The sequence below is a fragment of the Mus caroli genome, unplaced genomic scaffold, assembly GCF_978045245.1.
Source record: "Mus caroli unplaced genomic scaffold, Mus_caroli_1 scaffold_13, whole genome shotgun sequence".
Classification (NCBI taxonomy): Eukaryota; Metazoa; Chordata; class Mammalia; order Rodentia; family Muridae; genus Mus; species Mus caroli.
The window spans coordinates 53,077,585-53,211,779 of record NW_028227268.1 but is presented as its reverse complement, the minus strand read 5'-3'; the positions used below and the strand labels follow the sequence as shown (position 1 = coordinate 53,211,779).

Genomic DNA, 134,195 nt, shown 5'->3' with positions numbered 1-134,195 from the left:
ACACCCACACACACACACACACGAGAGAGAGAGAGAGAGAGAGAGAACAAGACAATTTATAGGAGTTGGTCCTCCCTTGTACCATGTGGGCTCCTAGGGATTGAAATCAGGTCAGCAGGTCACCTTCACTGGCTGAGCTATATCACAGGCCGTTTTTCCATTTAATTTCCTTAAATATTCAATTTAAGTTTTTGGAGCTAAATAACTGCCCAAATTAATGAAACTATTACATGAAAAAAACAAAACAAAACTTTTCACAGTGGTAGGAAAGAGGGAAGCAATGCTTCTAAGAACAAAATAATGAAAGTTCAGCCATGTAGTAGTAACAGTCAACCATCTATTTCATGGATTTATCTGTTTGTTTATTTATTTGCCTTATGGGAATTTTATTGCAATACTCCAATGGCTCACTACTTTTTGGCATCTTGTTCTCCAGCTTCCTTTGCCCTTTGTATTTGGGTGGCAAGGAGCCAGGCACTAGCCCAGACCCTAAGACTGGCAAAAGTCTCCCACTCCTTATCTTTTTTTTTTTTTTGGTTTTTCAAGACAGGGTTTCTCTGTATAGCTCTGGCTGTCCTGGAACTCACTTTGTAGACCAGGCTGGCCTCGAACTCAGAAATCCGCCTGCCTCTGCCTCCCGAGTGCTGGGATTAAAGGCGTGCGCCACCACGCCTGGCTTTTTTTTGGTTTTTTGAGACAGGGTTTCTCTGTATAGCCCTGGCTGTCCTGGAACTCACTTTGTAGACCAGGCTGGCCTCGAACTCAGAAATCCGCCTGCCTCTGCCTCCCGAGTGCTGGGATTAAATGCGTGTGCCACCACGCCCGGCTTCCCACTCCTTATCTTATGGGACGACTCTGGCTCTGGCTTTTCCCTTTTTGTAGACATTCCAGATGGGCATCCCAGGTCCTGTTAGCTGGGTGGTGGGTAATATAAGTTCTTCAGCGGAACGGAACTAGCTCCCTTTGGAGCAAAGGGTTTCCTGCAGGAAAGCAGGAGCTTGGAGAGGTGCTCCTTCAAGCGCTGCTCTGCTCGCTGGCTTGCTTCTCCTTGGGTCCACGAAGGTGTCACGATGCCCCAGCCCACTTTCTTGTGGATACCAGTCACCCTGTGTTCTTCCAGGCTGGAGTCCCTGCCAGCTTGGACCTTGGTGTGGTATCTCATTGCAGGGCACCTCACTATGGGCCTGATGGGACCTGACACCGGGTGAGGGGGATTGTGGCACACTTTGGCTGCCTGGCCTTGCTTTTGTGGATCTGGTGTGCCAGCGGGTTGAACTGAGTGCTCGTTCACTGCTGCCAATCCTTGTAGAAGAGGGGCTTCTGGATGATGCTATTCTGGCTCGGTGCTATGGCTGCCTCTTGTGCTATTTATTTATCTTTAGACAGGGCCTCACTACATAGCTCTGACTGGAGTGGAACTTGCTATGAAGATCAGGCTGGTCTCAGACTTAGAGTTCTGATTGGCTTTGTGACCAGAGTTCTAGGATTAAAGGTTTGTACCACCATACCCAGCAGTTAATTATTTTTAAAATGGGCAGGCAGCAAGATGGCTCAGTGGCTAAAGGCATCTGCTACAGAGACTGAAGCCTGAGTTTGACCTCTGGGAGAGAACCAACTCTCACAAGTTGTCTTTTGAACTCCACTGGCACCATTATATGCATGTGTGCGTGCACACACATGCACACACACGTACACATCCCAAAAGCAAATAAAATATAATAACACTAATAAGGGGCTGGAGAAATGGCTCAGCCATTAAAGGCTATAATCAGTAATGAAAGTTTGGCATGCTGACACTCATGATTCTAATGCTTGAGGGCGTCCTGCAAGAAGATTCCAAGCTTGAGGCCAATGTCGGCAACATAGCTGACCTCAAAGTTTCATAGAATCCTGTATCTGTATTTCCTGGGAGTCTCATCTGCAGCCCACTCTCCTTACTTTCAGTGTGTAGTCCGAGCTGGGCTCCAACTAGTAGCAGTCCTGGTGCTTGGCCACCGACATGCTGGGATTACAGACTGAAACCACTATGGCCGGCTATAAGATCTTGTAGCAGATTAGATAAGCTTAGTAGCTTGCTGAAAGTTCCACTTTTTAAAATCCCAGCACTTGGGAGGCAGAGGCAGGCAGATTTCTGAGTTTGAGGCTAGCCTGGTCTACAGAGTGAGTTCCAGGACAGCCAGGGCTAGCCCAGAGAAACCCTGTCTCGAAACAGAGAGAGAGAGAGAGAGAGAGAGAGAGAGAGAGAGAGAGAGAGAGAGAGAGAGAGAGAGAGAGAAAGAGAGAGAGAAAGAAAGAAAGAATTATGTATACAGCATTCTTCCTGCATGTATCCTGTAGGCCAGAAGAGGGCACTAGATCCCATTACAGATGGTTATAAACCACCATGTGCTTGCTGAGAATTGAACTCAGGACCTCTGGAAGAGCTCTTAACCTCTGAACCATCTCTCCAGCCCGAAATTTCCACTTTGTTTTTTTGTTTGTTTGTTTGTTTGTTTTTGTTTTGTTTTTGTTTTCCCTAAGACAGGGTTTCTCGGTATAGCCCTGGCTGTCCTGGAACTCACTTTGTAGACCAGGCTGGCCTTTAACTCAGAAATCCCCCTGCCTCTGCCTCCCAAGTGCTGGGATTAAAGGCGTGCGCCACCACGCCCGGCAAATTTTCACTTTTTAAATCCTGAATGAATTTTTATTTTGTGTGTATGGGTATTTTGTTTATATGTATGCCCGTGTCCCACACAAGCTTGTTTGGTACCCTCTGAGGTCAGAGGAAGGTGTTGGATCCTCTGGAACTGTGGTTACAGATGTCTGTGAGCCACCATGTAGGTACTGGGAATTGAACCCAGGTCCTCAACCACTAACCCACCTCTCTAGTCTAAAAGTTTAATTTTTAAAAAACGGTTATAGAGCATGAGAGATGCAGACTGCTCTAGTGTTCTTCCAGACGGCCTGATAGCACTCACATGGTGACTCATAACTATTCCTAATTCTAGTTCCAGGGGATCCAACGCCACCTTCTGATCTCTGTGGACAGTGGGCACTAGGCATGCACGTGGTACATGCACTCCTATGCAAGCAAAACATTCATACACATAAAATAGTAAATCTCAAAATAGGGGGAAAAAAAGACCAAAGGCAAAGATGAATTGTTCTAGTCGGTTACATTTCTCATCATGAAGTAACTTAGGATCAAAGCTGTAACTGGAAAGCTAGAGAGATGATTCCTTTGGTCTTTTGGTAGTGTCTGCCCCTCAAGCATCAGGACTTGCGCTGTCTCCAGCATTCATGTGAAAGCCAGGCCTGGCACCACAAGTGCACTGAGACATGAATACCCACAGAAAATAAAAATAGGTGACCCCTTTATAGATTTACTTCTGAGTGTCTTGTCCTCATGTATGTATGTATGTGTGCCAAGTGTGTGCCTGGACCCAGGTTCCCTCAAGAGCAATACACTGCTCTTACCCTGAGGTATCTAACTCCCGTTTTTGTTTTTAAAAGACCTTTAACTTATATGTATGTGTGTCTGTGTACTGAATGCGGCTGTGTTGGAGGCTAGGTGGCGCTTATGGGTAGTTGTGACTACTGCCTGGGGTATGCTGGAAATTGAACTTGGGTCCTCTGCAAGTGTAGTGAGCACTCTTAAAGAATTCATGGCTCTAGCTTCATTAAACTTTGTTTTTTGAGACAAGATCTCACTATGTAGCCCTGGCTGTCCTGGAAGTCACTCTGTAGGCCAGGTACAACTCTGCCGTCCTCTGCCTCTGGAGTGCTGGTAAATTTGTGTGCTACCCCTACTGGCAAAAATCTCTTTTCTAAAAAATTAAGTTATAAGGCTAGGTTTGGTGGCACGTGTCTGCAATCCCAGCATTCCAGAGATAGAGGCAGGTATTCTCTTATGTGTAGAATAAAAATACCAAAATGGGGACTGGGAAGCTGGAGAGATGGCTCAGCAATTAGGCCAACATGTGTTCTGGGCACTGGGGAGTCTGAAGCTAGTCAAGGCTATACTGAGAAACCCTAGTCTTTTTTTTTTTTTAAGATTTATTTATTATATGTAAGTACACTGTAGCTGTCTTCAGACACTCCAGAAGAGGGCACCAGATCTCATTACCGATGGTTGTGAGCCACCATGTGGTTGCTGGGATTTGAACTCTGGACCTTCGGAGGAGCAGTCGGGTGCTCTTACCCACTGAGCCATCTCACCAGCCCGAAACCCTAATCTTAAACCAAAAACCAACCAACCAACCCCACGGTTGTGCTGTCAGAGAACATGGATTTGATTTCCAATGCCCACATGGTGGATCATAATTATCAGGAGACCCAACGCCCTCTTCTGATTATTGGGCACTAGATACACATGGTACACACTTATATATGCAAAACAAAACACCAAAAACCCTCATTTAGAAACAAATCCTAACCCAAAAAAAAAAATTTTAAGGTTAGGTCGGCGTGGTTACACACACCTTTAATCCTTGCACTCCTGAGGCAGAGGCAGAACATTTCTGAGTTGGAGGATACCTGGTCAGTAGACATTTCCAAACAGCCAGGACTACACAGGCATTTCTCTATAACAAACATGCCCCCCTCCCCACAAACAAAAACAAAGACATGCTTCCTGACGGTAGGATTTAGGCAGATGACTTTTGCTTCTTCTGCACTAGCATCTTCCGTAGTTTTTTCTTTCTTTCTTATATGTAAGTACACTGTAGCTGTCTTCAGACACTCCAGAAAAGGGAGTCAGATTTCGTTATGGATGGTTGCTGGGACTTGAACTTATGACCTTTGGAAGAGCAGTCTTACCTGCTGAGCCATCCCACCAGCCCCCGTAGTTTTTTAAAAAGGCTCAATGAGTTTGGAATTCTTGCCTCTCTGAGCCTCAATTAAGCAGTACACATACAGACTTTTGGTCAAAATTAGTAAACTTTATTTCAATTTCAAAAAATAACAAAGGCAGTTTAAGCTTTGTTCTTCCAGATCAGGTGTATGACCCAGAGCAGGCACCAAACTAGCCTTCCAAAGTTAAATGCCTGCGTCCCAATCAAGTCACAGGAAAGCAGAGACCTTCATGGTGGAGTGAGGCAGGGGACTGGCAGGGTAACAAAACCCTGCAGCTGGGTCAGTGAGTCCAAGACAGCATGAGTAGAGGACAAGACAAAAAGCCTATCAAAAATGGGGTCCAGAACTTCCAGAGGGTTTTGTCACAAGGAGTTATGTACAAGGGACCCAGGCTAGTAGGGTCACAGCCTGTGAGGTGAGGGAAGTGACACACAGGCCACCGAGGTTGTCTGACCCTAACCAGCTCTGCGCCTGATTCGCTCAGTTCTCCTCATCGCTGTCATCTGGGCTGATGGCTGGGCTGGTGAGGCTGTAGGTGGGGCTAGTGGGGGAGTAGCCAGGAGAAGTGGGAGAGTAGGTGGAACCCTTGGGAGAGGTGGGTGAGTAGGTGGGGCTGGTGGGTGAGTACTTGGGAGAAGTGGGTGAGTAGGTAGGGCTAGTCGGGGAGTACTTGGGAGAGGTCGGGGTATAGACTGGAGAGGTTGGTGAGTATGTCGGGGAGGTTGGGGAATATTTTGGGGTGGTAGGTGAGTAAGTTGGGCTGGTAGGAGAATACTTGGGGGAAGTGGGTGAATATTTAGGGCTTGTAGGTGAGTATTTGGGAGAAGCCGGGGTGTACTCTGGTGAGCTGGGACTGTAGGAAGGACTAGTTGGGGTGTACTTGGGTGAAGTGGGGCTGTAGCTTGGCGAGCTGGGACTGTAGCTTGGCGAGCTCGGTGTGTAGGTTGGAGACTGTGGTGTATATCGTGGGCTGGAGGGGGAGTAGCTTGGCGAGGTGGGGGAATAACTGGGTGAGGTTGGGGAATAGCTTGGAGAGGTTGGGCTGTAATTGGGGCTGGTGGGTGTATAGTTGGGACTTGTAGGTGAGTAGCTGGGTGAGGTTGGGCTGTAGCTGGGTGATGTCGGGGTATAGTTGGGACTAGTTGGAGAATAGTTAGGGCTGGTGGGTGAGTAGCTTGGAGAAGTTGGTGAGTAGCTTGGAGAAGTTGGTGAGTAGCTGGGAGATGTTGGTGAGTAGCTGGGGGAGGTGGGAGAATAGCTTGGTGAAGTCGGCGAGTAGCTGGGAGAAGTTGGGGAGTAGCTGGGAGATGTCGGCGAGTAGCTGGGAGAAGTTGGAGAATAGCTAGGTGATGTTGGAGAATAGCTCGGAGAGGTGGGGGAGTAGGAAGGAGAGGTTGGGGAGTAGGAAGGAGAGGTGGGGGAGTAGGAAGGAGAGGTTGGAGAATAGCTAGGGGAGGTGGGCGAGTAGCTAGGAGAGGTAGGGCTGTAGTTGGGACTGGTTGGAGAGTAAGATGGAGAGGTTGGGGAGTAGGACGGTGAAGTAGGGGAGTAGGAGGGGCTCTGAGGTGTATAGCCCCCAGGGGAGCGCGGCTCATAGGCTGGTGATGTCGGTGAGTAGCTGGGAGACATAGCACCGCCTGTAGGAAAAGACAAAGGGAGACAGTGGTGAAGAGCCCGGCATACAAACATGGAGGAAGGAGGAAATGGTGTAGCAGCTCACCTGGTGAGGGGATGTATGGGCTTGAGGGTCCAGGGGAGCCCGGAGAGCCTGGTGTAGGAGACCATGCAGGGGAGTAACCTGGGCTGAAGCCACTGGCATCAGATGCAGCACTGGGAGAGAAGCCGGCCGCTCCTGGGGTCATCCCGCTCCCTGAAGGAAGAACAGGTGAGTCAGCAGGAGTTCCAGCACACCCCTTCCCCAGCCCCAAACCCACGAAGTCCGATGCTTCTCTTCCTCGACGAGGCTACTCACCAACACTCGGGGACCAGGCACCATAGGCGGGAGTTGCACCCTGGTTCCAGGGTGTCATTGCAGGAGATATTCCTCCCATCGGACTGGGTGCAGAGCCAAAGAACATGCCGGTAGCTGTAAAGAGGCCCAGAGTGGTTTATGAGGAGCAGCACTCGGGACTAAAGGCACTCCTACCCTTAAGCAGACCCCACAGACCCAGCCAGCTGAAGCCTGCATACTCACGTCCGGCAGCTCCCAGGCCGGGGATATTGGTGGGGATTTCCATGCCGTATTTGCACTTCTCAGCATCAAGCAGGAGGTCAAAACAGCCAGTACCAGCTGGAGCGAGCTGGCCCAGCATAATATTCTCAGAGACTCCCTTCATGGGGTCACTCTCCCCGTGTGCTGCTGCTTCCATAAGGACATCCACCTGAACAACCAGAAGGGACATTAATCTCCCTGCCCACAGCACCCATCGTGGGTTGCTCATCACTACAGCCCAACAATCAACAGTGGAGAGCAGTGCCAAAGGCCTGCACACTCACTCCCGAGACAAGCTCCCTTCTTTCAATCTACTCAGAAACTGCCTTTACTGAGCTGGGCATGGTTAATCCCGGCACTTGGGAGACACAAACAGAAGGAACTTTGTGAGTTCAAAGCCAACCTGGTCTCCACAGTGAGTTCCAGCTAGGGCTACATAGTAAGACCCTGCCTCTCCCCCACAAATGATGATAAAATAAGCCTGTCATTAGTGCTGGGCATGATGACTCATGCTTACCCTTCAGAGAGCTTTAGTGACAGGACAGAGCTACTGGGGATTACTAAGAGTCTAAGGCTAGGAAAGGCCCAGTGAAGTCCTATCTCTAAAAACCAGGAGGGGAAAAGGTGGTCAGTACCGTTTCCTCAAAGGAGCATTTCATGAGCGGTCCAGTGTCCTGGCGGTTGACCCCATGACGAGTGATGGCCATCAAGTGGCCACGGCATGTCATAGTGTCACACAGGAGAGCCAAATGTCGATAATTGACATAAGAACCATCAAAGGAGATGACATGGTACAGTTCTCGCTCCAGAGCCTTCCGCACAGCCTCAATGCCCAGTACCTGCCAGAGTTGAAAGGAAGAGTCACACCAAGTTAGCTCAGTTCATCTCCCTGATCCTGTCACTACCCAGACTGGCAGGGAGGATATCGGGGGCAGTCCATCCCAAACTAAAAAAAACAATGGATCCAGACAGAAAGCCTAAGCATGGAAATCATGAGGGGGAGTTTCTAGAGAGACTGAGGCATCATGCTCTGTGGGCTCTCACCGTGAAGATCTCCACAATATCATTGGACGTGGTGCGCACAGGGTCTACATCCTTCTCACTCAGCACCCGCATCAGGCTCACACCATCCGTCTCTAAGATCCATTCCTGCAGGGCCTTGAACTCCCCATCCTCTGTGATGATGATCTTCTTCTTGTTGTCTGTCTGAGGTAAGTGCATGTACACCTGGAGAGACGAGGCAAGCTCTAGTCAGGCTGAGCAGGGGCACGAGCAGGCGGGCAGGTGGCCAGAGTAGAACGGATGCTGACCTTGCTGATCTGCTCGATACCCTGCAGAGTCATATCTGTCAGCATGTTGGACTCAATGCACCGCAGGAAGACGTCATCATCCATTTTATCCACCACCTCTTCCTCCTGCAACAAGAGTGAGGTCAGTAAGCCTGTGATTTCCTCTGTTCCCTCCCCAAACTACAATCTGCCAAGAAAGAATTGCTTCCTTGTCTTCACTAAAGCCCTTTGCTTTTATGACATTAATATATTTTTACTTTATGTTTGTGAGTGAGTGTTTGCGTGTATGTCTGTGTTCAATATATGTGCCTGGAGCTGGGAATGAAACCTGGGTCCTCTGTAAGGACTAAGAATTATTAATTACTTAATTACTAAACTGGGCAGTGGTGACACATGCCTTTAATCCCAGCACTTGGGAGGCAGAGGCAGGTGGATTTCTGAGTTCGAGGCCAGCCTGGTCTACAGAGTGAGTTCCAGGACAGCCAGGGCTATACAGAAAAACCCTGTTTTTTTGTCTCAAAAGAAACAAAAAAACAAACAAAAAATAACCACCCCCAAAAAAGAGTCTTAACTGCTGAGCCATCTCACCAGCCCTAGCCTCCTCTTTTTAAAAATTTGTTTTGAAACAGGACCTCCTGTAGCTGAGGATAAACTGGTTCCTGAACCCCATCCTGCATAGGAATTAAAGGTGTACATACAACAGAAGAGGCACTACACCCTACAACCAAAATGCATTTTCTACTTTTTTTTTTTTTTTTTTTTTTTTTTTTTTTTTTTTTTTGGTTTTTCGAGACAGGGTTTCTCGGTTTAGCCCTGGCTGTCCTGGAACTCACTTTGTAGACCAGGCTGGCCTTGAACTCAGAAATCCGCCTGCCTCTGCCTCCCAAGTGCTGGGATTAAAGGCGTGCGCCACCACGCCCGGCTTGCATTTTCTACTTTTAAAAAGTATTTTTAATTAAACTAATTGTGCTGGGATTAAAAGTTGATTTTTTTTTTTTTTAAGAAGAGTTTTATTTGTTTATGGGAATGTCGTCTGCCACGTGTATGCAGTGCCCAAGAGTGGCTAGAAGAGGGTATCAGAGTCTCTCTGTAAACCAGTACCAGCGAACTGGGAATTAATGAACTTGAGTCCTCTGGGAAAGCAGCCAGAGATTTTAACCAGTGAATCATCTCTGAAGCCCCTACATGCGCACACACACAAATATGGAAGTCACAGAACTTGCGATAAGAGGTCTCTCTCTCAACCATATAGGTTCCTGGGACTCAAACTTAGTCCATCAGGATTGGCAGCGAGAGCTTTTGCCTGCACAGTCCTTGTGCAGTGTCCCACACACTGTGCAATGAGCACTTGTGCATAGTGGAAATATAGTATAATTTATCAAGATTTATTACTTTCATAACCATTTTCTCTAAGCCAGGTATTGTAAAGCACACCTATAATCCTAATAACTGGGAGATGATGGCAGAAGATCAAGAGTTTAAGACCAGGGCTGGAGGGATGGCTCAGCAGTTAAGAACAATGGCTGCTCTTCCAGAGGTCCTGAGTTCAAATCCCAGCAAGCACGTGATGGCTTACAACCATCTGTAATGGGATCTGATACCCTCTTCTGGTGTGTCTGAAGACAGCTACAGTGTGCTTACAGATAATAAACTTTTTTTTTAAAAAAAAGATTTATTTAAGATCAGAAATATGAGTTAACATTGAGGAGCCCAGAAGTGGCTGGAGAGATGGCTCAGTTACTAAAGCCATTTGTTGCCCTTTCAGAGGATTTGGGTTTGGTTACCAGCACCTACAGAGTGGCTCACAATCATCTGTAACTCCAGTGCTAGGTGAGAAACAGCCTCTTCAGTCTCCCAAGGGCACAATGGATCAATTCTGGTTGGCCTGGAACTCAACAAACCCAACTGCCTCTATCTCCTGAGTACTGCCAAACAAAACCAAACCTAAAACTCTTGCTGTACTTATACAAATAAATATCAGGTCAGTATTAAAACTTAATTGTTCTAATGAAGTGGACTTATAGTAACTGACTTTCCCTAATGCTGAGGTACAGGCATGCCTGTTTATTGTTTCAAAGACTTTTTACTTATAATTTGGACTTTTCCTTTTTTAAACTACCCAGCTGCAACTCTCTCTAAAGTAACTCCATTCTCCCACCATCTTGACTTGAAGTAGCTAAGATCAGAATCACCTAACTGCAGATGCCACACACTGGTAATCACAGCATTACATCCCATTCTATTTTATTTCCCCCTGGTCTCAGACCATTTACCTCTTGCATCTTGTTTTCATCACTGTTCATGATGCGGATTCGAAGGACCAGCTTCTCTGCATTATCATCGTTGAAGATACAATTCAAATCATCACCAAAACCTGGCAGGAATAGTAATGCCCATGAGAAAGCGCACATTTAATAGACTGTCTGTAACCTCAGTGACATGAGGGCACGAGGAGACAGAGACAGGTGGATGGATGGAGCCTAGAGAGTCACTGGTCATCCAGCTCAGACAACACAGTGGGTTCCAGCAGCGAAAGTGTCAAAGAGGAAAACACACCCAGTATCACCCTCTGGCCTCCAGACAAGCAAGTGCATGTATATATGTATATATCCACACACCCAAACCAAACCCAAAACACCTTGGGAAGGGAAGGAAGGAAGTACAGAGAGGACTTGAAAGGTTTAATGATCCTGAAAAAGACCTGTTGGAGAGCAGAGGTGTTTACAGGTGACTCTAAGGACCCCAATAAACTGACCATGAGAGAAGTAGAAACCTAGGTGGGACATCCATGTGGGCTGTCTACTCAGCCTTACCCGCATTGATTTTTTCAGCAATCTGTTCCATGGTAAGCTTCCGGTCAGTCATGTGCTTTCGGTCGAGCTCCACACGCAGCAGCCAGGGAGATATCCGGGCCACATCAAAGTCAGGCATCTCATAGTACACATTCACCCACTCCTGATCTTCTGCCACCACTGTGCTCTGGGGGTTAGGGTCATAGTAGATGGCTGTATTGGCAGTCACCTTCCTCAATGTTGTATGTTCCAAGCGGCAAAGAATGTCCTAGGAAGAGACAGTGACTCATGACATGGTACTGGGGTCACTGGCTTTTGGCCTAGTGAAATCCTCAGAGGTATCATCATTTCCTGATCCAACCTGTTCTTGCTAAGCAGTCCATTATCCTGATTCTTACCTTGGCTCTTTCAGCATCTCGTGCAGATTGACCTAACAGGAAGACAGTGAGTGAAGGAGTCTTTGGCTTCTTGGAAATGTTGATAAGCTCCTTAAGTCGAGGCACACCCAGAGTCACATTCTTGGCAGATACACCGGCATAGTGGAAAGTGTTCAGGGTCATCTGAGTGGCAGGTTCTCCAAGAGACTGAGCAGCCAGAGCTCCCACCATTTCTCCAGGATGGGCCTATAGGAAAACTGGCATCAGACAATGTCTATCTTGCAAGTCATGGGATGCAGTTAGGGTAAGCCTATCTGTTAATTATAAAGGGACTTGGGGAAGATGAGTGTAGCAAAGGAAAGAACACTATTTCCTTTACAAGGGCTTCAGTTTTTAACCTATCACTTTGCATCACTTTGGAATATGCTGAACACCCAGAAAAGATTTTATAACATGCTAAATCCATTTTTTTGTTTCTGAAGAATATTTTATTTATGTGTATGGCTGTTCTGCCTGAAGATGTGCTGTGCAGCATGTATATGCTGGCCACAGAGGTCAGGAGAGGGAGGTAGATCCTGTGACTGGAGTTATAATTCTGAACCACCATGTAGGTTCAAGGAATTGAACTCAGGGCCTTTGGAAAAACAGCTATTGTTCTAAACCACAGAGCCATCTCTCCAGCCCATATCTACATTCTCCATGATGTCTATGTGTTCATGTGTAGGCACATGTATGCCACGGCACACGTGTGGAGGTCAGAGGACAGCTCATAAAAGTGTGCTCTCGCCGGGCGTGGTGGCACACGCCTTTAATCCCAGTACTCGGGAGGCAGATGCAGGCGGATTTCTGAGTTCGAGGTCAGCCTGGTCTACAGAGTGAGTTCCAGGACAGCCAGGGCTATAAAGAGAAACCCTGGGGGGGGGGGGGGGGGCTGATGAGATGGCTCAGTGGTTAGGAGTGCCTACTACTCTTCCAAAGGTCCTGAGTTCAAATCACAGCAACCACATGGTGGCTCACAAATATCCTAACGAAATCTGATGCCCTCTTCTGGAGTATCTGAAGACAGCTACAGTGTACTTACATATAATAAATAAATCTTAAAACAAAACAAAACAACAACAACAACAAAACCCTGTCTCAAAAAACAAAACAAAACAAAAAAAGTGTGTGCTCTCCTTCTAACACGGATGTTCTGGAGACAGAACTCAGACTTATCAGGCTTGGTGGTAAGCACCTTTACCTACACATATCAGTTGTGCTAAATTTGTAGATCACTTTGAGGAAGATAGGTCACATTTAACAACATTTGAGTTTTGCAATCCAAATGGTGGTGGAGTGGTTGTCTTTCCAGTTAAGTCTATTCTTTTAATGTTGTATTTCCTAATGCACTTTTGCACTTTTTTTTTTTATTGTTGTTTGATTTTTCAAGGTGGGGTTTCTCTGTGTAAACCAGGCTAGCATTGAACTCAGAGATCTACCTGCCTTTGCCTCTCAAGTGCTGGGATTAAAGGCCTGAACCACCACTGCCCCCAATACACTTTTTTTAAAAGAATGATTCATTTATTATGTAGTGTACATGAATGTTTTGTCTGCTTATACACCTGCATGCTGGAAGAGGGCATCAGGGCCCATTACAGATGGTTGTGAGCCACCATGTGGTTGCTGGGATTTGAACTCAGGACCTTTGGAAGAGTAGTCAGTACTCTTAACCGCTGAGCCATCTCACCAGCGAAATGGGCTATTCTTAGTAACCAAAGACGCCAATAAACAAAAGAATAAAAATCAAGGCTAAGGAGAAGTGCAACACTCACAATGGCTTGGTTGAACTTGGACTCTATTTCCCCAAGCAGCCAGTCAAAGGCCTCTCCACTCAGCCGAAACTCCTCAGCCATTCGGCGAGAGCAGAGTGTGGATCTTAGGTGGATGTTGAAGAGCAATGTGGCATTCTCCTGTGCCTGCCGACTTAGTGGGTCATCTCCATTCACAATTACCAACTTCTTGCTCAATTCTTTGACTCCTGAGGCCCATGGAGAGGCAAAGAGATGGTTATACCAAGCCATAGCAGAGTCTAATCCTCCAGTCAAGTCCTAAGACAGCAAAGCAGGCACTACTTACAAAAGCTGAGCTGCCTACTTAACATATCAAAGCAAACCTGGTCAGTGGGTTCTCCCAGCATCCCTCAGTCCATACCTGTTACAAGGTATGGCTGGCTGGCTCTTTCCTATGTAATCCTGACATTTTGGGTACTACTCCTTTGGTTCTGTTGGCCTCGTGGCTGCAGAACTTGGCTCCCCTCTCTCCCTTCTCCTTACATGGCTCAGGGTCATGACCACTGGACTCACCCAGATGTATCTGCCTTTGGCTATACTCCCCCTTAATCTACAATAGCCTTTCTCCTCCATTATACCTAGGTGTTCATGTCTTTTTCTTTTCTTTTCCATTTGCTTACCCTCTACCACTTTGATGGGATGCAGGTCGGAGGGAAGGCGAGGGTTGATGTGGAAGATTTTCTGAGCATTCCAGATCATCCGCAGAAGGTTACAAGGGAGGACCACCTGAGGGAGGAGGAATTAATGGGAGGATTATCTATTAGGATGACAGTTCAACAGCAGGACCCTCAGACTAGAGTCCAGCATTTCACACTTCTATGCACCTTGCTGTCACCAGTTGGGAAGATGACCCTGAGCACTTCCCGATCTTCACGCATCCGTTCAAATTCCCGTTCCAGCTCATTCTGTATGTGGGCATTGCTCAGCACATCCTTTACCAGGTCCTCCTGAAGAGTGCGCCGCAGGGCCCTCTCATTGGTATAATCAAAACGGAACCTAGGTGACAAGGGGGTGGAATCAGGACAAATGGGCTCTGTGTTTTCACTCCACTAAGGCATACTGTGAGGTTTCCAAATGGGAACAGACCACTAGGAACAGGGACAGCTAATGGAACCTAGGTCTGTACCTATCTGTTCCTCTATGCTCTTTTTTACTACCATAGGGAGATTTCAAATCTGCCTCCATGTTCACTCTCTTCCCATGCAGCATCTATTTCAAATGGGTGGAGAAACGTTGGTGCTAAAAGTCAAGTAAGTCTGCTGCAAACTGTATGAGGTCACCTTCTAAAGGGAATCCTGTAGCTCAGGCAAGGCACTAAGACCCAGGGGTGTGAATCATCTGTTTTCCCGCTTTCTTACTTCTTCTCAAAAGCTTTATTAGAAGGTTTGAGTGTAGCCAGATTCTGGAACTCAACGCTCTCCCCTGCCAGGCCGTCCTCTCCATAGCGCAGTTGTACCACCTGGTTGATGGAGTTCCTCACAGTTGCATCATATTTCACCATCACCGACTCCATGGACTTTATCAGCCTTCGCTGAATATACCCTGGGAAAGGGAATTAATTGAAAGACCTGGGGTAAGAGCATGACAAAGCTCAAAATGCAGAGACCAAAATTCACCTTTAGACGGAGAATCCCCATTCCCATCTCCACCAGAGCTCAGAAAAGGCCTCACCAGTCTCAGCAGTCTTAACAGCCGTGTCAATGAGACCTTCTCGTCCTCCCATGGCATGGAAGAAGAACTCAGTGGGTGTGAGACCAGCCAAGTATGAATTTTCTACAAAGCCTCGGCTCTCAGGACCATAATCATCCTTGATAAAGTGAGGAAGAGTCCGATGCTTGAATCCAAATGGGATCCGCTTGCCCTCTACATTCTGCTGCCCGACAACAGCAATGACCTAAGGGGGGGGAAAGGCTGCATATGATTTCCCCTTGCATTAAAAGTATGAATTTATGACAGAAATAGTGCATGCCTGAAACCTAAAGTTGGAAAGAGGAGGCAGAAAGATACAAAGTTCACACTCAATCTGAGCTACACAGCAAATCCATGTTTTGTTTTTAGCGAGTGAATCTTGTTTCAAGTCATGACACTGCAGCAGTGGTGGTGGTGGTGACAATTCCCTACTATTTTTTCCATCTTTCCTCACACCAAAACATGTACACACCACCATCCTCCTTACAAACTCTGGTGTAGGCCACGTATCTGGAAAATGAAGCATCTTGCCTGGGAGATGTTGATCTTGGAACCCTTGGCTCCAGACACCACCATAGACTTGAAGTTGTTATATTCAGAGAGGGATTTCTGTGCAGAGGAGCCAGTTTTGTCTCGAGCATCATTGAGAATACGATTCACTTGATTCTCAAATGTCTGGCGCAATGTGTTTCCTGGGGTAGGTTCCAGCTCGTTGTTATGAGCCTTCTCAATGACCTGGAGACAGAGTTCTCATTAACACACTTGAGTCACTACTCCCTTTCTCTCTAAACCCTTATATCTATTTTGCTCTTGCAGAGTTTTAAGTTCAAATCCCTAAGAAGCTCTTCTCTGCTCAGCCTTCCCTCACCTCTATTACATCTTGTTTAGCTTTCTTAATAGTGTTCTGAATGTCCTGGTAAGTCTTTGAATCTGCAATGGAGTCTCCAATACCAATGGTATGACCTAGGGAGAAACAAAAACTACATTAGCAATCTAGGAGGACAGTAAAGGATAAATTGTAAGTGAGGTGAAGGAGAGTCAGATAGGATTTGGAAGCTGGCTATACTGACCCTCGATGAGAAGCCAGTTGTTAATGACAGTCTGAATGTTGGAGTAGAAGAGGCGGGTGATGTCATGCCCCATCTCTAGGTAGGAGATATGGACCAGCGAGCCTGCTGAGGTGCCCAGGGACTTCTTACAAAGGATGCCCATGATAAGCTCCCCATTCTCCACTACAACCTGTGGACAAACACTCATTTAGATTTTTGTTCTCATTCCCATGTTCCAATCTTGTATATACTCAGAAGCCTTACTTTGGTGTCCCCAGGAGAGATGTGCTTGTAAGGGCCACTGTCTTCATCGTCAGGATGGGTGCTGTGGGTACGGATACAATTGATGTGTCCAGGTATGATGAGGGAGAAGATCTGCTTGCCTGTCCACAGGGGCCGGGGCTTGAGGATAGCTGGCTGTGGGACCTTGCCATCCCACGTGGACAGAAACATTAAGAGGTTCATGACTTCACCCTGAGAGGTAAACAGCAAGAAAAGAAAGTAAAGGAAGGAAGGTCTAACTGAGCTCGCTGTCTTAGGAATGTCTGGAACATGGCCCTGCCTAACAAAGGCGGCCAGATTTTGGAAGCAATAACATGTTAGAAGTGTCTTTCAAATTTTTACTTAAACACAGAATATTATAATAGTAGTAAGATCTTATTTTTCTTTTAATAATTAGAAAATAAAAAAATATAGAAGTGATAGATAATATATGAAATTAAAGAAAAAACACTGTAGCTCTCCTTCCCTGGCTCTTTCATACTCAGACCCTTTTGCCCACCCAAGACCAGTTTCCATTTGGGTCACACACCCGCTCCAGGAAGACATCTCTCTTAGTGAATTTGCGTACTGCCGTGAGTGTGTCTTGTACAATACCCATGACGGGTCGATTGCTCTGGGGGGTGACAATCATTCGAGGCACCATGGCCAACTCTTGGATCTCTGCCCGTGTTTCCAGAGACTGTGGCAGATGTAAATTCATCTCATCTCCATCAAAGTCTGCATTGTATGGAGTTGTCACACTGTAGGCAAACAGAGAAAGAAGTCAAGAGTTGGGACTCCTTCTTCAGTGACATACTGGAATTGCCTGGCCTGTTCCCATCTCAGTCTGATTCCCTCAGGTAGAGAACTAACCTAAGATTCAACCGAAAAGTAGACCAGGGGAGGATGCGGACCCGATGCCCCATCATGGACATTTTGTGCAAAGTTGGCTGACGATTGAAGATAACAATGTCCCCATCACACATGTGCCGTTCCACCTAGAGAGGTGAGGCAGAGAAGGGTTCAGTGGAGAAGGCACAATAAGAATGAAATGACAGTGGACCCAGTCTCTTGTAGCCTGGAGATGATATTGTGATGCTTTTTCACTGTTATTTCACCTTCAAACATCCCCTTTGTATGGCCCCAGTTCAACATCAGATTACTAAGAATAATAAAATGTAGCAATCACAAACATCCATGAAGCTCTCTCCCTTGCCACACACATGCTGACACGAGCTGATTAGCCTCACTTTGACATCAGAGACTGGCAGCACAACTGGTTAAGCAAAACAAAAGGCACCCACTGTCACAGTGGTATACACTAGCACTAGGGAACTAAGGCAAGAGGAACACGTACTTGAAGTCTAACCATTTCTAGATTAGCCTGGGGTATATGATGAAAACCTGTCTCAGACAAAACCCCCACAACACTCTGACTGCCACACTCCTAAAATAACCAGCCCCATTCTATAGGAGGCTTCCAGCTCTGGTGACTAAGAACGGTCATGGCCTATTACATGCCTTATAGCCAGTCTGCAGATGAAGGTCGCTGGGCTTAGGATGGAAACGCAAGTCAATTCGATCACCATTGTCGCGGATGATGTACTTGGCTCCTGGATACTGGCTATTTCCCCTGCGTACTAATTCCTGAAGTCTAGGAAGGAACAAAGTATGAAATGAGCAAAATACTCTCCAAAAACCATGAATTCCCACCTTCATCCCAAACCCCAAGTGGATGCCAAACTTATAAACTTCAGGGTCTTCCTGCTTCATTCCAAGCTGTCTCTTCCAGATGAGGAAGGCACACATTTGAGAACAAGTGCTCCACCCCCTACCTTGGTCACTATGGACAAGGTTTATGGACTAAAGCACACCTGTCAATATTGAAGGGTGTGACAATCTCTGCAAAGGTCATGTTGGCAGCAATGGAGCGGGGCACACCCACTTGGTCAATGGATAGGTTAGGGTCAGGGGTGATGACAGTGCGGGCTGAGAAGTCCACTCGCTTGCCCATTAGATTCCCTCGAACCCGTCCTTCTTTGCCCTTCAACCGTTGCTTCAGGGACTTGAGGGGACGGCCAGACTTCTGCATGGCCTATAAGAAAACACAGGAAGGGGCACTCAGGTAGTCAGCACTGGGCTCTCCTCCAGAGTTCTGCTGCCTCATGCTGGTCCCCACTCTGGCTCCAATCCATAAGGGCAGGAGCGTGCAGACGTACACGGGGTAAGCCGGGCAGTTCATTGTCCACCATGGTGGCCACATGGAACTGGAGAAGTTTTACATCTTCTGCTATGACATGGGCAGCTGCACCATTCTGCTCGTTCCGCCGCAGCTGATTGTTGATCTTCACAATGTCAGCCAGCTTGTGAGTCAGATCATCCTGAGGTAAAGAGTCAGCAGGGTCATAGTCAGGCCAGCCAGTACTGACGAGGGTGTTCGGCAAACATGCCAAGGACACGGTCAAACTCCCTTCACCCTACCCTGGGAAACCATGTTTAGGGTATCTTTAAGGTTACACAGCTATCAAGTAGCAAAACACCTTCAACCTCCTGTCAGTCCAGCTGGCCCTTTATACATGCTACACCTAAGTGTCATCCTCTAATCACATGATCCTTCCCCAGATACCCAGGGAAGATTCTTAGAGCAGCTTACCTGGTTTCGAGCAGAACCCTGCATCACCACTGCAGGTCTCACAGAGAGAGGAGGCACAGGCAACACTGTGACAATCATCCACTCAGGCCGGGCATAGCGAGGCTCCATGCCCAGCACAAAACACTCCTCATCTGAGATGCGTTTGAAGATCTCATGCACTCGCTCTGGACTCAGCAGGATCTTTTTCTCCTGAGAGTCCTCATTAACATGCTTCCATTCAGCATACAACTCCAGGCCAGAGCGCCGGATCCGGGGTTGATACCGCCCACAGCCGCCATGGCCCTTCCAAGAAGAGAAGAACCATGAGAACCTAGCACAAGGCCATTCTTGCCACACTATGAAATATATTCCACAGCTGTGTGTGATTTCACCAAATTTTCTAGAGTCACTTTCCCGCAGGTCCCTGTCACCTTCTCTTTGGTCAGATCCTCATCACCCTCCGGCTGCTCCACACCAAACTTGTTGTCCATCTCCTCTCCACCTTCACAGATGTTTTTGCCCTTGCACAGGTCATAGACATGCGTAAGCCGTTTCTTTGGCTGCCCCTTAGATTTGGCCAGGATGTCCTTAATCTTCGGGTTATTCTGCGGGAAAACCAGAACAGGGTCAATTGGAGCTGTTCCCTTGCCCTGCCCCAGCTAGCAACCACCCTCCCAGACTAGGGACCAAAGCCCTACTCACAGAATCTACAAGCAGTTTGGAGCAGAAGAAGCAGACACAGCGCAAAACCTTCATTGTCTTCACCAGGAAGCCCACATGAAACACAGGCTTGGCCAGTTCGATGTGGCCAAAGTGGCCAGGACACTCGGTCATGTTTCCTATGGAAAGACATACCAGACACTTTCTTTAAAGTTCCCACTGACTCTAAAGATTCTTTGTTTCTGAGACAGGGTTTCTGTGTAGTTAGTTCTGGTGTCTTAGAACTCTGTCTGCAAATAGGCTGGCTTAGAACTCAGATATTCCATTCGTCTCCCTTTGCTTCCAAGTGCTAGGATCAAAGGCATAAACCACCACCGCTAGGCTAAGAGACTAGCTTAGGTATCCATGCTTAGGAATCCTCTAACCCCTGCACTTACCTGCACATGTTTGGCAGCGGCCAGTCCGCTCAATCACCCCCTGCCGTGGATCCATTAGTCCCCCAAGTTTGGGGCGACCTCCCTCGGTTGTCTCTGGGTATTTGATACCACCCTCTGTCACAGACATCCGCTTCTGCAGGAAAGAAAAGCCAGTACCAACTAAGTAGGATTCCTAGTGTGCAGAACTGAAGAGTTCTGTAATAAGGCCTAGGAAAATTCCAAACAAGGCTGGAGAAATGGCTCAGTGGTTAAGAGCACTGACTGCTCTTCCAGAGGACCTGAGTTCAAATCCCAGCAACCACATGGTGGCTTACAACCATCTCTAATGGGATCCGATGTCCTCTTCAGTGGGTCTGAAGACAGCTATAGTATACTCATATAAGTAAATCTTAGGAAGGAAGGAAGAAAGGAAGAAAGTTCCAAACCACTGTTTAAGGTATGAAATGGGAATGTTAGCATAGTTAAAACTCTAGAATACTAAACTTAAGTAACACATCCCAAGTATGTTTCAGTCAGCCACTGTGTATGCATGAGGGGCAGCGGGTGAGTTGGCATGTATTCAAACAGAATAAGAGCCTTGGCTCTATACCTACTTTTAGTATTTTGAGACGTCTTGCTATGTGGTTCATGCTGGCCTCAAACTCAAAACTCTCCTGCTTCTTTCTTTCAAAAGCTAGGGTTACACAAGCACCACCTTGCCTCTAGCCAGTACTGGAATTCCAAATATCTCTCTGAGTTAAATTCTTTTTTTTGTTTTTGTTTTTTTGTTTGTTTTTCGAGACAGGGTTTCTCTGTGTAGCCCTGGCTGTCCTGGAACTCACTCTGTAGACCAGGCTGGCTTTGAATTCAGAAATCCGCCTGCCTCTGCCTCCCAAGTGCTGGGATCAAAGGCATGTGCCACCACACCGGGCTACTGAGTTAAATTCTATGTCACAGTCTAGAACGATGGCTCAGAGCACTGACTGCTCTTCCAGAGGTCCTGAGTTCAATTCCCAGCAACCACATGGTAGCTCACAATCATCCGTAATGAGATCTAATACCCTCTTCTGGTGTCTGAAGACAGCTACAGTGTATTTACATATAATAAATAAATCTTAAAAAAAAAAAATCTATGTCACTATTACATCAGTACGATTCAACATGAAAAGAGATGGAAAGAGGTTGAGTGCGGAGTCAAAACCAAAATACTATTTTTTTTCTTCCCCCAAGCTGAAATCAGGCCAATGACTATCAGAGTCCCTGGAGAATCTCTCTGTACCTGCAATATGCCTGAGAGCCAAAGTGTGCTGTCAAGACTTATCTACCAACTCTTTTTTTTTTTTTTTTTTTTCCCCAAGGTGGCCTTCAGCCATTCCTTTTTTTTTTTTTTTTTTTCCGAGACAGGGTTTCTCTGTATAGCTCTGGCTGTCCTGGAACTCACTTTGTAGACCAGGCTGGCCTCGAACTCAGAAATCCACCTGCCTCTGCCTCCCAAGTGCTGGGACTAAAGGTGTGCGCCACCACCGCCCGGCTTATCTACCAACTCTTAACTTCAGCTCCTGAAAAGGAACAGGCACTTGGAGACTTTGTCTCCTCTCTTAGCCCCTATCTTTGCCATTTACTCCTCCTTCTTAGGGCCTAACTGCCAGAGCACTTTCATATCCAGGTGAAACTTTATTGTAAGTAAGGACACAGGCTGGCAGAGCAAAAGTGAATAGCTGGAGTCCCAAGAAAGACAGAGGCAGGATTCAATGGATGGATTCAGTGATGAGAACTAGATGAGTTCAGAAGAAAAGGTCTTTTTTTCTGTTCATTTGAATATATAGGGGAGGAGGATGTAGACCTGGGGTCTAACCCAGGGCCTCAAGCACACTAAGATGGTCAAGGCAAATCTGAGTATCTTCTCATACAACGAAAGGTAGACTTTCAAATTAGTCAGGCTTTGCTCCACCAGCTTCTAGAGGTATACAGCTCAAAGAAGTTAATAAAAGCTTCACTGAGTGTTGAGATATAGACAAAATTTGTTCCTCTAATCCTAACCACTGACCTCCTTACCTCTTAGATGTCTCATGAAGTTATCTACCCAAACCTTCAGTCTCAAGCAGTCAACAGAGATGAGACCCAACACTCTCATCCTACTCTCCTATACTATACTATCTATACTATAGCAGAAACAAGGATATATATATATATATATTTTTTTTTTTTTGAGACAGCACCTCACTAAGTAACCCTGCCCCTACTCCCCCAAACTCAGAGATCTGCCATGCTCTGCCTCTAGAGTACTAGGATAATTAAAGGCATGCACCACCATGACCAGCTCATTCATTCATTCATTCATTCACTTATTTATTTTAAAACTTTATTTTATTATATGGGTATATTGTCTGCAGACACACTAGAAAAGCGCATCAGATCCTATTACAGATGGTTGTGAGCTACCATGTAGCTGCTGGGAATTGAACTCAGGACCTCTGGAAGAGCAGTCAGTGCTCTTAATTAACCTCTGAGCAATCTCTCCAGCCCTCATTCTTTAAGACACGTAGCCTAGGCTGGCCTTGGACTCCCTATGTAACCTATGATCTCAAACAAGTTGAAAAAGGTTCTAAAATCCCCAAAACTGACTGCATGTGGTGGTACACACCATTAGTTCCAGCACTCAGGAGGCAGAGGCAGGCAGAACTTTTTGAGTTCTGTGTCAGTTAGAGCTTCATGGCTAGTTGTGTCAAACTTAAACAATACCGGCCTCAACACCATGCAAATAGATAAATAAATTCAATCAAGGTGATATGACTACTCAGGAGACAGGCCTGGGATGGGACTAAATTATTAGGCTGGACCCTCACCAGCTTCTCCAAGTCCCATGCTACATGAAGAGGATTTTGCTTACTATGAAATGCAAAAACACAGAAGCAGATATGAATCTGGCCACTGGTATACACAGTACATAGGAGCCTAAGAAGTACACTAAAAAAATTCCACCTCTCTCTGCTCAGTCAATACTCACCGAGCCTCATCTAATTGATTAATTCTATTTCCAAGCATCCTGAGACTAGTCCAGAGGCTCTCCTTGCAGCAGGCATGAATGCATAAATGGAAGGACCACTCTACTAAAGATTTAACAAATGTTAGTTTGGGATTATTCACTACTTTAACCAAAAACTGGTTCTTATTGTATACAGGACATTCTTTTTTTTTTTTTAATATTATTTATTTTTATTTATATGAATACACTGTAGCTATCTTCAAACACACACACACACACACACACACACACACACACACACACACACACACACCAGAAGAGTGCATCATATCCCATTATAGATGGTTGCGAGCCACCATGTGGTTGCTGGGAATTCAATTCATGACCTCTGGGAGAGCAATTAGTGCTCTTAACTGCGGAGCCACCTCTCTAGACCCCCCTACAGGACATTCTTGGTGCTTGTGTGCGCGTGTGTGTGTGTGTGTGTATGTGTCAGAAGCTGGCTGTTCTTTTGTGTTACCCCAGGTCACAGGAAAATACACAGATAACAATAAAAAAACTAAACAGCCTGCTCTACAAAGCTCATTAATTCTTCACTCTCTTTCATCTGCCTATATCAAACCACATGAGGTCCTTATATCCTTGACCTTCAACAACTCACTTTACAGCTTTATTTGCTACTTTCTCTTACCTTATATACTTCTATTACAGCAAGTTACCCCACAATTCCTCCAGTCTTAAGACATGGGTAAACTCATTCATTTGTAAGACTCAGCTAAGATGTCCTTTCCAATTTCTCTTTTTATTTCTTTTTAGCTTTGAAGGAACTGTCCATCATGGAAGCAAAGGCACAGTGGCAAGAGTGTGAAGTGGCTGGTCACTCAGTGTCTGCAGTCAGGAAGAAGTGCCAGATGCATAAGTCTTGTCTCACTCTATTAGCCTTATCTCTAGTCTCTAGTCTTACCCATACTAGGAAGGTTCTGCTAAGCACAACTTTAACTTTGCTTATATATGTTACTCCCACTTGACTATAATCCTTGAGGCACAGAACATGACACATGTACACACACACACACACTCAGTGGCTAGTATATACACCAGCAAATGGTTAAATATACCGGCGGACTGTAGGAAACCAGACCCTTAGTAGATTGTAATTAATTTTAAGACAAAGAAAATCTCATTCATTAGTGTAACTACCCACTTCAAAGAGTACATGAATGACTGAGGATACAGTTTGGTGGTACAGTGTGTGTTTAGCATGAGTGAGGGTTTAATGCCAAGTCTCCCCTGGCCCCAGACAGACACAAACACCACAATACTAACTTTCCTATAACAGCATTTTTTTCTTTTTTTTTCCTTTGGTTTTTTTTTTTTTTTTTTTGAAACATGGTTTCTCTTTATAGCCCTGGCTGTCCTGGAACTCACTCTGTATACCAGGCTGGCCTCAAACTCAGAAATCCGCCTGTGTCTGCCTCCCGAGTGCTGGGATTAAAGGCGTGCGGCACCACTGCCCAGCGATTTTTTTTTTCTTTTTAAAGAGTCTCATTGTGTAGCCCTCAATGTTTAGGAATTAGCAGTATATAGATGAGAACAGCCTTGAACTTACAAGCACTGCCAACAAGTCTGACAGACTTTTTTTTAAAAATGTATTTTCATGTGTTTGAGTGTTCTACTTGCATGTATACTGCATGTGTGCCTGGTACCAAAGAAGGCCAGAAAAGGGCACTGGACTCCCTGGAACCAGAGTTAGGGTGTTGTAAACTGCCATGTGGTGCTAGGAGCTAAGCCAAAGTCCAATAGCCAGTGCTCTTAACCACTGAGACATCTCTTTAGCTTCATGGCAACATATATTTTTTTAAATTTAATTTTATGTTATGAGTATGCATGTCCTGTGTGTGAGTGTCTATGAGTGCAGGTGCCCTTGGAGTCAGAGGCATCAGATCCCCTTGGAGCTAGAGTTACAGGTAGTTTGAGTGTGAGTCACTCATGTGGGTTCTGAGAATAAACTCAGGCCCTCTCCAAGGCCACTGCACTGAGTATATTAACCACTGAGCCATCTCTCTAGTCCTAGCAGCACACATTTTACCAATTCAAAGAGCCCTCTGTAATTCAATTTCTACCCCCAGAACTTTAAGAATACCTCACAGAAAGCCCCTTATTACCCATCTTCCTACCCAAACTAAAACCACGTAATTCCCTTAAAAACAGGCTCTCACACTGAACTCGGAGCCCACCAATGTGGCTATCCTAACAAGCCAGCAAGCCCCAGAGCTCCTTCTTTCCTCACTGCTGGGATTATGGGAGCACACCTCTACACCTGGTTTCTTACATGGCTATTAGGAACTGAAACTCAGGTCTTATGCTCCCCAGCCCTAAGTGCTGTATCTTTTAAAAAGGGGTAAAAGGCAGGCATAAGGGCCCATGCTTGTTATCCTAGCACTCAGGCAGAAAGAGCTCAAGTTTGAGGCAAGCCTGGGTTATATAATGTGTTCTAGATTAGCCAGAACTATATAGTGAGACCAAGTCTCAAAAAAACCCACCTCATTTTGCATATTGTTAAGTAACCTTTTCTCTTATCTGTTCACAATACCTTCAAAAAAAATTCATTAAGCAAGAAAACCCAAACTTAAAAACTTATGCCGCCGGGCATGGTGGCGCATGCCTTTAATCCCAGCACTCGGGAGGCAGAGGCAGGAGGATTTCTGAGTTTGAGGCCAGCTTGGTCTACAGAGTGAGTTCCAGGACAGCCAGGGCTATACAGAGAAACCCTGTCTCGAAAAACCAAAAAAAAAAAAAAAAAAAAAAATGCCTTAGCAACCAGTAGCCATCTGAAAAACAAACAAACAAACAAACAAACAAACAACAAAAAGCAAAACAAACACATGAGCTGAAGAATATTTTAATTTGTTAAAATAAAGCCAGGTATGGTGACATGTGCCTGTCACCCAGGAGGAGGTTTTAGGGTGCAAGGCCAGCCTGAGCCTACATGGACATTTTGTTTAAATAAATAATGAAATAATAAAATTTCTTGCTTAAAACTGTTAGATGATGTCTTACTTCTCAATCCTTAGCTAACAGCACCCCATTTCATGCTCCAAATCTACTAGTCCTTAGCAATTGCTAAAATAGCAGCTTTGTGGTCCAGGTACAGTGGCATTTGCCTATAACCCCAGAACTCAGATCCAAACACTGTCTCAAAAGACAAAAAAGCTAGAGAGCTGACTCAGCGCTTAAGAACACATCACAGAGCTGGGTGTGATGGCAAACTCCTTTAAGCTCAGCAGGTACATCTTTGAATCTCTGCGTGAAAGGCCAGCCTGCTCTACAAAGCAAGTTCCACAGCAGCCAGGGCCACACAAAGAACCCTTATCTCAAGAAAACAAAACAACAAAAAACCCAAACTAAACCCCGCCCCCCCAACCAAACAAGGACAAAACACCCACATATTGTTCTTGCAGATAATTGGAGGGGAGTTTTCAGCAACTGTGTCAGGTCTCCAACACCTCTTCAGACTCCCCTACATGCACATGCCATGCACATATGCACACACGAACACACATCAAATTTTATTTTTTACTTTTTTGTAAACAACCTGAATACAGCTCCAGGAGATAAGATCCCCTGATCTCAAAAAAAAAATCAAAAAACAGTCGGGCAGGGTGGTGCACGCCTTTAATCCCAGCACTTGGGAGGCAGAGGCAGGCGGATTTCTGAGTTCGAGGCCAGCCTGGTCTACAAAGTGAGTTCCAGGACAGCCAGGGCTACACAGAGAAACCCTGTCTCGAAAAGATGGGGGGGGGGGGTATCCCCTGATCTCTAAGACCACCTCCACCCTTTTCCACACATACCAAAAAACAAAAAAACAAAACAAAAAAAAACCAAACCAAACCAAACCCCAAAAAACCCTACAAAAAAAAAGCAAGCAAAACCAAACAAAAAACAATTCAGCTCCCCAAACATATGATGTCATCCAATGGGATCCAGCGCCATCTAATGTTGGAACTGAACCACCTGCAACTAGTAGAGTACAGAGCACCTATACTTCTAGAGTACAGAATACCTTGTGCCCCTGTGACTTTGCTACAGTGCTTCAAATGTGACAGCAGTTTGGGAACATTGGATCTAGACTATAGGGCAGTTTTGTTCTATTCTAAAGATAGGACCTAAGGTATTCAAAAAGGCTTCCCATTAGTAAATATTTAGGTGACTTTCAATTGTCATTTTCAAACAACCTTAAAACGTATTTACCCAAATCATTTTAATTACATGCAAATCAGCACCAGGAACTACTTGGAATGCTAACAAAGTCAAGAAAATTAATCCTCAAACAGTGGCAGGCTATTGAAGTAAAACAAAGGGTAGGGGGTTACAGAATGAAGGATGCTATTTAAATGGTCTGAGTGGACATCTAAATACAGAACACACTAACATGAAGAACAGACAATAAGGTCTGGGCAGTGTTATTCTAAGCAGCAGAGACTGATTAAATAGCCCCTGAAGCAAGAATAAACTTGCAGTGTTAAAAGGTAAGCAGGTCAGAGTTGCAAAACGAAACCAAGAAGGGCTAGAGAAATGGCAGAGTGGTTAAAAGCACTTGTTACTCTTGCAGAGGACCTAGGTTTTATTCCCATCACCCACATGGTGGCTCACTACCTTCAAGAACTCCAGTTTAAGGGGACCCAATGCCCTCTTCTGACTCTCAGGCACCAGGGACACATGTGGTGCATATACATGCATGCTGGCAAAACATTAATAATACTCATAAAATAAATAACTCTAAAAAATATTTCTTTAATTTACCAGGAGACTGGTAAGATGGAGAGGCAAGCAGGGGCAGGATCTCAAGGAGTCTGGATCCTCCTGAGAGGAGGCAAGCAGGGGCAGGATCTCAAGGAGTCTGGATCCTCCTGAGAGGACGGATCCTCCTGAGAGGACGTCATGAAGGGAAGGACCATGATGAAAACATCTCTACAACTACTGGAAGACTGAGGCAGGGCTACTCAGAACAGAGGTCAGTGGGTAGGTAACATCACAAAGGTAAAGGCTGGCCTGGCCAGGTGGTGGTGGCAGCACTTGGGAGGCAGGTCTCTGTGAGGTTGAGGCTAGCCTGGTCTACAGAGCAAGTTCCAGAACTAGATAAAGAAACCCTGTCTCAATTTAAAAAATAAACAAATTCTTGGTATGATGCTGGGTCAAGATATATTAAAGACTGAATGATCTCCAAAAAGCTAACCAACTTATTCTTCTATCAATAATGCATGAGGTCACTCATCTTCTCATTATTTTTGCTACCAGATTAAGAAACTCTTCTTGTTATTAGGAAACCTTTATTTAAAAAAAAAAAAAAAAAAAAAAAAGCCGGGCGTGGTGGCACATGCCTTTAATCCCAGCACTCGGGAGGCAGAGACAGGTGGATTTCTGAGTTCGAGGCCAGCCTGGTCTACAGAGTGAGTTCCAGGACAGCCAGGGCTATACAGAGAAACCCTGTCTCAAAAAAACAAAACAAAACCAAAACAAAACAAAGATGTATTTTATGAGTACACTGCTGCTGTCTTCAGACACACCAAAAGGGGCATCAATTTCTATTACAGATGGTTGTGAGCCACCATGTGGTTGCTGGGAATTGAACTCAGGACCTCTGGAAGAGCAGTCAGTGCTCTTAATCACTGAGCCATCTCTCCAGCCCCAACCCACCCCCTTTTATTTTTAATTTGTTAAAGGAAAAAAAAGTCTAACCAAGCCAGGTGTGATGGTACATGCTTATGCTCTAAGCACTCAGAAAGGTGAGGCAGAAGAATCATCATTTTCAGGGCAGCCTGAACTGAACAGGAAGATTCTGCTTCAAAATACCAAGAGCTTCAAATACATGTAGCCAAGTGGTCTTGCCTAGCATGCACAAGGCCGACTTTCAGTCACAGCAAAATTCAGCCTAGGCTATGAGCTCCAGGATAGCCAGGGCTACATACAGAGACCCTGCTTCAAAAGCAAAACAGAACAAAACCCTGAAAAATCAAACCCTGTCCATCACAGTACAAATTTGTTTCCCAATATACTTATTTTAGTTCTGTTCTAGAGCCTCTGATAAAGTGGCCCATGTCTGCCTTACTCTTTTAGTACAATGCTTAGCCTACTGTAGGCTCATCAGAAAATTTACCTTTATTTATTAATGTAAGGTTTGTCCTCTGGTATCAGCTCCCCTAAAATCCTGTACTTTAATGTTTTATTACTTTAATTATCTGGAATTTATTTTGTGTTGGTCTGTGAGGTCTTGGATGTCCAGAAACCTGATGTAGGGTTTTTTTTTTTTTTTTAAAGATCGGACACTCCAGAAAATGGAGTCAGATCTCGTTACAGATGGTTGTGAGCCAACATATGGTTGCTGGGATTTGAACTCATGACTTTCAGAAGAACAGTCATTACCTGCTGAGCCATCTCACCAGCCCTGATGTAGGGCTGTTTTTTTCTTTTGAGTTCTGCTATAGTTGAGCCCTTACCCCAACAGGACTGCCTCAGTCTAGAATCAGCTGTTTAATTCCACTCTCTCTATCTTTCCTCTATTCCTATCAGGAGGAAGAAGTCCAAGTCTCCAAAAGCTATCCCTTGTTTATCCTCACCCACTTCACATCAGCCTTTGAGCCTTTAGATAATAATTTGCAATATCCCAAGCTTCTTCAGTGTACTCTCCCCACCCACTAACCCTGCCTGCCCCAACACTGGCTTTTCAGTCTCTAGAATACAAGTTTATTTCCCTCTCAGTCCCATGACACTTGTTTCCTCCACCTAAAAAATAGCTTTGATGGCTGATATTACTTGGGAATGTCACCATCCCTGGCAAGTATGTCTTCCAAACCCTGACACCATTCAATTTCAATGATTTTTTACAGCATTACCTCATTTTGCTTTAATCTAGGCACTTATTTTTGCTCATTTCTTTTTGTTCTTAAGCTCTCTTCTCTGCTGTTTTTCCCACAGTGTTTTAGAGGGTAGAGTTTCTGTTATATTGTGCAGCTGTGTTCCTAGTGCCTGGTGACTGTCACATAGCAGGAGGCTCAATATTGGTGAAAGGACTAAAACTGGGGATCCATTTCCTGTACAACTTTCAACCCTGTCTCGTTGAACCGCAGCAATGCTCAAGTATGGAATCATCTTTCTTCTCTGTTCAGTCAAGCACTCATCTCAGACATAGCATTTCGCTTGTTTAAGTCCTGGCATAATTTAACTTTGGGAAGCTGAAGGCTGGACCCTCGCACAACATCAGCATCACTGACCCATCTTCCCAGAGGATCATCAGCCAAAGGCATAGCAGAGAGACGGGCGGACTATCTTACCAACTCATCCGGACTCAGGACTCCGAACTGCACTCTCTTGATGGTGCGCAGCGGGCATGCGCTGTCCCCGGAGGGGGGGCCACCCCCGTGCATGGCGAGGCAGGCGCGCTGCGCAGGCGCAAACCTCGCTACAAAAAGCCTGCGCCACCGCCGCCTAAGTGCTCAGAACCCGTTCGGGCGGCCACCAGGAAAGACCTCTCGGGATAGGGAGGGAAAGGCTGGAGGAGGGAAAGGTGGGGGAGGGGGGAAGGCAGAGAAACGAAAAGGGCTGAAAGAAAGCCTTTTCTCCCTTTCCGGAGATTCGTCGGCTACCAAAAAGGAAACAAAAGAAGGGAGGAGAGGAGGAGGTTTTGGGAGGGAGGAAGAAGAAAAGGGGTAACGAATAAATAAGTAACCGGGATCCTGAACGGCAGAGGTTACGGCAGTTTGTCTCTCCCCCTTCCGGGAGCCACCTTCTTCTCCAACCGTCCCGGTCGCGCTCTCGGCGCTTCTGAGGAGAGAACTGGCTGAGTGACGCCCTTTATAGATTCGCCCTTGTGTCCCGCCCCTTCCTTTCCCGCCCTCCCTTGCGCTACGGGGCCGCCCGCACCGACCTACACGGAGCGCGCGCGGCGGAGTTGTTGACGCTGAGGCTCCGGCTCCCTGGTTGGGTGTTCTTTCTGACGCGACAGGAGGAGGAGAATGTTTCTGGTCCTGCCGTCCCCCTCTCGGGTTTCCCGTGCACTCAAGCCGAGGGCTTACAGAACGGAGGATAAAGTTAGGCCATTTTTACTCAGCTTCGGAGTTCAGGCTCATTTTCAGCTAAAGTCTCTCATTAGTATCCCCCCACACTCACCGGGAAAATGGTTTGTCCTACGCATCGGTAATGAAGGCGGGGCCCTTCGGGTTCTCCGGAGCGGGGAGCGAGGGGGGGGGGTGGGGACAGGACGGGCCTCGTCATGAATATTCAGTTCTCTGCTGAATATGCATAAGGCAGGCAAGATGGCGCGGCCAATCAATTGGAAGTAGCCGTTATTGGTGGAGAGGCCCCAGGATGTTGGGGCACCGCCTGTCCTCTAATAGAGAGCTTTACGGAGCCCTGGCGCTCTATGTTCAGCCCAAGCTTTTCCCGAGCCCGGAGGCCTATTCTGAAAGAATGGCTGCTACCCAGGAGCCGCAGATCACGCGACCGCGACAATCTGAGAAAAGCAGATTAGTGGTGGGGCAGAATAGGAATGCCTTGGGGAATTCGGGGTCAAGGAAACCCTACACCTTCCAGACGACTTCAGAAATAAGGTGGCGGCTGAGTGTTTCAAGGGAATCTCCCAAAAGAGCATGTTTCCACTCCTTTTCAAAGCAAAGCCAACTGCTCAGCCAACCACAGTGATTCATTCATGCTTGATGTCAGCGTTACATCACCGCTCGGACAGGGAGCACCACCACTGAGGAAAGCAAAATACCGCCCAAAGGAAAGGAAACACGCCCCTCCCCCAGTGCTGGCTGTTCGCCTGACAAGCTGCATTCTTCGTTCTTCATCTCCTGCGCTCTTCTCTTTCCTGCCTGTGGGATTAATCCCCTTGACCCACTACCAGGCTTCCTTAGTCCTTTGGATCTGAGAACTCGCTGCTGAGTGATGCCCTTATTCCCTGTTCCCACCCCCAATTCCATACCCTGGTTCCTGTACATGCTCCCGGTCTCCCCTCTCCATTTAGTCCCAAGTCACCCTTGAATCCTAGGGCATCTCTCTCCACACCAGTTTTTTGTTTTAATACTTTTTTTATTTTGTGTGTAAGCACGCCACAGCGCATGTATAGAGAGGATAATCTGTAGGAGTCGGTTCTCTCCGTCTACCATATAGATCAGACTTGGTAGCGTTAGCTTCTATCTGCTGAGCTATCTTACTGGTCCTCCACACCAGTTCTTTGCCAGGCATTTGTTCTCCCATGGTTTTTATTCCCATCTCTCCTATTTACCCCTGTCCCCCCTCCCCCTCCCCCCTTAAGTTTGATTTCATTCCTCCATTTGCCCTTCCTTATCACAACTGAGGTTCTGGGCAGTAATGATGGCAATGCTGCCCAACACAACCCCTGCTCCCATGATGTCAGAAGGTGCCACGGTCTCATAGAGCACGTAATACTGCAGCATGAGGGCTACCACGACCTCAGAGTGCAGGACAGCACATACCAGGGCAGGGTGGGCCTTGGTGACTGCATAGCTCACACATACAAAGGAAACCAATGCAAGGAGCCCCACTGCCACCACACAGCTCCAGCTTAGAGTGTCTTGGGGTAGCACAGGGGTCTGCAGCACAAAGAGGCCTGGTACAGAGACCATTAGCCCCACCAGGCCAAATAGGAAGGCCACAGTTGGTAGGCAGGAAGGGAAGTGTAGAGAGCGGTAAATCTGCAGCCCCAGTGACAGTGCCAGTCCTCCCAGGAAAGCCAGTACATAGCCCAGGGCTGTGTAGAGGCCAGTAGTCCCTTCTTGCAGTGTCCCTAGTCCAGGTCCCACGATGATGATTAGCCCAAGGGTGCTGCCAAACAGGCCACACCAGGCGTAGCCACTGAGACCCTGGCTCTCGAGGCAGAGTGCCAGGAGGGCAGAGCACACAGTGGAAGAACCTTTGCGGACAGTGACTGCGTTGCCGGCAGGCACCACCTGAACAGCACTGTAGGCGCAACCAATGCTGAGGACATTAAGAATGGCATGGAGGAAGGCCCGAACCCGAACATCAGGAGGTCCCAGCAGTGGATCACCACGGAACTTAAGTAACAAGGCAATGGGGAGGTGGAAGAGGCATCGGAAGATGAGCAGCTCCAACGAGGGCAACTGGGAGGTCTGGTAAGCCATACGGGAGAATGGGCCCACGAAGCCAGCAGACAGGCCTCCACCCAGCAGAGCCACAAACAGGCCTTTGGTGGCATTGGAGGGCCCGCAGCAATGGTGATGTTTGGAGGGGAGGCTGGCTGGAGTGGAGGGCGGCGATGGCTGGGTGAAGTCAGGTAGGTTGAAATAGGGATGACTGGCAGCCTGTTAGGGAGAAAGGAGCTTGGACAGGAGAGCAACCACAGCCTGGGGGTAGGGTGAGTGGCAGGCTGAAACCTTGGACCCTTCAGGATAGTAGAGGGACTCATAGGAGCTAGAAAGGGCCTGAAGATGGATGAAATGGTACAGTGTGGGCCTTGGGGATCTAAAGCAGGAGGCAGGTAGTGAATAGTCCTGGAGCCTCATGTTTCTCTGGGTAGTTAATTGTTCCTGGGTGGAAAAAATAGAGGACCCAGGGATACTCTGCTCGTTTGAGGAATGGGAGTTAGCTTTAGATGCTGTGTGTATCCATATCATGTCACAGGCTCCAGGAACTTTTGGGTCCACCATTATGAATTTCATTTGTTGGTATCTCCAGGACCACTGGGAACTTTAGAGGAAGAAGGGAAGAGGAGCACCTCGATACTGAGTGTTGCCCCCACTTTTCCCCTTTGCCACAAATACTCACCATCTCTTCTTGGACTTCCTCCTCTCCTCCTGGGTCAGGTTGCCTGGTCCCGTGCAGAGCTTCAGCCATTGTGACTTGCTTGGAGTGGGGCTGAGGTTCCTTCCCTGGAACCTTCCCGAGGGACTATTTTCTCATTGATTCCAACTCGGTTTTCTTGTTGTTGTCCTTTATTTGGGGGATCGGTTTGTTTCTTTTTGGTTTGGAGTGAGATCTGAGGGTTAGAGGGTAAAGAGGCTCTTTCTGTAGGCCAGCCTATTCTGGAGTTCACTACGTTGTCCAGGCTGATTTTAAGTGTGTACCACCACTGCGGGCTTGTTTCCTGTCTTTGTTGCTATGGGTCCAAGTTCATTCTCATTCTCTCTCCCCCTCCCCTCCCCCACCCCGTAGTAAAGCTGCTCTTGGTTTATTTCATTTATGTTTGCTGACGTCATTTTACAAGGATTGTTTCTTTTTGGTTTCTGTTTCTGTTCATGTCCCTATGAGTGTAAAAGCCAGAGGGCAACATTAGGTATTTTAATTCAGGCTTTTTTTATTTTTTAATGTTCTGTCCACCTTTTTATTTTTTCTTTTTTGTCTTTTCTTTTTTTTTTAATTTATTATATGTAAGTACACTGTAGCTGTCTTCAGACACACCAGAAGAGGGCGTCAGATCTCGTTACGGATGGTTGTGAGCCACCATGTGGTTGCTGGGATTTGAATTTCCGGACCTTTGGAAGAGCAGTCGGGTACTCTTACCCACTGAGCCATCTCACCAGCCCTTTTCTTTTCTTTTCTTTTCTTTTCTTTTCTTTTCTTTTCTTTTCTTTTCTTTTTGTTTTTTCGAGACAGGGTTTCTCTGTGTAGCCCTGGCTGTCCTGGAACTCACTCTGTAGACCAGGCTGGCTCCGAACACAGAGATCTGCCTGCTTCTGCCTCCCAAGTGCTGGGATTAAAGGCCTGTGCCACCACTGCCCAGATATATTTTCATTTTTTAGACAGGATCTTTAGTGGCTAAAAGTTGCTCAGTAGGTTAGATGGCTGGTCAGAGAACCCAGGGATCCACCTGCCTCTGTGTCCTCTACTTTGTGATTACAAGCATACAACCTCCCTCCTTGGCTTTTCTTTCTTTCTTCTTTCTTCTCCCTCTCTCTTCCTCCCTTTCTCTTCTCTCTCTCTCTCTCTCTCTCTCTTTCTTTTTTCCTTTCTTTCTCTCTCTCTTTCTTTTTTCCTTTCTTTCTCTCTCTCCTTTCTTTCTTTCTTTCTCTCTTTCTTTCTCTCTTTCTTTCTCTCTCTCCTTTCTTTCTTTCTCTCTTTCTTTCTCTCTCTCTTCTTTCTTTCTTTCTTTCTTTCTTTCTTTCTTTCTTTCTCTCTCTCTCTTCTTTCTTTCTTTCTTTCTTTCCTTTGTGGAGAATGTGTGTATGCCATACACGTGTGGGACACAGAAAGCCTGTGGAGAAGCTGGCAGTCCTCCCCTCCACCCTATCTGAGACAGAGTCTTTTGCTCTGTGCTTCTGTAAACTCAGAGTAACTGGTCTGAGAGCTTCTGGGATTTTCCCATCTCTGTCTTCCATCTCATCATTGTGGGAGTGCTAGGATTACAAATACAGTGATTACAAAAGTCTGGCCTTATGTGGGGCTTAGGAATCACTTTATGTGCCACTTTACACATATCTTCCCAGCGCCTGCTAGAATTTTTTTCTTTTTTTAACATGAGTTCTGGGGCTCAAACCCAGGTCTTCATGCTTATGTGACAGGCCTTTACCAAGTGAGCTGTCTTTTCTGTTTGTTTATTCTTTCTTGTTTGTTTGCTTGTTGTTGTTATTGTTTTGAGACAGAGTTTCTTTGTATAGCCCTTGCTGTCCTGGAACTCACTCTGTAAACCTGGTTGGCCTCAAACTCAGAAATCTGCCTGCCTCTGCCTCCCAAGTGCTGGGATTAAAGGCGTGTGCCACCACTGCCTGGCCTCTTTTTTTTTTTTAAGATTTATTTATTTTATGTATGTGAGTACACTGTAGCTGTACAGATGGTTGTAAGCCTTCATGTGGTTGTTGGGAATTGAATTTTTAGGACCTGTGCTCGCTCTGGGCGGCCCCTCTCACTCCAGTCAACTCTGCTTGCTCATTCCCTGCTTACTCTGGCCCAGAGATTGAATTATCATACTTAAGTCCACTGTTGCTGTCTCCTGGCACACCAGAGGAGGGCGTCAGAGCTCATTACAGGTGGTTGTGAGCCACCATGTGGTTGCTGGGATTTGAACTCAGGACCTTTGGAAGAGCAGTCAGTGCTCTTACCCACTGAGCCATCTCGCCAGCCCCGGTTTGTTTATTCTTATTTTTAAATTTAATTTTGTGTGGGTGGGTGTTTTGCCTACCTGCATATTTGTGTACCATTTACATATGCCTTGTGCCCTTGGAGGTCAGAAGAAGGTGTTAACTCCCCTGGAATGAGTTACAGGTGTTTGTAAAGCACCGTCACATGGGTTCTGAGAGTTGAATCTGAAAAAGCAACAGTACTCTGAACCACTGAGCCATCTTTTTTTTTGGTTTTTCGAGACAGGGTTTCTCTGTGTAGTCCTGGCTGTCCTGGAACTCACTCTGTAGACCAGGCTGGCCTCGAACTCAGAAATCCACCTGCCTTTGCCTCCCGAGTGCTGGGATTAAAGGCATTCGCACTGAGCCATCTTTATAGCCCCAGTTTCTTTTTTAAAAAAATTGGTATGTGGGCAGGTGTGGTGAGTTACACCGTAAACCCCAACATTTGGGAGGCAGAAGTGGATTCCTGTGAGTTCTGAGCCAACCTGATCTATATTGTGAGTTCCAGGCCAGCCAGGGTTACAGAGTGAGAAAAAAAAAAAAATGGAAGAGAAGAGTGTACATGGCTATGTTCATGCAAGTGTGCAAACTCAACCATCTCTCCAGCCCCCAAATTTATTTTATTTTTAGTTATGCATATGTATCTGTGTGGATGCTGATGCCTGCAGAGGCCAGAGGTATCAGGTCCCCTGGAGCTGGAGTTCCAGGTGGTTGTGAATGGCCTTATTTGTATGTGGAGGGAATGGAACTCTTGGCTCTTCTGCAAGAGCAGTTCTCTCACTGACCAACTTGTGGGGGTTGGTGGTTTGTTTTTTTTTGTTTTTTTTGTTTTTTTTTTTTTTTTTTTTTTTTGGTTTTTTTGAGACAGGGTTTCTCTTTATAGCTCTGGCTGTCCTGGAGCTCACTTTGTAGACCAGGCTGGCCTCGAACTCAGAAATCCGCCTGCCTCTGCCTCCCGAGTGCTGGGATTAAAGGCGTGCGCCACCACGTCCGGCTTTGGTGGTTTGTTTTGATTTTTGCTTTATGCCAAGTATTGCCCTGGTTGATCTCAAAAGGCCTGTGGAATCTGGCCTTGAAATCTTGGTCCTCATGCCACTATCTCCCAAAGTGCTTGGGGTTATAGGTACCGGAAGTAGATGTTTGAAAGAGTGTGGAAGTGGCCGGGCAGTGGTGGCGCATGCCTTTAATCCTAGCACTTGGGAGGCAGAGGCAGGCAGATTTCTGAGTTTGAGGCCAGCCTGGTCTACAAAGTGAGTTCCAGGACAGCCAGGGCTACACAGAGAAACCCTGTCTCAAAAAAACCAAAAAACCGAAACAAAACAAAAAAAGAGTGTGGGAGTGGTTTTGTTGCTGTACGGTTTGTCTAGGCCGAGTGGCTTGGAACTCGCTAGTGGGCCAGCATGGACTTGCGCTTGCAGAGCTTCCGCCTTTGCTGCCCTAGCGCAGGCGTTACAGGCTTGAACCTTCATGCTCTTCAGGGACAGCCTGCTCCTCTTTCTCCTGAAGTGGGGTTTTTGGGGAATGGGGGGTGGGGGTGGGGTGTTCGTTTTTTCAAGCAGGGATATCACTCTGTAGCCCTGGCTGACTGGAACTTGCTGTTTAGATCAGGTTGGCTTCCAAGTCCTTAAATCCACCTGCCTCTGGCTCCACAGCATCATCACGCCGGGCCTCTTCAGAGTCATTAGTTTTGCAACTAGGGAGCCGTCTATAGCATTGTCCCATGGAGGTTCCAGGAATTTTTATTTTTATTTATTTATTTATTTTTAATGTATGTCACATTCCTCATGCTTCCACCTGGCGTGTGGTTAGTGTTGTGCCGGGAAGGCCACACCAAGGCCTCTGCATTTATATGCAAGGACACAGAAGCGAATCTTTCCACTGGTGACACAAAGTTCCAAGCTTTGTGCTTATCTGCACTAATGATCATCTGTTCTGCGGAGCTGAGGTCTTTCTTGCCAGTGGGTCTGGTGATAATCCCGAGGTATTCCTGAGGGTGCTCACTTTGGATCTATAGGTTCCACCAGGACCAAATGTGAATCTGCCGTGTTGTAAGTTTGCGGCCCCGGAGAACGTGTGTGTGGTGTGCGTGTCTGTGGTGAACAACTGTGCCCACGCAGCGTGCTCTAGGCGATGTGACCCCTGAGTGAAGGGTGTGCAGAGGGAAGGGCGGGCGTGGGGGTGAGTCCCTTCCCAGGGAGTGAGTGGTCTAGGTCAAAGCATTCCAGTCACTGCCCGCTCCGTAAGGTGTGCACCCTGCCGGAAGCCCGGAGTCTTTTCCCTGTGAGGGATCCACCGGGCCTTGGCCATCAGACTTCAGAGTCCAGAGTCGGTGTCGTCTGCGCTTTGCTGGCTTCCTCTCGGCAGCAGCGGCGGCTCTGGGGGGGGGCGGGGGGGGAGACTGTTTCCGGGGGTGGGGTGGGGGGGGAGGACCGGGGCGGGGGGGGAGCCGATGATGTCAGCGGCGGCGGCGGCGGCGGTGGGGCTGGGCCGGGGCCGGGCGCTGGGGGGGGCCGGGGCCGGAGCCGGAGCCGGAGCTGGAGGAGAGCGAAACCCAAGCGGCCGGGGGTGGCCACGGTGATGAGCCGGGCCTGGCGGACGCGGCGCCATCGCAGTCAGGTGGGCCCCGGGGCGAACCGGGCAGGGCTAGGGAAGATGCCCCCTCTCCGCTGCCCGGCGCCGCAGGGGCCGGAGCCGCGCCCCGCGACCGCTCCCCTTCCAGGTTGATCAAGGGGCGCAGGGGTCTCTAATAAGCCCCGCCCCCGGACGTGCACGGCGCTGGGGAGCAACTTAAGGGCGCCCTGGTATGGCGTCCAGCGAGCCGCGACTGGGGGACTCGGTCTCCTGGGGCCGTGAAGAGGGTCGCAATCACTCCACCTATGAAGGGTTAAATTCTGCAGCCCAATGCCCCCTCCCTCTGTGGGGCAGGTTGGGGGTTGGGTTGGGGCGGGTGTGATCCTGGGCAAGCGCTGCAAGCTGCTGAGAGGGCGATGGCGTAGGAGCCAGGCAGAGAGGGGGAGGGGTGGCCCTCTGAGCGCCCCAGAGTTGGGGTGTGCAGGGTGCGCAGTGCGAGCAGGGGCCCGGAACCGCCGCGCCGTCGGGGCAGGGTTGTTGCAGTGAGTCCTGGGGATTGTGCCTCCTGCGGTACTGTGGGGCAAGGTAAACTGCTCCTCCTGGGCAACACCGTTTCCCAGTCTGGCACCGAGGGGTCTGCGAGGGCCCTCCCTGATACATAGAGACAGAAAGCCAGGAAGGGTACTTATTGGTACAGAATTACAAGCTTTGACTCTGTGGCTTTAGGTGACAGATACCTTAAGTGTGCTGTCCGAGGATTTGTATATAGTTTTTGTCAGCGTGTGTTTTCCTTCACGTATGTCTTGTGTTGTACATATGAATGTTTATGAATGTTTGTTTTCTGCATAGCTAGCATGGTGTGTGTGTTATGGTGGACACCAGAATGCGGGGTGTGCGTACCCATTTGAAGAATGCAGTCAGTTGTGGACATTTGAATCAGAAGGTATCATGCCTGAGTTCCATTTCTGTCGTCCTGATGAGGTGTGGTCCAGTTGTGTAGAGGACAGAAAGGCGGATGGATTTGTGTGTCTGTGATGTACGAGTTTCACGGGGGCTGCATGTCTGGAACTCAGACCTAATAATCCTCAGGAGCATGTGAGGTGAGGGGTTCTGCGTGGGACATGCAAGATGTGTTTATGGGATCCTGGGTAGCCAAGCACGGGAAAGGTTGCGTGTTTGCAACACTCTCCACGGGATTCTTTGGTGACGTTGTTTGTGGGAGCCTGTCTGGGCTGTTGGGCCGGGAGGCAAGCTGCTCAGAAAACACTTAGGAGGAGGTGGCGTGACAAGGGCAATGTGGGCCTTAGACCCAGGAGACCAGTGGAAGGCTTGGTGTGCGTGTCTACCTTCTGTGTGCTTAAGTGACGGGTGTAGGGCTGCCAGAAGATGTTATGGGAAAGTTGGGAGATAAACACTAGGCAGGCGAAAGGGGCAGGAATGGGTGCTGTTGGGTGGCACCGCTCTCCTTTTGCAGGGTCTCTGTGTTTGCCCAGCACATTAGGGCCATAGGGAGGAAAAGTCCTGGCGCCCATAAGGGAAGTGAGCTTAGACAGAGCGGCTCCTTGGTCATGTTTATGTAAAGGCTGGGTGTGACTTTTGTCACTAAAATGGAAAAAGGGATCACAGAGTTTTCAGTCTCCTCCTGCTTTGCCCTCTCCCCCACCCCCCTTCCGGTATCTCTGACGCACATGAAGCCCTACTCCCGGGACAGTGGGAGAGCGAGCTTTGGACAGGATTTGCTCACTAAGCAGATTCTTTGGAACAGGTTTCCCTCACCTTTGGGGCCTGGGCCCTGTAGTGCATGTGGGAGATGCACATGCACGCTCACTCCGCTGTTCTTTGTGTGCCCCACTGTGCATGTCATCTAGCCTGTGTGTACACAAATAGGAGTGCGAAGGCTTTATAGCTGTATCCTCTGGAATGGGTGATGGAGGCTGTCTGGTTATGAGGCCCGGAGGACAGGTGCAAGCAAGACTTACACTGGAACTGAAGTGTTCTGGTGCCTCCCCAACTTCCTCAGTGGAACATTCTCTGAGTGCCCTAGTCCACGTCTGTGAGATGGAGCTAACAACCTGCCTACGGAACTTAAAACAGCATATGGAACATAGTAGACCTGATATATAGCAACAAAGTAGAGACTATGCAGTACCAGCCTCTGTCAGCCCTGCTGCAGAGACTCCCCAGCTCCCAGTTTCACTGGTAACAGTAGTCGTAAACAGTTGGCTTGCAGTAACTCTACAGCCTCTGCTCCCAGGCTTCTGTGTCCCACCACTCAGCCGTCCTGACTCTGGCCTCTGAGGACCTCACTCTTTCAGGCAAAGCAGCTGAAACCCAGCCGTTAAAGCTTTTGCCCCAAGTCACTCGGTTGTGAGAGGTGCTCAGGGTCTAGGTTCTGTGCTCGGACTTCTGTGCAGCCCTTTGCTTTCCTGGAGCATTCAGTGTGCATACACCACCTTTTTTTTTTTTTTTTAAGAACATCACCTTTTTTTTTTTTTTTTTTGGAGACAGGGTCACACTCTGTAGCCAAGACTAGCCTCTAGTTTTTCCCAAGTGTCTTGCCTCAACTTCCTGAATACTGGGATTACAGGCTTAAACTATCATACCTGGCTCAGCAGGACTTTTTTTTTTAATTTTTATTTTTAAAGATTTAATCATGTATATGACTATTTTGCCCGCGTGTATGTCTGTGCACCACATGTATCTGCGGAGGTCAGAAGATGTTATTGGAGCCTCTGCAGCTGGACTTATAGATGGATGGCTTTGAGCCACCATATGGATGCTGGGAATTGAACCTGGGTCTTCTCAAGAACAAGTGCTCTTAACTGCTGGGCTCTCTCTCCTGCCCCTTCACCAATCTAGTTTTTGAGGACCAGGACTCATAGGCAGTGCTCTCTAGAGTCCTAGCCCAGGGTGTGAGAACCTGAGCATCTGTGGCTTTGCCTTACGGGTGCTGGCTTTGGGACACTGAACAGTCAGAAGTGGGGGATTGTCTTTATCCTATCCCATGGGTGATAGAAGGCAAAGGAGGAGGAACATTTAAGATCAGTCCTAACAGTTTGTAGAGATGTTGGGCCAAGGAAAGGTCATTAAGTGTGTGTGTGTGTGTTGCACTTGAATATGGCGATACTATAAGTGTCAACTGCACATGTGGAGGCCAGAGCAAGACATTGCTTATCTTTTATTGCTTTTGGCCTTATTGGCTGACTTGGGAAAGGGTCTGACATTAACCTAGAATTTGCTGTTTTGACTAGAATGACCAGCCAGTGAGCCCTCAACCTGTCTTTGCCCTCCAGTCGTGGGGTGACAAGTTCAGAGCCATGCCCCAGCTTTATATGTGGGTGCTGGGGATTTGAACTCAAGTACTGTTACTGAGAGCTGACTTGTTTGAATGATATGTATATGTATGTAAGCACACGCCACTGTGTCCGTGTGGAGTCAGAGGAGAGCTTGCAAGGGTTGCTTCTCCCCTTCTACTGTGTGGATCCTGGGGATTCAGGTTCCCAGGCCTGTGTGGCCAATACCTTTATCCTTTCAGCTATCTTACCCACCCTAGCTTTTGTGTTTTTAAGACAGGGTCTCAATATGTAGGCCTGGGTGACTTTGAACTCTCCGCATTCCTCCTGCTCCAGCCTTCTGAGTGCTGGGATTACAGGCATGAGCTACCAGACCCACCTTCTAAAGACCATTTTCAACCCAGGAGTCCCTTTAAACTGCAGTTAGTGCTGAGGACTCTCGGTGGAAGAACGGAGGTTGGAAGAGATAAACCTACAGGCAAAGAGATAGCTTGTCCATCGCCTTGATCCGTGTGAGTGTTAACGAGGGCTTGGACTAGTTTGGCAGCACAAAGGGGCTTGAGAAGGCTGGCAGGCCATTTCCAGGCAGCTTTAGACAGACTTGGTGACTGCTGGATTTAGGAACAAGGGAAAGGGTGGAGTCAGATGTGACACAGTTAACACTTAGCACGTGAAAATTTGTGTGGTGATTTATGTAACCAGCTGGCCTGCTATAGGCTCCTCGGGGCAGGTTCCAGCAGTGTGGCAGAGGGAAAGGCTCGGCATCTGGGGTCATCCAAGCCTGGATTAAAATTCTGGCTGTTACTTATAATGTCTCTTACCTTCAGTAAGATTTATTCCTTTTCTGTAAAATCTCGAGAATATAAAAAGCTACTGTGGCCTGTTGTGTGCAGCTGTGGGGGTCTAGTTAAATGAGACAATTGTATTAAGCCTCTAGGTAGGAGCCAGGTAGACTGAGTGTCCTTAAATCGAGATACGGTCCACATCCTCAGCTCTGAAGATGGCTTCTTTCTTTATAGTAGAGGCTCCAGGAAGAATAGTTTTTTCTGTTTGTTCTAGAAAAGTCTCATATTGTCCAAACTAACTTCAAATTCACGATCTTCTGCACCCAACCCCCAGAGTGCTGGTATTAAAGGCTTGTGCCACCAACACAGATTCTGTAATTTACCGAAATCCTGTGCTTCTTACATCTTCCTTCATTCTAGGCTGGGATCCAAGGCCATGCTAGACAAGTGTTCTGGACCTTCAGCCTCTAAAGTTTTTCACCCCGCATTATGCACTATGCAAGATATTTGAGCAAACGACACACCCACCCTACCTTGTCCCTCCTTGAAGCCCATACTCTAGAGATAAATGAGCAGTGTGTTTATAAGTGACACGAAGGGAAATAAAAAACATAGAGAGCTATGAAGTTTCCGAAAGTGGGAAGGGGCTAGGGAAGAGCCCTGAGCCAGGTGACAGGTCAGAGCGTACAGAAGGTAGAACTACAGGGCCTTAAGCGATCTAGAGGAAAGAACATTCCATTCTCCGCATTTGGAGAACAGCATCATGAAGAGGTGAAGCATTCTGGAATATGTGCACAGAGCCTCAGCTCCATGGTACCTCTGAGGTCATTCAGGCAGTCAGGAGTAGAAAACTAGCTGGAAATGTAAGTCAGGAATACAGCTTCCTTAGCACACCAGAGGCCCTGGGTTCAATCCTCAGTCACACACACACACACACACACACACACACACAAAACATAGGAGTGGGGCTGGAGAAATGCCTCAGCAATTAAGAGCACTGGCTTTTCTTCCAAATGGACCCGGGATTCAAATCCCAGCACCCACATGACAACTCACAATTGCCGTCTGTCATTCCAGTTGCCGGGAATATGATTCCCTGGCACAGATATACATAGCGGTGGAGCAACAATGTAAGTAAAATTTTAAACATTTAAAAAGCAAACAAATTAAAAAAAACCCATAGAAATATTATAAGAATGTTTTCGTTTTAACCCCAGATGTGGGGATATGAGGATGCTTTGCAGCAGCTGACTATGATTTGCCTCATGCTCTAGCAGAGGTGTGGTTTTGCCAGCTGCAGATAGTTTCTGCAGTTGTGTGATGTTTGGAATTCTGGGAACTTTTCGGAGGGTCTATAAATGCTAGAGCTCTGATAGGTGGGGTGGTGGTTGTTGGTCCTTCAGTGGGGTGGAGGGTTACGGTTTGTTAGTAGTTGTGCTCAAAGAAGAAACAAGAAGGAAGAAATTAGATTCAGAGATGTTTATCTTTCTCTCTTCCCTCTGTCTTCTTTTTTTGTTTGTTGTTTGTTTTGTTTTTGTTTTTTGAGACAGGGTTTCTCTGTGTAGCCTTGGCTGTCCTGGAACTCACTTTGTAGATCAGGCTGGCCTCGAACTCAGAAATCTGCCTGCCTCTGCCTCCCAAGTGCTAGGATTAAAGGCATGTGCCACCATGCCCGGCTCCTCTGTCTTCTTTCTCTCCTATCTAGTGACAGGGGGTGAGAAGGGAGCTGGGGTTGGGGAGGGATAGAGGGTGGGAAAAAGAAGAACTCACAAAGTAGCTAAGACCCTTTGCAAGAGAAACAGCATGGACAAAGAAGAACTTTAAAATTCACAGAACCACCAAACTCATCCTTTCAAATGTTTGTTTGTTTATTTGTCTGTTTAATGTGTGTGAGTATCTTGCCTGCATGCATGTTTATGTGCCACATACCATCTGCTGCCAATGGAGGTCAGAAGACATGAGATTCCTCTGGGACAGTTGTGAGCTGCCATTGGGTGCTGTAAATAGAACCTGGATCCTCTCAAAGAGAGAGTGACCAGTGCTCTTAACTGCTGAACCCTCTCTCTCTACCAAATTCATCTGGCAGCCCAAATTCTGCCTTTTTTGATTCTTCATCACTTTCCTTACCATTTTCCAGGGCGAAATTTCAAGACTAGGCACAGTCATCCCTTAGTATCTATGAGAAGTTGGTTCCAGAATGCCCCATGGGTATATATAAATCTCAAAATTCTATGCTGCTATAAGTATACTATACTAGTAAGTCATGTCTGGTGATGTGCTCCTACCCTCCCAACACTGAGGAGGTGGAGGTGTTAGGATCAGGAAGGAGTTCAAGACCGCTCTTGATCAGTTCAGGTCTGGGCTACAAGAGACCCTGTCTCAAAATAAGTAAACAGCGTGTCAAAGTATCTGCATTTAAATTGCGTCCTGCTGTCTACCTTGTTGTCTCTACTTAAAATGTTTAAATCCTTAAATTCTATATAAATTGTTTTTGGAAACTTGTATTTTATTTGTTTGGTTCCATTCAGGGTTCTCCCGTTTGGGTCTGCTGGCCTGATACTTGGTATGAAGATCAGGGTGACATTGAACATAAGTGACCCTTCTGCCTCCCCTCCTCAGTGCTGGGACATGCATGTCCACCACACCTGTTCAAATAGTTCTTCTCGTGTGTTGTGCAGAGAACAATGGCCAGAGAATAAAGTCTGTGTGTGTTCAGTGCAGGACCGGTGTTTTGGAATATTGTTGATCCCTAGTTGGTTGGGTTATTAGCTCATTTTATCTTTACAGCCACCCTGCCCAGTGGGAGCTGTTGCTCACAGCCACCACACAGTCAAGAAAACTAAGGTGAAGGTTAAGTAACCTCTCCAGGATCACATAGCTGGTGACGTCATCGCCCATAACTCATTTTAGGGCACTGTCCTGTCCTGGGGCAGTTGAACTGGTCTAAACCGTAGGGGACTAGCAGCAGTGCCAGGGTCAGGTCGCCGCAGCAGTGCGTTCCCTGGACCTGAAGATGAGCTCTCAGTGCTTAGCTCCTTATCGGTGGCCATTCTGAGTGTTAAAAGGAGATGGTGTGTGTAATATATTTTGCTATGCTTTGCCTGGCAATAAATGGCAGCTCCAACACTTGTAGTGATCATGATTCTGGGTGATTGTTAAGAGCCAGGCCATCTTTGGGTCTCTGCAGTTCTAAGAAGCACTAACAGGCCTTGCCCCATACAGTGGTAGTCCACACGCAGGTGCATATCTGTAGGCGCCTGTCTTGTAACATGTGGTGCGGGCTGGGCAGTCCTGGCTCCAGGGGCGAATGGGGACTGGAATCAAACTGACTCTGCTTATCTTCACATGGCTTCCTAGAGGAAGGAGCTCCCCTAATTATACAAAGTTCTATGTAGGCTAACAGTGGGGGCTGTTAGCATCCTCTGTCATGGTGTACTGAAGTCACTGGAGACTTGGAACCCAAACTTTGTAGGGTCAGATCCCAGGCTTAAGCTAGCTACCTAGTATGCCTGAATTTTTATCATCTTAAAGAAGAGAATCACACTAAGTGGTGAGGGAAAAGATGAAATGACACAAATGCAGTGCTGAGGCCATCATAAAAGGGAGTAAGAGGGGCTGGAGAGACAGACAGCTCAGTGGTTAAGAACACTGGCTGCTCTTCCAGAGAACCTGGCTTCAGTTCCCAGCTTACAACTGTCTGTAATTCCACTTCCAGGGGATCTGACACCATTACCCAGATATACATGCAAGTAGAACGAACACCAATGTACATTTAAGATAGATAGATAGATAGATAGATAGATAGATAGATAGATAGATAGATAGGAGGGAGTAAGAGACAATGACTCCAGACAACAGGTGAGGAAAATATCTGTCCCCAGGACTCTTGCTGTACCACAATGCAGTAACAAATGGGGCAACCCTTGGGCTCTTGCTCTGCGCCTGGCATGGTGGTCACAACTTTGGTTACAACTATTGCCCTGTTTACCACCATTTTTTCCTCCTGCCCAGAAGAGGTATCAGAGCCATGAAGTGAGGTATAGTCTTTAGTCTATATGGTGATCACTGGGGAAGGAGCATTTGGGAGATTAGATGAGAAGCTTTGGATGTGGGACACTGGTGATTGTGTGGCCCTCGGCCTGTGGAAGGAGCCAGAGCTTTGTGGGTACACTGAGGGTAGATAAGAAGGACCCACGCAATCTCTGCCAGACTTTGGATAAGGGACCAGAATGACTCTGGAACTCGGATCCTCAAATGAAAAAGGGAACCTGAGACTGCAGTGGCCAGCCCAGCTGTGAATTGCTCACTTGTGACTGTCATAGCTTACTCTTTGGTTGCCTACTGTTCCATTTGGATGAACCTCTCAGCAAGAGGTATGGTGGGTTACATGTGCCCCCGGTCCCGGCTTTAAAGACAAAATCCAGAAGCCAAAGGTCTCAGAACAAAGAGTTGGACCCAAAGCCCCTCACTCTAGGTCTGCTCACCTTCCCAGGGTCCTCAAGAGACTAGAGCAAATAGGCATGTATGCATGCCACTGGCCAGCTCCTAACACCCCCCAACATATGTCCCAGGCTAAGGTTTCTGGGTCTGTGGTGTAGATGTGGAAGCACTCTCCTAATGCAAAAATCTAATCAGGTTAGTCCTATGGGGAGGGCGGAGTTCTATTTTGGTATGTAAATAAGCCGACTGAGATTTAAAACAACAACAACAAAACATGCAAATCTTTGATTTCTTTGAGTCCCAGGTCTGGGCCACAGGGATTAAAGAGCGGACTGCAGGCTGAGGCTGTCCTGAACCTGTGGGATTGAAATGTGCTGCTGTGCTATTCCGAGGCGAATTGGGGCTATGCAAATCATCTTGTTGTACTTCCCGTAGCTGACTGAGCAAGCCTAGTGATAATCTTGTGGCCTTCCTGGTCTGATTGGATTTGGCCACATAGCCTGACAGGCTGCTGGTAAGGATCAGGGTTTGTAGAGCAGCCAAGGTGTCTTTGACTGTTGGCCCACACCCCGAATCTTTTCCTTGTGAGGACACTCTCCCCTCTCCTCTTGATTTCTGACACAGTTTCCGTTTCTCTGCAGAAGGAAAAGGCCAGGCTGGAGGGACTTGCTGAGCCACGACGCTTCTCCATGTTGGCTATGCTCTCAGGTGAGAGAGTGCAGGGAAGACTACAGCCAGGGAGAAAGTAGACCCCAGGCGGGAAGGCAGCCAAGGCAGCAGCCATTTTGTTCAGTCCTCCTCCCCCCGCCAGTGGTTGGGTGTGGAGAGCTCCCCCCTTCTACTGCTTACTGGGAATCTGGAGGTCATGACCACTTGCCCTTTGCTGTGGCCTGAGGTATCCCTGGACTCTGCTGACCCAGATGTTAGACATGTGCTGGTCTTGGACACTGGTTCGATTCTGAGCAGTCTAGTATTAACCCGTGCCTTCTGTGGCCCGAATTATTCAGCCTTTCACCAGATTCTGTCCAGCAGCCTCTAACTGCCATCCCTCATTTATCTCCCTGCTCTCAGAGATTCCTGACACCGGCCCAGCCTCTGAGACTCTCCCTGGCCTCTTTTCCCTATGTTTAGGCTGGCATCATGCCACCCCCTGCAGAGGTGACGGACCCATCCCATGCCCCAGCTGTCCTGCGTCAGCTCAATGAGCAGCGGCTCCGTGGCCTCTTCTGTGACGTCACCCTCATAGCTGGAGACACCAAGTTCCCTGCTCACCGCAGTGTCCTGGCCGCCTCTAGTCCCTTCTTCAGAGAAGCCCTACTAGCCTCAGCCCCATTGCCCCTCCCACCAGTTACTGGCGGCTCAGCCCCCAGCCCCGCAACCACCACAGCTGCCTCCTCTTCGTCCTCCTCTCCCCCTCCAGCCTCTCCTCACTCTTCATCTCCTCCCCGGGTGCTAGAGCTGCCCGGGGTCCCAGCAGCTGCCTTCTCCGATGTCCTCAACTTCATCTATAGTGCCCGGCTTGCACTCCCTGGTGGTGGCGGGGATGGGGCAGCTGTGGCAGAAATTGGAGCTCTGGGCCGGAGGCTGGGTATCTCCCGTCTACAGGGCCTGGGGGAAGGAGGTGATACTTGGCTACCACCTGCCCCAGCTTCCATGGTCACCTCAGATCCTACTGAGGATGGTTTGGGGGCAGGACCTAGAACAGATGGAGAGTGGGTGGGTGACAAAGCTGAGGCCCTGACTCCTGACTCCCAGCCCCGACGGCCCTTTCCTTGCCCTCGATGTGGAAAAAGCTTCATCCATCCCAAGCGACTACAGACCCACGAGGCTCAGTGTCGACGAGGGTCCAACACTCGGGGGTCTGCAGGGCTGGGACCTGGGGTCTCTGGCCCTGGGGGTCCTGCAGGAGTGGATGCCTCTGCCTTGCCACAACCAGTGGGCTTCAGAGATGGCCCTGAGCATGTGGTGAAGGTTGTGGGCGGCCACGTGCTCTATGTGTGTGCAGCCTGTGAGCGTTCCTACGTGACCCTGTCCAGCCTGAAGCGGCACAGCAATGTACACTCGTGGCGGAGGAAGTACCCCTGCCGCTACTGTGAGAAGGTGTTTGCCCTGGCTGAGTACCGCACCAAGCACGAGGTGTGGCACACTGGGGAGCGCAGGTGAGTGACCTGAGGTGACAAGGGAGGGATGGGCCAAGGGGGCTAGAAAGCCGGCTTGTCCACACCAGGATCTGCTCTTGTCCTGTCCTGCTTCCATGCCTCCTTTCAGCCCCAGTTCCTGGATGCCAGCATCTTGCCTGTCCATCCAGGCTTGGTGCTGTGGGAAAAGCTAGGAAGGAAAGAGAAATCTGCCCCTCCCAGGAGAGAACTGTGGGAGTCCAGGCCCGCCCACTGGGGTTCCGAGCACACAGAACAACACCTGGTATTTCCTTAGCCTGTCCATTCTGTTCTTTGCACCACAGAAGGCATTTCGGGGGCTAAACTATGTGACTAGTCCCATTTCACAACAGAACAGCTGAGGCTGAGAGTGGAAGCTGGAAGGAGCCAGGGTGCTGAGCTTAGTCTGGTCCTGCTGCAGTGGCTGGCAGGGTGCAGCAAAGCAGCAGGAAGGGAGGATGGACAGGTTGCTGGGCAGTTACAGGTCTGAGGGCTGCAGATGACAGGGCAAGATGAGGCCCTGCCTTCAGGGCCCTTAACTCAAGTGGCTCTGTTCCTGCCCTATTCCCTGCTGTCCTGGCCCAGGTACCAGTGCATCTTCTGCTGGGACACCTTTGTCACCTATTATAACCTGAAGACCCACCAGCGAGCCTTCCATGGCATTAGCCCTGGCCTCCTAGCCAGTGAGAAGACACCCAATGGAGGCTACAAACCCAAGCTTAATACCCTCAAGCTGTACCGCCTGCTCCCTATGCGGGCAGCCAAGCGGCCCTACAAGACCTACAGTCAGGGAGCCCCCGAGGCCCCTCTTTCTCCAAGCCTCCACACACCGGCCCCCGCGGCAATGCCAGCCAGCCCCCAACCCTTACCCCCACCCGCCCCAGAACCTGGTCCTCCCCCCTCTGTCATCACCTTTGCTCATCCGGCTCCCTCTGTCATTGTCCATGGGAGCAGTAGTAGTGGTGCAGCCGGGGGCGGACCAGCCGGCACAGGAGGGTCCCAAGCTGCCTCAGTCATCACTTATACGACTCCCCCAAGACCCCCCAAGAAACGAGAGTACCCACCTCCTCCCCCTGAGCCTACAGCAACACCTACCAGCCCAGCCTCCACCGCCGTCAGCCCAGCCACAGCTGCAGGGCCAGCCACAGCCACAGAGGAGGCCAAGGGCCGGAATCTGCGGGCTGGGAGGACTCTGACTTACACAGCCAAACCTGTGGGTGGGTTGAGTGGGAGTGGGGGTTCCCCCACAGGGACTGGCCGAGGCTCTTCTCAGCTTCAGGCTCCACCTCCACTGTGTCAGATCACTGTGCGAATTGGGGAAGAGGCCATTGTCAAGCGCCGCATCTCAGAAACTGACCTGCATCCCGGAGAGCTGAGTGGAGAGGAAGTAGAGGAGAGCGAGGAAGAGGAGGAGGAAGAGGAGGAGGAGGACCAGGAGGAACAAGAGGAATCGAAGGCTGGAGGGGAAGATCAGCTTTGGAGACCATACTATTCATACAAGCCTAAGCGCAAGGCTGGAGCTACTGCCGGCGGGGCCAGCGGGGTCAGTGGACTGCCCCGAGGACGAAGACCACCACGCTGGAGGCAAAAGCTGGAACGAAGGGGCTGGGAGGAGACCCCATCAGTGGAGGGCCCAGGAGGACGAGGACGTGGTGAGCGTAGGCACCGTTGTGGGGATTGTGCCCAGGCCTTTGCCACTGTGAGGAAGCTGAGAAAGCACCAGGAATCCCATAGTGGAGGCTCCCACACCTCCAGGACTGGGAGGAGGTCTTCCACCCGCTTCACTTGTCCCCACTGTGCCAAGGTGTGCAAGACGGCAGCTGCCCTGAACCGACATGGGCAAAGGCATGCTGTGGAACGGCCCGGGGGCACTCCGACACCTGTCATTGCCTATTCCAAAGGCAGCATTGGCACCAGGCCCACTGACGTCAAGGAGGAGGCCCCTCAGGAGATGCAAGTGTCCTCTTCCAGTGGGGAGGCAGGCGGTGGTAGCGCTGCCGCGGCTGAAGCTTCTGAATCTGCCTCACTCCAGGACCCGGTCATCTCTGGGGGTGAGGAGCCTCCAGCAGCAGGTGGGGGCAGCTATGTATACCCGCCTGTGCAGGAATTTCCCCTGGCCCTGATAGGAGGCAGCCGGGAGCCCGGTGCCGGCAAAGGAAAACCTGGGAATGAGGGTTCCTTGGGAGCTTCGGAGGGAGACCGGATGGAGGGGATGGGGACTGCCAAAGTCACCTTCTACCCTGAGCCCTACCCACTTGTCTACGGCCCCCAGCTCCTTGCTGCCTACCCTTACAACTTCAGCAACTTGGCTGCTCTCCCAGTTGCTCTCAACATGGTCCTACCTGACGAAAAGGGTGGTGGGGCCCTTCCCTTCCTACCAGGGGTCTTTGGCTACGCAGTGAATCCTCAAGCGGCGCCACCCACTCCCCCTCCCCCTCTCCCTCTCCCTCTGCCAGTTTCCCCTAAGGAAATAGGGGGAATGACAGGGGTAGAGAGAACCCAGAAGGGGGATGTGGGGTGAGCACCAAGGCCAGGTCCCCCTCTCACCAGATGCCACCCTCCCCGAGTCCCCTCCCCCCACTCTCAGCTCCCTGGCTCCCTGCCCTTTGGGAGCCCCATCACACTCTTGTGCAGGGATTTGGGGGCCCCTGGAGCTCAGGAGTCAGGCAGCTTTGTGTGATTGTAGTTTCCCCATTCCCTGAGAAGGGAGTTTTGGTGGTTCCTCTCTCAGTCTTCTCCAGGGAATGGCCTCTGTGAGGGGAAGAGCCAACTCCCATCCCTCGTCCAGCCCTTGGGGCAACTGAGCAATATACTTATCTGAGTCTCTACTTACAGCCCCCACCAGCTCTGAATGTCTAACCTGCTCCCCTGATCTGTAAGCCTAGGGGGAACCATCTCTCACCCAACGATGCCTGCTCATTCTGACGCTGTCTCTAAGCCCTTCTTCCCCAGAGGCTTCCTAGCACATTCCATCCTTTGTGGCCCAAGGCCTGGACCAGACCATTGTGATATCTGACCCACCAGCCTGGAAGCATGGCTTTTGGATTCCGTTCTTCCCAAGGGTGGGTTTCTCTGTCCTTGTTTCTTTCATATTAAGATGCCATGCCTTCCTCGGCTTCCATGCCTTTGGATCTTCCATATTCCTTCCTGTGCTCCTAGACTTGGAGATGGCCTAACCCATTTCAGGTCAAAAGGAGGTGGGAGGTGTCCTGTGGCTAAGCACTTTTTCAATACAGGGCAGGGAAATCGTGGGCCCTACCTTTACTCCCACGTCCAGTGACCCCAGACTCTTCCAAAAGAGGTGAATAGATCATAGCTCTTCTGGCCTTTATATGTGGCTTCTTTGGGGCTAACCTAACTTTGAGCACCAGGGATGAAGCACTCCATAGAGAATGGAGAAGAGACTCTACTTTCTCCCTGACAACCCCTTACTAGGGCTTCTCCTAGATTAGACCAAATAGCCAGATAAATGGATGGGGTTTGATCTGTGGGTCAGCCCAGGATTTGAACATCACCTCCATCTTTACCTGTATCCCTTCTTCTCTGATGTCACTGTCCTCACCTATCACTCCAGATGGTTTTGAAGGAACCATCTTTCTCTTCTGGTGGGCTTTGGGGTATCCCCACCAACTTTGCCTCCAAAATAGCACCTTATACCCCATCTTTGACTCAGTCCCCCACACCCAAAGATCCCAGCCTAGGAATGGGGTGCAGGGATTTTAAATAGTCCCTAATCCCTAATTTGCACTAGTTAACCCTGGTCAGGGGACCTATGTTTCCTTCTAGTAGGGACTATAGAAAAATGTTTGTTCTTAATTCCCTTTGAAAATGGGGCCTCCCTGATGTGTGATTAGATGGATATTTCCAATATACCCACCTCCCCTCCCCCACAAAGAAAGAACCAGCTCACAAAGGGAGAGCCAGTTTGGGCAAGCAAATTTGATGTGGGAGTTAGAGGAGTATGACTTCAAAAGGAGAAAGACTGTTTTAACCAAATGACAGTCTTTCTCTCAGCTACTGTTTTCTGGGGCCAAGATGGCTGCCCTCTGACCTGCTGTGGAGAGGGCAAGATCATGGCTTTTGGAGGGAGGTGAGTTTGGGAAGGCCAGGAGCATCCTCCTGCCCCCTCCTAGCCTCCAAGTATATAGAAAGGGGGAGGTTTTTGACAGGCTTCCTGAATGTTAACCACGGAGGGGGTCACTCCACCCCTCCTCTGTCTCTTTGCACTTTTCTTGGTCTTGGCTACAGCCTGAGTGAAGAATTTCCTACTGAATGTACCAAGTTCCAGTTTTTAAGGGTTTGGAAAAAGTTTCAAACAGGGAAAAATGGAGAGAAAAAAAAAAAAAGAAAAAGAAAAAAATCACTAAAAACTCCCATAAATCTTGTTTCTGGCACTTTAGAAAAACTGCAAAAAATACATAATAAAGAATACATATATATATATCTACACACAAATTATATATATAAATATATCTATATATACAGCGGAACCACAAGAGAGACGGAGGAAGGCCTGAAGGCAGGGGGCAGACCGAGGTCCCTCCTACCCTTCACTGCCCTCCTCTGAGGAAGTCATGAGAGAAGGGGTGAAAAATGGTCTGGGGAATTTGAATTTCAGAATAGATCAAAATTCTGACCTTTTGGAAGAATTGAGATTATAAGTGGGTTTTTTTTGTTCTTGTTGTTGTCGTTTTTGTTTTTAATAAGGGTAAAGAGAATAGCTTCCAGAATTTAGCAACAAATAGTTGTGGCAAAGCAGAAACTTAAAAATATGTATTTGAGATGGAAGGTCTCAATATCATGAGTTTCAGGTGTTGGAAGTTTGGGATTTTTGTCATTTTTCGCAATTTTGTCATTTGAAGGTGATCAAGTCTTGTCAGTTTGTGCCCTCTTTCCCCATGTGACCTGGGAAGAAGGGAGAAAGTGGGAAGCCACTGGTTCTGTGCCACAGCACGCAAGATTTAGAATTTTACAGACTCTAGCTCTATACGTAGCAAGGACCCAGATTTAGAGAATCTGACCAATATTTATCTCCAGATTTGTGTGTGTTTCCAATTCTCTAGGCCAATAAATCAACAAGACAAATGAACTATGCTCACAGCGGGATGCCAGATGCGATCATTTGTGTGGCTGGGGGTAGGGGGCAGGCATTTGTTGTCTTTGCTTGGCAGGGATCCTGAGACCTGTAGCCTACTCCTGACTCCAGGTGCTTCACTGTAGTTGTCTAGCCCCTAGGCTGCAGCTCACTTCTATCTGACCTCTCTACACAGAGATGCTAACTCTGGAGCTGGGGATGTAGCTCAGTCAGTAGAGAGAGGGCTTGAGTAGAATGCTTATGTGTTTCTCAGCTCAACAAGATGGCACACACCTCTAAAACAAGCGCTTGGGAGGTGAAGGTTCAGGGTCATCTCCAGCTACACATAGAGTTCCATAGCCCCTTTCTTAAAAATGCAGTGCTCCCCCGCCCCCACCTTTAGACGCATCCTTAACGTGCTGTGTTGAAGATTTCTATGTCCCAGAATAACTTTTGCCTTAAGCCAGGTGCAGAGACTGTGTCATCGCCACAAGAGCTCCTTCCTCCATTCCTGTCTCCTTGGCTTCATCTTGCCTGCTGGGTATCTTTATGGAGGGATAGCTGGGAGCACGAGTAAGGCTGCACAGGTAGATGAGATCTTGTCTCGTTTGAGTATCCTGACCAGAGTGGGTTTCGACGACTCATAAGCCCAGGCAAGTTGCTGTCAACAGCCGCATCTGGTCTCCTGTCACTATAGCTTTCTAAATGTTTTCAAGAGAAGCCAAAAAATCCAAATGTATGTAAGATACACAAACTTTAAAGGTACCAAACTTCAACTACTTTTTTTCCTTTGAGTGTTTTGCTTGCATGTAGGTCTGTGTACCACACGTATACGGTGCCAGAGGAGGTCAGAAAGAGGGTATTTGATCCACTGGGGGCTGGAGTTGCACATGTGGGTGATAGGAATCAAATCCTGAAGAAGAGCAGCCAATGTTCCTAACCTCGGAATCATCTCTCTCCAGTCCTTAATCCACATTTAAATTTAGACATCTTTAATCCTAGCATTCATGAGGCAGAAGCAAGTGGAGTTTGAGGCCAACCTGGTCTACACAACAAACTCCAGGCTAGCCATGGTTACAGAGTGAGACCATGTCTCGAGGCTGTGTAGCGTAGCGAGTTGAAGGCCAGGTTGGACAATTACCAAGACTCTGTTTCTAAAACAGAGACCAGGCTTGGTGAGATGTGTCTATAATCCCAGTTCTCGAAAGAAGCAGATGGATCAGGAGTTTAAGTGGTTCTTAGCTCTGTAGTGAGTTCAGCCAACCTGGACTGTATGAGACCCTGTCTCAAAACAAAACAAAAATTAAAGCTGCACTAGTGGTGAAAAACTGTGACCCCAGCATTTGAGAGGGTAAGGCAAAAGGGTTGCTGAGAGTTCAAGACCAGCCTGGACTATATCAAGACTGTCTTAAACAACAGTAACAAAAACATGAAATCAAAAATGAAGGAAAAATAAGGTCTGTTAAATAGTTCAGAGAGGTAGACGACTTGCCTACTGTTTGCAATTCTGTGTTCAATTCCAACTACTCTAAAAACAAACCAATAAATACTGTACAGCCCAAGGACATAGGCAAAAAAATAAAACAAACCCAAGCCAAAAAAGAAAAATGCACCTGTTTGAAAGCTCTGATATATACTGTTAGGGATGCTCTATGGGCACATACTACTATATGCCCCATTTTACAGATATAGCAACAGATTGTGAGTAGTTTAATGGTTTGTGTGCCAGAGCTAGCACTTGAATAAGGTTGTGTGTGAGACAAGGTCTCAGTCTATAACCTCGCCTGGGTGAAACCCACAGCAATCCTGCCTCAGCCTTCCAACGCTGGGATTCTAAGTATGGGACACTATGCCTGGTTTGAATGAGATCTCTCAATATGTAGCAGAGGTTGGCCTTGAACTCATAGCAATCCTCCTGCCTCTGTCTTCCAGGTTCTGGGATTACAGGCATTCACCACCACTCCTTTTTTTTTTTTTTTTTTTAATGTTTATTGCAAATGCTGGCTTTTAGAAATAACCTTTTTCACTCTAAAGGTGGTAATCATTGCAAAAAATAAATTTTAGAAAGTTAAAAATAGACAAAAAATGATTAATCATTTTCTACATTTTAATTTTAATACATGCAATTGTAGGAGATATTTATATTTCCTTCCAGATTTATTTTCCCTCTCTTCAACAAATGTTAAGCACTTATGGGCTAGGACCTGTGCACATTGCTGGGGATAATACAGTAGCCAACAGATCTCCTGTCCTCAAAAGGCTTACAGTCTACTACTTGGTTATTCTATTTCACTAGAGATCTAAGCTGTGACATTCTATGTAGTTTCAAGAAACAAACTCCAAGTGCGCTGGTTTACCAGGTCTGTGATTCCAACAATTGCTAGGCTAAGGAAGTAACATTGTTGGGAGTTTGCGACCAGCCTGGACGTCACAGTTCCAGGCTAGCCTGGGCCACAGAGTGAGACTCTGTCTCAAAAACAACAAAAACAAAACCGCAGAAGAACAAAACTCTAAATAATAAGTAGAAGGACATTTCGGGTGGGTCTAAGGCGCTATGCTCAGCCTCCAAGTCTCACTTCAACGTCTTCCCAGAAACAAGATTCTTACAAGAGCCAAGCGCTATCAAGCTTAAGAGTACCTGCAGCATTTGGCAAAAATGACCGGAGGGTCCTCAAGGAAAAGGTTCAGGAGGGGGTAAATGGTACGTGGCATCTAGGAAAATGACTAGGGTCCCGACGCTTGTGAAAACGATGAATGTCCACAGAAAAAGACGGTCCACAACCATGGCCACAAACTGCCAGTCCTCCTTCAGCTAAGGGTAGACAGAAAAATTAATTAATTAAAAAAACAAACTCCAGGTCCGGAGTTCTGGGAAGCCCACCCCTTTCAGTTTTCTGCCAAGGTCTTGTTACTTGGAATGTGAGAAAAAGATAAGTAGCGCAAAAGTCAGGCTCCAGCTAGATATGAAAGCAAGGAACCAGTCGGAAAGCAGGAAGGACAAACCAAGCACACTTCCAATCAGAAACGGAAGGGCCTTGCTAAGGGCGGAGCTTAAAGTTAGGGGTGGAGCCGAGGTCCAGGAGCCCACAGGCTCCAGACTCTTTGGACTTACTGCGTCGTGGTCCTCCTGTTCCTGAAGCTGTCGGGCCATGTAGCTGATTGAGGAAATGACCTCTCGTAGCTCCTGAGGCAGACCTACAGCCCGGGTTGGACCATCGATAAATCGTCGCAGGTCCGGGGCAGATGATTCAGGCTGAAACCTGTGTGTGTAGGGTGGGGACTGTTTGACCACACCCTGGGTTCAAAGAGAATGTGAAGTTCCCGTTGACCTGTCGACCCTGCTCCAGCTGCCGATCCTCCAACAACCTTCCGTACCTGGGAGAGACCTTCCGTATCTCCCCAGCAGCCCTGACCTCTCCAGACTATTGCCAAGTTTCTGGCTCTTTAAACTTTTAAATGCCACCTTTTCACAATGCAAGCACAGACAAGGTTCCTACAACTCCCATGATATGCTAGGCCACATTACCTTCCACTGTCTTCTGGGAGCTGTAACTCTCCCTTGCCCAAGTGATTGACTAGTGTAGGTCTTTTTTTGTTGTTGTTTTTGTTTTGTTTTGGTTTTTTGTTTGTTTTATTTTTCGAGACAGGATTTCTCTGTATAGCCCTGGCTGTTCTGGAACTCACTTTGTAGACAAGGCTGGCCTCGAACTCAGAAATCCGCCTGCCTCTGCCTCCTGAGTGCTGGGATTAAAGGCGTGCGCCACCACGCCCAGCGACTAGTGTAGGTCTTACCTGTTAAGTTTAGGGAAAAGAAAATCACTTGGAGGCTTCCGGATGAAATATTCATCAGTTCCTCTGCCCCAGCCACTTCTTGGAGAAAGAGAGTGATGTGGTTCAGGTAGTTGGTCTCTCTCGGGTTTGGGCCTCTTCAGACCCAGGTATGGAGGGAGCTTGTGAATGAAGATCTATACAGTAGAAGTGACATATTACAGAGGGCTTTAATGCTTTCAATCACAAAGGAAGCAGCTAAGTATTCCCACTCCAGATGTCCCTTCCTGTGCATGCGCACTCACGGTACTCCTGAGCTACATTGGCAGAACCTCAACTGCACAGCTTTAGGGCTGGACACATAGATGGCTCAGCAGTTAAGAGCACTGACTACTCTTCCAGAGAACCCTGGTTTCCAGGGCCACATGGTGGCTCACAACCATCTGTAAGTCTCAGGCACATAGGTAGTACACTTATGCATATACAAAACAAACATTCATTCATGTAAACATACACACACACACACATATATATATATATACACATACATATATATATATATATATATATATATATAATCACACCACACACACAATGTATTTACTATTTACACTTTTAAAAAGAGCTCTTTACAGAGATAAAGTTTGGAGCTGTGAAGAAAGGATGGACCATCTAAAGACTGCCATATCCAAGGATCCATCCCATAATCAGCTTCCAAACGCTGACACCATTGCATACACTAGCAAGATTTTGCTGAAAGGACCCAGATATAGCTGTCTCTTGTGAGACAATGCCGGGGCCTAGCAAACACAGAAGTGGATGCTCACAGTCAGCTATTGGATGGATCACAGGGCCCCCAGTGGAGGAGCTAGAGAAAGTACCCAAGGAGCTAAAGGGAACTGCAACCCCATAGGTGGAACATTATTATGAACTAACCAGTACCCCAGAGCTCTTGACTCTAGCTGCATTTGTATCAAAAGATGGCCTAGGGCTGGTGAGATGGCTCAGTGGGTAAGAGCACCCGACTGCTCTTCCGAAGGTCCAGAGTTCAAATCCCAGCAACCACATGGTGGCTCACAACCATCTGTAAAGAGATCTGGCGCCCTCTTCTGGAGTGTCTGAAGACAGCTACAGTGTACTTACATATAATAAATATAATCTTAAAAAAATACATATAATAAATAAATACATATAATAAATAAATCTTAAAAAAAAAAAAAAAAGATGGCCTAGTCGGCCATCACTGGAAAGAGAGGCCCATTGGACTTGCCAATTTTATATGCCCCAGTACAGGGGAATGCCAGGGCCAAGGGGTGGGGGTGGATGGGTGGGGGACTGGGGGGGGAGTGTATTGGGGACTTTTTGGATAGCATTGGAAATGTAATTGAGGAAAATACCTAATTAAAAAAAAAAAAAGAGCTCTTTTAGGTCAGATTTGGTGCCTCACAACTTTAATCCCAGCACTTGGGAGACAAAAGGCAGGTGGATCTCTGGTCTACAGAGCAAGTTCCAGGACAGTCAAGACTACACAGAGAATCTCTGTCTCAGAAAGTTAAAAAAAAAAAAAAAGTCTTCAACAGGCTGGGAGGCATCCTGATTTTTCGGGTCCAAAGTCTTCTACCCTGATGGCATCTAAACCTGAGAATGTTTCCTTGGGCCTCCAAATGAGCCACACGGGTGAAGAACATGGTAGATCTATGAAATGATGAGCGTGGGAAGGGAAAATAACTGTGCAGTGCTTTACCACCCAGCAGGCTCGGCCCTTCACCATGCCAGCCGCAGCTCTCCTTAAGCTCCGAACGCCAAGTCCAGCTTGGCAGAAGGCAGGGGCAGCATCTGGACACAAACCCAAGTGCAAGGATGCCTTTCCTCCCTTCTTTTATTCTTTCTGTCATTTGCAGACAGGATCTTACTATGTAGCCCAGGCTAGCCTCATCTTCTCCCACACCTGACTGACTATAAGGTCAGGAATTGAGACAGATCAGATGTGGGGAGCTCTCCTACCTGGCGGACCCAAAAGGGCATTTGGTGGGTGTGGGGTGAGCGATGATGCAGGTTGAGGACCACAACACTAAGGATAACGGAGAAGGTGACAAGGACCATGGTAAACATGAGGTACTTGATAATGATGGGCACCGCCAGGGAGGTCTCAGGCACTTTGTCAGCCAACAGCAGCAAGAACACAGTGAGCGTCAGCAGGGCAAAGATGGAGAGCCCCATCTTCTCTCCTGAGAGGCAGTGAAGGCAGAGGATTAGTTTTTTGTTATATATATACACATACATACACACACACACACACATATACATACACACACACACATACACACACACACACATATATACATATATATATATATATAGAGAGAGAGAGAGAGAATTTATTTATTTATTTATTTATTTATTTATTTATTTATTTATTTATTTCATTGAGACAAGGACTTCCTGTGTAGCCCTGGCTCTTCTGGGATTTGCTGTGTAGACCAGGCTGGCCTCAAACTCAGAATTCCTCCTGCCTCTGCCTCCCAAATGCTGGGATTAGAGGCGCGCACCGACGCCACCAGAAGGATTCGTCTTTATCAGAAGGACATCTCTATGGCATAATCAAAGGTCAGGTCTCCAACCTAGGGGTAGGCTTTTGGAAAAGCCATTTGTATGCAAATCTCTCTGACCCCGTTGTTCCTCCAGCTCAGACTTCCTCTGAACGTCAGGCTTACATTCATTTTGTTGTTGCTGACTATCTAACAGACATCACAAACCTAACATGTCTACAAACAAATTCCCTCATTAACAAAACTGTTCTAGTTAGGCCTGGCACAGTTCTGTATCCCAACTGCTCTCAAGGCTGAGACAGAAGGGTTGCAAATTCAAAGCCTGCTTCTGGGCTACAGAATAAATTCAAGGTCAACCTGGACTGCCTAGGCAAACAGGGCTGGGTGAGGCTGAGAATCCAAATAAACTGATGCGATGCTAGTCTTGCTTGCTTGCTTAGGACTCTGGATCCAATTCTCATTACCAGAAATTTTTTTTTTTTGAAAGGAAGTTGGGATGTAGCTTCCATTATGTTATTATCTTACTAGTGTAAAGTAAATTAGGTCTAGCATGGCATTGCACCCATCCTAACACTTTGGTGATAGAGGCAGGAAGATCATGAGTTCAATGCTAGCTAGCCTCAGCTACATATGGAGTTCAAGGCTAACCTGGGCTACATGAAACTGTCTGGAAATGAGACAAACACACAGACATACAGACACACACAGAGACACAGACACACAGACACACACAGGAAAGGCTGCTGTTTCTATGGTCTGTACACCTCTGTCATTTCTAACTTGATCCCCTTTCCTTTCTCCTTTACTTTTTAAAATTATGTTTGGTTTTCCTCTTTTTAAAAATTTTTAAAAGATATATTTATTATTATACATAAGTACACTGTAGCTGTCTTTCAGACGCGCCAGAAGAGGGCATCAGATCTCATTACCGATGGTTGTGAGCCACCATGTAGTTGCTGGGATTTGAACGCAGGACCTTTGGAAGGACTGACTATGTATTTCAGATTGGCCTCAAATTTAAGATGATCCTCCTGCCTCAGTCGCCCAAGTATTGGATTATATTATGCACCCCCATGCCTACCTTTGTCTCTATCATTTTGAACCTCTCTATTTTGCCAATGTAGGTGACGGCCTCTCATTGGAGGGCCATTGTGCTTGCAATCTCTCCTACCTGGCACGTTCTTCGACCAGAAACCCAAGGGCTATTCCCTACCCACTTAAAGCCAAATACTTGCTTTTTGTTGAGGCATTTGCTAACACCAGGTTTTACTCATATTAAATTCTTCTATTTTTATTTTGTGTATATGTTTGTGCACACATATGCATGTGTACACATATGGCAGAGCAAGAGCCATGCCCAGAGGACAGTTTTCAAGAGTCATTTCTCTTTCCTCATGTGGGGATCAAACTCAGGTCATCTGGCTTAGCAGCAAGTACCTTTCCCATTTTGGTTTTTGAATGGTCTCAGGTAGCCCTGACTCTCATTGGAATGTACTGTAGTAGTCCAGGCTGGCTTCAAATCCACTGAGATTTGCCTCCCACATTAAAGATGTGTACCACCATCCCCAATTTTTATTTATTTATTCACCCCTTTTTATTCTTTGGGGCTAGGGACCAAACTCAGGGATGCTGTGGGTTTTTAAAAAATATTTATTTTATTATTATATGTAAGCACACTATAGGTGTCTTCAGACACAACAGAAGAGGGTGTCCGATCTCTTTAAGGATGGTTGTGAGCCACCATGTGGTTGCTGGGATTTGAACTCAGGACCTTCAGAAGAGCAGTCAGTGCACTTAACAGCTGAGACATCTCTCCAGCTCCAGGGATGCTGTTTTGAAATTGCAGCCTCTAAGGCTGAGGATGGAGTTCAGTTGGCAAGGTGCTTCCCCAACATACAGGGAGCCCTGGGCACAACCCCCAGCACCCCAGAAACTGGTGTGGTAATGCATGCCTGTGATTCTAGCTTCCCTGAGAGAGAGGCAGGAGGATCAGAAGTTAGAGGCTATCTTAGCTACGTGTGAGTTTTGGTTACTTGGGATACATCAGACCCTGTATCCAAAAAAGCCACAGAGTCCCTGGCCCTGTTCTCATTGGATGTTTTTGATCACATTTTAACTTATTTTGGGACTTGGGGTGGCACAAGTGCCATGGCACACACAGCCTGCAAGAGTGCATTCTCTCCCCGTGGCATGGAGACCCGAGGGATCAGACTGAGGTTATCAGACTTGGCGGCAAGTGCCTTAACCAGCTGAGCCATCTCTCTAGCTTGGTTTGATTTTTGAGACCAGATGTCACATACTCAGTCTGGCCTTGAGCTCACTGTGCTCAGAGCGTGACCTTGACTTTCTGATCCCCCTGTCCTCCCTCCCATCCCTGGCTCTAGGATTACAGGGTTTGCTACTGTGTCTGGTTTATTCTGCCATAAGGGTCAAAGGCTTCGTGCATGGGAGGCAAACACTACAGCTACCCCCCCCACCCCACCCCCAGCCCTTTTTTGAGATCGGATCTCACTCTGTAGCCTGCATACTCCCTGTGTAGTCTGGTAGCCTCAAACTCTTGCCTCAAACTCTCCGTTCTCTTATCTTTGAGTGCTAGTACAACAGGAGTCCACCCTCATTTAGTCTTTCCAAACTCCTTCCTGTTTTATTTTCCTCTTTAAAACTCATCCAGAGGGCTGGAGAAATGGCTCAATGGTTAAGAGCTCTGACTGCGCTCTTCCAGAGTTCCTGAGTTCAATTCTCAGCAACCACATGGTGGCTCACAACCATCTGTACTGAGATCTGATGCCCTCTTCTGGTGTGTGTCTGAAGATAGCTACAGTCTACTAGTATAAATAATAATAAATAAATTAATATTTTAAAAAAAAAACTCATCCAGAAGCTGGACGTGGTGGCATTCACCTTTAATCCCAGTACTCAGGATACAGAGGCAGGTGGATATCTGAGTTAAAGGTTAGCCTGGTCTATATAGTGAGTTCCAGGACAGCCAGGACCACACAGAGAAACTTTGTCTTGAAAAAATAAAACAACAAACAAACAAAAAAACTTGCTCTTTTGTAACCTATGATGGAGGACATCAGTTTATTGACAGGCTTCCCCACTAGAAGGAAGTCAGGGATTTTATTTACTTGTTTGCTGTCTGTTTATAAATGGGTTCTGGAGATTGAATTTGGGGCTTCATACATGCATACAAGGGAAACACTAAGCCAGCTAACCGACATCCCTGCCATGCCCTGCAGACCCCATTGCTAGGGATAGAATCCAGGACTTGGTGTGCAGTAGACTAGCTCTACAGATCTCCTCTAGTGCTCTACCACCACGGAGCAATAGTCTCAATCCAGTTATGTTGTTTTTATTCCCTGATACATTTTGAGTGCCCAGCATATCATAGGATTCCCACAGACAGAGTTGCATAAGTGAATAGACCAATCCCTGTAGCTTTTTCAAGAACAATATAGCAATTTGAAGAATCTAAAAATAAAACAGTATACAAAAGTGGCTGATTCTTCCTGTGTCATACAAGAGACCTTACAAACTTCATAAAAGCTACTGAAAGAAATAAGCTATACAGTTCACTCTATTTTAGGCCTGTAATACTAGGTTCCAAGATTGCCCTGTTCTAGAAGGAAGTGGTTGTATTTGTAAGTAGGTTCTTTTTTCTTTTTAACACCGTGTGTGTCTGTATGTGTGTGTGTGTGTGTGTGTGTGTGTGTGTGTGTGTGTTTGTGTACACAGAGCCTACTATAGAACACCGAGAGGTGTCCAAGAACAACTTAAGGGTTTCATATTAGACTCAGGCCCTCAAGCTTGGTCACAAGCATCTTAGCTACTGAGCCATCTTACAGGACCTGGGAATATGTTCTTGAACAGCATCCCTCTTCCTTTCTGGAGAGAGGACTGGATGTCATAAATGAGGAAAATGCAGGGGTCTGATTATTTGTTTTCATATTTGCTTGCTTTGTTTTTTGGAATGTTTTGAGACAGGGACTTGCTTATGAAACTCCAGGTAAGTTCATACTCATTTGCCTCAACCTGTTAGCAATTCTCCTGCATCAGCCTCCCAAGTGCAGAGGTCCTGACCTGAATGGGACGCCAGTGCAAATGACTTTCTCTCCCTCAGCCTCTGTACCCTTCTCTATAAAAGGAAATGACAATTTGGCATTTACCTGAAAGGTTATTGTAAAGATCAGAATTTACACATAGAATTCAATTGTATTACCTTCCAGCAATTGTTCACACGTAGCAAACACATTTCCATAGATCCAGCTAGGTACCAGGTATAGTTTTATTAACCTGGTCAATCTTCAGAATCATTTTATGCAGTAGAGACAGTGACTGTCCCATTTCCAGATCAGGAAACTCAGATACACAGTCATGATGGAACATGTTCAGGGTTACACCCTGTCGCTATATTGTACTTCCTTACAGAGAAAAGTCAGCTGTCATTTCCTACGGAGACAGCCAGAGAAGGCACCAGTTGGTGTCTGGAAGGTAGGAGGAAGGTGATTTGCTAGGAACGGGAAACACAAAAAGTTGGCTTAGCCTGGAATTTGGTTTGTCATAGACGTGGGAGCTCTGTGAATGGGAGGCTGGGACTCTAAAGGGAAGAGTGAAAATGTTACCGAGTGAAGAGAAGCTAGAAGTAGAGGGGATGCAGAGCCAGGACTTGGGTTTAATTGTGCATGGGGAGAACCTGGGCCTGTTGATAGCCAATCTGCGATGATTTGAGTTGGCAAAAAAAAAAAACAAAAAACAAAAAAAACAAAAAACCCCAAACCCTAACCTGGGGGCTGGAGAGATTGCTCAGTAGTTAAGAACACTTAGTGCTTGTCTAGATGAACTTCAGTGTGTTCATTTCACAAACTGGGGAAAAGGAGACGTCAAAAGGAACGACTTCATCAGACTAGCCTGTGGGCAAGTAGGGGATGGTCTCTTAATTGCTGGGTGATATAGAAGAGCCCAATCCACCATGGGACAGTGCCATTCCTGGGCAAGTGGTTCAGGACTGTATAAAGAAAGTAGCTGAGCAAGCCAGAGGAAGCAAGCCTGCAAGCAGAGTCCTTTCACCGTCTGTTTTTCAGTTCTTACTTTGAGCTCCAGCCTTGATGGTGAACTGTAACCTGTAAGCCAAATAAAACCCTTTCCTCCCATAAGTTGGTTTTGGCCAGTCTTTTATCGCAGCTACAAAAAAGAAAACTAGGCTAGTGCTGAAGTTCAGATCCCAGTACTATCTGCCTCAGGAGACTCAGGAATGCCTGGAACTCCAGCCTCTGTGTGTGTGTGTGTGTGTGTGTGTGTGTGTGTGTGTGTGTGTGTGATGTGTGGTGTGTGTGTGTATGGTGTGTATGTGGTGATGTGTGTGTGTGTGTGTGATATGTGTGTGATATGTGTGTGTGTGTGTATGCACAAATCTTTTTTTTTTTTCAAGTCAAAGTTTCTTTGTGTAGCCTTGGCTGTCCTGGAACTCGCTCTGTAGACCAGGCTGGCCTGGAACTCAGAGACCTGCCTGCCTCTGCCTTCAAGTGCTGGGATTAAAGGCATTGGCCATCACCACCCGCCTCATGTACAAATCTTAGAACGCCAAAGCAAACCTGAACTAAAAGGTGAGAAGGAAGATGATGGGATAACGCCACAGAGAGCCTGGAGCCCCTGCCCTTACCTGCATCTGGTGGGAGGTAGAAGACAAAGATGGCCAGGAGCGTGATGAGGATGCACGGGGCAATGACGTTGACCAGGTAGAAGAGAGGCTTCCGCCGAATAATGAGATAGAAGATAACTTCCTCACGATGCCCTTCCTTCCCGCCTCTCCGATCCCCTGGAAGTTGGATTAACCTAGAGGGTTTGTGGATAATCTCCCATTGGCCATTCTCTGGAGGAGGGAGACAGAATAAGTAAACCCAGGTGCGCCTGATATGGCAGTCTACCTCTAATAAACAAGCCTCAACTTCCATATTTGTTTAGTGTGTGTGTGTGTGTATGTGTGTGTGTGTGTGTACATGTCACAATGTGAATTCAAGGTTCAAGGACAACTTTTGGGAGTTCTCTCCTTCCACTGTAGATTCCCGGGACTGAATTCAGGCTGTCATGTTTACATTTCACGAGCTTCTACCACTGAGCTATCTCATCTTCCCTGTGTATGCTGCATCTATTTTTTGTTTGTCTGTTTTAAGAATCAGGGCATCTGAATGTAGTCTAGGCTGGCCCTGAATATACAGCAATACCCCTGCCTCACCCTGCCCCTCCAAGTGCTAGCATTAAAGGTCTGACTTACCACGCTTGGCTTCCTTTGCCATATTTGCAGTATTGATCATCATCCCCAAGATGCTGACCCCACCAGGTTCACTGAGCATCCATAAGAGAACCTGCCTCTCAGCCTTGGATGTGAGAACCACGTCCACTCACCAATGAAGGTCCCTTCATGAATGTAGACTTCCTGCCTCTCCTCTCCTTCAGGATCCAGGCCCGTCTTCAGGCTGACCTCAGAGCTGTCATAGCTGTAGGAACTAAACACCATGGTGCAGTTCTGCCAGTCAAAGGGGAAGTAGGTGACCTGGATGGAGGGGAAGACACTGGAGCTGCCAAAGACCTGGCAAGGAAGGACTGGGGGAGTTTAGAAGGTCACTGGTTACAAAGGAGAAGGGAATCAGAAATATGGCAGGCGACCTCTGAAGAAGGCAGAATCCCAAAGCAAGTATACAGGGTAGCGGAAAGTCAGGGCAGACAAACGAGGGGTTTGGGTCAGTAGGAATAGTGGCACTGGATTGGGAGTAGCTAGGGAGTGAGGAAGCCTGAGGACAGACAAAGCTTGAAAACCTGGATGCTGCAGCTGCTGCGGTACAGGCCAGGGGGTTGCCAGCGCACAGAACCCTCGAAGGATACCACGACATTGATGTCCAGGGCAACGTCGAAATTTCCGTCGTTGCTAAAGGGAAGAGATTTTTTTCATATGGGATCTGGATCTGTCCCCGGGAGACCCTGCCCCTTCCGAGATGGTACACACACACACACACACACACACACACACCATGGCTTACACTAATCCCCTCATGCCTCAACCCCGCCCAGGTTTTAGAAAGACCCTACTTGTTCAGCAGCACCACGTCAGGGAGCCAAACGGATTCAGCAGTGATGCGGAGAGAATCGATGCCATCGTGTTCTTCCGGGTCCCAGCTTAACCTGTAGTCGGTCCACTCCTAAGGAAGCAGAGGCTAAAGGGCTGTTCAGGCTAAAGGGCTGGGAGAGGCTTGAGGTGTCAGAAAGAATGCCAGGAAGAGGGGGCAAGGGGAGAAGCACAGGGCTGAGAAAAGGGGAAAAGGTTCTGGCTATGCCGTCACTGTCTGGGATTCACATCAACTGGTTTCCTCCCCCCAGTCCCGAGCCCTGGACCGAACTCTCTTTTTTCAGTCTCAAACAGAAGAAGGGGCCTAAAGAGATACCTCATTGGTTAAGGGCACTGGCTACTCTTCCAGAGGACCCAAATTGGATTCCGAGCACCTACATGGAAGGCCCAACCATCTGTAACTCTAGTTCCAGGAGAACAGGGGCCCTCTTCTGGCTTCCATGGACACCAGTTATGCATGTGGTTCACAGACATATGCAAGCAAAACACCCATTCACATAAAATAAAAATAGAATAATTTAAGAAATAACTGAAGAGATTGAACTAGCCACCCTAAAGTGATGTTCAACCTGCATGCAGTTCAGGATCTTTCAAGGATGGGAATTCAAATTAGTGATCCCCAAACTTGTGTCTTAAATTTGTTGATCGAAAATTTGTTTCAGTTATTATATGTGTACGTTGTGAGTTACTATTTAAAAAAAAAATCTTACTGGGATGAGGACTCCAGGAGATTAATATAAAGGAAACAGGGTGCCCTTCCCTAACTCACGGGGTCTCCATACCAGGTCTAAGTACACCTTTGTGCTCATTTCTTCATCCTTCTCGTTCTAGAATGGAAAAGTTAAAAGGCAGAGGTGAAATGAAGTGGGTGGAAACGAGGGTTCGGCGAGTTATTTTCTCCATGGAATCTCTAGTCCCTTTCTCTAAGTTGCACCTTCTTGGGTGCAAACTCCATCTCGTATCAATCTCGAAACACCAGACCCTGGTGCCTGCTTTCCTTTCTTTTACGTCCAGGTTAAGTCACGGGCCACGCCCGGCGTCTAATGGATACAACTCTGAATCTCCGCTCAGAGTTGTTTATTGACTACTTGGGCACCAAGCTCTGCTGGACTTTGCTAGAATATTACACGGCCCCGCCTCGAGGTCCTCCCCGTAGCAGGTCCTTCTGCCCCAGCTCCGCCTCAAAACCCGCCCACAGGCGAGTTAGCAGAACAGTATTCTGTACCTATCATAGAGGCCACGCCCACGAACTAGTTCATTGGTCTGATTTTTACCCAATCACCGCCAAAGGCTTGTCTGTCTCTTAGCATAACCCGCCCGCCCCCAGGCCGTCGATCTTCGGTGCAGCGTCTAAAGCCACGCCCCCGGTCGGTCCTGCCCATCGACTCCACCCGCAGTGCCGCTCTCACCAGGCTGATGAGTTGCGCCAGGGTGAGGCCGATGCTGACCCCGACGCGGTCTCCCACCTCCCGCGCCGGCCTCACCGAGCTATCATAGTTGGAGAAAAGTTTCTTAATCAGTTGGCCTTCGGCTTCCGACCCGCGGGCGCCTGACGAAGGAAAGCACTAAGTGACGCTCCCGGGGCTGGCCGTGACCACTGCTCGTCACTGCCTCTTGGAGACCCAAACTGACTTACCTGGGGCGAGGGGCGTCCCGAGTACCCCCAGAAGCAGAAGCAGCGCCCCTAAGGCCATGGCCCTGCCTCTTTCGCTCAGTGAAGTTTGTCCGGATAGCGGCCGAGGCCGTCAGGCCAGGGGAAGTGACGAGGCGCCCAGGAATGTGCACCTGTTGTCGGGGGACCAGACGCCAGCCCACCCGCCCCGCCCTCGGAACTTGGTGCCGCCCGGAGCAACTGCAGTCGCCCTCCACTCACAAATGTCAGATAACACTCCGTTGTATAAATCATCTTTAATTACAGAAAGCATGAAGTGGAGACCCCGTCCCCTGAGAGCAGTGCCAGGAGATGGGCGGAGCCTGAGCGGGGTTTGTATGAGGGAGGGGGGCATCTCTTGCAACAAGCCAGAAGTAAAAGGGCCTGAGGAAAAGTGACCTGTCTTTGAGCACTAGCCCCTCCCTTAGGACCTCCATAGATGTTTCCACCTACATCTGCTAGACTCGGAATTTACCTCCTATTTTACTAGAGGTTCCCCATGGCTTTCCCTGTTTTTCAGGTCCTTTTTGGGTACTTAAAACCCACCTGAGGTTTAAAAGCTGTAAAGTAAAGTAAATTCTATTTAGTTAGAAGCTCTGGGGATACATATGAGGTCTGGGAGCCCAAGAGGCTCCTCGTTTCCTAGGCCTGACCTGTAGAGGGCTCGGAGAAGTTGAACTTATTGCTGAGTTGGGGGTCTCTCTGCTGTGAGCGGGAGTCAAGGCTGTGTCCCTATTTGTCCTTTTTAATTCTAGAGTTATTCTCGTTGTAGACCTTAGCTTCCTGTTGTTTGAGACAGGGTCTCACATAGCCTAGGCTGGCCCTGACCTCACTAGGTAGCCCAGGCTAGCCTTTTATTTCCTGATTCTCCTCTTCTCCTTTACCTCACAGATGCACCATACCATATCAGAATGAAGGTCCTCAGCTTTTAAAAGGGATCTGGAAGGAATTCCTGCTGAGGTAGCTAAGTGTTCAGACACAGGTTCAATCATACCATGGCATTTTCTCCCTCTCAGCTTCCCTTCTAGGAGCCAGGTATATTCTTCCAGAATTCCAGTATCTTTCCCCAGACTCTTGTTTCCCTGGCAGAACCCCAGTTGGAATGCTGAAACTAGAAACCATGTAAAAGTAAGGTGAGTATTCCAGAGGGACTATTTTTAGAAAATTATTTAGGAAAAGCAAGAAGTGATTCTTGATCCGTTCATTACTGATTAGTAATCTCTCTCTCTCTCTCTCTCTCTCTCTCTCTCTCTCTCTCTGTGTGTGTGTGTGTGCGTGAATGCATGTGTGTGTGTATTGGCTTTTGAGACAGGGTTTTGCTATTGTAGCCCAGGATGGCCTCCAACTCAGAATCTGTCTGATTCAGCCTCCCGGGTGCTGAATTACAGCGTGTGCCACCAAGCACAGCTCAGAGCCAATCAGTTTTTAATTAATCATAGCTGAGTTCTACCCATAGCTCATCCTTTAATCACTAGAGAAAGTGGAAGGGTATGTTTAGAACTTACTCTAGTACAATAATATGGCTATACAGGCCCTAGCTCCATCTGGGAAGAAAGGGCTGAGAGTCATGGGCTATGTCCTAGAACTGAGATTCAGGAGGAAGTATGGCTCCAGAAAGGTCTAGAATACCACGTTCTAGAATTGGGTGTCTCTGGGATAAGAAGGTTTAATCCGTGGTGACCTGAGACTGGCCCCAATTCAGACCAAGGCCAATTGCTACAGTAGGAGGCCTCATTTTTAAAGCCAGGGGTGGGAGGTGTCCATCTAGGACAAGGATTGATGTGGAAAGGATCCATACTTGGGTTCCAACACATAGGGATGGCCCTGCCTGGCTGGGGTGACCAGCTCTATCAGAACCTGTCCAGACCAAGACAGAAGGTAGAGCAGAGAGAGAAGGAGATGCATTCTGAGTGCCAGTGGACCGACCTAGAAAGCTATGGCTTCGAGATGATGCAAAGAAGGACATGGCTTCAGAGACTGGCTCAGCCAGGGTGACGATTATTAACTCCCTTGCTTGAGTGTTGGAACCCGGGTGCCTTTTAGGAAAAAAAATGGGTGTTTTCTTAAGGGGTACGAGTTAGTGTGGAAAAAAGAGAAGTGATCAGGCAGGGTCATCTCAGGCACCCCCATCTTGGGACCTCTCCTGGGTCCCAGGATCTAAGAGCTCAGCAACTCCGGAGGTCCCCGACAGCCCTGAAGCTCCCACAAGATGCAGCACCTGCTGAGACCTGACTGCTCAGGGCATGTGTGTGGCAACAGGGGTGAGAGCGGCAAGGCCTGGCGCAGGGCTAGGACACAGGATGTGGCGGTGGCTGACTCACTGGAAGAGCAGGGAGCCTCCAGTCCAGGGGCTACATCTCAGTGGGCAGGGGGACTGGAAGGGGAGGTCTCAGGGACACTGTGGAGAGAAGGCTCCCGGTACATGGCCACTGTGGAGGGGAGAGAGAGGAGCAAGGAAGGAGAATTAGGCACATAGGGAGCCAGGAAGAAGCAGAGCTCTGAGAGGCCTCCCTTCTCTTACACTCACCCTTAGAGAACCCCAACCCAAAGGAAGAGAGTTTCCCAACCCCCCAAAGGTCAAAGCCTTCCTGCCTCCGTCTGCCATAACAACATCTTGTTGAACATTTATGGCCCGAGCTATGTGTCACTAAGTGTTCATGTCAAGGTCAATACCCTCCCCCATGACCCACCTTTTCTGGAGCCCATACCCACCCTCCAGGAGCTTGGGCACAAAGTGGGCAGCTGCCTTGGTCTTCTTGACTCGGTTTCCCTTCATGACCCGGCCTTCCTTGTCCAGGCCTAGGTACCAGGCCCGGCCAGAACGACGCTGACGGTAGAGAGCAGAGGCATACAGGACATAGTAATTCTCAAAGACGCACTCCTTAAAGCGACACTCTGCTGTGAAATGCGGCTGAGGAGACAGAGATCCAGAAAGAGGTGTGGACGCACAACACACACACACACACACACACACACACACACACACACACACAGAGAGAGAGAGAGAGAGAGAGAGAGAGAGAGAGAGAGAGAGAGAGAGAGAGAGAGAGAGATCACTGGTAGAATGGAGCCCTTGGGAAGAAGCAGCCAAGATATAATCCATACATCATTTGGAAAGGAGGACGGCAGCTACTCAGTCCATGCAGCAGCCAGAACACAGAGAGAATAGGAAGAACCCGGTGAACCACCCAGGGGCAGGATCTAAATTTACAGGGGCACTAGAAATAAGATTTCTTCTCTTCGTTCCCAACCTCGTATTTATCCGGAGGAAAGAGGAGGTTTGAAGGCTAAGAGGTGCCACAGTAATAGCTGGGAGAGTCAGGCATCCAAAGAGCCTGGGCCTCTTGAGGGAGAGTGAACTCTAGAGGGGGAGTTCTGGACTAGGCCCTGGACAGCCAAAACAGGAAGGACAGAGCCCTGGGTGTAAGTCCTCTTTGTAGCGAAGGATGGTTATGTGCTGAGGGTGTCCCCAGTCATCCAGGCCACTCAGCCTCATTGTCCTCTTACCGAGCTGTACAATAGCCCCTCAGCGTTCATGGCCATGTAGTGACCCAGCTTGGCACTCTGGATGGTGACCACACGGAGTCCCACAGGAATCAGATTGAAGTGGGCTGGGGTGGGGTGGGGGGAGTGGAAAGCAAGCAGTCAATACCCAGGTACCTCATTTCCATCTGAACCCCGCCCCCCAACTCCAGCCTCACTGCCTCCCTTGGGGCTCAAGAAGACAAATGGAAGGCAGCCAAGCCTGAAGAGGTGATAGGCTTGTCATCTCCTGTCCCCATCTCCCCACTTCCCACCCTGCAGCTGGTGTCCCTTCTCACTGAAGGAGCTGGTGTCCTCTGGGGTGCCCTGGATACTCCCATCGGGATTCGCCTGGAGGTAGAAACCCTGGCGGCAGAACAGTTTGGTGACGATGCCTTTGAGCTGAGGCTCTGGAGAGAGAGACATTTATCTTTGAAAATGACATCTCTGTTCCCAGAAACATTCCTACACTTGGCGGGATCACAGGAAAGAAGAAAGGGGAAATGAAGAGAAGACCGTTCCAGGGCCCCAGCTCCCTTACCCTTCAAGCAAGCTTCCCTCCACCTCGCTTTGATTCCTGAGGAAGCTGGGGTGTGGGTCCCTTCCGCTTTCTCTAATCATGAGCGTCAGCTTAATTTATTGAAATTTATTTAAATGGTTTAATTCCTTTTCCCTACCAGAGTTGGGGGCGGGGAGGAGGTAGAAAAGAGAGAGAGAGAGAGAGAGAGAGAGAGAGAGAGAGAGAGAGAGAGAGAGAGAGAAACGGACAGTGCCAGAAACGCAGGGCAGTGTGTTTGCAAATGTCGGGGTGAGCAGCAAGGTGACCACAGGGAAGGGGCTCCCCCTCAGAAGTAGGGGTGGGACTGGGCTTAACTGACGCTGACTCAGCACCTGCTGCTGCAGCTGCCGCTCGCTTGGCGCGGGCCTTGCTCTGGCACAGCGCCGGCCTGTCTGACACTGACCCATCTGTCTGTCTGTCTGTCAGTCAGTCGGCTGGCTCACGAGGGTCCAGTTTTCCCTGAGACTGAGCTTCTACCCTTCAGCCAGGTAACTGGCCTGGGATGGGGGACATTCAAACCACATCAAGGAAAAGGAAGAGGGGACAGGGATGGAGAGGCAGGCTGCATCACGTGGGGGCTGGGTCCCACTCAGAGGGTGGGCTGCGGACTGTACCACTACCTACCGTTGGTGGTGGGGGAGGAGGGCACAAGGGGCTACCCCTAAGGGAACCGGCAGCGGCCTGGAGCGAGGCCAGAGGGACTCCCTAACTGTCGTACCTGGACGGGAATCACATACCAACCCTTACATCTCTCCTCTCCTGGCGGGGCTTGCTCTCTGCCGATTTCCCTGTTCCCCCTTGTAAGTGGTACGACCCCCCGCCTAAGTCCCTGTGCAGGTCTTCAGCTTGAACTGTGTGTGAGTTCCTACTGGCTGAGGGTCCCCGGAGCCTGTGGGACTGGATTTCCGAGTCACACAGGAGTAATGGGAGGGGGTGCCCAGCACCCTTCTCGAAGCGCAGGTCACAGAAGGAGGGCGTACGGAGGGGGCTGGCTGACGAGGTAGCCTGCAAGGACACCCGGGGGAGAGCTGGAGAGATTGGCTCCTGGCCAGGCGAGCTCGACCAGGAGGAACAGAGCCAAAGCTTGGAGGGGCGGGAGAGCCGGAGCGGGGGCGGGGCAGCCAGGGCTGCAGAAACCCTCGGGGTGACCCAAGCGTCCAGAACCCCTCAAGCCCCGCCACTTCGGATGGAAAGAATCGCGAGAACCCGCACGTAGGCGAAGAACCGTGGGGGGTGGGGAGTCCTGTGCTGAAGGGGGGCTGACAGGAGCAGAGAAGCTTGGGGCGCCAGACTTCGCCCCTCAAACCTTCCCCCTGCCCTCGAAAGCAAGGAGACTCGGCATTACAGGCAAAGAGGAAGACCTGAAGGATAGTCCCGTAGATTCTGTCTTTCTGGCCCACCTCTTCCACTTCTGGGACATCCCCCTTCTCATCGGGCTTCAATCGTCAGGGTCCCTGGCCTCAGGCAGGACTTCTGTGGGAGACCCCGCCCTAGCCACACTCACCTGGGCCGCGGTCCTGTCGCGTGGGCCGCCCCCCGCACAGTCGCACCTTGGACAGCAGGATGAGGAGCTGCTTCTGGCAAAGTGACTTGGTACCGCGGGGACACACGCGCCGCTGCGCCGACACGGGCCGGCTGCCCCCGGGCTCGCGGACCTCCCGCTTCTGTCGGATCAGGCTACTGGCCAACGCCGCCATCGCGCCCCGGGAGGAGACACCCCCAAACCAGCAGGCTCCCGGAGCGCCCTGGGCTCCCCAAGAGGAGCCCTCTCACCAGGGCATGCTCAGGACCCAACCCACCGCCCCACCCACAGGATCTGAAGAGAAACCCCAGACCCCAGTACGTCCCCCCACACCACCGGCTCCCACCCTTGGGCCCTGACTAGCTCCAGCGGCTCCAGCAGCCTATGCACTCCTCAGCTGACCTCACCCATGAATTCTGTCCCCTAATGAAAGCTTTCCCCTTCCCTCCTCTATCCCACAGTCCAGACCCTCCTATATTTCTAAAATGTGTTCTCAATACCCTGAGGCTTCTTTCTACCCTATTTTGGGGCCGCTCCTGCCCAGCCTACTCTTACACAGGGTGTGGGTCCTAAGCTTTGTGGACATTAGCTCACCCTAGGCTGCTGTCAATGTCAAGAGGAGCCCAGCTCTGTTTTTTTCCTTTTCTATACTCTAAATGGAGTGGGTCTTCCACTTTCTTCAAATCCCCCCTCCACCAGCAAATATGACTCAAAATCCAGGCTGTTTAGGTTCAGTGAGAAGGGGTTCCCAGGCCCCCTGGCTGGATAATGCTTTTTCTCATTGTCACCCCCATTTCTAGTACCACAGAGTCCCAGCTGCTAACACCATTTCCTCACCTTGCTACCCTCCACTCCTTTTGAAGTCACCTCCAAACCAGCCCTTCTTAGTGCAGACACCAGGTGGTTGTCTGCAGGACCCTCTGTCGCCCCGAAAAAAGGAGCATCCGCCGTTTCTGCCTGTTTTCTAGTTGCCCCTTAAATTTCCCGAGGAACAACTGGCACTGCTTAGATCCCACACCCTCCAATCTAACAAGGCCCCCAAGAGAGGAGTGCACCCACGTTGTCAACACTCCTCAAACGTGAACAGGCCCTTAATAAGTCATAGCGCATCAGAGCTTCCTGCGCCAGGGCTTTCTCGTCCTCCCTGGGACTGCTAGAACACCCCTTCCTTTCCCCGACGCCCCTCAACCTGTCCTGTCCTGTTGATCCGGGCGACGGGTGCCGCGAGCTCCAGCTCCAGGCTCCTCCCTCCCTGTCACCCGCAAGCGGAGGTTCCCCCCAACGTCGGCCTAAGCGTCCCGGACCCCCAGGAAGGAGTAAGGATGTCTCTGCAGAGCGCCTCGGTTCGGCAAAGTCAGAGCACTGGGCCTGGAGGTTGGACCAGGCAGAGCGGCGGAGGCAGCGGCAGCGGCTGTGGGAAGCTGAGGCGGCGGCGGCGACAGAGGCTCCCCCTCCTCTGCGAGCCGGCCCGGGGGCGGGGCAGGGGGCGGAGACGCTGGGAGAAGCTGGGCGGGCGGAACCCTGGGGTTCCTTGGAAGCTCTAAGTGGGGACTGTCACAGAGGCAGGCGGAGTAGAGGCAAGGCCTACAAATCTCGGGGTTCAGAGGAGAGGAGACACGGAGCCTGATATGGCGGGGCTGGGAGCAGGGGGTCGATGGAATAGCCGACAGAGAGAAAATGAAAAGGGATTCTACTGCCTGGGATGGAAGTGAAGACAGAAATGGACGAGGAGAGTTGGGGGGAAAGTGGAGAAACCGGTGGCTGTGCCATCCAGTCTGGGCTGTGATCCGGCCTTAATATCTCTGGTTTGGTATGAGCCAAATTGATCAGAACTAGGTTTTCAAAAACCAGTTCCTTCCCGCATTTTGTCAGTAAATACATTCCTACTGTTCCCTGTCAGACTCTGAAAGAATAGGGGAGAGAGGTTCCGGGAGGCAGTACCGGAACAGAAGGGGGGCCAGCCAGATTTAGAGAACTTGGGCCTCAGGCAGGGCAGAATACTGGGGAAACCTTTTAGAAAAGAGACTTTGGACCCAAGCATACACTGTCTGTATGGAGGGAGCAGCAGTCCCCTACATGACCCTCTCACCAAAGGAAACACTTTCCATTCCCTTAGGAGTAAAATCTTTAATGGGTCCCGCCCCCTACGCCCGCTAAACCGCCCCCTTTGCGGGCAACCTTGGCTTCCTCTACAGCCTCACGCAAGGCCTGTGCAGGGTCCCCGCGGAGCTGGGCCAATGCCCCGCGCAGAGCAGCGGAGCCGTCTCCCACACGGAGCTTTCGGCCGCTCAAAAAATAATGAGGCAGCGCCCCGGCCTCTAGCACTCGGCTCAGCTCATCCAGTAGCCCAAGGCAACAAGCGCCGGCATTTTCCGGCCGCGCCAGGTAGAGAGCCGGGAGCCGCTCGCACGCCCAGTAGAGCAAGGTCCGCAGGAGGTAGGGCGCAGCGGCTCGGGTCCCCGCCACCAGCGGGCGCAGCAGCGCCTGGGCCGCCGCGTGTGCCTGAAGCAGCGGCGCGGGTATGCGCTCTTTGAGCGCCAGCTCCTGGCGGGCGAAGCACAGCTGCCATCCAGAGGTGCTCGGCTGCTCTGGGAGGCTGCCCGGCACTAGGTAGAAAGAGGCCGATTCAGAGACCAGTGGACCCGCCCACGAGTGGCTCCGAGCCGTGTCAGGCCAGCCTGTCACGGTCACCACCGGGATCAAGTCGAAGAGCAGGAGGTGGCGTGGGGGCTCTGGAGTTGCCAGGAGGACCGTGGTGACACCTGCGTGACGAGCTGCATGAACTAGCCGTGGGGCGCCTGGGACCGGGATCAGGGACTCAGCAACCTCAGCCAACTTAACGAAGAACCATGAAGTTACTTGGGTCGGGCATAATGTGGGCCATGCCTTTGGAGCCTCCGAGGGCTTTGGGACTTGGCTTTCGTCGGCGTCCAAGGCGTCGTTGCTCAGTGTTTCCAATGGTTCAGGAGTTTCAGGATTGGTAATGTCCTTATAAGACGACTGGGACTCTGAAAGGTCACTAGATGATTTTTGCAAAGACATGTGTGGCTCAGGTTCAGGGACATAATCATATGACAGATCTACAGAGTTTTCCCGGTCGGTGGGACTCTCTTTGCTATGGGTTTGGTGAGTCATATCACTTTCTTCTGGAACAGGAGGTCCTAGGCAATCCTTCCAGGCCTCCCGGACCAAAATTCCACGCATCAGTTCTGGAAGGCGGAGCCATGCAGAACAGGATTCCAGATCCAGTAGCAGCTCGGGCCCAGTGCCATCCAGAGAAAACACAGGCACAAGGAGTGTAAAGCCGGCATCGTAATGAGGTCCCCGGGAGTAGGGACCTAAGGGGGCGTGCCCTAAATCTAGGGAACCTTCGCGAATCCCACCACGAAGCAGCAAGAGTTCTGCCTGGGGTGGAAAACGAGGGTCTTGGCGGTGAACCAGACCTAAAGAAGAGAAAGGGTCGTGAAGGTATCCTGGTTCAAAGTCTGGGCAGGAAATGGCGAGGCTGGGGTTTGCAAATTCCCACAGTTACTTACCGAGTAGAGCGAAAACAAAATCCTTGGCTTGGAGAAGATCAGCTCCAGGCTTGGGCCCTTCACTCCAACTCTCCTGAACACCGAGCTCCTGAATTAACTGAGTGAGCTCCTGCAGCTGGGCGCCTGAGCAGAAGTCTATGTCTGTGAGAGGCCGGGCTGGGGCTGGGGGTGGTGGGCCCCACCAGGGGGCACCCCCCCAGACGGTGGAAGCCATGCTTCGCTAGCGTTTGGTGCAGTTAGCTTTGGCAGGCCTTTCTTTTGCGGCCCCGAACTTCTCCAGTTTTCCCCTCCCTCTGAGGCGGATCAAGGGTTACAGACAGGCCACAAGTGGGTCTTGGAGATGATGTGATCTGTATTTAGTCTTCCTAATGAACAAATGACTATTGCCTTCGGTTTTTTCTAAGCAGGTTGCCCCACGGTGAATCGTTTCACCTGACTCAGCAGGTTAAAAAAAAAAAAAGACTATTTGGTCCCTCCTGGGAATACAATAGCTAATCTTTACCACGAGCCTTTGCCCACCTCCCTTTACCTCTTTTTGAGAAGGGCTTATTGGTCCGCGGCTTTCCGATGAAGGGGTAGCTTCAAAGGTGGTGGACAGAAAGCAACATAAAAGATTCTACAGGTAACTTCCTGGTGGTCACATGTCCACGCCCTTTTCTGGAAGCTGTCTGGGTGGCTCCGGACGGTTCCGCCTCCTGTGAGAGTTCAGTCACGCCTCTCACCCTGCTGAGATGTTGCTACCCTGGGAGTTGTAGTTTGTGTTCCTCGATACAGGTGCAGCGGTGCCTACACAACCTTTCCGTTGTTTCAAAGTAGTGCCTACTGGAAGCTGTAGCTTCTTTTTTTCCTTCCTTTTTATCCCTTCCATTTATTTAGCTATTTGAGACTGGGTCTCACTGTGCAGCTCTGGATGGCTTGGACCTTGCTATGTAGACCGGGCTGACTGCATCTCAAACAGTTCATCCTGCCTCTGCCTCCTGAGTTCTGAGATTAAAGACATATGGTACCTTTTATACAAAGTCTTATGTAGCCCAAGCTGGCCTGGAATCACCATGTAGCACAGGCTGACCCTGAACTCACAGCAGGCTTTCTATTTCAGCTTCCTTGGTGATGAGAGAAGTTACAGGTTCCTGCCACTACACCCAGCTGGAGACAGTATATTATTCTGTCTAATCAGTCCTACACAAACACTCCTTGGAATTGAAGGATAATCGGTTGGATCCGAACAGTAAATAATGAACATACCCTCTGTTCCATTTTTGAGGCTCCATGGTCTCTTAGACAAGGCTCTTTAAAGGAAATTCTGACTTCATTTTGTTTTATCTAACTTGAGATATGGCTGGCCTGGAACTCACTATGTATATCAGGGGGGCTAGTTTTGAACTCGGAGATCCACCTGCCTCTGCCTCCCAGGAATCAAAGGCCTCTGATCATTTGAGAGAAGCTATGGCTTGGAAATGTCGCAACTGGACAACTTTGATTTTTTTTTTTTTAAGATTTATTTTATTTTAGGTATGAGTGCTCTGTCTGCATGTACACTTGTGTGCCAGAAGAGGGCATCAGATCCCTTATGGATGGTTGTGAGCCATCATGTAGTTGCTGGGAATTGAACTCAGGTCCTCTGGAAAAGCAGCCAGTACTCTTAACCGCTGAGCCGTCTCTCCAGCCCTTTGACTCTTTTAAAAGAAGGGAAAAGGGCTGGTGAGATGGCTCAGTGGGTAAGAGCACCCGACTGCTCTTCTGAAGGTCCAGAGTTCAAATCCCAGCAACCATATGGTGGCTCACAACCATCCGCAGCGAGATCTGGCGCCCTCTTCTGGAATGTCTGAAGACAGCTACAGTGTACTTACATATAATAAATAAATTCTAAAAAAAAAAAAAAAAAAAAAAAAAGAAGGGAAAAGCTGAGCGTGGCCTTTAATCTTAGTGCTTGGGGTACAGAAGCAGGCTGATCTCTGTGAGCTCAAGGATGGTTTGGTCTGCACAGAGTTCTAGGTAGTGAGGACTGCATAGTGAGACCTTGTCTAAAATAAAATAAAATAAAACAGAATAGTGCATGATTGTCCAGGGTCAGAGTTGAGGTGGGGACTGGTGGGAAAGCATCTTCCTGGAGTCAGTGGTCATCATACTAAGGAATACATAGCTGACGTGGAAATAGACATCTGAGTCTTAGAAGGGATTGCAGCCAACGATGCTCACGTCAGACATGCAGAATCGTGACAGGAAACCACTTGGGAATTCAAAGTTACATGTACACAGAAGCTATTAGGACTAAATTGAAAGTCCAGAGGAAACTCCCAGCTAGGTTAGGTCAGGCCACAAAAAACTAGGGCAGGAAATTATATTCAGTAACCTATGCTACCAGAAATCAGAATAAGGGGTCAGAATATAGCACAGACACAGGATGGGACCGAGAGCGTGATAATGAGACAGTAAACCCATAGACATGAAGTAGGCTCATAGACCAAACCACCTATCACCAGCCAGGCCTTCAGAGACTCTGTCTGCTTCTCATCTCTCGTACATTCTCAGGCTAAATGATGAACCTGGGACATCTTGGAAAACTAGAGGATTGTGGGAGTGTGATGGCTCAAGCTCTTGAGCAGCTGAGGCAGGATGCCTACTTCGAACCAGAGACTCAGATGCAGGGTTCCAGGTGAGCCCAGCCTAGAGGGAGACTCTGCCCCAAAATTGGGGTAAGGTGGAGTCAATAGACAAACCTCTAGGACCAGAGCTCACTTGGGGAAGCCCAGACCTAAGGGTTTCCAGTCACTGCCAAATCCCTGCCTTCCCTCCCCTTCATCCATAAGAGGAGAAGCAGAGAACTAGGAAGACAGGTTTATACATCTGTGACCCGAGACCGGGTCAAGAGAAGAGCACGTGTTTGTTTACTTCAATGTATTCTTGTGTACGGGTGTTTTGCCTGCATGTGTGCCTGGAGCTCTTGGAACCAGAAGATGACCTCAATGCTCCTGGGACTGGAGTTATAGATGATGGTTAGTCATCCTAAGTGCAGGAATTGAACCTGTGTTCTCTCAACTGCTGAGTTCCCTCAAGTCCCATGTATGAGCAGCTTTTGCCTACGTGTGTGTGTGTGTGTGTGTGTGTGTGTGAAAGAGAGAGAGAGAGAGAGAGAGAGGAGGGAATTGCATATCTTGGAACTGGAGATATGGATGATTGTGAACCACTATGTGGGTGCTGGGAACAGAACCTGGGTCCTCTGCAAGAGCAGACAGTCTTCTCTACTGAGCCACTCATTCTGCAGCCTGTGAAGGCTGGGCTCACAGTTCAGGGTACTAGGCATAGGGTATGTGTACACATCTGTCTGAACCACTCTAAAAATCAACAACGTTCTCTGGTTTTTCTGAGGCCTTGAAAATACTGATACTACCCAGGCAGTGATGGCTCAGGCCTTTCTTTAGTCCCGGTATTTGGGAGACAGAGGGAGGCAGATCTCTGAGTTCAAAGCCACCCGGGTGTACAAAGTGAGTTCTAGGACATCCAGGGCTATACAGAGAAACACTGTCTAAACAAACAAACAAACATGTCAAGAATGGGTGAAAAGGAGTGTTCTTTAAAGAGACCTCTAAAGCATTACTTTCCAACAAAGTAGAATTTTTAAAAAATTTTATTCTTAAATCTTTTGTCTCTTCTCTCTGTGTGCGTGTGCCTGCCTGTGTATGTGTGTGTGTGTGTGTGTGTGTGGTGGTCAGAGGACAACTTGTGGAAATTGGTCCTCTCCTTCCACCTTGTATATGCCAGGATCAAAATCATCAGGCTTGGCTGTTTTGCCCACTGAGCCATCTGGTTAGACTCTTCCTTCCTTCCTTCCTTACTTCTTTGTTGCCTTCTTTCTTGGTATTGTTTTGTTTTTCTTTTCTTTTCTTTTCCTTTTTTTTTTTTTTTTTTTTTTTTTTGAGACAGGGTTTCTCTGTATAGTCCTGGCTGTCCTGGAACTCACTTTATAGACCACGCTGGCCTCGAACTCAGAAATCTACCTGCCTCTGCCTCCCAGTGCTGGGATTAAAGGCATGTGCCACCATGCCCAGCTTGTTTTGTTTTTCTAAGACAGGATTTCTCCGTGTAACCCTGGCTGTCCTGGAATTCTCTATCAGGCTGGCCTTGAACTTGGCAATCTCCCCCTCCTGTGCCTCCAGAGCACTGGGATTAAAGGTGTGCACCACCACCTAGCTTTCCTTTTTTTTCTAATTATATTTTCATTTCTTGTGTTTGTGCATGTGCGCATCTGTATACCCATACCACAGTTTGCGTGTGGAGCTCAAGGGAACCTTGCAGTAATTGACTCTTTTAATCCTAAGATCAAACTCACATCAGGCTTAGTAGCAAGCATCCCTGCCTTCTGAGCAAACTCACCAGACCCTTTTCCTTTGTATTGAAACAGGGTTTCGTGTAGGTCAGGTTGTCCTTGAACTTACTAGGTATTCGTGGTTAACCTTGAACAACTACTTCTGTCTCTATCCCCCAAATTCTGAGATTACAAACATGCACCGCCACACCCATTTTTTTAAAGAAAAGAATGAACTGTGATACCTTAGGTGGGGTGGCCCATTACCTATAATCCTTAAATAGAGAAGTTGGAGCAGCAGAGGGTTGCCTCTAATGTGAGGCCAGCCTGTATGTATAAACACAGTTCCCTCAGCCTGCCAAAGTGTCCTCAATGTTTATGCCTCACAAATCAACCTAGAGGCCCCACCACCCAGGACCAGGCATCCAGACAGATCACATGGTCTTTGATTCCTACCAGAAACAGTAATTGATGGGGAATCTCTCTCAGGCACCCTCACCTAGAGGCAAGTTACATATCTTGTGTTGGAGTTGTCATAGGACAGCCTGAACTACAATATTAGAGAATCTCAACTCCCTCCTTCTATAAAAGAGGCAGGCATAAGCCAGGCGTGGTGGCGCACGCCTTTAATCCCAGCACTTGGGAGGCAGAGGCAGGCGGATTTCTGAGTCTGAGGCCAGCCTGGTCTACAGAGTGAGTTCCAGGACAGCCAAGGCTACACAGAGAAACCGTCTCAAAACAAAACAAAACAAAACAAAACAAAACAAAACAGGCATGCACAGTGGCAGGACAAGCCTTTAATACTATCACTCATGATGCTAAGGCTACATGCAATTGCAAGTTCAAGTCCAGTATAGGCTATGATGAATGTGTTTATAGTTAGCCTGGGCTACATAACAAGAGCTGGTCTCAAAAATTTTTTTCTATGATAGAAATGTCCTGAGTCTCTGTTGTCCAGCTACATGTAGCTATCAGAACTTTAAAATGTAGAGCCTGAGGAATAGAATTTAAATTGATTTTGTCTTTTAGAGACAGGCTTGTGCTATGCAGCTCTGTCTGGGCTCAAAATACAAATCACCTTGCCTCAGGCTCGCACAATCTGACCGTTCAAGTATAAACTACTCTACCCAGCTCAGATTTTTTTTTGGATAGGCTCTATGTAGCTCTATCCTAGAAATTATTATATATACCAGACTAGTCTTGAACCCACAGAGATCCACCTGCCTCTGACTTCTTGGTGCTGGCATTAAAGGCATTCACCACCATGCCCAGCTTAATTTATTATTTTTATATGAGTGGTTGCTTGCATGGATGTGTACCACATGTGTGCAGTGCTCACATAGGCCCGATGGTGGCATTAGATCCCCTGGGGCTGAAGTTACAGACAGCTGTGAGCCACCTGGCGAGTGCCAGGAATCCAACCTGGGTTCTCTAGAGGAGCAGAAGGAGCTCTTACCAGATAAACTAGCTCTTCCATCTTTTCAGGATGTTTTTTTCCTGAGACAAGGTTTCTCTGTGTAACAGCCCTGGCTGCCCTGAAACTCACTTTGTAGGCCAGGCTGGGTTTGAATTCACAGAGATCCACCTGACTCTACCTCCTCCTGAGTGCTGGGATAATTTTTTGTTTTTTAAAGGGAGACAGGATCTCAAATAGCCGTGCTGATCTTGAATTGGTAATATAGCTGAGAATTCCTTTAAACTCCTGATCCTACCTCCACTCAAGTGCTGGGGCTCAGGTGTGCAACACAACACTTGGTGAGAATTTTAAATTTTAATTGACATTCTAATAGTCACATTTGGCTAGTGGTTAGTATTTTTTTTTTCTTTTCCCCCGAAAATCAACGCTTGAGCCTGACTATGCTGCGAAGGGTGATAGGAATGTGTTAATTCTGTGTCTGTTTAAGATGGGGATGGTCATTATCCATGGTAGTGCTGGGATGGAGGACCTCAACCAGCCACAGAATGCTTCTCTTGCCTCTTTATTCTCGACGCGAGTTTGTCCCCTCTGTGTTCAAGGTCCTCATCACATTTTGATATCCCCACTCCTTCTGGGTCTCTGAGTTTCTGGGTGCCTCTTGACGGAAGCGTCTGGAACAGAGAGCTTCACACTTTTCTCTGCCAGTTACTAATGGTTTCTGGCGAGAATCAAAGACCACATGACCTGACCGGAGGCCTGGCCCCGGGTAGTGGGGCTTCCAGTTGATTTTAGGAGGCATAGACATTTGGCGATACTTCTGGCAAGCCGGAGGAACTGTATCCACAGGGTGGTATACCCAGTCTTGTCTGTCTAACTGCCGGGAGGGTTGCTGTAGCTCAATCAGTACAGGCACCTCTGAAAAAGTTTTCATGTCCGTGGAGATCACTTGGGCCTTGGGAGGGCAGGAGTTTTGATTGAAGGGGACAGAAGTCCAGGGTAAGTGCTGCTTGGTATTGTCCTTATGAGAAGCCATCTTACATGCGAAGGATTTCACTGGGGAAGGTGTTAGCATTACTGTCTGAAGTGAGCCTGAGATTTGGGCAGAATCTGTACCTGGAACATAACTTAATCTTTTGGCGAGGCCAGCATCTAGGATAAGGGCCGAGTCCTTGCAGGGGATAGCTTGCTGGGTAAGGCCTGGAGGCTTGAAGCCAGAGCCCCGGCCAAGTGCTGGGTCCTGGTGAGGACAGGGATCGTGCTCTGTTGCAGAGCACTCGTGAAGATTAGAGCTTTGGCTATGTTCTGAACTGTAAATGCTAACATCTTGGTTAAGGTCCGATCTTTTTTCGGTTTCAGTGGCATTGATGAGGCTGCTGCTCTTGTAGGAGTCAGAGTCTTGGATAAGATCTGGGACTCTACAGATTTGAGAATCTTGGATAAGGCCTAGATTCTTGTAGTCTCCTGAGTCTTGTGTGAGACCTGAGCTCTTATGGAGGCAAGAAGTTTGGACAAGACCTAGGCTCTCATGGGTACTAGGTTCCTGGGTAAGTCCCGAGATTTTGTTAACTTCAGAATCTTCGGTATGGTGCTGGTTCTTCTGTGGTCTAGAGTCTTGGGTAAAGCCTACATTCCTGCAGACTCCTGGATGTTGTACAGTTCCTGTAACATCATTACCTCCAGACTCTCGGCAGGGGTCTGGCCTCTCATAGGTGGTACCTAGGGAGGGGTCTTTACTTTTGTTGATTACAGGATCTTGGTTTGATGGAGCATTCCTGTAGACCAGAGAGTCTTGCATAAAGCTCAAAGTACTCTGGCCAGATGTTTCATTAAATATCCCATTCTTGTGGAGACTGGGATGTTGGATGCCATCTAAGGCTGAATGATTCCTGAGAACACCAGCATCTTGGATGGCAGCTGGACTCCTCAGGCCAGAATCTTGAGAGATATCTAGATTCTTTTGAAGGCAAGAGTCTTGAGAACCGTTTGGATTCGTGTAGAGGTAAAGATCTTGAGTATGGTTTGGAAACTTGTAGAAACCCAAGTTCTTGTTGACACTTGGGGTCAAGGTAAGCCCCGGGTTCTTGTGAAGGCTTGAATCTTGGGTAAGGCCTGGGTTCTTCTGGAATCCTGGATTTGTGGTAAGGCTTGGGTTCTTGTGGAAGCCTGGATCTTGGGTAAGGCCTGGGTTTTTCTGCAGTTGTGGATTTGGGGTAAGGCTTGGGTTCTTCTGGAGTCCTGTGTCTTGTTGTGTCAAGCCGGTGTCCTTGAGAACTCCGGAATCCTTGGCAAGTGATGGAGTCTTTTGATGGTCAAGGCCTTGGTTAAGGTTTTGATTCTCGGGGTTTGGAGGTTGGATTAAGGACTGAGAGATGGTGGAGAACTGAGGAGGGATAGAGAAGTGGGAAGAGGAGGCCATTTGAGGAGAACTGGGAGTTGAGAGAAAGGAGGGGGCTTGTGTTAAACTGGAAGGCTTCAGATGGTTAGACTGAGACACAGCAAACGTTCTGGGAGAAACAAGCGGCAGAGAGAGAGTGCACGGAGCAGGGACAGTGGTCAGTGTGCTCTGGGTGGTGCTGGGGGAGTGAAGGCAGGGTTTCGAGGGTGTGGCATCCTGGGCATAGACCAGGAACTGGTGGTAGAGTGGAGCCTGGACTTCCTCAGTTTTCTTCTCAGAACGGCAAGGATGAACGCTGCTGTAAGGGAAGGTCTTGGGCTGGGAGAACTTATCTTTGGCATGATCTGAGATCTTCCATTCCATGTTCCCCAACTCCAGGTAGCCCAGCCTAGGCCCCGAAGGAGGCTCAGCAGTGTCCCCACCATGCTGCTTTGGTGTTTGCTCAGCTGTACCAGAATTTACTAGGCCCATCATCTCTTGGGGTCTGGAGAGGATGTTCAAGTCCTTCCGGATGTACCTCGAGTCCTGGGAGCCATGCCTGGGGAAGGTGCTTGGCTTCTCTCTTCGGGCATCATAGACCATATGGCCAGTAGAAAAGCTGGGGCCAAAAGTAGCCACCACTGAAGGAACAGAAGAAGGGGTAGGGGTCAAGGTGGTGGTGGGAACTTGAACAGGTGCTTGAGTCATGGACAGTGCTAGGGCAGGGGCTGGGGCACAGGTTGGGACAGGGGTCAGAACACAAGTGACTGGAGTAAAGGTTGGAGCTGGGGCAGAGGTTGGGTTGGGCACTGAGGTATGGGCATACAAATGAATCGGAGAATGGGATGGGGCATGTGCTGAGACTTGAGACTCTTTAGGGACATCAGCTTGGGAGTGGGTCAAGGTGTGTACTGGGATTGGGACTGGATCGTGGCCGTGGGATTGGAAGGGAGCATATGTAGGAGACTTGGGTGGGGGTTGAGGTGATGTACAGGCTGAGTTTTGCTTAGGTTTGTGGGCTAAATCCCGGGCTGGGGTTGGGGCTGGAATCTGGAGTGAGCTAGAGGGCAGGAGGTGGGGCTGGGCCTGACCCAAGGCATGGGACTGACTGTGAGTTGTGGCCTTGACGGGGGAATAGGGTGGGTTGGGGGCTGGCTGACAGGGTGAGGTTGGGGATGGAGCCTTGACTGGTTTGGGGACTTCACTGAAGGCTGGGATAAAGTCTGGTGCACGAGATGGTGATGCATGGGCTGAGGTATGCTTAACATCCTGTGCCCTGAGTTCAGAGTGCTCTGAGGTCTGAGTCTGGGACTGGGTGGAGAGGTGCTCATGGGTGTTGGTTGAGGTATAGGTTAGAGCCTGGGCTGGAGCATGGGGTGGACTGTCAACTGGTGCCTTAGTCTTGTTGTCTTGGGGTGAAGAGGATGGAGCCATGTTCAGCTTGCTTATCTTTGGAATTTGGGGAGAAATCTCTGGCCTGGCGAAGGAAGAAGCTTGAGTCTTCGTGGCTGGGTCCTGAGATGATTCTCCAGCTCCCATTAGCCCTTCTTTCCACAGCTCCCACGGGGCTTCTGTGGGGGCTCTGCCATGTCCACACTGGGGTGGCATCCAGCAGGACCTAGAAGTGTTCTCATCATTTGTGTTTAGTATCCAAGAGTCTAGGTGATTGCCGTGCCCAGGTAGGAAACCGGGACGGTGGTGGAGTCGGGCAGGGGTTCTTGAACACAGGTTCTTGGTATCTGCAGTACAACACATGCACATGGGTCAGCTGTTTAGAACAGTGGGTTGCTGGTTGGGAGGGAAAGCAGGATGGGAAAGGACAGGGCACCGGGGTGGGAATGGAGGCTGTGACAAAGGAGACAAGTCCATCCCCAGGAGGCCACTCACCTCTGGGGAAATAGAGATGGAAAAGAATCCGCAAAGAGCTCTTCAGATGCTTCCAGAGCTGAGGGGAGCAGAGGAAGGAGAGCCCAGAGGTAAGGTGAGCCCTGAAGGTCACCATTCATCCGGCCACATCCCAGCCATCCTCCCGCTTTAGCCCCTTGGACACCCCAGAGCTTAGGCTCAGCATAGTGGCACATGCTTATAATGACAGCTCTCAGAAGACTGAGGCAGGGAGATCTTAAGATTCACCCTGAGTCTCCTAGTGAGAGTTTTGACTCAAAACAAACAAGCAAACAGCCCGAGTCCCCTCTCCCCTGTGCCCAGACCCTGCCCTGACCAGAGTCACCACATTGATTCCCACGTTGAGCAAGATGAAGGTGCCCAGAATCAGGAGAATTGAATCTCCTAAATCCTGGCATTTCCTGAAGTTGGTGCCGGAACAGGAATGGGCTCCGTGGTAGATTCGTTCACCCATGACCTGGGATCCCAGGCCTACCTGGGCCCCATGGCCCCTACAAACTAGAAAACAGGCCCCACCCCCTAGTGGGGGAGGGAAAGAGGATTGAGTCATAATGGACCAGGCAATCTGGATCACAATGAGCCTGTGGAGGAGAAGGTCACAGGATGAAGTGCCCTGGTGACCAGGTCTGAGAAACCTAAGCCTATAGGCCAGCACCCCTCCCTTTTTCAGTCATCCCCACCCCCGGCCCACATGGCGCTTTGATTGACTCAAACGCACCTTACTCGTGAAGTTGAAAACCTAGAATCTTTCACCCCTTAATGACTCCTAAGTCCTAAGACCGGGAAGCCCCTTGACCTCAGAGACTTGGTTGGAATCTAGAGTCTTAGACTTCTTCCCACACTGAGCCTCGCGCTTTTGTCTGCCTGCTCTCTGACCTCAGTGTTTTGTTTGTTTTTTGTTTGTTTGTTTTCCCTGAATTTATTTTATTTTATATGCATGAGTATGTTGCCTGCATGTGTGTGTGTGTGCCATGTCTGGAGGTCAGAAGAGGACATCAGGTCCCCTGGAGCTGGAGTTACAAATGGTTATAAGTCACCACATAGGTGCTGGGAACTGACCCAGGTCTTCTGCAAAAGTGACAAGTGCCCAACTACTGAGCCACCTCTCCAAGCCCTGACCTCAGAGGTTCTTGAGCAGAGTTCCTTTGGGAACAAGAATGAAGATAAGGTGGGTGCATTGAGACCTCCGATCTGTAGTTTAGAGCTTTTCATATAGGATCATGGGGGTAGGGGTGGGTGGGGGCCAAGTAGCAGGAACATGGCCCCCTGGACAACAAGAGCATCACCCCAAGAGTGGTTTCTCATTTCAAGAATCCCAGGTCAGGGGCTGGAGAGATGGCTCAGTGGGTAAGAGCACCCGACTGCTCTTCCGAAGGTCCAGAGTTCTAATCCCAGCAACCACATGGTGGCTCACAACCATCCGTAACGAGATCTGGCGCCCTCTTCTGGGGTGTCTGAAGACAGCTACAGTGTACTTACATGTAATAAATAAATAAATCTTTAAAAAAAAAAAAAAAAAAAAAAGAATCCCAGGTCAGAGCAGGGTGTGGTGGCACACGCCTTTAATCCCAGCACTTGGGAGGCAAAGGCAGGCAGATTTCTGAGTTGGAGGCCAGCCAGGGCTACACAGAGAAACCCTGTCTCGAAAAACAAAACAAAACAAAACAAAACAAAACAAAACAAAAAAAAGACTCCCAGGTCAGTGAAAGGAGAGATTCCAAACAATAGACAACCGAGTTTTCTGGACTCTTTCTCTTTATTCCTTTCTCCACGCCTTGTGCCTTGTACACGATCAGTTGCTTAGTTAAGTTTCCCTGTCCGGCTTCTATGCAGAGAGGGCCTTGAAGCTGAGGTGGAAGGCGGTGGCAGCGAGCTGGCCCGCCCTCTGTTCTCCTGCACCTGCCTCTTCAGCTCCAGGCTGTCATACACCTGGTAGGTGGCATTGCCACCTGGATTCCGACTGAGTGGAACAAAGGTGGTTGGAGGTGGGGTTGGATCAGAAATCTGGACTTCCGCCAAGCGCTGGGAGGAGTGTGGGATCATCAGGCCCGAGCTGGCTGGTGGGGCCCTTTGGTATGAAGCCTCACCCAAGGCCGTCAGGGAGGTAGAGGTGGTCAGAGGATGACGAGAGGGGAAAACCTCAATCCAGTCAGGGGCCCGCCTGCGGACTTCGTGAGATTCCCGGGAGCTGTAACCCACGTGTCCCATGGATTGTGGTGGGCTGTGGTTGGGTTGGCTGTGAGTATGGCTAGAGAAGTTCTGCCGGTGGGCCTGGGAGTTGTGGTCCCGGTAGCCTTGGACCTCTCTGGGGTTCCTGGGTACAAAGGCAGGTGGTGGCTCACAGCCTTCTGTCCCGCGCCTCCACTGATCCCTGGCATCGTAAGGTATGTGGGCCCCCGAAGGGAAAGAGCTATAACCCACAGTGACCCAGGAAGGGTTAGGAAGCAGCCGGCGGGGAGGAGGTGGTGATGAGGCCCACTGCTCAGCTTCCACGGTACCCCAAATCCGGGACTGTGAATAATGAGGACCGAAGCCCTGTAGCCTCAGTTCTGATTTGGCTTCTACTCGCTTAGGCAAGCGGCGCAGCTCTGGTGACAGGTAGAGGGAAGGTAATGGGAGGCTGGCGAGGATTCCACCCTGGCGACCCCACAGTCCCACATTGGAGGCCAGACGGACTGGCTTACACAAACTACCCCAGCCCCGACGGGGTTGCTTGGCATGCGGGCAGGAATGACCCTCCGGAAGGGAATCTCGGTCTTCCAGGTCAAAAAAGGGCATTGGCCTCATCTGTGACATCTTGTGGCCTTGAGGTTGTTTACGAAAGGGTGGGTAGCCACGGGAGAGTGGCCTGTTCCGAAGTCTCTGCTGGTGGCTGAGGCCGCCCTGTTGCTGGCTGCTTTGGCGGATCTGAAGGTTGCCCTGTTGGTAGCCGTAGCGCCTGCGGCTGCGCCTGTCATTAGAGCGCTTGCAAAAATAGTGGGAAGAGGAAGAGGAACACTGTGTGGGTTGGGCCATCTTCACTTGTACAGGGTCCAGGATACAGTGGATGTGGACGTCCTGGACGTTGGCTGGTTGGGGCTCTTTGGGGGGACATTCGGTAACCTGGGCTACTTCTGCTAAAAGGCAAGAGCCAAAAGGGTTCAGGGTTAGGAACACGTGGTCCAGATTTCTTAGGATGAGGGTGTGAGTGTGAGGCACTGTTGTCTAGCATACTTACTTTTCTGATTCATCCAAAAGATCATCTTGTCTATGGCATTCTGGAGCCCATGCCACATCTGGAGGTGGTGGGAAGATGAGAATGAAGACCAGCTTGCTAATACCAAACCCGATCCCTACAACCCCACCCACGTCTCTAAGGGAAGCCAGCTTGTAGCTGGCTTTTCTATAAAGCCTTCTTCATCCCTATGGATGCGCCACAGTAATCACTGACCGCGGTTGCCACATTGATGCTGATGTTGACCAGAATGATGAGGCCCAGCAGCAGGAACAGGATGTTCTCAGCATCCTGAGGGCTTTCTTGGTATTGTTCGCAGCACCCCAGGGTGTTCTGCCACAGCTGGTTTTCCATGGTGGGGGGGTCCTAAGGCCACCTGGGCCACCCCCCCCCCCACCCAGCCCAACCCAACCCACACTGTTTTCATGCCAGTACTGAAAGATGCTTACTATCTGGGAGCGAGAGCCAGGTCATAATGAGGCAGGTTAGAGTCATAATGCAGAGGTAGAAGAACTTTTATTCACTCTTTCAATCGATAATATGACAATTTTTTATCTTTGACTTCCATTTGATAGACCATGGCCCTCGGGCACTTGAGTCCAGTCTTCTCGGTCTCCTTGTTTAATCCCATATCTTGCTCCTGGTTAGAAAATATGGTTGCTGCAGTCATGAGATCACCTTCATAGGGTCAAATTATCCATAAGGGATTCCATTGCTCTTCTGAGACATGGCCTGCTTTGAGGACAGAATGGAGAGAGATGATGAATGGTGTATAGCAGAACCATGTCTTCCGCACACTGACTATCTCCGTGTCATACTCCCTCTAGCACCAGCGCCCGTGCCCAACAGTGGCTCATTCGCTTTGGCATCATACAGATGCCGAAGTGTACCTTTCTGGGATCGCTGTCCCTGCCAACTGCCAACCCCAACCATGGTCTTCCTTCCTTCCAAGGAGGTTGTCCTCTCCTGACTCACCCCGACTCCAAGTTGAAAAACTAATAATTACCACCTCGAGGAAACCACAGCACAGTATGGTGGCAATGGGTTTGGCATCCCTAGCCGCTGGAGAGGCTGAGGCAGGAAGCAGCCTAGTTTCAGGCCATCCTGGAGCTAGAGATACCATCTCGATAGATCACCACCACCACTACCACACACACGCATACAGTATAAAGTCGTAGAATACTTGCCAGACATTTACTCAGCATTGGAAAAAATTGCATATTGCACGCAGTATAAAGATGTAACTGCTGATATGACAGTAGAAGGGGACTTTCGAGTGAACTAGGTTAACAATCGCAAATCTATGAAAGAAGCCCCCTGACTGGAAGGTTTTGGTTTGGCTTGGTTTTTTGTTTTGTTTTGTTTTTGTTTTTGTTTTTGTTTTTCAAGACAGGGTTTCTCTGTGTAGCCCCGAACTCACTCTGTAGACCAGGCTGTCCTTGAACTCAGAAATCCGCCTGCCTCTGCCTCCCAAGTGCTGGGACTAAAGGTGTACAGCACCACTGCCTGGCTGACTTGTTTTAATAGAGATGGCTCAGCAGTTCAGAGTGCCTACAGCTCTTGCAGAGGACCAAGCTCTGTTCCCGGCACCCAGATTGGGTGGCTCACTGCCTAGAACTGCAGTTCTAGAGGATCTGACACCCTTCTTCTGCATTTCATTGATATCACATACCCATCGACCCCACATAATCATCTAATAAAATACCTAAAATTCTAAAAAAAAAAAACAAACAAAAAAGAGGGTCAGGTATGGTAGCACACACCTATATGATCAACACAGTGACGTCTAGGCCAGCCAAGGCTACATAATGAGACCCTGTCTCCAAAAACCAAAACAAGATCTTGTATATTCCTCCCTGGCCTGGAACTCAGTATGTAGATCAGACTGGCCTTGAACTTACAACAAGCATCCTGCCTTTGCCTCCAGAGTACTGGGATTACAGGCGTGCACCACCCTGACAAGTCATTTTTCATGCTGTTTTCAGACAGGGTCTTGGGTAGTCTGCCAAGGTCTACCCTTGAACTCCTTGATCCTTCCTTCCTCCTGCTAACCAAGCATGTTCTATATAGCAAACTATTTAAAAATGGAGAAAAGGTATTTCCTATGGTTTCCAAACATACCGTACCTTTTCAGTATGTAACAGAATAAAATTAACATGATCAATAACTTCTCTTTGTTTGGAGGGTTTTTTTTTTTTAAGATTTATTTATTTATTATATGTAAGTACACTGTAGCTGTCTTCAGACACTCCAGAAGAGGGAGTCAGATCTCATTACGGATGATTGTGAGCCACCATGTGGTTGCTGGGATTTGAACTCTGGACCTTCGGAAGAGCAGTCGGGTGCTCTTACCCACTGAGCCATCTCACCAGCCCGTTTGGAGGTTTTGTTTTGCTGATAGAATGTCTTGCTATTTTAGCCATGTCTAGCCCAGAACTGGCTATGTAAACCTATCTAGCTTTGAACTTGCAATGATCCTCCTGCCTCAGCCCTCCTGAGTACTGGGGTTATGTGTTAGCAACTTGAGTATAATGAACAATACATATGTATATGGTGATTTGCAGAAAACTTAATATGCATGGGAGAATCTCAGTCATTTAGGAGCAGGGCAGGGTATCTGTTTCTCTGCTGGCCAAGTGTAGGCTGGGGTGATTCACTGGCATTGGGAATTTATCTGCCAGCAGGAATGGCTGTGCAGGCTGGGGGGTGGGGGAGGTGGAGAGTCTTAAGGCTGTGAACATGGTCCCTGGTATCTGTAGCCACAAGCAAGTCACTTGGCCTGAGCTTCCACCTTTCCTTTGTGACATGGACAGGCACAAGATCACAGAAGCTAAGACAGTTATGGGATGTCACCTCCTGAGATGTCCCTATTGTTTTACCTCTTGTTTCTAAGTCTGTTCTCAAAGGTTGCAGGAAATTGAGGTTCTGCCTGGGAGACTGCGAGAGCCTAGAGACCCTCCCTCCTCAGCAGTTGGCCCAAAGAAACCAGAGCATTAGAGGAACCATGTTTTTGCTAGACCTGTAGTCTAAACCTGGGCTCCTTAGACCTCTGAGTTAGGGCCATGGGGCCTGAGGTCTGTCCTCTAGCTCAGGACTGCCTGAGGATCTCGACTGATTTGGTGGCTTCTCTGGTCACTAAGAGCAAGGTGGAAGCAGTTGGGTGTCTTGGAACCAAGAAGGACCTTAGAAAGGCTCAGGACAGGACCTAGGAGGGCAAGACATTGACAAGGGCCCCGGGATGTCATTCTCTTAGTGACCAGAAATTCTGGGTACTGTGAGGATCGCTTCTCTCCATATTACCACAAACCACTTCCTCTTTTTTTTATTTTTTATTTTTTTTTTGTCCCCAGTCACCTTCCCTTCAGGGGACGATACACCCAGTCTTTGCCTGTCCCCTCAGCTGCGCTGGATCCAGAGACCAAGGGGTAACAGTGGGACAGAGCCTCCACCTCCTGGGTGAGTTCTCGTAACCTTCTCCTCACATCTCGGGCATCATAGACTATTCGGCCTGATGAACGGCGCCGGGGTATTTCAGGGACATTTGCTGGACCCAGAAAGGATGGTGAGACAGGCTGGCCCTGTGCTTGCTCACCCTCAACACATCCCCCTGACCCTGCCGCATTGTTTTTATGGCTCAAAGCCTCTGGACTAGGAGGCGGAGGATTTACAGTATACACATAGGCCTCTAGGCCCTGGTCTGACCGGATTTCCGATTTGAGAGGCCTGGCCTCTACTGCTGGCTGGAAGCGGATGGTCTGGGGAGGTTGCTCTAGACCATCCTGAGTCCAAGGTTCCCACACCTCCTGCATAGATTGAAAGCCTTCCCAATCCTTAGAATTGTTCCAGTGGCGGGAACAGATTGCAGGGTGCTGACGTGGAGGTTTCTCATCATCAGTATCAGGGGCCCAAGCTATGGGGCGGCAGGCACGGCGAGATGGAGGCGCTCGATGGCGGTAACGACGACGAGTGGGTGGGGGGGTCACAGTCATCTTCACAGGGTCCATGGTACATCGAAGATGGACTTTGGGGTAGGTCTGCTTCCTCGAGGGCTGGACCAGCTTCCCAAGTGAAGTACTGGTTTCTGTAGGGAGAGGTGAGGTTGTTGGAAAGGCTGGCTTCTAGAGAGATGGATGGGAGGTGGGGCTTTGAGAGAGAAGCTGCAACTCCATCTTAAGGAGCCAGCTTAGGGTCAGGTGGAATAGAACGCTTGGTTTCTGCCCCTGCTAGGCCCCAACCCCTAGCCTTCCTTACCTTTTTCACAAATGATATGGAACATTCGGTGTAAGAGGATGCGGATTCGGCTCCAGAGCTAGGTATAGGAGGACATGGTGACCACAGGTAGGTCCTTGGAACCAGGCCTGCCTCCCACTCAGCCTCCCCAACCACACCCTCCATCCCTGACCAGGGTCACCAAATTGATGCCAATGTTAATACAGACGATAAGACCCAAGAGCAGCAGAATGGAGTTTCCCATGTCCTGGCAGTTGTTGATGTTGGGGTTTTGATACGAGGCCCACCCAGGCCGAGGCCGCTCAGCCATGGCCATGGTGGTCCCTAGGGCCACCAGGGCCCTTAGGCCCCCAGCCCACTACCCCTAATGCCCACTGGCCTGCCAGCCTGACCCAGAAGTTCCTGAGAGTGACCGGGTCACAATGAGGTTGGGGCTTTCCCTCATAATGTGCTAAGATGATACTCTCAAGGTGCAAGACCCAGGGTTGAACCCCCCCAGCCTTAGCCCAGGCCTCGGCAGGAGCCAGACCCTTTCTTTGCATCCTTTCTTAGAGCTAGCCTCCTGGGTGAACACACTGGCTCTCTAATCTATTGGGCATCTGCCCTCATCAGTTTCTATGCCTTCTAAAGCACCAGGCCCTGGACCACACAGACATAGCTGCTGACCTTTAGTTTTGTTTGACTTGAGACAGGGTCTCATGTAGCCTAAGATGGCCTCAAACTTTCTATGTAGGCAGGAGTGACCTTGAACTCCCGAGTTCCCTGTCATTAATACTCCAGTCCTAGAATTACAACATACACCATGTCCAACATTTTTATCTTTTTTGTTGTTGTTATTTTCAAGACAGGGTTTCTCTGTATAGCCCTGGCTGTCCTGGAACTCACTCTGTAGACCAGGCTGGCCTCAAACTCAAGAGATGGGCTTGCCTCTGCCTCCCGAGTGCTGGGATTAAAGGCATGTGCCACCACTGCCCAGCCAGCACTTTTATCTTAAAGATGGGGTCTTGTATCTAGCTCAGGCTGGTCTTGAGTCCCCCCCCGCAATGGCCTGAATGCTATGATTCTGACTATTTGCCCATCCTGGTCTCTATCTTAACCATCCAATCCTGTCAGGATGGAAACTTTTCCCTTTGCCATTTCTCCTCAGATCTTGAGTTATTTTCTGAAAAGGGTTGGGCACTTCTTCCCACCCCCTTCTAACATGACAGGTACAACCAGAGCTGGGTACCCTCCTCACCCCCTACCTTCTAACACGACAGGAGACAACACAACCAACAGTTAAACTTTTATATTTACAATATTCTCTTCATCTTTTGCCAGGTTTAAAAATGTGTACAGAGCCGCAAAGGGTTGGGGTGGGGGCATGGGATTATTTGGAAAGGGGCCGGGCATTGGAGTCCGTGGCTGTATCATGGGGTCCCCCAGCCCCTCTCTCACACCCCAGCTCTGGGGCATCTGCTTACAGGGCTCAGGGCCCAGGTTGATAGCATTTGGAAGGCATGGCTGTTCCAAGAATTGCTAGACCAGGCAGGGGAAAGGGCCAGAAAAGAACTACATTTCCATGGGGGATGGAGAAAGGACAGGGGCTCAAGACCAAGGATTCTGGACCTGGGTGTCAGTGGAAGACAGCACCCCACTCCTATACAAGTTTGGCACTAACATCCCTCAGAAAGCCAAACAATACATGAAGATTCAGCCACACCTCCACTGGTGTCCCTTAAAACCCTTCCTGACAGCGTTCTTTTCCCCAAGAGGTCCAAATCCAAAGACCTCTGGGCAGCTGCTTCCCATATTTCCTTTGAAAATCTTCCTGCTGGTGTCTGCCCTGTCCCCCACAGCCCCTCCATCTGCTCCTTGGTACGGCTGACCTCATTCTCTCCCCAGCCTGTCCATGTAACCTTTTTTCCTGACTCCTCCCCTCCCCCTCTCCTCGGCTTCCTTTCTTCTTCAACTCAACCAATCAGGGAGGGGAGACAGGTTAAAGAAGGTGAAGAGAGAAGGCTGGTCTGACCCTGAGATGGGGAGAGAGCATCAAAGAAGGAGCCAGTGATGGAGAAAGAGGAACCAAGGCAGAGAAGGAGAAATGACATGAGGGTGAGACACAAGTGGGAGGGGTGCGGGGGACCACCTTAGCTGCCACCTGCTCCTGGCGTTTCCCTTCCCTGGACTAGAACTTAGGGGATCCTTGGCACATTTTGAGAGTCTCCCAACCCATCTACCCAGTTTGGCACGGATGAGCAATGATCTCAAGGACTGAGGAAAAGGCTGTCCTCAGGCCCCCTGAGGGCTTAGGTTAAACATGCACGGCCTCTTGTGTGACATGTGCCATGCCCCCCATCCTCCCACCTTGGCATCTCCCTCCAAGTCTCTACTTCCCACGTGGCTTCTGTCCATTTGAAGTCTGCTCCCACCTGCTATGTAAGGAGGAAGTGTGCGCTGGACCTGAGGTGTGGGAGAGGGCAGGGGAGTGCTGGGGAGCACAGGACCCTCTGCCTGGGAAACACACATCCACATGCAAGAACATGTTTCCATTCGATGAAATGCGTCCTGGACCATGGGAAAGTAAGTTTCCAGGCCGCGCTGGGATGCACAGAGATTCTCCCTTTCCTCTAGCAGGAAATCTCTGTTGTCTGTGGAAGGTGAGGGCTTCCAGGGAGAACGTGCTTCACCTGACTTGTGCCATGGGGGAGAAACATGCTTTTCAGGGGTGGGTGGGGAGCGGGGTCCAGGGGGCCTGTGATTTCCTTGCTGCTCCCCAGGTACCTCCCTGTATTGTCTGGTGGCCAAGGGTCACCGGATGTGCACACATCACTTCCAGGGTCTCCAGGGAGTTGAACGGGGAGGAGAAGACGAAGGCATGGGATACAAATCCCCGCAGAAATTCTTGGAGGCAAACATGTGTCCAGGGCGGCAAACAAACAAACAAACAACCCCCCCCCCAAAAAAACAAAAACAAACCCAACCAACCAACCAAAACCAAAAAAAAAAAAAACCAAACAAACCTCACCCTGCACATGGGAAAACACCCCCCATGAGGAAAGCATGTCTTCACATGGGCAAAAGGACTTCCACATTTCCACACACCGAAGACTGGTGTCCCAACGGAGGGCAAAAAATACCCCCCAGGTGTTCGAAGGCCCAGGTCCAGAGGAGATAATGGGGCTCTCTGCATGGGAAAAACTCTCTTTCCAGTGAGGAATCCCATGTCCACCTTAACACTGCTCCACGAAGTCTGACAAATCCACGGGGGTAAAGCCCGGTGCCAAGTCCTCCTCCCTGCCTTCAAGTGGCCTGGGCTGGGAGGGCTAGGGAGGCAGACCTCCCAAAGCCGCCCCCTATACCCGAGTGGTGGAGTGGGGATGGGGTAGCGTGTTGTTGTGGCTGGTAGCAGTAGGGGGTGGGGGTGGGAAGGGCCCAAAGGGATGGAGAGAAGGGGGTGGGGGCGGGGGTGGGGGCCCCAGGCCACTAGGCAGCAGGGTCAGGGCCCCGGGGGCCAAGAGAGGCACATCGTCCGGTGCCCGGCGCAAGGCCAGGGTATAGTCGGGTGGACAGGCAGGGCGCAGGGCCTCAGCAGGGTCCGCCCCAACACCACCACCCCGCTTCAGCTGCAGCGATACCAGCTCCTCCTCCGGGGGTAGCTCACGGCCAGCAGTGGGAAGCAGGGGGCCCCCACCAGGCACACCTGAGCCTGAGCCTCCTGGTGGGCTAAGCCGCCGGCACCGCAGCTCCTGGCGCCGGTCCCGCTTGTAATAGAGGGCGGCAAAGGCAAGGATGTTGAGGAAGAGGAGGGAAGCACCCACTGCCACAGTCACGCTTAGCTCCGTGGAGTAGTCCCTCGAGTCACCGGGGAAGCGGTCATAGGCCCTTGGGCCTAGGTCAATATCAGACTCAGGTGGCAGAGTGGCGGGTGGGGGAGGACGGCGTGTGCCGGAAGTGCCAGGACCAGGTGTGCGAGGTGGCCAGCGTGTGGCATAGGGAGGCAGGCGAGTGGTGGTGGTGAAGAGCTCTGTGTGCAGGTTGTGCAGGTGGGGCACGAGCTCCAGCCAGAAGGCCACCTTGTTGGCACGGTAGTTGTCGCGCACGCGCGGTTTCAAGCCTATGTGCAGATACTGCTTTTCCTTGCTGTTGAACTTGCTCCACACTACCTCTTCAAAGCGGTTGGGCTTGGTGTGGATGAACTTGGTGTCCTGTGGCACAGGCTGGTTGGGGTCACTGTGGGCACAGGAGGGCAAGGAAAGGAGTGAGGGTGAGGCTCGGAAGGAGGATGGAGCAGGAGAAGGGGAGGGAGAAGTCTGAGATTTAGAGACCAGGAAAGACCTACAACTAGAAAAGGTTAGACATAGTGGTGCATGCCTGAGAGAGAGAGAGAGAGAGAGAGAGAGAGAGAGAGAGAGAGAGAGAGAGAGAGAGAGAGAGAGATGGGAGATGAGAGAGACACAGAGAAAGACAGAGATGAAGTTTGAAGAGATATGCAGTGACACAGAGCTGAGAAATGGAGAAACGGGCACATGAGATACAGGTCAGGAAGACAGTTCTGGTGAGAGCAGCCAGGAGGTAAAAACCAAAGAGGGCAGAGAAGTCAGTGGACCTCAGGAAAGAGACAGAGACATAGCGACAGACAGACAGACAGACATTCTCTATACTTAGATGCAGACCAAGTTGCACCAAAGCTACCTAAGAAAGCCTACTCCCCAAAAAGACAGAGACCTTTCTAACACTATTGAATCTCCAACCCCCTCTGTATCTGATACAAAGGTGTTCAGTAGTTTGTCTCAGGAGAGCAAGGGCATGTAAGAGCCTGTGTCTTCCTAGAGTGATGACTTTGTGAAAGAAGGCAAGGGTACCTCAGCCTACAGGAGTGCCCCACCCAGCCCCACTAGGCCCTCTGGCCCTCACCCAGTCTTGGCGAAGTTGGTCCAGTAGGTCATGACTACCGCGCTGAGCATGACATCATTCTTGGAGAAGTTGCAGGGGAAGAGGTCAGTGGCGCCCACCATGGGGACACCAAAGACGTAGGGCAGCTCGTCCCCGTGCGCTGCGTCTGCCCACTCTGGCCGGCCCTCAGCCTGGCAGTGGTGGTAGAAAGTGTAAAAGTAGACAGGGGACTGGTAGTCAGCATGCAGCTTGGCGGTGGCCACAGCCGGGGCGACCCACTGGTGGTCAGTAAAGAGCGCCAGCAGGGTCTTCCGCCGCATCTCGCCATTGTCCCTGTCAGCCCAGTCCGTGTACATGAACTTGATGGTCTCTCGAAGCACATCCTTGCCTTCTGGGTACCCGTACAAGTTGTCCACAAAGTTGGAGACAGTGAAGTCAAAGGCGCTAGCAGACACACCGTCCTCACTCTCTGCAGAGTCCTCCACGAACTTGAGACCCTCTCCCTGGTTGACACCAATGAGCATGTCGTAGTTGAGGAATTCCCCCTGTTGCATGAGGATCTCGGGGTCATCAGGGACTACGTCGCCGTCCACCACAGGCCCAAAGGCAATGTGGTAGCTGGAGAGAAGGGGGCAAGGTCTCACCATCCAGTTGCTGGCCTCCTCTGGGCCCATGGTCTCCTAAGCCACACATAGTTAGCTCCCTCTGCCTAGAAGACCTTTTTCCATGACCCGAAGACTCACAGAGTCAGTCCTTCAGGGCATTCTGGCCCCTCAGGATATCCTCCTAAAGCATTCTGTGAAACCCTGTGCTTGATCTATGTGGTATGGTGACCTCCACATAAGGAGGGCTGCTAACCAACAACCACTAGAGGTATCTGAAGCCCACTTCTCCTTGCCCAGTTAGATTGCTTCCAAGAACCTCTCACCTCAACCTCCTTGGAACCAGTTAGGAAAGCAGAGACCTGGACCCAGCCCTCTCCCACCCCCATACCGGGCAGGCTGTACATCCTGGTCCACTAGCTCCCGGGAAGACTTCCGGCGCAGACACTCCACAGCTTCAGTGCTGTCTTCTCGGTCACAGCCCACTTTGGCCGCCAGCAGCCGCGTGTACTTGAGCGGCTGGTAGTTGACAGACCAGCTGGAAATGGCAGTACCACTTTGAGCAATGGCCTTCTGGAACAGTCCTGGTGGGACAAGCAGACCTCAGGCTAGGCTGTTATCAGCCAAAGGAAGGAGAGGATTGGTAGGGTCCAGGCTTTGGGAAGGGAAGGCAGGTGAGGAGGCTGCTGGTACCTTCTGAGTGGTGGGAAAGGATCAGCAAGTTGACACAGGAGGCCCCTGCACCAGACCCAAAGATAGTGATGCGTTCAGGGTCACCTCCAAAGTGGGCAATGTTTTCACTGAGCCAGCGCAGGGCCTGGATCTGGTCCAGAAGCCCATAGTTGCCTTTTGCAGCCTGGTCACCAGTGCTGAGAAAACCTAGGGGTAGAAGAAGGGTGCTCCCTGGAGGTGTCACAGCATCCTTGCCTCTCAGCCAGGGGCTTAATGCAGCGTAAGTCTATCAGCATACTTGGGAGGACCCTGCCCACCAGGACTGCTTCCCAGACCTTGCCCCCCAAGAGTTGGCTGCCCACCCTCACCGAGCACCCCAAGACGGTAGTTGAGTGTGGCTACGATGACATTGCCATAGGCAGCCAGGACTGAGCCATCGAACATGTTCCCGGTGCCTTCCATGTAGGAGCCGCCATGTAGAAACAGCATGACCGGTTTCTTCCCAGAGTCCCGGATATCTGCGAGGGGAGGGGATGGCAGGTGGGCCGGGAGATCGGGGACAAGGACACAGTCAGACCAGAAGCAGCACTTTGGAGCTCCCAGGCCTTCTGAGGATCAGCCTGGAGCTCGGGGGACTTGTCACTAACATCCCTGGCGGGGGGCAAGACCGGATTCCCCTCCCTCCCTCCCTCCCTCCCTCCCCAGCTAAGCCTAGAGGAAGGTCCCTCCTCATCACTGGCCAGCATGGGTCCAAGCACTCCACCAAATGTTGGGCACACTTTCCAAGAAGCCCAACAGAGGCCAAAGGTAGGAAGTGGCCCTCCTCAGGGCTTCTCCACACACACAAGTCTCCTTCCTGCTCCTGGTGAGAGCGGACTAAGGCCGGGACTAGGGCTGGAGGTGCTGGGAGGCCCTGGTATCTCCTCAGACTCAGGCTTGGGCCTCAGCTCCACATGGCACCCTAGTCTGTGGGTGAGGGGTGCCAGGCCTTAGGGTCCCTGGGGGCTTGGTCTCCTCCCCGCCCTAATTCCTTTCTAGGTCACCTCCCCAGTTACCATGGCAACCCCCAGCCTAATTACTGTGGCAGGAGGAGGCAGGGTGGGAAAGAGCCTGCTTAATGAAGTCATGGTAAAGCTCTGACTCTTGGACTCTCCTCCTTCCAAACTGGCCTCTCCTACACTGAAGCCCTCGTGGTGCCATATCCAAAGAATCCTTTAGATGGCTGCCACACGTAGCAGGCCATGAAGCTCTGGACTGGACAACAGAGTGAAAACTCCTAAAGAGGGTGGCTGGGAGTCCAGGAGAGCCTGTCAGAGTCCTCAAGACTATATGGCCCGATTCCCCACTACTAGCCAAGGATGTCTCTAAAGTCCCAAGGCTGGGGTCGGCTCCAGCTCTCTTTGAACTGTTGGCATGCTCTTGGGCTCTAGCTCAGTGGTAGAGCTCTTGTCTAACATCTGCCTGCCATGGGAGCCGGGCTTAGACCCTACAGCTGGTCTCCAGCATCTGTGCCATCTCCCGCATCCTGACAGAAGGTCAACCTGCAAGTCATAGGACAGGCCCTTTCTGCCCCCTGCCCTGATCTCTGGACTTCTTTGGCCAGGTGCATCCCAAGACGTTGTTCTTCCTCCCAGCCTTAACCTCACAGTGCGCTTGTTTGTTTCCTTCCTTCCTTCCTTCCTTCCTTCCTTCCTTCCTTCCTTCCTTCCTTCCTTCCTTCCTTCCTTCCTTCCAGGGGTCTGCCCTAAATGTCCTCCTTCTCTCCCGCCCTCCCCGAGACCTCTCCCTGTTGGGGGGGGGGGGAGGATATTAGAAAGGGAAGGAGCAGGAAGAGGGGCGGGGCAACAAGAATTCAAAACCAACAACAAAAACCAGGATCAAGAAAGAAGAAAGAAAGAAAAAAACGACAACCAAAAAGCAAGAAGATCTTGGGGCAGATTCAACAAGAAAAGAAAAAACAAAAAAAAGCTCCATCTGGGAAAAAAAGAAAACAAGAAAAAAGTTCTTTGCATTATTTCAAAATTTTGTGGTGAAACTTCAAGATATTGGGCCCTGTTTTTAAAAATTTTCGAATTATTTGATTCATTTCAGATGTTCACTTTTTTTTTTTTTTTAAATCTGACAGGCTTTAGTTAGAAATCGTAGCAGGTTTCTAATGTTTTGGTTAATGTCGTTAATTTGTCAAATTTTTTCAAATATTATTTTGCTTCAGATTAAAACTTTTTTTTTCCGGTCAAATGGTACATTTCACATGTTGCAAAACAGTCCAGATTTCTTTCAAACTCTCAGCATTTTATCCAAAAAAAAAAAAAATTTTTTTTTTCTGGCAATCCAATTCCTTTTTCTTTTTTCACCTTATTTCACCATAGCTAGCCTTTCAGGTCAACTAGTGGGTTCAACATTGTTCAAATTTAGTTTGACATTTTCATAATTCTTTTTTCCAATTATTAAAATTTTTTCTTTTCTTTTTTCTTTTGCATTTTTAGTTGGGAGAACGACTGGGGGGGGGCCTTGAGAGCTGTGGGGACATTTAGTTAGGGGCAGGGCCATCAGAGTCCTCTTCAAAGCAACCACATGCATCAGCGGGATTTTTAAATCTACCTGTGTCTGGCGGATTGAGCGTCGCCTCGTCACGTTTTTTTGTGAGCGGACCTAAGACCGGGAACACAAAACAGAGAAAAAAGGACAATTTTGTGGGGAAAGATGGGGTCAGGGGAGGCGGTAGATGGGGAGGGGAGGAGAGAAAGCAGAAAAGGGGAGGGGGGAGAGGCAGAAAAAATAAGCCAAAAAAAGCAAAATCTGTTTGCAAGAAAAAGAAACCAAGAAAAGAGAAAAACGTTTCTATAACCCAATTTTTCCCCTCCCCAGAAAAAGTCATGCCCCAAAGAAAAGGTGGGTTTGAGGGGTGGGGTGCCTGAGGGGGCTGAGGCTGTCTTGAGACACAGTTACTTAATTGGAAAGGACTTGTTGGCTTTTTGGTGTGTTTGCTACTTGCTGGAAATGAAATAGTGTTAGGGGAATGGGGGTGGGGGGAGCCTAGGGACACCAAGACTGGCTTGCCACCCGGGCCACCTTTCAGGCAGACTCCTTTCAGGGCCAGCCACATGCTATGGGCTGTCCACTTGAGGCTGTAAGAGGAGGCTGTGCAGAAAGGACTCTACTTCCCTCTGAACTGTTCTGGAGGTCAGAAGGCAAGATGGGTTTCGGACAGACCACCCCATTGCTCATTGATTCCAGAAGCCCCTGCTGCCAACCGAAGGGCTATGGGTAGGTCAGCTAGGCTGCCCCCTGGCCCTTATCCAGCCTCACCCCCAGCACTTCTCTTCCATCCACACTCACAGGCCTGGCTTCTCATCCTACTTCCCCAATATGGGCAAAGCAGGGAAAAGGGTCATCAGGTCTTGCCCTCCACTCCAGCTTATCCCTCCACACTCCCACCCACCTCAGCCCCTGCCCAGGCCTCTTCTCCTCCCCACCAAATTGTGATTTTCCCTTAGTATCACCAGCCCCACCCTAGGTCCACTGCAAAAGAGCCCTCCTCCCCTTTCAGGGTATTCATTCTGCCAACATTAGGAAACAGTGCCTTAAGCCAGTCTAATACATAAAGTAGATGTCGTGCTGGGAGAGCAAGTGAGGCTAAGACCAGCAAAAGTCCCAGCAGAACCCACAGACTGGTGTTAGACTTCTTTTGGATTTGGGTGTTAGTCAGGAGAGAACTGAGGCTGAAGAGTCTCAGGGAGTTCCCCAGGCTAACTGGTTCTCCCCAAAACTCAAGGAAGGGTGGGGTCAACAAAGCTCAGACTAGCGCTATCAATGATGATCCACTTGGTGGACTTGGGACCAGGGCCTCTATTTTGTGAGAGGATATGGATTAGGATGAAGTCAGCAGGGTATTCATGACCGTGAGACTGTGAAGTGTGTGTGTGTGTGTGTGTGTGTGTGTGTGTGTGTGTGTGTGAGAACCACTTCCTCCTAGAGCTGGTGTGAAGATTTAGTGAGATCACCTGAATGTGTCAGGCCCCAATCAGGTCTGCAATATGCAACGGTTAAAAATACAGAAGGTGTGGGAAGGCAGGCGTAGAGTGGAGGGAGGGAGGGAGGGAGGGGGGGAATGATCTGTGTGCAGATGGAGTGGACAGTCCAGCGGTGACAAGTGATAGATGGTTCGCATAGGCATGACGAGAATGTCCCCATGAGGAAGGCATGGGGTAGATAGCTTATGTGAAAGTGTGGGTGCTATTGATCATGGTGGCTCATAAACCCAGCTCTCAGGAGGTTAGGGCAGGAGGATTATCAAAAGTTCCCAGAGGAGCCTGAGCTTCCTTGTGAGTTCTAGACCAGCCTAGGCTACAGAATAAGACCCAGTCTCAAAAGCACATGTGCATGTGCACGCGCGTACATACGCCATACTACACACACACACACACACACACACACACACACACACACACACACACATGGTGATGGAGAATCAGCGGGTAGCAGTGGTGAGATGAGAGGATGAGCGAGCACTTCAGGGAGATAAGGTGCAGAAGTGGTAAGGGAAGGGAGGTGGAAGAGGACGCTGGGAGAGGGAGAGGGCAGAAGAACCTTGTGGCTAGGCTGTTAGAAGTCACGGTTTTACCTGGGGAGGGGCAGTCATCTAGAATGCAGGGCTGGAATACAGGGCAGAAGGTGGTCCATATGGGAAGTATTAGCATGGGCATGGGCAGGTTTAAGGTATACCAGTCATCTTGTGATTGGCGTAAGAGCAATCTTGGTGCAAGGTAAAGGTGTTCATATTGGACCTTTCAGGAGGGTGATCTCAAGGTTATGTGGATATAAAAACTGCACGCACGGAGGTTACCAGAGCATCCAGGGATACAGCATTGACATCCAGGATTAAGGGAAGGTTGGGACCCACGTGGGCAATGGGAATACCATGTCAGGGAAATATTGGGCATGTGTACTCTGTAAAGGGGTTGAGAGCTGTAACTTGTAAGATACCGGAACACATGGCCAGCTGGACAAATGGTCATTTTAAGCCTCTGAGTCTCAGTTACTGTAGAACTTGAGTACACAATGAGGAGGTACAGGATTCATTCGGGGCTCCTGGTTACCAGGCCTGCATGTAAAGTTACCAGAAACTAGCTGGAGGAAGCATGCAGCAGACAGAGTCAGTTCTGTGGACGTGCTGGGATGTTTTGGAGTGGTGAGATTGTATGTCAAAAGGGCAATGTGGAAGCTATTTGTGGTGCTGGTTTTCGTGTGTGTGTGTGTGTGTGTGTGTGGCTGGAAAACATTCTGATTAATCTTGGTGTGCAGAAGGTTGGTGAGGGGAAAGCTACTGGCAGTAAGCGCTGGAGTACAGAGCTGTCCTACAGCAAACAGGAGTTCATTCACAAAAACAGCATCTCAAACTCAAGCAGGATGTTCTGATGGGGATGGGATGCTGTGTTGTGAGTGAAAGGGCCTTTGCTAAGAAGCTCCCCTGACCCTTCAGGGATGCGGAGGGATGTTGGTATAGGAGACAGAAATCTCCCACAAGAAGTCACTGAATACCACTGACTCAACTCAGGCAAGGGACTGACAGGTGCCATATGATAGAAGTCAGGGAAGGTTGGCCCGAGGACGGGAACTCTGAGTGGTATGGATGAAACCGAAATCTGGAGGTAGTTATGTGAGAGAGAAAGGCAGGAGGTGGAGAGGCAAGGCTGGAACAAGCCTTGGAGGGATCCATCATCTCCAGCCACCAACATTGAGATTAAGTGTCTGACTGCTTGCCTTTTCCAGGGGAGGCTGGGTGAGCCTGGCCTAATGCCAGCTACCCTTCCTTCTAGAGCACAAAGAGTTTCTGCTGCGAGATGCTTACGGGATGCTCCTAGGCCTGCCTGATAAGCAGGCACCCTTACCTCGGAGGATCCGCAGAGGCTTGCAGGGACATACTGCCCCTTACTACCCATCAAGGCCCAGCTTAGGGGCAGAAGTCGGTCCTGTGCTTGAGGGTCTGCGTGTGCGTTTGTGGGCTGTGTCTACAGGGTGCCCGGCCTTGTGCCTGTGCCCTTACCGTCCTCAGTGGGCACGTAGAGGTTGAGGTACAGGCAGTCCTCGCTCTGGTTCTGCACGTAGGTGGCGGCCGCCTCCAAGTTGTCGGTGAACCACACAGGCAGCATGATGGCCGGCAGGGCCCCGTGCAGGTTCTGCGGGCAGGCGGGCGGCAGGGTGGTGGCGTTGCGCACGCCGGGCCACGAGGCAGGTGCCTCAGGCGGCTGGAAGCGGCGGGCGCCCAAGGGCGGCGTGGCGTAGGGCACGCCCAAGAACTGCACGACCGGGCCCAGGATCTCGTTGTTGAGCTCGCGCCGCACACCGCGCACTCGCCCGTAGGCTGTGTTCACCACGGGGAAGCGCTCCTCCCCGAGGCTGCCGAGGCCCAAGCCTGGGCCGCCCGGGGCGCCGCCGCCGGGACCCCCTCCTCCCCGTTGAGCCCCAGCCAGCCCCACCAGACACAACGCCAGGAGCCACATGCTGATTGGGGGACCCCCCCTCCCTCCCCTGACCCCCCCCTCGGAGAGAGAGAAGGGGGGGAGAGGGAGGGAGGCCCCCCTCGCCCCAGGAGGGAGGAGGGGGCGGGGGAAAGGAAGGAGGAGGGGGACGGGTAGGGACCTGGGTTAGAAGGGACAGAAGAGGAGTCTATTTCTCTCCATGGAGGGGGTAGGGGGTGGGGAAGGGGAAGAAGGTAGAAGAAGGTGCTGGGAGGCCCGACCTGCCGGGTGAAGGGGAGAACGGGGACCCGGACAGGGTGTGCAAGATACAGACAGACAAACAGACAGAAAAATACAGAGAAGTGAAAGAAGGGAAGGGAAATTGGATGGGGAGGACGGAAAGGATGGGGAAACAAGAGACAAGTGGTTAGTGGCTTGAATTTCAGATCAAGTTACCCCCTTTCTCCCACCCGCAGGCCCCCTGACATCCCCTTCCCCCAGCTGCCCTCTTCCCTCCGCAGAGACCCAAATTGGGGGTGGCGTCAGATGTGATAAATGTCCAGGGCAGGGTCGGGGGGGGGTGATCCTAGACTCAGGGTGCCCCTTTCCTGCCTCTATCCCTCCCAGGCAGGCTCTCCCTAGGGACTCAGGAGTCCCAGTCCCCACTTCCCTGGGAGAGAATGAGATAGACAAGGAAGAGAAAATAAAAATACCAAGTCATTAACTAGCAGGAAGTGGCGGGTTTGTTTATACGTGTTAATTACTCCTGAGCTGTAATTTCATGGCGCTGAACCCCCACCCCAGGCCAGACTCTGGGCCTTCTCAGGACTGTACAAACCCCAGTACCTTCTGTCCACATCAGTGTACCAATCCCTAAAGATCTGTGCACTTGGGGTCCTTTTCTCCCCAGGCCCTTCCATGTCTTCCCTTAGAAGTTGGGGTGTCTATAGCCAGGGGTTAGAGTGAGTAGGGGATGCTGAAGGGGCAAATCCAGGGACAGATGCATGATCCTGCAGCCGGTTGCTGGGCGACAGGATGCTGCCCCGCAATGTTACCTCGGCAACGGGCTGCAGCTTTAACCCTGGAGGGGGGTGGTCTAGAGGAAGAGGGGAAGGGGCTTGCTTGGTTGCTGAGTCCCTTCGGGCCGTGAGAGGGAGGACAGGGACAAGAGTCAGAACGCTCGTTTCACCCAATCTTATCAGAGAAGAAGAAATATGTATATATGAGGGGAGGGTAGTCTAGGCGAACAGAGAATCCTAAGAGACATGCCCCTCCCCCCATCCTGCTTAGCCCCATCAGAGCCTAACCCTACTGACCAGGTCTTTGGCAGATGGGGAGGGGGATAAGAGAAGCAGTACTGAGGTTGGCTTCTCAAATAAGCCTACTGACCCCCCCACCCCCAATCTGGAAGAGCTTTGGACCCTGGCTGAGGTCTTCTTTGCACAGCATTTTGACCTACGTCCTGAGGCAAACCTCAGATATCTTCTCACCCCAGGAGTACCCCCTCCCCTTCCCAGTCCCCCTCCCCCTTGCCAGTCCCCAGTATTACTGCTACCCTGGTACCCAGGCAGCAGGAACAGGACCAGTAAAAAGGTAGGCAGGGCAGACACCCAGGTCATTTCAGTAAGCCCCCCCTTGGCACCCCCCCCCTTCAGGACTGTTTGCTGACGCCGGGCTTTTCAGAGCCAGGCGCCAGCCCGCGGGTGGCTCTCTGCAGGTGTCAATTTATTCCAGAGATGAGGACACAGGAGTCCTCACCACTCACACCCAGTCATGCCCTCCCCTTTTCAGGTCCTTTTAGGCTCCTGTTCTCCCATCAGCTGAAGGGGGGGTTGTAGTTGACTCCCCCCCCCCCATCTCTTTTTCCTATGCCAGGCTGGGCCTTGCTATCTCTTCCCTCTTCTCCCATCATGTCCTGCCTCAGTCACCCCTTTCCCTTAAGGTACTTCGGGCCCCTTGCCTCCTCTCCTCTAACTAGCTTTTCTCTCTTCCCCTCCCACTAGAGCTCCCCCCCCCCATCTTTCTCCTCCGAACAGGGTCCCTTGAAGCATCTTTCCTTGGCCTTAACTGGCTTGCTCCAGCTCTTGCCTTCAGTCTCTCACCCCTCAGTCTTTTCTCATTTCTGTCTCCTTGGTGTTTCTCATCGCTCTCTCCTCCAAATACCTTCTCTGATTTTCTCCCTCAAGTGCTCGCTCGCTCTCTCTCGCGCTCTCTCTCTCTCTCTCCTTTTTTCTATTACTCTCTCCCCCATTTTCTCTCTTCATCTCTGTCTGCTACATCTTGCTCCCCCTCCTCCCGATCCCTCTGCCTTGCTCTTCCATTCCAGCCCAGGCCCGACTCCCCCAACCGGGGAGAGTTGAGGGACGGGGGCTCAGGCCGCAGCCCCCCCCCTTCCTGCAGTGGGGAAAATGGCTTGGCCGGGAAGGGGAGAAGGAGGGGGAGGGGGAGATGGGAACACACGGGGTCTGTGGGCCCATTCAAAGGATCATTCATGGACTGGAGAGAGGCAGAGACAAAGAGACCAAGACGCAGAGACACGGCGAGAGCATCCTTAGGCGGAGACACGCAGACAGAGCAGGCTGAGGGAAACCAGGCGCAGGGAGGAATATGGGAAGAGGAAGACCCCAATGGACCGCCGCGCAGCCCCCTCCACCCAGCATGGCTTAGCTCCTACCTGGATCAGCCCTGGGGCCGTGGTGCCTCCATCCAGGGCTCCGAGCGGGGGGCGGACGGGTTTCAGAAGGGGGGCGGCGGCCTCTGAGCCCCCGCGGCCCCGCAGGCCCAGCCCCCGCCTGCAGCGCCTCACCCGGCGGGGGAGGGGGGATCGCCCCAGCCCCGGGGGGCGGGGCCGGAATCCAGTCGATCCCCAGGAAAAGGAAAGCTAGGGTATAGGGTCAGAGGGAGCTCAAGAACAGGGAACCCCGCAGTGGGGAAGGCTGAGCCAGGAGGGAGCAATGGGACAGGACTAGATTGGAGATCCACTGGCTCTCTGGGATGGCTTCGAGGGACCAGGAGGCGGTTCAGGCGACAGATCCTAAGGGATCGGGTGCTGGAGGAGGAGTCCACGGCAATCCCTAGGGGCCCGGAGCCCCGGAGCGCAGAATCCGCGGTGCAGGGGCAGGGATCCAGCCGGAATCCTCGGGGAGGGGGAGGGATCTAGTCGATCCCGAGGGCGGGCGGGAGAGGGAGATCCGGGGAGTCAGAAGAGGGCGGGGGCCGAGTCCCGAGCCTCGAGGCAGAGGTCGGTGCGGCTCCTAGGAAGGAAGGCAAGGGGCTAGGAGAGGCTTTGGGAAATGCTCAGTAGCCAGGAGGCCCGGACTCCTGGCTCTGCGCGCCAGGGCCCGCCCGCCCCGCGTCCATCCCAGCTCGAGAGTGATGATCCGCCGGCGGAGCAGCCGCAGCAGCCCCGCGCGTCACCGCGCGGCCGCCTCCCCCGCCCCCTGCCGAGAGAGCGGCGCACACCCCTCGCTTGCACCCGCCTGCCCACCCGCCCTCTGGAGTGGGGGGGGTTGAAGACAGTGAAGGGGGTGGGAGTGGACAGACGGACGGATGGACGTAGCGAACTAGAGCAGGGTGAAGACATCTCTTCCCCCCGCCCCCCCGGATCTCCCACCCTCTGGGCTCTCCGGGTCTAGCAAGGGGGAGAACAGCTGAACTATAGAGGGCAGGGCATCATACGAAGAAGGCGGGGCCTCTAGGCACAGAGGCAGGGCCATCGTGGGATGGGAGGGGCTTGATGGCAATGGGTGGAGCTTAGAAATCCGTGGGGCCGCCCCTTTTGAGGAGTGGGTCTGGTTTGAAGCAGAACAGGAGGAGCCTGTAGAAAAAGGGGTGGAACTTTGTGGGGAACCGATATCTTTGCAAATTAGCTGGAGGTGTGGGGTTGGGGTGTCGAAGAGGCGATCAACTTGGAAAGTGGGCCAATCCGTGACGCAAATCCTCTAGTCCCACCCTCAACCCCGCCTCCCACTGCTCCGTTCCTCCGCTCCTAATTGGTTCTAGTTTCTCCGCCTGCCAGACATCTTCTCCATTCAACAGAAGTTTTACAAAGGCGTCTGTAAGGGAACCGGGGCTCTGAAATGAACATAGCCCTGATTGGGCACTTTTGGACCTTATTTGCATGGGCAATCGGGATTGGCTGGCTTGTTGGGTGGTCAGGGCGGTGTTGGTTCCGCGCGTGACCACCCACAGCTATGGCCGGGGTAGGGGCTGCTTTCCGTCGCCTAGGTGCCTTGTCCGGAGCTGGGGCCTTGGGTTTGGCCTCCTACGGGGCACACGGTCAGGGGACGTGGGATGCAGCTGGGCTGGGGGCAATCTTTGGGATCTGGTGCGGGGAGGGACCTATAGGAAGTGTCTTGTTTTTTATGGAATAGAGATCCCTTAGAATCCCGAACCTTCAAGTTTGTCTTTAGGTCCAAAAGCGTCTCAGTACTACGTCTGTTTCCACCAGTCAGAAGCGTCCAGGGATGCGGTCTACTTAGGTGCCCCCGGGGTTTGAGAGGGTCTAAGCCAATACAGTTCTGATTGGTTTTGCTTCTCTCTACAGGCGCTCAGTTTCCGGATGCCTACGGGAAGGAGGTGAAGTAACAGTTCTGGAACTCCTGGACTTGGCGCGATGTTTGGGTGTCCTTAAACTGGGAGGGTGTGGGGAGATGAATGGAAAGGCAGTCAAATGTAGGTCTCTACTGCAAGGACTGCAGGCCTTTGGCGTGAAGACCTGGGGGAGCAGCAAACTGAGCCGTCAGAGGTGACAGGGTTAAGAGTGAATGGACTTCGGTCCCATGTTGCTTAGAAAATCTCTCCTCTTTTTCTTACAGCTCTTTGACAAGGCCAACAAACACCACTTTTTGCACAGCCTGGCCCTGTTAGGGGTACCCTCTTGCAGAAAACCTGTCTGGGTAACCAATTCCCTTGCCTAATTTAAATCAAACCCCATTCACTCCCTTCATGATGCTTTGTTCTTAAAATTCTGTATTCTGTTCTCCACCTCTTCCAGGCAGGATTACTGTTAGCGTCTGGAACTACCTTATTCTGCACCAGCTTTTACTACCAGGCTCTGAGTGGGGACACCAGCATCCAGACTCTGGGGCCTGTGGGAGGGAGCCTGCTAATCTTGGGCTGGCTTGCCTTGGCTTTTTGAAGTCTCTTGTTTAAGCACCCAGTTCTGGCTTTCTGGGTAATTAGGCGCAGAGGGAAGGAGCCAATGTTGAAGCGGAAAAGAAATTAAAAGAAAAAGGCATATAAAGAACTTTGGTGTCTCTATTCATCTAACCTTGAGCAAGGGAGGGCAGAGAGTCTACCTTTGAATTTGCATTTCTGACTACAAAGACCCTCTGGTTCTGGAACGGTGTTGTAATTGTGGGTAGGGCTCATAAAGAACGCATGAACTAATGGAGCCTCTTACCTAAAGAGCACATGAGGGGCTGGAGAGATGGCTCAGTGGTTACGAGTGCCGACTGCTCTTCCGAAGGTCATGAGTTCAAATCCCAGCAACCACATGGTGGCTCACAACCATCTGTAATGAGATCTGATGCTCTTTTCTGGTGCATCTGAAGACAGCTACAGTGTACTTAGATATTGTAATAATAAACAAATCTTTTTTTAAAAAAACACATGGGGATGTAGATTTTAGTAATTTCATTCATGTAGTTCATTGGAGTTCCCCTCCAAACCCCCCCATATTGAGGGTTGACCCCAGAGCCTTGGGAATGGTGGGCAGTTTTTCTTCCGTTGAGTTGTATGTCCGGCTGCTTCCTGCCTTAGCCTCCTGGTTGCTGAGATTACAGGTGTGTGTACCCACCTTTGTTAGAATTTGGTTACGTGAGGATGGTGAGGTTTAGCCCTGTTATTCCAGGGATGTTCTTTTCCACAGTGTCCACCTGGTGAAACAAATGTTTTCCATGCCCACACAGTTGAGAAGTGAGAGCGATGGCAATACTGAACAGGCATGCAATTAGTATAAACTGTGTTGGGATTCAAAACCCAGATGAATTGGACATTGAAAAATGTTTTGTAGTGCTTGAGATGATCCTTAAAGGAGCCCTAGTGTGTGGAGGACATTTCAGTGACAGAGAGTGAGGTAGACCTGGGGAGGGTTTGGGGGCGTCATGGATCTTCCTGGCTGAGTTTGAACTAAGACAGAAAAAGAGACACAATTGCAAAGCATACTTGACTAATTCTCATAGAATGGCGAGAACTGACAGACATTTAAGGGACATTTTATAAGCCAGTGTTGATGGGGTGGCAGACACCAAGGAGGGCCAACATGGGCAAGACAGATGCTATCCTTTCTCTCATGGAACGCCTTACTTGCTGGGTTTAAAACAACTAAACGTGGGGCTGGAGAAATGGCTCAGAGGTTAAGAGTACTGGCTGCTCTTCCAGAGGTCCTGAGTTTGAATCCCAGCAAACACACAGTGGCTCCCATCTATAACGGGATCTGATGTCCTCTTCTGGTGTGTCTGCAAACAGCGACACTGTATTCAGATATATAAAATAAATAAGTAAACCTTAAAAAACTATTAATACCCAAGCATACGCGTTGCTAGGAGCGAAGGAAGAGAGTAGTGGGCCAGCTGGGCAGTGGGCATGCTCCACTTCACCAGGGAGGGCCTAGCAAGAAAGGCAAAACTGAACAGGATTACCTAAAATGCCAGGCTTTAGGGAGAGTCCATACTTTTCTTTTTTTAAAAAAGATTTATTTATTATTATATGTAAGTACACTGTAGCTGTTTTTTTTTTAATCCTGTCTGCTTTCTTTTCTTTTTTTTTTTTTAAAGATTTATTTATTTATTATTATATGTTAGTACACTGTAGCTGTCTTCAGACACACCAGAAGAGGGCGTCAGGTCTCATTACTGATGGTTGTGAGCCACCATGTGGTTGCTGGGATTTGAACTCTGGACCTTCAGAAGAGCAGTAGGGTGCTCTTACCCACTGAGCCACCTCACCAGCCCCTGTAGCTGTTTTCAAACACACCAGAAGAGGGTGTCAGATCTCATTGCAGATGGTTGTGAGCCACCATGTGGTTGCTGGGATTTGAACTCAGGACCTTTGAGAGAACAGTTAGTGCTCTTAACCGCTGAGCCATCTCTCCCGAACCCATACTTTTCTAAGTGCACACCTTTATAAAATAAGTATGTCCCTTTAGGCTAGAAAGATGGCTCAGTGGTTAAGAGCTCTGGCTGCTTTCCCAGAGGACCTAGGTTCAATTCCCAGCACCTACATGGTTGGCTCAGAACTGTCTGTTACTCCAGTTCTCAGAGATCCAACATCCTCACACAGGCATACATGCAGGCATAGTAATAATAATAATAATAATAATAAAAAAGTGTGTGTCTTCAATTTATTATACAAATCATGCTTTATAAAACAAAGTTACATGTGGTAGGCCATGCAGTACTTGGGAAATAAGAGGCTGGAGAGCACAAATTTGAGGCTAGCTTAGGCTACATAACAAGACTCAAGGTTGTTTAGGTCCAGGACAATAGCAGCAGTTTCTACACCTACATACTGGATGTCTTGTCTTGACCATGGCCAAAAGCAAGAAATGTATTCTAGGCAAAAGAAATAGCTAGCGAGACAGGCTGAAAGAAGCACTCCCAAGTATTTGAGGTAAGAGAAAAATTGGATGAATGGGAGTAAGGAGAAAAATCAGTGTGGCATCCATGAGGTAAGAAATCCTGGGCAGTGGCTGCAGGTCTTACAGATGGCCGTAAGCGGCAGCTTAAACTCTTTTTTTGTTTGTTTGTTTTTTTTTGTTTTTTTTTTTTTGTTTTTCGAGACAGGGTTTCTCTGTATAGCCCTGGCTGTCCTGGAACTCACTCTGTAGACCAAGCTGGCCTCGAACTCAGAAATCCGCCTGCCTCTGCCTCCTGAGTGCTGGAATTAAAGGTGTGCGCCACCACGCCCAGCTGCGGCTTAAACTCTTATGTGCAGAGTGCAGTACGTAGTAAGTTAAAGTTTGAAGTCATTCCCCTATACTCGTGTGTGTGTGTGTGTGTGTGTGTGTGTGTGTGTGTGTGTGTGTGTGGTTTGCCTTTTTGAAGCAGGGTCTCCTGTATCCAGGCTGGACTAGAATGTGACTCTGAACTATTGATCTTTATTTGGGGGTGTGGGTGGGTGGAGACCAGGGTGTTTTGAAACAGGGTCTCTTTCCATAGCTCTGGCTGTCCTAAAACTCACTCTGTAGATTAGGCTGGCCTGGAACTCACAGAGGTCTGCCTTCCTCTGCCTGGGATTAAATGCACGGACCACCATGCTCAGCACATCTGCATACTTTTAAGACGAGGATTTCTATTTCCTACCCTAGTCTCTGCTGAGCTACAGGTTCCTTTTATTTATTTATTTATTTATTTATTTATTTATTTATTTATTTATTTATTTTTACCTTATTATCATTGTATGTGTGTGGGTAGTGTGGAGAGAGAGGGACAGATTTTGGGAGCTGGCTCTCTCCTTCAAGCACGGGCTCTAGGAATAAAAAGTCCTCCTGTTTCCACAGCAAGTACTCTTAACTGCTGAGCCATCCCACCAGCTCCGAGCTGCAGGTTCCTACGCTGACAGCATTGGTTTGGTTTGCATCTTAGCTACTTTTCTGTGCCTGTGGTATGACACCATGGCTAAGGCAATTCATAGAAGAAGGTGTATGTGGGGCTTGTAGTTTCAGAGGCCCAGTCCATGACCATCATAGCGGAGAGCATGGCAGCAGGCAGGCAGGCAAAAGTGGTACTGGGGCAGTAACTGAGAGCTTACATCTCCATCTACAAGTACTAAGCAGAGAGCTAACTGGAAGTGATGTGGACTTTTGAAACCTCAAAGCTTCCCTGCACTGAAACTCCACCTCCAACAAGACCACACTTCCTAATTCACCCTAAACGAACAGCTCCACCCACTGAAGAACAAGTGTTCAAACATCTGAGTCAATGCGAGCTTCTAATTGAAATCGTCATTGTTCGTGTGAAGTGGGCTCATGCAGCCCATGGTGGGCCTCACATTTGCTGTGTATCCATGGATGACCTTGAACTCTTGATCCTCTGCCTACATCTTCCAAGTGCCGAGATTATAGGCCTGGTTTATGGAAATGTCTCAGGCCCACTCTGAGCAAGGGTGTGCATTAGTGAGAGAATGCCAGGCATGACAGCAAGGCATAGGCATCCAGGGCTAACATACGGAGTCTATGGGTGGGAGCCAGAAGAAGGGATCTGTGGGCCAGAGCTTTCAGTGGGGCCCAGGGCATTTCGATATCTGTTAGTTTCCCATAAAGGACTGGACTGCATAATTTGAAGGGAGCACAAAGCCCAGGTAAGGAAGGCAAGGATTTGGTTCACCAGGCTTCAAACAACAATGAAGCTGTCAAATGCTTCACAGCCTTCACGGGGCTCTGTCTAAAACAGGATTGGGTTGAGAGTGACCTACTACGTAGATCAAGAGGATGATAAAACTTGGACAGGGCTGGGCAGTGGTGGCACAGCCTTTAATCCCAGCACTTGGGAGGCAGAGGCAGGCAGATTTCTGAATGCGAGGCCAGCCTGGTCTACAGAGTGAGTTCCAGGACAGCCAGGGCTACACAAAGAAACCCTTTCTCAAAACAAAACAAAAAACAAAAAACTTGGCCAAAGGGGCTGGGACACAGCACAGGCACACATGTGCTTGTGCCCCAGCTCGGGAACACACACACACACACTGGGAGAGGGAGCTTTCAAAATAATATTGATAGGAAGAATCCATTTGGGTCAATTTTTAAACATTGTGTCAGGGGCAGGTTTTTCTTTTGTTTTCTTTTGTTTGTTAAATTTTATTTATATGAGTACATTGTAGCTGTCTTCTGACTAGAAGACAGAAGAGGGTATGGGATCCCATCACAGGTGTTTGAGAGCTACCATGTGGTGGCTGGGAACTGAACTGGGGACCTCCGAAAGAGCCATCTCTCTAGCCCTTGTTTGATTTTCTAGACAGGGTTTCTCTGTGTAGCCTTGGTTGTCCTACAAGTCCATCTGTAGATCAGGCTGGCTTCGAACTCAGAGATGTGCCTGGCTCTGCCTCCCAAGCACGGAGATTAAAGGTGTGCACCTCTACACCTTGCTTCTTTTTTCAAACACTAGCCCACACTGTGTATGTAGCCTGGCTGACTAGAACTCACTATGTAGACCAGGCCGGCCTTGTCTCTGCTTCCTGAGTGCTGGGATGAAAGGTATGAGCCATTATGCCAGGCTGTAGTTAGGTTTGTTATTAGTGGAATGAACAACATAGCAGGGCAAAGTGGTGCAAGCCTTTAATCTCAGCACACCAGAGGTAAAGACAGGTATATCTCTGTGAGTTGGAGGCTAACCTGGGCTACATAATGAATTCCAGGATAGTCAAAGCCACATAATAAGATCTGTCTTAAACAAAAGACTAGAACATTCTCCTCTATCATCTCCTAGAGTTCAAAATCTTCCAAGATGTTCAAATTCCAGGAGCAAGAGAGATGGCCTAGGGGATCAAAGCCCTGACTGCTCTTCCAGCGGACCTGGGTTTGATTCCTAGAACCCATATGGCAGCTCCCAGCTCTCTGAAAGTCCAGTTCCGGGGGACGTGACGACACCTTCTTCTGAGCACTGCATGCACCTGTTATGGAGATATACACTCGGGCACGATGCCTATAGACATAGTAAAATTAAGAATGCAGACCTCAGCAGTGGAAACATGGCCCTTGTTGGTAAGACCACCCGTTGCTCTGTGCTCAACCTTACACTGAAGTGGGCTTGTTTGGCATTTGGGGACTGGTAAAGCTTCCTTCTGCTCATTTGCTGGGTTTTCAGCACTAGTAAGAAGTCCCCCCGCCCCAAAGGAACGGGATCTTAGAGGTGAAAGGTCAACAGAGAGACCAAGATATATGAAGCCAGGGATTGCACGGGCAGGCAGTAAATGACATAGTACAGCAAGGCAAGGGGGAGGAGGGGTCTGTGCTGTGCAGAAGGGTCTCAGAGGCCTAGCATGACTCAACTTGCAATTTTCTCCTTACATCCTATCTCTGGGGCATAATGAAGTCATGTTCCCTCAGATACACATCAACACTGCCTCACTGCCCTGGTCTCTGGTGCAATCCACCACACTAGGACCAGATTTCTGTAAGAACCTCTCCCTTACCTTGTCCTGCCTATAGCCTCCTGGGTTCTTCTGACACAGTAGTTCTCAGTTTAGGCTGTACAATAAAAACTAGAATTCTCAGAATCCCTAGTCTGCACCCCAAGCACTAATATATAATTGATAGGAAGTTAAGACCCAAGCACAAGTGGTGGGCTGGTTTCGGCTTTGTTTCTTTAATATCTCCCCTAGTGACCCAGGTCACTCCCAAGCTGACCTGGAACTCGCGATCCACCACACCTGTCCAGATACTACGCTATCTTCTTTTGAAGAAAGGAGTCTTTTGAGAGAGTCTCCCTATTGTAGCCCTGACTTGGTCTGGAACTATGTAGAACAGACTGGCCTCATACTTGTGACTCTCCTCCTGCCTCTCCTTTCCCAAACGCTGGGATTACATGTTTTGCCTCCATACTGGGGAATGGAGGGCCTGTTCTGTTCAAGTGTCTTTCCCTGAGCCTTACCTCATGCACATTCATTACTGATACCTTTTGAAAGTCTGTCACGCGTGTAATGGGCGTGCCTGAACTGAGAGGTGACTGAGTGGGTCAACGCTGTGACAGGGAGAGAACACAGCGAGGTCGCCCTGAGAACACCGAGCCAAGTCTGGGAGGCAAGGAATGAGTGTGAATGGTGTTCCGCTGCGTCAGCGAGGCCCGACCCGCCCTTGGGAGGAGGATCCCGGGGACCGGAGCAGCCACGCGGTGGGGAGGCAGAGCAGCAACCCCCGGAAAAGGCGAGGGTCTTGCTGCTGGGGACAAGGCCGCAATCACCCTCCAACAGCCCAGGTCTCCACGCCTCTGCAGTCGGAGCGGAAGGGGCGGAACCACGGTGAACAAAGCGCACAAGGTCCAAGGTCCGCGGCCCCGGGGGAGGAGAAGCGCCTGCTTTCTGCGCAGTCGCCCCGCCCGGACTGGGGGGCGGGACTTAGGCGACCCGGGGGTGGGGTCAGATCTGGGCCCGCCTCCACCAGCGCCTGTGAGCCCCGGAGTGCGTGGCCCCCCGGCTTATTCTGGGGGCTTCAGGTGAGCCGGACCATAGAGGGGTTAAGGAGATTTTCCTCGGGGTCAGGTCATCTGTCTGACCTCAGGACCACCTGCCCTGCCGTCTGCCAACAGCCATCTCCACAGAAAAATGGGAGAACAAAGGGAGGGGGCGGTCCTGGGGCCCCTAAGAAAATTCAGGGTCCTAGGTACCCCGCCCCGCCCGCTGACACTTTCGGTTTCTCCCCGAGTCATAGGTGCCGTCCTAGAGACCCTGGGCCCGTACTGGGCGCAGCTGCCTCTTCGCCTCTGCCTGTCCGTCTTTGTTTCTGTGTCTGTCTAGCTGTTCCCGAGCTTGTCCCACTCCAGAACTAAGCCTCCCCTACGCCAAAAGCCCAAGACTCCCCTCCTGATTCCCATGGCAGGTACGTTGGCGCTAGGTTGGGGTCTCCATTATTCCCCCCTGCCCCCACGAAATTGGGTGCCGGGTGTCGAACACATTCTCAGGAATGTGCTCAGACTGGCTGCGTGGGGCCCTCCCTTCCTCCTGGGGAGCCACCGCCCTGCCCCCCGCCCCATCATTCTCTGCCTCTTCTTACGTTTTCCGCGGGTGCTCCTGGTCCTTGGGCTAAGAAAGAAGAAGAGGCCACACAGATAACTTTCTAATCTACCCCTGCTCCCCCCTACAGGCTACTTGCCTCCCAAAGGCTATGCCCCTTCGCCCCCTCCACCCTACCCCGTGCCATCTGGGTATCCAGAGCCGGTGGCTCTGCATCCTGGACCGGGACAAGCTCCAGTGCCCACCCAGGTGCCTGCCCCTGCTCCCGGCTTCGCTCTCTTCCCCTCGCCAGGCCCGGTGGCTCCAGGGCCTCCTGCTCCTTTCGTGCCATTGCCAGGGGTGCCTCCTGGCCTCGAATTCCTAGTGCAGGTGAGTGGGAGAGAGGATGGTTGGGAGGAGAACTGAAGTTCGAGGTGATGGATAAGGTCAACGGTGCTCTTAACTCTTTACAGATTGATCAAATCTTGATTCATCAGAAGGCTGAACGAGTGGAAAGTGAGTAGGAGATGGATGGAACAAGTTGGGCTTCATGATCTTTGTGGCAGTGGTTAGCTTCTGGGCAGGTGGCCCTCGAGCCTCAGCGTGTTGCCCTTCACAGCGTTCCTAGGCTGGGAGACCTGTAATAGGTATGAACTTCGCTCCGGAACCGGACAGCAACTGGGTCAGGCAGCTGAAGAGAGCAACTGTTGTGCCCGCCTGTGCTGTGGTGCCCGGCGTCCATTTCGAATCCGCCTAGCGGACCCTGGGGACCGCGAGGTGCTCCGCCTCCTCCGCCCACTTCATTGTGGCTGCAGCTGCTGCCCCTGTGGTCTTCAGGAGGTGGGCATGGCAGGTTTTGGGGTGGTTGGTGGGCAGTGTGTGGTAAGCAGCACAGAAAGAGTTGTGGCTTTAATAGGAGTGGGGGCGGTTTAGTTGAGGGTCTGAACAGTCAGAAGACAGCTGGCACCAGTGAAGAGCGCTGGCCAAGGTGTCCTGGCTTGACAGTAATCCTCTCTGCTTCCCTTTCCAGATGGAAGTCCAGGCTCCACCTGGCACCACCATTGGCCATGTGCTACAGACCTGGCATCCCTTCCTTCCTAAGTTTTCCATCCTGGATGCTGATCGCCAACCTGTTCTACGAGTTGTAGGGCCTTGCTGGACTTGTGGCTGTGGTACAGACACCAACTTTGAGGTATTATGAATTAGGGGGGCGGTAATTTCTAGGCTCTTCACAAACCAAGATTGGGGCCAATGAGCTGGCTCAAAGGGTAAAGATACTTGCCACCAAGTTTGACAACCTGGGCCCTAGCCATGAGTCCCACATTGTAGAAGGCAGTACCTGCAAACTGTCCTCCCCACACACATGCCATGGTGCACACAATCAATCAACCAATCAATCATTCAATCAATCAATGTAATTAGAAAAACAAAAAGAAAGCCGGGCGTGGTGGCGCACGCCTTTAATCCCAGCACTCGGGAGGCAGAGGCAGGCGGATTTCTGAGTTCAAGGCCAGCCTGGTCTACAAAGTGAGTGCCAGGACAGCCAGGGCTACACAGAGAAACCCTGTCTCGAAAAACAAACAAACAAACAAAAAAAAACAAAAAAAAAAGAAAAACAAAAAGAAAAGGCAGTAGCTGCCGTGCTAACGGATGGCTTAAGGTCAAGACCTGTCTGAAACCAAAAAGTGTCTTCTTCAGTCCAAGACTGTGTGTTTCCTACAGCCCTGCAGGGGCTTAGAGGAGCATCTGAGGCCAGCCTGCATCTAAAGTGGAGGACTGTTATCTCCCAGTATTCCACTGCATACATTTGCCATGGGCTGGACCCAGGTAGCCCCTGTGCTTATCTGTAAGCATAGACCCTTTAATAATTTAACCCTTGGTTTGGCCTGGAAACCTAGAAGTCCAAATGACCCATCTAACCAGAAGTCCAGGTGTGTCCTTCTCACAGAGACTTCCTCTCACCAACCCAGAACCAGAGGAACCCAGGTGGTGAGAATTCCAGAGTGAGGCTTGGGAGACTCTCTGGCTCCTCGCACTGCTCGGACTCTTGAGTTCTTTAAGGGATGATTCCCCATTCTGATGAGGGAGAAACAACAGGTTCCATCCAGTAGAGGTGCTTCAGCTAAGGTTGCCTTTTAAAGTGAGTCACCTTAGTAGTCAGAGGCAGTTTTTGTGGCCGAGAACCGGTTGGAGAGGAGATAATTGTGTGATCTCCAATGGGAATGTGTGTGCTATGGGGTTCTCAGGGAGTCAGTGTCCCTTTCACACAATCCTGAATGGTCCATGCGTGAGGCACACTCTCAGGACTGCAGAGTTGGCAGCAGTAGACATTGCTGAGCCCGGGACTAGGCTGCAGGAAGTTCCCTGCAGCTGCAGGACGAGGCAGGAAGAGGATGAACAGGAGGTAGAAGGAAATTACTTCAGTTCTAGTCACTGGACCAGGAAGTCACTGAGATACCACTTAGTTTCACATGCCTTGTTATTGCGGAGCTCCAAGAGGCCAGCGAGAACCACAGTCCTCAGAGGCTACCCGTTGGCCCGTCAGCTAGGATTAGGTAGCCTCTAGAGGAGGCTCATCCACAGTGCTGGAAAGGATTCTCCCCAGTCCTTTGCAGTGAAGAATCACACTTTTGGGAGGATTTGTGACACCTCCCTTTGCCTTCCCAGCTAGGCTCCTCTGTCTTAGGCATACGCTTTGCATAGGACACCAACCATGGGTGTCAGGAATACTGATGAGCAAAGCAAGCTTAGCAACTCATTTATCACTAATATGCAGTTACGTTATGCATGGTCTTTGGAAGGCGGCAGACCCGAATCTAAATCCTAATCCTCACTGTATACTTATGTAGCCTAGGGTATCTCAGTTTCCCTTCTGCTGTCATATAGAAACCCAACGCTATTGCGAAGAGATCCTGAGCAGTCTACACAACTCATGCATGTACCTATAGAGTGGAACAGGAGGCAAGTGAGACTGACAGCATCTTCCCCAGTCAGGTCCTTCTTCCCTCCCACCAGGTGAAGACTAAGGATGAATCGCGAAGTGTGGGCCGCATCAGCAAGCAGTGGGGAGGGCTGCTCCGAGAAGCCCTCACAGACGCCGATGACTTTGGCCTCCAATTCCCAGTCGATCTAGATGTGAAAGTGAAGGCCGTACTGCTGGGAGCCACGTTCCTCATCGTGAGTCAGCTTCCCCTGCCCTTCCCTTTCTGTTATTAGATGCTCTGTTCAGTTCCTGGACCCTTACTAGGTCAGGGACACATATGGTGGGTTGCAGGTCCAGAGCTAAGTTAAGAGCTGATCATCACAGACCCAGCCAGATCTCCCATTGACGGTGACCTTTCCTTAGGATTATATGTTCTTCGAGAAGAGAGGAGGCGCAGGACCCTCTGCCATCACCAGTTAGAAGCCACCTCAGGATGAGGAGACCCATCTCCTTGACCAGAATTTAAGATGGTCAGCTGCCCTGGACATTCCCTCCTGAAGCAACCCTTTCCTTGGCATACACTGCAGCGAACCGACGAGGGTGGCAGAGTGGTTGGGAGCCATTGTGTCCCATCCCTTCCCTCCTTCTCCTGTGGCCCTGCAGAGGCGCATGTATGAGACCCGTTCCTTCTTCTGTTCACCATCTCCTGGCAGTGCCTGTGCACACATTAGCTTTTAAACTTCCCTGCACACTCCTTCCAGCCTTCCTCTGGGGCCTCTGCAAAGGCAGGGGCATCTGGAATCCTGGACTCAAGTTTTACCCCAGGGCTTGTGGGTAAAAGGCAAGCAGTACCAAAGATGGCAGACACCACCCTTCCCTTATGGCACTTTAGCCAATTAGTTTAGCTTCCGATTGTGGCACTCTGAGGGGATCCTTGCCTCCTCACTAATAGCTGTAGCGGTTGGGCCCCTGGGCCCTGCGGGTGCTTTCTGCAGCTTCCTGTGCCTTATTTAACCGTTAACCCCTTCCTTACCCTACTGTAGGAAGGAGGCTGTGTCTTTGTATGTTGTACTCATATAAACTTTGAAACTTTTTAAACAGTAGAAGCCGGATGTGATGGGAGAGGGTAAATACCAGACAACACAAAGGGAGTGGCGTCTGCTGGCTAGCGTCAGTCAGCCTGTATAATCTATACTATTTGGATTAAAGGGAAAAAAAGTCCTTGAGTCCAAAAAGTTAGTTTTCATCACCCATAGTGATTCTGGACCAAACCAGAGCAGCCCCCAAGTCAATATCTAAGTTGGGTGCCCCATAGAGTTTAGGGAAGTAGCTAATGACAGTTCTGACGGTTGGTCCGTGATCCGGTATGGCTACTTGATCCTTGTCTGTAGTGAGTAGAGGCCTCCTCCAAAGCTTTTTCTTTCAAGTCCTGTTCAATTGGGAATATAATAGGCAGAGTGGACTTGATCCGTCTTGGTCCCTTCAGAGGCCAAGAAGCAGGGCCCGGAGGAAGCACTAGCCAGTACCTGAGTGCCCTATACACTTCCTGTCACTCCTCACAGCAGGTACATCTCCCTCAGCGTGCCTCCGACAAGAGCTCATGTTCTGATTAGTCCGTAAGGCCAAGCCCTAGGTGGACCAGGTATCCCATGCTGGTGTCCATCCCTGAGGATACAGAGTTCAGGACCGGGCTAGGATGTAGCGACTGGCTGCTGACAGGTCCCACTGGTGATGCTCCAGGATGCGACGACAGTCTGCTCTGGACCGGTTACTGAGGTGGAAGAGCTGGTCTACCTGTGTGAGCAGGAAGTAGGGCAGCTGACCACTAGTGGGCCAAGCAGGTGACTGGGGAACCTGCAGAAGGGGTTAGCGTTACCTTGAGGTTCCGGATAGCAGAAGCCACATCTCCCCCAGTGGTTCTGAGTGCCACTTGGCACTCCTGGTAGGTGACACCATGCACACTCAGCTCTACCTGCGGAGGACAAATCTTTGTTTAGCCCTTGTGCCAACCTACAGGCCCTTTGAACATCGAGTCATTTCAATGAGCCCTCACCTCTACAATCTTCCTCTGCCACTCGGGGTCTGACAAGGGACCTCCAGAGGGGACAGTGGCTTTGCTGGCTCCAGGTGCTCCAGTGCGGTGATTATGTGAGGATTCTCTTTTGGGCCGGGCTTTGTGGGGCTGGGTGTGCTGAGAAGAGTTGCAGATAATAGGTGGGCGTGGAGGCAGGTCTGGTGGGCGTGGAGGTAGGTCTGGGAGTCTTTGCGGCATAGCTCTTGGAAGCCGAAGTTCTGGAGGACTTGAACCACCTCCTGTGGGTCTAGGGCCCAGGGACAGAACTGATTCCAGACTCTTGGAAATGCCTTCAGAGTTGAGAAAGAAATGATATAGGAGGAGGCCCACCCTCCTGCTCTCTTGACTATCTGCACTGAGCTGTGTGATTTTGCAAGGATATTTAGGTAAGCTGGCTGGCCTTGTCCTCATCTGTCTGTATGTTAGGTGGTATGCAAACAGAATCAAGACAGCTAGAGGCTCAAAGAACAGTGTGAGGGCCAAAGCCAGGAGATGCTGCCCAGTGGAAAACCAGGAGCACCTCTAATCTTAAGATCTCAAAGTGTGCCAGGAGGAGATAGCGCATGCCTTTAATCCCATCACTTGGGCAGGCAGAAGCAGGCAGATCTCTGAGTTCAAGTCCACCCTGGACGACAAGAATGGGTTTAGGACAACCAGGGCTACCCAGAGAAAACCATGTCTCAAAAAGCCAAAACAAATAACCTGTCCAAGGATTACCGTCTTTGGAGGAAGGAAATCATATACGCAAAGGTACGGATTCAGAGTTGGGACGGGGAATTGGAAAGTTGTTCCTGAGACCCTGGGTACCACCACACCCACCTCGCATCCTCTGCAGGGGCATCTTCGTTCTGTGGCTCCGTGCTGGGGGTAGGTCTTGTAACGTTGCCTTCTCCCTGTCCCTGTGAGAGAGTGATCTCGTTCATTTTTCACTATTCATCCACATCATGGCCTCCTTCCAAAAAAATGCGTCCCACACATGACCCACAAGGGAAGCTCCAGATGGGGGCCGGTCCCTTCTCACTCCTCCATCTTGTTTCCCAAGTTTCCTCCCAGGGAAGTTGTGCTATTTGGCCAGCAGTCCCGTCCCCCCTCCAACCCAACTCTGTACCCCCACCCTTTCATGGCCTTACCCATCTGTGCCCCCTCTGCATTTCTCTCCATGGGCAGGGGAAGCTCTGTGGGCTGGATGGGTGACTGGTGAACCCCCCAAGTCTGCTAGTGTCACTGCGGAAGCTGGAAAGTTGCCCACTTTGAGGGTCCGGCCATTCTGGCCTTTCCAGGTTGCAGTGTCCGGGCTGTGGGAAGAGGAGCTGGTGAAGGAAATGGGGTCAGGGAGAATGGCAGCTGCTCTCGGGCCACATCTGCCTGGAGGAAGGGAAGCCTTTTTCTCTCCAACACAAAAAGGGCACTGTGGGCCAGGCAGGGCTCCAGCAGAGAGGGTGGGGCTGCACCGGGGTGCAGGGCGCAGTGGGAAAAGGAAAAGACCCACAAGACCAACATTCAAGGAGCTGGAGAAAAACAAAGGGGCCCGGGAGTCAAGAAGACTGGGAGGACACCTCCCCAGGGGATGCTTAGGGGGACATAAGGTTGTCACCTGCCCTCAATGATAGTGATGGGGTCACCGGGTTCCATCCGCAAAGCACCTGGCTCTGTGACCTCCCTCACACAGCGTCCTTCGGAAAGCCAAGCCTGTGGAGACAGAGGAAAGGCTGGCTGGGCCTAAGTCATAAGGGCAATGAGAAAAGACCTTCCTCTGTAGCAAACAAATAAACACCACGCATTCCCTCCCTTCCCGCTGCAACCCAGAGTGGGGCGGGGTTGCTGACCTGGACCCCATGTCATGCTGGACATGGGATGCAAGAAACCACAAAGGAAATGAATTGTCTCTGTTCAAGGGGACCCAGTGAGAAGCAACCTGTTCACTGTGTTCCACAGCAAGCCCACCAGGTCTGCCTCCCGCACACCTCAGGGGCAGGCAGGCCCAAGTCCAGATCGACTCAGATCGGGAGCTCTTTCTCTCGCTCCTGCCTCCCAGCCACTGTCTGTATCATCTGCCTTACTGTTCTCAAACCCAGCTAGATGGAAACAACTACTCTGAGCCATAGCCTTCCGCGGCTCTCAAGAGCCCTGGGAGTGAAGACCAAAGTGCTCTAACGGTAGAGGGGCTGATTCAGGGCCCGGCTCTGAAGTCACGTGGGTGGTGAAGTCACGTGGGTGGTGCTCCTCTCTGCACCTCCACTTACTGGGTGACTTCGATAAGTCACTGACCTATCAGCGGCTGAAGTGCCCCATCTGTTAAATAGAGATTAAGAGTAATTACCTCCTGGAGCTGTTAAACAAGGACAAAATGAGTGACCGGGGATACCTGTAAGGCTCTTCACAGTCTATCACACTGGTCAAGTGTTCTAAGCTCTCCCTGACGAAGCTCTGTTCCCAACTGCAGCTATGTGGCTTCCCTTTCCCCTCCCACGCTAAACCTCTTTTCTTTCTTTTTTTTATTTTTTATTTTATTTTTATTTATTTTATTTTTTTTAAGATTTATTTATTTATTTATTATATGTAAGTACACTGTAGCTGTCTTCAGACACTCCAGAAGAAGGAGTCAGATCTCGTTACGGATGGTTGTGAGCCACCATGTGGTTGCTGGGATTTGAACTCCAGACCTTCAATAGAGCAGTCGGGTGCTCTTACCCACTGAGCCATCTCACCAGCCCCGTTTTCTTTCTCTTTCTTTCTTTCTTTCTTTCTTTCTTTCTTTCTTTCTTTCTTTCTTTCTTTCTTTCTTTCTCTCTCTCTCTCTCTCTCTCTCTCTCTCTCTCTCTCTCTCTCTCTCTCTCTCCTTCCTTCCTTCCTTCCTTCTTTTTTTGTGATTTTTTTGAGACAGACAGGGTTTCTCTGTGTAGCCCTGGCTGTCCTGGAACTCACTCTGTAGACCAGACTGGCCTCCTCGAACTCAGAAATCCGCCTGCCTCTGCCTCCCAAGTGCTGGGATTAAAGGTGTGCACCACCACGCCTGGCTCTTTTCTTTCTTTTATTTATCTATTTCACTTTTCTTGTCAGGCACCGGTGAAAACCCACTACTGTCGTTTCTGTGCCTTTTTTTGTGGCCCAGAAGCAAACACCACCTCTTCCAGCTACATCTTTGCAGCCCTTGGCTGCTGCCTCAAGGTTCTGCACTTCCTGCAGGAAGCGACTGAACCTGGTTCTGAGCCGAGTTCCAGATTCCAGCCCAGGCACCAAGCCGTGTTTGTCTTCTGCATGGAACGCTGGGTGAGAGAATACAAGGAAGAAAGGCTATATTATATGTGTATCTGGAGAGTTGGGGATTCTCACCTCTTGAAGCAGCCCTTCCAGGTTGGAAAAGCTAGGCCGATCTGCAGGGTGTGGGGCCCAGCAGCGCAAGGCGAGGGAGTAGAGGGCCCTGGAACAGAGGGGAGGCTTTGGCAGCCTGGCTCGGTCCTTCTCCAGTCGCTGTAGGATGAGATATGGTGGAACACCTGCCCAGGGTTCCTCACCTCCAGAAAACATTTCCCAGAGTGTCACGCCAAACATCCACACATCAGAGGCAGACGAGAAGGCTCCCTGGCGTAGGCTCTCTGGAGCACACCTGAGGAAAATGGAAGTTAAAAGAGGCTAGATCTATGCCCAGCTCACCTTCCTTCCACTGTGTACCCACTCCCTCCATCCTGCCCTCCTCCTTTAGCCTCAAAAATCCTTTCTGTGCCTCTTGACCTGCTGACACCTCTCTCCTGCCTCCTGTAGAAGAGTAACAACCACTCCCTCCCCCCAACACCCCAACCGCCCTGCCCCCTCTAGTTCCGTGCTGGCTGCGGCCCTCTAACCCTGTTCAACCCAGACTTCCCAGCCCTGCCTCAAACCAGACCATCAGAGTACGCCCCCTCACCAGGCATAGGGGATAGGACGGGGCCCGCCCATGACGTAGCGTCCCCGGGCGCCGCCCAGTGGCCGCACCAGTCCAAAATCCGCCACCTTGATCATTCGAGGTGAGGCCAGCAGCAGGTTGCGGGTGGCGAGATCCCGGTGCACTAACCCACAGGACCCCAAGTAGGCCATGGCTCCTGCCAACTGACGCAGAAAAAGGCACAGCAGGGCCACAGGCAGTGGGGGCATCGGTGCGGGGGCAGTCAGGCGCGCATGCAGGGAGCCCAGTGGCGCAAGTTCCATTACCTGCAGGAACAGAGAAAGCCATGTAAGCCAAAATCTGGCCCCACTGGTATTTCTTGCTGCACAGCAAGCCTGGGGCTATGAGGAAAGCAGAGTCCTTATAGACTCACCATCTGTAGAGGCTGGCCCAGTACGAGGCCATGCAGGCGCAGCACGTGTGGGTGCTCTAGCTTCATCATGACAGATACTTCCCGCAGGAAGTCGCCCAGTTCTGTGCCCATCGGACCCTCCGGACCCACACGGAGGGACTTGACCGCCACTGGGATCTGGAGGTGGGGGGTTTGGGGGGAGGAAGCACCCAGAGTAACTGCCCATGGCCAGAACAGAGGGCATAAAGGATAAAGAGAGCATAGGTACCTTAGAGTAAGTAAACCCCTTGTGGGTAGAAAACTGGGAACGGGGGTGGGGGGTGGGGGGGAAGAGAGAAAGAAAGAAAGAAAGAAAGAAAGAAAGAAAGAAAGAAAGAAAGAAAGAAAGAAAGAAAAGAAGAAAGGAAAAAAGGAGGGAAGCCCCTAGACACTCACACTCTGCCCACTGGGTAGTGTCCATAGCCCTCGATGTACAACACCAAAGCAGCCTGAACCCAGCAGCTCCCCTCTGCGCACAGCACCCTCTGGAATCAGACACTTGAGTCCCCCCTCTGGCTCATGGAAGCATAGAGGACTATCTGAGCGTGGAGGGATCTCCTTCTGTTCAGGAGCAAAGCCCCCAAGTATCTGAAATAGGAGTAGGATTTGGGAGTAGGGAACCCTGATTAACCCTCCCAGGCACTCGGCCCCGGCCTATCAACCCTCAAAGACCACCCTCAACAAGCCCTCAACGACCACCATAGCACATACCTTGTATACCCAATTCTTGGACTTGACTCCTGACCGGTACCTCTTCAGGGCTTCATTAAGTCGGCGCTGGGCTGGGGAAGACCAGAATTAGAGGGTGAGGGTAAAGTGGGGTGGTGTGGAGGACAGAGAACCAACAGTCAAGCCTGAAGTGTGGGGGAGCAGGGCCAGCATCTGGTAGGCTGGGGAAGCTACAGGGCCGTAAGGTAGGAGTTCCTCACCAGGCCTGCCCATGCCTATGTTGTCCAGGTCCTCAGGCCTTACAAAGTCAAAATGTTCTGGCCGAGTGACGTTGAGTTCCTCAAGGATGGGCCGGTAAAACTGGGCCAGCTGAACGTCCCGGAGTAGCCGAAGGAGCCACAGGGAACTGGCTTCAGGGAGCATGTCTGGGTTCAGACGTCTCAGGATGGCCGTCTGCTTTAAATGGATGGCCTAGGGCAAGCACCAAAGACAGAGACAGAATCTCAACTGCCACCCTAACACAGCAGAAACGCCCAGGTATGCAAGGTATCCAACCTTCCTAATGCTGTGACATTTTAATATAGTTCTTCATGTTGTGGTGACCCGCAACCATAAAATTAGTTTCATTGCTACTTCATACTGCAATTCTGTTGGCTAAGAATCATAATGAGAGCCGGGCGTGGTGGCGCACGCCTTTAATCCCAGCACTCGGGAGGCAGAGGCAGGCGGATTTCTGAGTTCGAGGCCAGCCTGGTCTACAAAGTGAGTTCCAGGACAGCCAGGGCTATACATAGAAACCCTGTCTCGAAAACAAACAAACAAACAAAAAGTTAAAAAATCATAATGAAAATATTTTTGGAGACAGGGATTTGTCAAGAGGGTTGTGGCCCAAAGGTTGAAAACCATTGCTTTGACCCTATGGCTTACTGCCCTTGAACTCCAGACCCTCAAATACTGTGCCCATTTAGTTCCCAGCCACACCACTGCACACGTTCATTCATATACAACTGAAACATTTCCCCTCTTCATATATGAGACATTTTGCCTACCATATACAAACCAGAGATGCCCTGATATACTAACACACCATACCTCAGGTACATAGGAATACGAGGTGCACTGCCTCCTACCCACTACCACATCTCTCTCTCTCTCTCTCTCTCACACACACACACACTGAGACCTACAGATATGCTACAAAACATGCCTGAAACAATCAGAACATGTCGCCTCAAGTCCAAGATATTCCCATACTCTGCTACGAAAAGCAGGCATACTGCAACACGCCCTCACACAGGTGTACTTGAGACACAACGCTTCTCTGCCTCCACAAGTCAAAGATACCTAGATCTATCACCACCCATCTGAAACTCCAAGGATCACATAAACAAACACACATAATGAGGACACACTACCACGTCACCCCAGTAATGCCCATGGTCATGGCTTCTTAAAACACCCGAGGCAGCAACACCGAAAATTAAACAGATATCAGTGCTGGGCTGTTAATCGAAGGCTAAGCCGAGAGCCAAACTTAAGATACTGTTCGCAAAGCCGCCTAGACTGCTAGGTGTGTGGTCCTTCCACACCCACTTGAGCTCAGTTCCAGGTACAGTGCCCAGGTGTTCTCCTGCGTCATTCAGCCTAAGTCAGCTACCAAACAGTCCCACCAGCCATTATTAAATAAGGCTCTAGGCCTCGGGGTCCGGGCTGCCTGCCCAAAGACTCTCTTTTACACACCTGTCTTTCTGTAGTTATACCACGAGGAAGTCCTAGATCGGAGGTCGGAGGTGGGGGGAGCGTGGGGAGCTGGCCACCCCAGGCGGCCTGAGAACAGAGAGCAGAAGAAAGTTCAAATCCAAAACGGCCCTGTGTTGCACCAGAGATAGGAAGGTAGGAGCGGGGAGAAAGCAGCCAAGAAGAAATCCTGAGAGGGAAGGGAAGGATCCGGGAAAAGGGATCCAACGACGCACCCCAAAGGGAGCCCGCTGGTCCCAACCCCGGGCGCCCCTGCTAGGTGTGGACTCTCACCTGGCGAAGGCGGAAGAGGCAGCTGCGGGGGCCGCCCAAGTGGCGGGCATTAAATCCTAAGAAGGGCGGGACCCCAGGCTGTGGAGGGGCGGATCCTGGAAGCTGGCCCTGAACAATCGAGGACCAATTAATTCCCTGGTGACACTTTGTGGCGGAGCTCCTCCCACTTGTAGGACAGGTGAGCCTCTAGCAGTGGTTAACCTTCCTTCCGCTTGCCTTGCCTTTCTTCACTGTCTTGGCACTCTTCCCCACTCTCCCTAGATCTCTTCCTCCCGGCCCTGTCCCATATGCTGTTCTTCCCCAAATCCTTCACTGAAACAGTAGCATCTTGTAGTTCCTCTGCCCAGGTATGGAACTGTAGGTTAATCAGGGGATAGTCACTGCCTTTAGGAGAAAGGCTTTAACAGGTATTTTGTGTCCCTGGAAGGGAATCGAAAAGGCACAGGATGCTTTGGGATGGAGTCAGGCTCTGTTAGCGACATCAGTTTTGGTCCTAGACAGTCAAGAAGTGAGGTACTTCTATAACTCAGCCCCCCACCCCCACCCCGAGCCTATGTCTGTGTGCCTGCATGGACAGAGGCCAGGAGAGAGTGCTGGATCCCCTGAAACTGGAGTTAAAAGTGGGTGTGAGCCACCAGAGTGGGTGCTGGGAACTGAGTACTCTGAAGAGCAGCAAGTATCCCTAAGTACTGAGCCATCTCTCCAATCCCAAACCCACTTCTTTGAGATTATGCAGCCCATGCTTGTACTTGCAGATATCTGCCTGTTTTTGCCTCCCTAGTACTGGGTTGAAAGTTGTAAGCTGTGTTGGAGAGTTGG

The 134,195-nt window shown here is 49.9% G+C and overlaps 13 protein-coding genes across 26 annotated transcripts; 3 read left to right on the top strand and 10 right to left on the bottom strand.

Annotated features, from left to right (window-relative positions):
- Positions 1-4,898: 4,898 nt before the first annotated feature.
- Polr2a (RNA polymerase II subunit A) lies at positions 4,899-30,861 on the bottom strand. The gene is made up of 29 exons (XM_021175565.3): positions 30,357-30,861; positions 20,061-20,193; positions 19,666-19,802; positions 19,395-19,568; positions 18,985-19,266; positions 18,551-18,712; positions 18,206-18,426; positions 17,853-17,985; positions 17,205-17,329; positions 16,882-17,092; positions 16,335-16,544; positions 16,092-16,260; positions 15,890-15,984; positions 15,553-15,756; positions 15,004-15,226; positions 14,691-14,874; positions 14,157-14,328; positions 13,953-14,058; positions 13,315-13,520; positions 11,525-11,749; positions 11,148-11,394; positions 10,608-10,708; positions 8,356-8,460; positions 8,090-8,272; positions 7,681-7,884; positions 7,028-7,214; positions 6,806-6,919; positions 6,554-6,703; positions 4,899-6,470 (listed from the first exon to the last, which is right to left on the bottom strand). Exons 1-29 carry the CDS (start codon positions 30,447-30,449, stop codon positions 5,314-5,316), a joined length of 5,913 nt encoding a protein of 1,970 aa, XP_021031224.1. The 5' UTR covers positions 30,450-30,861; the 3' UTR covers positions 4,899-5,313.
- A 1,269-nt stretch (positions 30,862-32,130) lies between these two features.
- Positions 32,131-34,173, bottom strand: Slc35g6 (solute carrier family 35 member G6). Its single transcript, XM_021177674.3, has 2 exons — positions 33,829-34,173; positions 32,131-33,365 (listed from the first exon to the last, which is right to left on the bottom strand). Exons 1-2 carry the CDS (start codon positions 33,895-33,897, stop codon positions 32,346-32,348), a joined length of 1,089 nt encoding a protein of 362 aa, XP_021033333.1. The 5' UTR covers positions 33,898-34,173; the 3' UTR covers positions 32,131-32,345.
- A 4,432-nt stretch (positions 34,174-38,605) lies between these two features.
- Zbtb4 (zinc finger and BTB domain containing 4) lies at positions 38,606-54,453 on the top strand. Of its 4 annotated transcripts, XM_029483518.2 has the most exons (5): positions 38,608-38,735; positions 47,644-47,722; positions 47,850-47,916; positions 48,340-49,367; positions 49,950-54,453. In XM_029483518.2, the coding sequence occupies exons 4-5, from the start codon at positions 48,349-48,351 to the stop codon at positions 51,883-51,885; spliced, it is 2,955 nt and encodes a 984-aa protein (XP_029339378.1). In that variant the 5' UTR covers positions 38,608-38,735; positions 47,644-47,722; positions 47,850-47,916; positions 48,340-48,348; the 3' UTR covers positions 51,886-54,453. The 4 variants fall into 4 exon arrangements, with proteins under 4 accessions (XP_021032642.1, XP_029339380.1, XP_029339378.1 ...); XM_021176983.2 differs by lacking the exon at positions 47,644-47,722 and having other exon boundaries at positions 38,606-38,735; XM_029483520.2 differs by lacking the exon at positions 47,644-47,722 and having other exon boundaries at positions 38,606-38,735; positions 48,280-49,367.
- Positions 54,454-56,582: 2,129 nt separating this feature from the next.
- Chrnb1 (cholinergic receptor nicotinic beta 1 subunit) lies at positions 56,583-69,661 on the bottom strand. Of its 2 annotated transcripts, XM_021176985.2 has the most exons (11): positions 69,512-69,661; positions 69,285-69,424; positions 68,658-68,702; positions 67,839-67,948; positions 67,569-67,677; positions 67,158-67,305; positions 66,415-66,624; positions 60,211-60,434; positions 58,231-58,403; positions 57,551-57,698; positions 56,583-57,250 (listed from the first exon to the last, which is right to left on the bottom strand). In XM_021176985.2, the coding sequence occupies exons 1-11, from the start codon at positions 69,567-69,569 to the stop codon at positions 57,110-57,112; spliced, it is 1,506 nt and encodes a 501-aa protein (XP_021032644.1). In that variant the 5' UTR covers positions 69,570-69,661; the 3' UTR covers positions 56,583-57,109. The 2 variants fall into 2 exon arrangements, with proteins under 2 accessions (XP_021032644.1, XP_085685999.1); XM_085829873.1 differs by lacking the exons at positions 56,583-57,250; positions 57,551-57,698; positions 58,231-58,403; positions 60,211-60,434 and adding an exon at positions 63,363-64,226.
- A 109-nt stretch (positions 69,662-69,770) lies between these two features.
- Positions 69,771-75,437, bottom strand: Fgf11 (fibroblast growth factor 11). Of its 3 annotated transcripts, none has more exons than XM_029484247.2 (5): positions 75,112-75,437; positions 73,348-73,458; positions 73,034-73,137; positions 72,217-72,437; positions 69,771-71,955 (listed from the first exon to the last, which is right to left on the bottom strand). In XM_029484247.2, exons 1-5 carry the CDS (start codon positions 75,302-75,304, stop codon positions 71,916-71,918), a joined length of 669 nt encoding a protein of 222 aa, XP_029340107.1. In that variant the 5' UTR covers positions 75,305-75,437; the 3' UTR covers positions 69,771-71,915. The 3 variants fall into 3 exon arrangements, with proteins under 3 accessions (XP_029340107.1, XP_021032894.1, XP_029340108.1); XM_021177235.3 differs by having other exon boundaries at positions 72,239-72,437; XM_029484248.2 differs by having other exon boundaries at positions 72,239-72,353.
- A 1,804-nt stretch (positions 75,438-77,241) lies between these two features.
- Tmem102 (transmembrane protein 102) lies at positions 77,242-79,307 on the bottom strand. The gene is made up of 2 exons (XM_021177591.3): positions 78,666-79,307; positions 77,242-78,572 (listed from the first exon to the last, which is right to left on the bottom strand). Exons 1-2 carry the CDS (start codon positions 78,877-78,879, stop codon positions 77,257-77,259), a joined length of 1,530 nt encoding a protein of 509 aa, XP_021033250.1. The 5' UTR covers positions 78,880-79,307; the 3' UTR covers positions 77,242-77,256.
- Positions 79,308-84,727: 5,420 nt separating this feature from the next.
- On the bottom strand, positions 84,728-89,146 carry Spem3 (SPEM family member 3). Its single transcript, XM_021178382.3, has 3 exons — positions 88,984-89,146; positions 88,650-88,707; positions 84,728-88,501 (listed from the first exon to the last, which is right to left on the bottom strand). Exons 1-3 carry the CDS (start codon positions 89,119-89,121, stop codon positions 84,951-84,953), a joined length of 3,747 nt encoding a protein of 1,248 aa, XP_021034041.3. The 5' UTR covers positions 89,122-89,146; the 3' UTR covers positions 84,728-84,950.
- Positions 89,147-90,412: 1,266 nt separating this feature from the next.
- Spem2 (SPEM family member 2) lies at positions 90,413-92,282 on the bottom strand. 2 transcript variants are annotated; one of them, XM_021177522.2, is made up of 3 exons: positions 92,098-92,282; positions 91,885-91,942; positions 90,413-91,783 (listed from the first exon to the last, which is right to left on the bottom strand). In XM_021177522.2, exons 1-3 carry the CDS (start codon positions 92,233-92,235, stop codon positions 90,468-90,470), a joined length of 1,512 nt encoding a protein of 503 aa, XP_021033181.1. In that variant the 5' UTR covers positions 92,236-92,282; the 3' UTR covers positions 90,413-90,467. The 2 variants fall into 2 exon arrangements, with proteins under 2 accessions (XP_021033181.1, XP_021033182.1); XM_021177523.2 differs by having other exon boundaries at positions 90,413-91,780.
- A 2,913-nt stretch (positions 92,283-95,195) lies between these two features.
- Positions 95,196-96,491, bottom strand: Spem1 (spermatid maturation 1). The gene is made up of 3 exons (XM_021177766.2): positions 96,284-96,491; positions 96,133-96,190; positions 95,196-95,962 (listed from the first exon to the last, which is right to left on the bottom strand). Exons 1-3 carry the CDS (start codon positions 96,425-96,427, stop codon positions 95,232-95,234), a joined length of 933 nt encoding a protein of 310 aa, XP_021033425.1. The 5' UTR covers positions 96,428-96,491; the 3' UTR covers positions 95,196-95,231.
- An 893-nt stretch (positions 96,492-97,384) lies between these two features.
- Positions 97,385-112,101, bottom strand: Nlgn2 (neuroligin 2). Of its 3 annotated transcripts, none has more exons than XM_021176386.2 (8): positions 111,396-112,101; positions 108,307-109,002; positions 104,862-104,912; positions 102,629-102,778; positions 102,282-102,467; positions 101,980-102,172; positions 101,008-101,604; positions 97,385-100,323 (listed from the first exon to the last, which is right to left on the bottom strand). In XM_021176386.2, the coding sequence occupies exons 2-8, from the start codon at positions 108,761-108,763 to the stop codon at positions 99,447-99,449; spliced, it is 2,511 nt and encodes an 836-aa protein (XP_021032045.1). In that variant the 5' UTR covers positions 108,764-109,002; positions 111,396-112,101; the 3' UTR covers positions 97,385-99,446. The 3 variants fall into 3 exon arrangements, with proteins under 3 accessions (XP_021032045.1, XP_029339934.1, XP_085685998.1); XM_029484074.2 differs by having other exon boundaries at positions 108,307-108,439; XM_085829872.1 differs by lacking the exon at positions 104,862-104,912.
- Positions 112,102-112,870: 769 nt separating this feature from the next.
- Positions 112,871-114,333, top strand: Tmem256 (transmembrane protein 256). 2 transcript variants are annotated; one of them, XM_021177765.3, is made up of 4 exons: positions 112,871-112,999; positions 113,268-113,299; positions 113,539-113,619; positions 113,718-114,333. In XM_021177765.3, exons 1-4 carry the CDS (start codon positions 112,915-112,917, stop codon positions 113,859-113,861), a joined length of 342 nt encoding a protein of 113 aa, XP_021033424.1. In that variant the 5' UTR covers positions 112,871-112,914; the 3' UTR covers positions 113,862-114,333. The 2 variants fall into 2 exon arrangements, with proteins under 2 accessions (XP_021033424.1, XP_029339020.1); XM_029483160.2 differs by having other exon boundaries at positions 112,874-112,948.
- Positions 114,334-120,422: 6,089 nt separating this feature from the next.
- On the top strand, positions 120,423-125,395 carry Plscr3 (phospholipid scramblase 3). 3 transcript variants are annotated; one of them, XM_021175840.3, is made up of 8 exons: positions 120,423-120,870; positions 121,172-121,253; positions 121,518-121,756; positions 121,840-121,882; positions 121,986-122,206; positions 122,397-122,558; positions 124,382-124,543; positions 124,713-125,395. In XM_021175840.3, the coding sequence occupies exons 1-8, from the start codon at positions 120,466-120,468 to the stop codon at positions 124,767-124,769; spliced, it is 1,371 nt and encodes a 456-aa protein (XP_021031499.1). In that variant the 5' UTR covers positions 120,423-120,465; the 3' UTR covers positions 124,770-125,395. The 3 variants fall into 3 exon arrangements, with proteins under 3 accessions (XP_021031499.1, XP_021031500.1, XP_021031501.1); XM_021175841.3 differs by having other exon boundaries at positions 120,783-120,870; positions 121,086-121,253; XM_021175842.2 differs by having other exon boundaries at positions 120,810-120,870; positions 121,080-121,253.
- A 53-nt stretch (positions 125,396-125,448) lies between these two features.
- Positions 125,449-133,453, bottom strand: Tnk1 (tyrosine kinase non receptor 1). Of its 2 annotated transcripts, none has more exons than XR_015045041.1 (14): positions 133,377-133,383; positions 133,086-133,172; positions 131,606-131,816; positions 131,388-131,458; positions 131,073-131,264; positions 130,659-130,814; positions 130,268-130,551; positions 129,697-129,970; positions 127,958-128,052; positions 127,494-127,658; positions 127,183-127,262; positions 126,343-126,610; positions 126,166-126,261; positions 125,449-126,083 (listed from the first exon to the last, which is right to left on the bottom strand). XR_015045041.1 is itself a non-coding variant. In XM_021175838.3 (14 exons), exons 3-14 carry the CDS (start codon positions 131,766-131,768, stop codon positions 125,970-125,972), a joined length of 2,001 nt encoding a protein of 666 aa, XP_021031497.1. In that variant the 5' UTR covers positions 131,769-131,816; positions 133,086-133,172; positions 133,377-133,453; the 3' UTR covers positions 125,449-125,969. The 2 variants fall into 2 exon arrangements, 1 of the variants encoding a protein (XP_021031497.1); XM_021175838.3 differs by having other exon boundaries at positions 126,343-126,653; positions 133,377-133,453.
- Between the last annotated feature and the right edge of the window lie 742 nt (positions 133,454-134,195).

Coding starts and splice junctions, on each gene's coding strand:
- Chrnb1 (XM_021176985.2), bottom strand. CDS start 69,569: ATGGCCTTAGGGGCGCTGCTTCTGCTTCTGGGGGTACTCGGGACGCCC. Junction 69,425..69,511: donor CGGGACGCCCCTCGCCCCAG/GTAAGTCAGTTT, acceptor TTCCTTCGTCAG/GCGCCCGCGGGTCGGAAGCC. Junction 60,435..66,414: donor CTACCTCCCACCAGATGCAG/GTAAGGGCAGGG, acceptor ACTGCCTCTCAG/GAGAGAAGATGGGGCTCTCC.
- Nlgn2 (XM_021176386.2), bottom strand. CDS start 108,763: ATGTGGCTCCTGGCGTTGTGTCTGGTGGGGCTGGCTGGGGCTCAACGG. Junction 104,913..108,306: donor CTACGTGCCCACTGAGGACG/GTAAGGGCACAG, acceptor TCCCGGTCTTAG/GTCCGCTCACAAAAAAACGT. Junction 101,605..101,979: donor CAGGATGTACAGCCTGCCCG/GTATGGGGGTGG, acceptor CCTTCTCTCCAG/CTACCACATTGCCTTTGGGC.
- Spem3 (XM_021178382.3), bottom strand. CDS start 89,121: ATGGGTGAACGAATCTACCACGGAGCCCATTCCTGTTCCGGCACCAAC. Junction 88,708..88,983: donor GAATCAATGTGGTGACTCTG/GTCAGGGCAGGG, acceptor TGCTCCCCTCAG/CTCTGGAAGCATCTGAAGAG. Junction 88,502..88,649: donor CCATCTCTATTTCCCCAGAG/GTGAGTGGCCTC, acceptor GTTGTACTGCAG/ATACCAAGAACCTGTGTTCA.
- Polr2a (XM_021175565.3), bottom strand. CDS start 30,449: ATGCACGGGGGTGGCCCCCCCTCCGGGGACAGCGCATGCCCGCTGCGC. Junction 20,194..30,356: donor TCCTGAGTCCGGATGAGTTG/GTAAGATAGTCC, acceptor TCTTTCCTGCAG/AAGCGGATGTCTGTGACAGA. Junction 6,471..6,553: donor CCCATACATCCCCTCACCAG/GTGAGCTGCTAC, acceptor CTTTTCCTACAG/GCGGTGCTATGTCTCCCAGC.
- Spem2 (XM_021177522.2), bottom strand. CDS start 92,235: ATGGAAAACCAGCTGTGGCAGAACACCCTGGGGTGCTGCGAACAATAC. Junction 91,943..92,097: donor GCATCAATGTGGCAACCGCG/GTCAGTGATTAC, acceptor CACCACCTCCAG/ATGTGGCATGGGCTCCAGAA. Junction 91,784..91,884: donor CTTTTGGATGAATCAGAAAA/GTAAGTATGCTA, acceptor CTTGCCTTTTAG/CAGAAGTAGCCCAGGTTACC.
- Slc35g6 (XM_021177674.3), bottom strand. CDS start 33,897: ATGGCTGAAGCTCTGCACGGGACCAGGCAACCTGACCCAGGAGGAGAG. Junction 33,366..33,828: donor AGGAAGTCCAAGAAGAGATG/GTGAGTATTTGT, acceptor TCTCCCTAACAG/GCTGCCAGTCATCCCTATTT.
- Tmem102 (XM_021177591.3), bottom strand. CDS start 78,879: ATGGCTTCCACCGTCTGGGGGGGTGCCCCCTGGTGGGGCCCACCACCC. Junction 78,573..78,665: donor TTTTGTTTTCGCTCTACTCG/GTAAGTAACTGT, acceptor TCTCTTCTTTAG/GTCTGGTTCACCGCCAAGAC.
- Tmem256 (XM_021177765.3), top strand. CDS start 112,915: ATGGCCGGGGTAGGGGCTGCTTTCCGTCGCCTAGGTGCCTTGTCCGGA. Junction 113,300..113,538: donor CGGATGCCTACGGGAAGGAG/GTGAAGTAACAG, acceptor TTTTTCTTACAG/CTCTTTGACAAGGCCAACAA. Junction 113,620..113,717: donor CTTGCAGAAAACCTGTCTGG/GTAACCAATTCC, acceptor CACCTCTTCCAG/GCAGGATTACTGTTAGCGTC.
- Tnk1 (XM_021175838.3), bottom strand. CDS start 131,768: ATGCTCCCTGAAGCCAGTTCCCTGTGGCTCCTTCGGCTACTCCGGGAC. Junction 126,654..127,182: donor GCCCCTGCAGAGGATGCGAG/GTGGGTGTGGTG, acceptor TCAACTCTGAAG/GCATTTCCAAGAGTCTGGAA. Junction 126,262..126,342: donor GGCAGAGGAAGATTGTAGAG/GTGAGGGCTCAT, acceptor TGTCCTCCGCAG/GTAGAGCTGAGTGTGCATGG.
- Zbtb4 (XM_021176983.2), top strand. CDS start 48,349: ATGCCACCCCCTGCAGAGGTGACGGACCCATCCCATGCCCCAGCTGTC. Junction 49,368..49,949: donor TGGCACACTGGGGAGCGCAG/GTGAGTGACCTG, acceptor GTCCTGGCCCAG/GTACCAGTGCATCTTCTGCT.
- Plscr3 (XM_021175840.3), top strand. CDS start 120,466: ATGAGTGTGAATGGTGTTCCGCTGCGTCAGCGAGGCCCGACCCGCCCT. Junction 121,757..121,839: donor GCCTCGAATTCCTAGTGCAG/GTGAGTGGGAGA, acceptor AACTCTTTACAG/ATTGATCAAATCTTGATTCA. Junction 122,559..124,381: donor GTACAGACACCAACTTTGAG/GTATTATGAATT, acceptor CCCTCCCACCAG/GTGAAGACTAAGGATGAATC.
- Spem1 (XM_021177766.2), bottom strand. CDS start 96,427: ATGGCCATGGCTGAGCGGCCTCGGCCTGGGTGGGCCTCGTATCAAAAC. Junction 96,191..96,283: donor GCATCAATTTGGTGACCCTG/GTCAGGGATGGA, acceptor TCCTATACCTAG/CTCTGGAGCCGAATCCGCAT. Junction 95,963..96,132: donor CCATATCATTTGTGAAAAAG/GTAAGGAAGGCT, acceptor CTCTCCCTACAG/AAACCAGTACTTCACTTGGG.
- Fgf11 (XM_021177235.3), bottom strand. CDS start 75,304: ATGGCGGCGTTGGCCAGTAGCCTGATCCGACAGAAGCGGGAGGTCCGC. Junction 73,138..73,347: donor AGAGGACACCAGCTCCTTCA/GTGAGAAGGGAC, acceptor ACCCCACCCCAG/CCCACTTCAATCTGATTCCT. Junction 71,956..72,238: donor TGTGCCCAAGCTCCTGGAGG/GTGGGTATGGGC, acceptor TCCCCTCCACAG/TGGCCATGTACCGGGAGCCT.